The following is a 135,221-nucleotide window of genomic DNA, read 5'->3' on the forward strand; positions in this document are numbered from 1 at the left end:
ATGTCCCAATGACACTCTGATCCGAACTCTAAAAATTCTAGTAGTTTCAGCAATGATCTTAATGATTTGAGCTGTATTAATTTCTAGTTTACGGTCTGATCCGAGCTCGTAATATCAACAATGAGTTTAATGATTTGAGTTGTATTAATCTCTAGTTTACAGTCTGATCCGTGCTCGTAATATCAACAATGAGTTTAATGATTTGAGTTGTATTAATCTCTAGTTTACAGTCTGATCCGAGCTCGTAATATCAACAATGAGTTTAATGATTTGAGTTGTATTAATCTCTAGTTTACAGTCTGATCCGAGCTCGTAATATCAACAATGAGTTTAATAATTTGAGTTGTATTAATCTCTAGTTTACAGTGTGATCCGAGCTCGTAATATCAACAATTAGTTTAATGATTTGAGTTGTGCTCCAATCTTTGATTGACGGTATGATTCGAGCTCTAAAAATTCTTATAGTATCCATAATGAATTTAATGATTTGAATTATATTAATTTCTAGCTGACAGCATTAGTCAAGCACTAAAATTTCTAGTAATGTCAACAATAAATTTGATGAATTGAGTTAGCTCCAATTGACAGTATGATTGAGATCTTAAAATTTTAATAGTATCAACAATATTAATAGTATCAACAATGAATATAATGACTTGAATTGTATAATCTTCAAGATGAATATGAGAGTAGTAGAGATAATTACTAAATATTTTGCTTTGAATTTATTATTTAAATCTTTTTGTTACTTATTTTTGATAAAAAAAACTTCATGTTATTATTTGACATTTGAACTTGTTAGTTTTATGATATTTTTACTATTAGCAATCAAAACATACGTAGTACTATTATAAAAGAGGCCTAGGGCCCTAGAGCACGGTTCAAATCATAACCTAGCACATCTAATAACAATTGACAATATATAAAGGAGAATTCGTACGATAAAAAGTATAGTTACTCTTAATAAATTTCGAGCGTTGAAGTAAGGTTTAAAATGACAACATTGAAAATACATAAAAGAGAATTCTTACAATGAAATGAATAACCGTCAATCGATTTCAAACTTTGACCGAGCTAAAAGTCTAGATTCAACTCATAACTCCTGCAATAGATCGAAAGATTTTTTAGAATATCATTAAGTCCTAATCACCGATTCACTACAGTATGAAATTATGTTGGATTACAATGCCCGCACGAGTAGCTCAATTAGTTTTCAAGGAATTAATTGAGTTCAAAGTCCTAGGTTCAAATTTCGGTAATAATAATGTGAGAATTTCATCGATTATGATGACTTCCTGTACGCATTGAAAATACGACCACTTTCTTATGAAATAGACTGAGATTTATTGCGATTTATCCTCTTACGACTCAATGGGCTTGAATTGGGTAGTAGAGGTGGCCAAGGTTTACGGTTTCGCGGTTAACCGCGAAATCGTAACTGACGGTTACAGTTCCAAACCAGAACCGTGAGAATTTACCCGAACCGAAACCATCGATTTTAGAATCATGGTTCGGTTCAGGTTCAAAATTTTCCAAACCAAAACGGTGCCGGGACGCCGGTTCCAAATCGGAACCGCGAAAAACCGCCGGAAAACCATAAAACCAAGTCAGAACCGCAAAAATTCATCGGAAACTGGCGGTTTGGAACCCGAACCGTAACCGCGAAATACCCTTGCAGTTCGGCAATTTCCAAAACTTGAAGCTGACGATTCCAAACCGTAAACGTCGGTTCCGGAATCGTGGATACCTTTGTAATGGGGAGGGGAAGATATTGCCATCGAGTATAATTTGAATTTATAATATCCATAATTTAAGTCAACCAATGAATTCAATTATGACTATAGAGTGGCAAAGCATTGAGCAACAATAATTGAAAACACGTAACCCCATATAAAAATCGACGTGGCCCACCAATGACCAAACCCACTATTTTTTCAAACGCCCCACCGCCGTCCGATGCTCATAGTCGGCGGCGTCAATCATCATCATTAAAACGAGAACATCTCCACGCGTCCCAATCCTATTGGATTACCCCATCCTATACTTCACCCTCTAAAATTGAATTTTTTTTCAAATTTTTTTCCAACTAGATTCTGCAGTCCAAAATTACAAGAACTGATTGAAGCTAGAGATCGGATCCCCCGAGATAACATTTTTGTCGCTCACGGATTTGTTATTTATCTTCAAGTTTTTTTCGATTCTCGGGGGAATTCGGTGGATAGATTCTCGCCGGCGTTGACGCGTAGACTTCAATTCAATCGCTGTGGAATTAGGGTTTGTGGATTGAGAGAGAAGATGGTGAATGTTATGGTGGAAAGAGCCACCAGCGATATGCTGATCGGGCCGGATTGGGCTATGAATATTGAGATCTGTGATATTTGCAATCACGATCCTGCGTAATTTTCTTCTTCTTCTTCTTCTAGCTCATCTATATTGAAAAAAAAAATAGAAAAAATAGAGCATGTTTGCTGTGAGCCTTGACTTCATAATTACTCCTATTTTTTCTTTAGTTTTTAGTTTAGGAAACTTGATAATTATTATAGGAATAGCTGGAGCTCAAGTAGTCAGGAAACTTTGTATCCTTGTTGAAGATGGTGGTGCTTTGTGAACTTACGCTCAATTTAATTTTTATCAGACAAGCAAAAGATGTTGTTCGAGGTATAAAAAAGCGCCTTGGTAGCAGGAATCCGAAAGTTCAGCTGCTAGCCTTAACAGTAAGAGCTTAAATTCTCTTGTGTGATATCATATGCACATGCGCTTGTCTGTTCATATTTCATAATAATCAAATGAATTAATCCTAGTTGGTTATCAGCTGTGGTTCTTAATGCTCAATTGGATTGGGTATGCAGAATCTGCTATTATCAATGAATATGAATAGACAATCTAGGTAGGATTCCATCAGGGAAAATATTTCATTTTCTTCAGTCATTATCTACAATTACTGGCGATGCACTCTTCTGGGTGATGAAGGATACTCTGAATTGAATATGCTGAAACAAGCTTTTTCGTGCATATGACACAAGTTGCCAATTCCTAGCTTCTCAAAATTATGCTTCTGGTTTCTTGAAGAGATTGTTGTTGCAGACTTGCAATCCATTTCAGACACATTTACACTTCATTAGTGTAGAGCATGAACAATTTTGCAAACTGGGTGCAGTTACTCTCTTCTTTCAGATCATTGGAGAGGGCTTGGGTATTATCAAGCTCTTGTAATTGAATAGGTTGACAAATGGAAAGAAGACACAGAATAAGTTGTTTGTGTCCTGTGGATTTGGATGGATAAAGTGAGGTATAACATACCAAAGAGTAAAATATGTCCTTTGTTAAACTGTAACACCTGATTTAAGCTTATACTATGATTTTTTGTTAAGGGACTAATAATCCAGAAGAGTACAAATTATATAAGTTGAGACAAACTTAGTTTTCTGATGTTGTAGAAGAAAGCCCTGTCTCTTGGTCGTGGATAAGGATGTCTGAGGTGGATTATTTTGAAAAACGAGAAACTAGAAGTTTCCTTGTAAGTATTAGAATTTAGAATGGCAGACATTGTTAGTGCGATCCAAATAGAGTGAAAACAAGAAATTAAAACCTATCTGCACTCTGGGAGAGATTGGAACTATTGAAAACTATGTTTGTTGAGACCAGTGATCTTCTACTTGTGGAATTTAATGCTATTTAACAACTGAAGAAGGTTAACAGGAAAGACATAATTACAAAAAAGTAACAAAAGAGGCTAAAATGATAGACTGTACACTTAAACAATAAGCATGTTCCATATTGTAATAAGTTTTTATTAAGTATTAAACTTTTTTCCAGAACCTTGAAAAATTTACTTATGATTATAATATCCTGCAATTTATCGGATGAGGATCCTTGTATTGTATAGCATCCACTTAGATGGAATGCATTATGCATACTTGCTAAGATGGGATAGTATGTGAAAGGTATTGATTAATTGTTATTGCTCAGAGGGAAGGTAAGAATGCATAGATCTCGGTATGAACTATCTTGAAATGCTTTTGTTATCCCTTTCTTGTAGAGACACATATCCTTGTAATGGAAGAAGTTTTCTAAACAGCTCAGTCAATTGCAAATGTTTTCATTGCATTTTCTAGCTATTGGAGACCGTTGTGAAGAACTGCGGTGATATGGTCCATATGCATGTTGCTGAGAAAGATTTGCCTCATGAGATGGTGAAAATAGTGAAAAAGAAGGTATCAAGTTCATAGATGTCCCCCACTATCTGTCATTGTCTTGATTACGTCCGTGCCTTTAGTGATGCAAAATTTATCACTGCAGCCAGACTTCCATGTCAAAGAGAAGATATTGATTCTAATAGATACTTGGCAAGAAGCTTTTGGTGGACCAAGGGGAAGATATCCTCAGTATTATGTGGCATACCAGGATTTATTGGTACTTACGCTAGGATATATCTTAGTACTTAATTTCTGATGCATGCACCACTTTCTTTCTTTATGCTTATACTATCTGTGTCTTTTCTTTCAGCGTCTTGGGGCAGTTTTCCCTCAGAGATCTGAGAGCTCAGCTCCTGTTTTCACACCACCGCAAACGCAACCATTGTCATCTTATCCACCAAATATTCGGAACCTAGAACCTAGTGCTGATGGAGCTGAGTCTTCTGCAGAAGCTGAGTTCCCAACATTGAGGTGAATTATTCTCGAAATGAAATATTTAAATGGTTAATGTTCTTCATTTTCATAGATTTATGGCATGTGCCGGTATTTTTCTTTTAATTGGAAATCTGCAACACATTATCTTTCATCTAATACGATGCTGTCATGCCTTCTTTACATTATCTTCTGCAGCTTATCTTCCTTCTGACTGGCTTGACAATTCACTTACAGCTACTTAAGTGAAGCCTATGTCAAATGGATTCACGGAGATAAATATCATTTTGAAAAGTTGAAATGTTGGATGTAAAGAGAAAAACATTTCTTCATTTTTCTACCTTATTATTGTTACACATAATTGGAGTTCTTATTGAGTCTATGGGTGAAAGCTCATTATTACATATGAAGGTTTCAAATGCTCTTTTATAAATGCCATTTAAACCTAGTTGATCTCCTTGGCTGCATTTGGTGATTATGCTATCAGGAATTGCACTAAAATAGTGGCTACTTTATACTCTGAAGTTTTGTATTTGGGATTCTATTTATCTGATTATTTCTGTACCACTGGTTTTATGCCAGCTTGACGGAACTTCAAAATGCACATGGTATCATGGATGTCCTATCAGAAATGCTGAGTGCTTTAGATCCTGGAAACAAAGAGGTATCATCACACTATGGATGAAACGCTTTTCATATGATAATTGGAAATAAAGTAGTTCTATGGGGATTGATATCTTAAAGAATGTAAAAATATGAGTAGTTTGCAGGATGAGGATGAGGATGAGCCTATTCTGTTTTCCAAGATTCGCTTGTACTTTAGTTGTTAATGGAAACATAACTCACTCATACTATGTTTATGCTATAATCAATTATTTAATGTTTCTTAATTCACTTTATATTTAAGATATTAAACTAGAGTTCCTGTTGGCAGGGAATTAAGCAGGAGGTCATTGTTGATCTGGTCGAACAATGCCGCACATACAAGCAAAGAGTAGTACACCTTGTGAACTCAACTTCGTAAGCTGTTGTTTATTATCAGTCTTTATCACCTATTCTGGTTTAATTTTTCTCTTACACATTTCTTTAATGTAACAATATAGTCTTGTGATACATATGTTGTAAGATAGCATCTATTTGGTGAATATCCTGTAATAAATGTTGAAGGATGATGATACTTCCATCTGGTGCTTTTAGTTTTTTATTTTTCTAATCAGATGTCTGAGAAAAAAGTTTGTTCTCACTTTAATTGCAATATCGAAGCTGGCGTTTTATTTGGGGCGTAGCAACTTCCTACTCACAATGCCGGTTGGGGTGAAATGTCTTATATTTGTTACAGTATTTGTTTGATTCATTTAACCGAATTCTTCCAGTTAGGGGAAAACTTGAAAATTAGTCAAAGTTTTTGTCCATAGTTGCTGCATGTTTTTATGCTAGTTAGAACAAGAGGATTTTTTGATTGAGTGCCTTCTGTATTGCGTTGTGGATATCAAGTAGCTTCTGTTGCACCCGGTATTGATGTGATATCTGTTAGTTATATGGATTCTTGGCGATGGATAGAAATGCTCTACCTCTCTAGCATATCTGTAGTATTCAACTATTACGTCTACCACCAAAGTTTGTTCTCCACTGTAACTGTGCTTGTGCCACAATGTTATTTTGGTTGGTTTTGACTAAGGAAAGTGTCATGCTGACTATTGGGCTCTCTTTTATTTTTTTCTGATTTAGGGATGAATCACTATTGTGCCAAGGGTTGGCACTGAATGATGACTTGCAACGTGTACTGGCAAAGCACGAAGCACTTGCCTCTGGTGTTGCCCCTGTTCAGTCTGAGAAGATAAATCCTGAACCAACTAAAGCCTTGGTACCTGTTGGTGCTCCTCTTATCGACACCGGTGATACCAAACAATCTGACCGAGGGTAAATTTCAATTCCGCCCTTTAGCATCTTTGTTCCATATGGCTGTTTGTATTTTTATTTTTTTTTGGTTTTGGTCTTCATCGAGACAAATAATTTTGTGTCACTTAAACTTGAATTTCTGAGCTCTTGTAAAGAGGTTTTGCATTTGAAAATTGAAACTATGATACCTCAAGGTGATTATGAATTAAATACCAATTGATGAAATTGCTTTTTTTGCAGCTCTACATCAAGTACTAGCTTAGGGACACAGTTGTCTATCCCTCCTCCTGCGACTAACGGCCAGTTGTCAACTCCAATAAAGACTGATCCAAAGATAGATCTATTGAGTGGAGATGACCTCAACACACTGGCACTTGTTCCTGTGGGACAGCCCCAACCAACTAGCCCCGTTGCTTCTCAGCACAATGCTCTTGCTCTCATCGACATGTTTTCAGATAGTAATAACAACCAGCCGTCGACTCCTGTTGGGCACGGCTATCCTTCTTCTTCTCAGTTTCAGCAGCCACAGGATTTCCATACTCCGCAGCCTTCTGCATATCCTAATGGCACTTGGAATGGTCAAATAACCCAACAGCAGCAACCACCCTCACCAGTTTACGGTCAAATGACCCAACAGCAGCAGCCACCCTCACCAGTTTATGGTCAAATGACTCAACAGCAGCAGCCACCATCACCAGTTTACGGTCAAATGACCCAACAGCAGCAACCACCACCAGTTTATGGTATCATGTTTTCTGGATTTTATGTAAACTATACACCCCCTACCAAAAAAAAGGTTGTAAGCTGAACCTGAATCGTACCTATATTTTATCTTTTGGTGTGTAGGCGCTCAAGCAAGTAACTCTCTCCCCCCTCCGCCATGGGAAGCAGAACTTGACAGCAGTCTACCTGCAGTAAACCAGCCTCAACAAATGCAAGCAACTCAAGGAATAGTAAATCATACCCAACCATCGCCTAGCGGAGCTTATCTCACAGGTCAGCCACCTGTGGCTCATGATCAGGCGGCACTTGGTGTGTATAACAGCAGCCAGTTCACAGCAATGCATCCTTATCCGATGCAGAACCCGCGGCAACCCCAACCCGTGGTTATGTATCCTCAGCAAATGCAACCTGCCCAGATGGGATACATGTATAATCCTCAGCAGATGTACAACAACCAAATGCCAGCTGGGTATGGCTACGGCTATGGCTACCCACAAGGCCAAAATCAAATGCAAAATGCTTACTTTGCTCAGCAAACCATATCCGCGCTGTCAGTGAGGGACGACAGCGGGCTGAGGAATCCAGTGTCGAGCAATCTTCCATCTGGAAGGCAGTCTAGGCCGGAGGACAAGCTGTTTGGAGACCTTGTTGACATCTCAAAATTCAAGCCCGGGAAGACAACATCAGGTAGAGCTGAGAGCATGTGAAGAGATAGATGGGTTTCTTTGCCTTGACTTTTGCTAGTTTGTTTGCCAACTCGCGTGGCCTGCTGCATATATATTCTTCACCTCCTTGCGCCGTGTTGCCTGCAATTTATCACCTATTCCTGAATGTTTTTGTTATGGATTTCTTGTCATTAGAATCAGGCACATTTCATTGTAGAAACGAGCACTCGTATAAAAGAAAGAAACATTTTTCTTTTTTTTTTTTGCTTGATCCACTTTGGTTTGTCTTAGTCAAGAATCAAGATCAATTTTTTGAAATAGAAGCAAATATCTCCATTTTGTTTATTACCAATTACTAACATAAAATAATATTGTAGGAGGAGTATAAAATAAGAGTCCATTTTCTTTGGGATGGATGAGGTACTAAAAGAAGGGAATGTCTCTAATCAATGAGAAATAACACCAAAAACTCTAAACTAACAAAGAACAATATGGTTAATAAATTGCATAAATATATGATCATGGTAAAGCATGCAATCCTTAATATAGATATTTTTAAAGCGTGAATGCGCCGTCCCACAGAGGATTACCGGTTCCTGGTATTATGGTGCACCGTAATACAGATGATTACAGCTACTCCACGTAGAGCTCCTTTTCCTTTCCTCCCTATGACGTTTTTCATTCTCAAGTTTCCATCTCAATTCAGCTGAACCTCATCAATTCACTACGGTATGTATTTTTATTTTTTTTCCATGTGAATTTGCGATTGTGTTGAGTTTGATTCAGGATTTTTCGTTTCCTGTTCGATTATTGTTTTTTTTTTTCGCGAGAGAAAATTGCTTCTGTGTATCTTTTCAACTGATTCTCGGCCTTTCGGCTTTGTGATCGGTAGCATAATATTGTTAATTGTTGATGATTTTGCTTCAATTGATGCAGACCTTACCTTGAATTGGTGTGAATTTGATAGCAAAAGCCATTGTTGAAAATGCAGGTTAGTGTTGTCAACCGCTTTCATTGTTCTCATGAGCGTTTCTCAATCTTAACCTATCTTTTCGTATGATTGGGAATAGTTTCCATTTCACAAATATATACAAATTCGTTGTTTCGTATGTTAAGCTCGATTCCGTGTGATGCCAAGCTGTAACCCTAGAATGTTGAAATTTCAAATTTCTATCAGGCTTCCACTTCATTTTGATGAACATTGTTTTTTATTTAGTTCTGTAGCTCTACCTTTGTATGATTACTAAACTATGTTGACATTTTAACTGGATATCCAGCTGAAATAACTTCCTGATGCGAGTTCATCTGCAAACTTAATACGAAAATAATGGGTCTTGCTTGATAATTGATATCTATAGGTTAAAGAATTATAAATTGGGAGGCAGTAGGACAGTGAGTTAATTTAGGTCACTATTGGGATTGATGTTTCAATAAGGGGGTTTACTGAACTGGAGTAATGGATTCTTGAAGCGTATTCTTTGACAGCGAGACTTGGATTTTATGCCGTTTATTTACGGAAAGGCCTACACTATCAAAATATCCAATGCTAAGTCTCTGTTGAGAACTTTTAGAATTGAGTCAATGCTCTTAAAATAGGCATCAAGGGCAAGGCTCTTTAAGGAATACAAAGAAGTGCAGCGAGAGAAAACGGCAGATCCTGATATCCAACTCGTTTGTGATGATTCAAACATATTTAAATGGACTGCACTCATAAAGGTACATTTTATTGTTTCTTGTGCTTCATTGTGTGCCATGAGACGTTTTCCAAGTAGAGCATTTGATAAATATTAATTCTGTGTTACGTAGGGGCCATCGGAAACTCCTTATGAGGGTGGAGTTTTCCAGCTTGCTTTCTCTGTACCTGAGCAGTATCCTTTGCAGCCACCTCAAGTTCGGTTCTTAACCAAAATATTCCATCCAAATGTGCATTTCAAGGTATTTCTGTCTTTCCTAAACTTTTTAAGGTATATTATCTTCAGACAAAGCGATAGCTTTCTAGTCTCACTGTACAAGGTAGACGATGAAATTTGCTTGAATTCTGTCAGCAAAGTTGCTTGTGGAACTGAAGAATTCTGCATTAGAAACACCACGCATGATGAGATTGTAATGCTTTGGGTGACAAATGAATGTAATGAGTTGAATTTTGTAAGCATCTGCACATGCTTATAGTCGTGGCATACTACTAGGGGAAATATCATAGCAAAAAATCATTGAACTTGACCATGTCTCTTACACTTCTGCTATCATTGTGGATAACTTGCCAATTTGCCATATAAAGTTAGGCATAACCTGTTGACATTTTCTCTTGATGTTTTTATTTGGATAACAGATGTCATATGGAATTAATTTTGAAGCTATGATTTTGTTTTCCTGCAGACAGGTGAGATTTGCCTTGATATCTTGAAGAATGCTTGGAGCCCAGCATGGACCCTGCAATCAGTTTGTCGAGCTATAATCGCTCTGATGGCTCATCCAGAGGCTGATAGCCCGCTGAACTGTGATTCAGGTATTTCCCCTCAGATTCCTTCATAAACTACCCGTGTGGTCTTGTGGTACTTTCTGAGTAGTTTTACAGCTTTCAAGAAACATTGAGATAAGTTTGAAATGGCCTTCAAAATTATTTGAATTCATATTCCGGGCTGTGAAGAACATGCAGCAATCTAATTTTCCGAACATGTGATTGGGGAAGTCCAGCTTCTCTTGTGATTTGTTTTGGAGTAGTTTGAGTGATGTGTTCTGGTTGGCCGTCATTGCATAGGCAACCTTCTACGGTCCGGTGACGTAAGAGGATTCCAGTCTATGGCCAAGATGTACACAAGACTTGCAGCCATGACCAAGAAGGGGTAAGAGAGAAGAATTTTATAGCGCCGGATTCCGACTTTCACAAGTAATTTTCTTGCTCTTGGAAGTGTGATGACGCATATCATAATCTCATGTATCTAAGCGTATGTTTCGACCATGTCCTTTTCATTCAACTTTGCATTTGTAATTTGTTAACATGTTTTTGTTACATCCATGTCCCTTTTCATTCAGACTGTCAATCATAATCGCATGTATCAAAGTGTTTGTTTCAACCTTAGTTACAACCATGTCCTTTTCATTCAACTGTGCATTTGTAATTTGTTAACATGTCTTTAGCATCATTTTCCAAACTGTCAATTTCCCTTTCATGGCTGATGTGTGATGAATGAATCACTGCCGTATGAGCTAAGAAAGCTTTCCTTATTCAGAAATTAAGCAATGGGAAACCATAACAATTGAAAATAGTGAAAACAGACGTACAAGTACAGAATGGATGTGTTTATTCCATGCAAACGACGCAGTTTGCAGGCTAAACACAGTTTATACAGTAGCACTCAGATTTCGAACAGATGCTGCCCTCATGGATTCAAGTATTGATCAAACCATTCACTGGCTTGTTTCACCATCAAAGATGTCATCTGATGCCCAATCCCTGGTTCAGCTACCAACTGCAATACCCATCATAGATAGAGATATGAAAGCTGAACTGTGTGTGTGTGAGAGAGAGAGAGAGAGAGAGATTAAACAAATACCTTAAACTTTTCAGCAGAATTGGCCTCTTCATATGCCTTTCTAACTCTCGATTCTGGAAGCTCCAGTCCAGCAAAGGGGCAACGTGGATCCTTCTCACCTAAACAAATCATGGTTGCCACTTTCAGACAAAAAGGGTATGGTTTCATGAAAAAATCTTACACAGACAACTATTGTACCGTTCAAGATCAACAGAGGACGAAGAGCAATCGCAGGAATGGTGTAAGGTGCGTCAAAACGGGATGCCAATCCAGGAGCTATACTGTCCCAAACCTGTTCACAGACTTCTTATTAACCTAAAATGCAGCAGCTTCTGTTGGAACAACAGAGCCAAGACCAAACCTCACCTTCTCTACCACTTCTCTGTCGATTGCACTTTTTCCCAAGTCGACTCTTGCCTCTGGAAACCAACAACAGAAAAAGAATCATCCTTAGGTTTAGGAGTCAAGATATATACTGCAGGAATCAATGAAATGCAGACACGGTTCTTATATAGAGTCACGAACCTTCAAATACGCGCTTAAGGCTGTCAACTCGAGCTTGCCACATGTCATGCTCAATCGCCCACCGGAACCCCTAAAATATTGAAAGTATTGAGACTGTGTATACTAGTTTACTTAGTCAGATTCGTATCAGGAACATCTACCTGAACTCCAATTATTGGGGCAACTACTGAATAACGAGTATCAGCGGCTGCACCAAACCATGCGTGCATTCCTGAACGATGGAGATCTTACTGAAAAGGTGTATAAACGGAATAAGATTTTCATACGTACTAGTACCATCTTTGCAGTAACTTACCTCCCAGTGATTCACCAGTAATTCCTATCCTAGAAGGATCGATATCTGGCCTTTCTACAAGATGATCTGCCAATTTTATCAAGTCCCATACCTGATGTATTGATTACAAGCAAGAATATCAAACTAAGGGGAAAAAGAACCGATTTCTTAAATTATTTGGTTACAGAAACAGGGCGGAACAGTACCGTATCGAAAATGAAAGGCATCGTATCTCCATGTTTCCACGATGATACTAGAGCCTACATACATTGCAACAAACGATAATCCAACTCATATTTTGTGCAGTTATATTGATTTTACCAATAAAGACTAGGAACTTAGGAGGCATACATCTTGGTAGGTTGTCAAGTTTTTAGCACGCTCTCCGTGATAACGCGAATCAATGGCTATAGCAACATAATTTCTTGAAGCATATGCCTGAAGATATAAAAAAGAACATGCTATGGATCAATCTGCTAAACCAAACACCAGTTAATCCCTCATCATCTCTATGCACCTTATACCTCAAGTAATGGCCTCAACCACTCTTTGTTTTTATGCGTGCTATGCAGGAAAACCACTGCCGGCCTTCTCTCCGGAGTATCCTCTTTCAGCTTCAATAGCAGTACTGGCAGGCGTCCTTGCTCCCCTGCCTAGTCACAAATTCATTTAGAATTCGACAGGTTTATCAACCAATGTATATAGACACCTAAGTAAGCTCAATATATAACTGGCACTTTATCGCGCAGGCAGATAGATCGAACATGAGCACACCACCACAACCATTTTCCCCGTTCCTAGATGTTCAGCTAACCACCAAGACACATACATAAACACTCACAAAAACCACACAGAAATCACAAAAATCATAGTACTCCACCTCAGTAGTTAGGTAAAAATTTTCCTCTTGAAGCAATTCCTTGAAATTCGGAATCTCTTTCTTTGGACAAGACTCCATAGCCTGATGATTCACCATAAGAACATTTGTGAGACAGATTCTGCTTATTAGTCCATCAAGTGATATGAAAAGTAATTTCGACCTCACTGTAGGTTGGCGTCGGAGTTTCCTGAAATAGTGGTTCTTTTACAGGCTGCGCAGATTCAACAGAAAGAGGAACTGCACAATTTTGCTGAATTTTAGTGGAATGCTTCGACGATTGTGACCGATTTTGCAACAAGCAATAATTCGTCATAAACTGAATGTGTTTAAGACGAATAACAGATTCATAACCAGGATCTCCACATATTATAGCAAAAAAAAATCCAGAAATTCATAAATTTCTTCAAAATCCGTGCAAATTGCAGAAGAATGTATAATCGAAATGAGGAGGCGATGCTAAACAAGCAACATTACTGTAACATCCGCTTCAACTCTAGTTCACATCCGAGACTAAAATCAATCGAGAATCATCTCAAAAAAACCGCAATTCAACGAAATCACATCAACACACAGAGAGTGAAGTGAGTGAGAAACGACCTTCGGCAGTCCGGCGACTGCGGAGGAGCTGCAGGAAGTCGGAGCGCATCTCGGCGGCGGAGGAGGATGAATGGTCCATTTTCCGGTCAGCGGAGTTGAATCGAGTAGCAATTGCGTGGCGTGGTAAGTTGGCGTAGCAGTTGGGTTTATAATAGCAGGAAGTTGAGACTGAATTGGCTCGCACGTGAGAGATGAAGTTCGGCACGTGCCACACAGCAACCGCCATTATTATTACGGATAAGAGCGAAAACCTCACTTCTGTTAATACTACTCACAATTTTAACTTTTCTTACAAATTATTTAGATTTGATTTTAATCAAACTTGTAACATGCAATTTAAATTTAATATTGTTGTTAAGTAAGATACTGTGTAGCAGGTAGAACAACAGCGAGACCAGAGAACATTATGTACTTATATTTAATCATGTTTTGTGAATACAAACAAAAATTAGTTGTTTGATTGAAGAAAAAACAATCGCAGAACACTTGAGTTTCATTATTAACGTTATAGACTAGTAGGTGAAGTGTCACTTCTTGGAAAAACATGGGAAAAGAATGAGTATTTAATTTTTAAATATACATAAAATTTACCCATGCATGTCCTAGACTCCAATTTGCCAACTGAATTTTGTTCCAAAATAAGACATACTCCATATAATATACACGTATAAATTACATCACCAAAACTTAAAATACAAATCAAATAGTAGTATTTATTTACAATAATACCGAAACATTGTAGTGTTTGATCCTTCTCCCTGCACATGAGAGGCCAGCCTGGATTCCCAACAACATGAAGAGAGAGTTTATACCATTTTCATCGGTTTTAAGCAAGGATGAGGAAAAATATTGTATCGTAAAAATACCGAGTATATTGAATTTTCGGTATAATGTGAGTGTGTGACTGGATGGAGCCATAGCAGCCACCATAAACGTTTACGTTGCATCTCGTTTGTCACACATGGTCTTCCATTTTGAATATCATAGCCATCAGATTCACAAAGTGATGCCCTATCTTTACATCCTACTTTCCCGGAAGTTCCACAGCCTTCTGTTGGCTTTCCCTAACCAAAGTTGCAGCCCAATTCACATCAATGCCACCATCCATCATTCTCTTTTCTTCCGAGGAGGTCAATACAAAACCCGGACTGTCAAGTTTTAAGTTACAGAATACACAAGAACATGGTTCTTAATAGTCACCGTAGCTAGTCCATCAAAGCAATCAACAAATATGCGCGCTCTGAACTAACAATTAAGTTGCAGATGCTCTCGTCACTGTTTCCAAAATTATCAACAATTTGGAACTGCACAGTTCACAAACTCTGAGGCGGTGAAACCTACCTGGAACACTCTGCTTCTGTTGAAACTTCAACCAAGAGTTTGCACAATTCCTTCACATGATGTAATTGGAGGATGCCACTTAAAGGAAATACACAACCACAAGGATCGAAATTCACCGAGGATTTACAAAGTCCTAATTTGGCAGGGTGGTCAGGTTTATGACGTATAACATGAGGCTTCGAATGGTTCAACCACCTATATGGAAAAGGAAATTGATGAGATGATCTTAAAATTGTCTACTAGATGTCAATGTGCTGATTTCTACACTTGTTTCTTGGACTTCCAGTAGCTCCATTGATGGCTTGCTGATGAATCTGCTGAATGGTGATAAAGATGAGCTTTCCTCTCTTGAATCTTCACATCCTTCCAAGTTTTTGCTGTCTATGCCTTTACGTTTGTCGGAGCAAGAAATATTTACCTGGAAGCAATCACAATACTTGTCAAGACACTCACTTCTTTTACAATATCATTCCCTATTTTTCTCCATCTAAAATTTACAAATCATTCTGCGAAAATATATATATTTGGAAGTCAATTGAAGATGTGACAGCTGTTAGGTTCAAGACAGGAAAACCACAGGTAACAGAGGGAAAGAGAAGAAGGAATAGGTAAAACAAGACCGATACATTCATCAAGACGACTAACTGCTATAAGCAGAGCTATAGTTGAATTTAAAAAGAGTCCACAGACATCATAGAATCATTTGCATACCGAATCGTAAAAGGCATCAGGTTTTCTCTACTCGTTTTCTTTTGTATCGTTATCGTAGCAATTGATGCAGTTATATTATATTACTACACATTACCATACATTTTCAGGCAGCTAAGTTCAGAGGTTAGATACATATACTTACAAGTGATTTGAGGGAGCTAATCAAGGATAAAAGATTTATTCAAAGTTTATCTAATAATTATGGCTAGAATTGCTAAATCGCATTCAATTGTTTTGTCTCTGCCACAACAAGCAACGAATATGGATAGCATTGTAAATAGGAATGGGTAATTCAGGTGAAGCACTAAACCAAAGGCTGATCCAAAATCAACAAACACATAAACACGAAGCCTTCCAGCAATGTTGGAGGCGGAATTATGATTTGCAATTTATGGAAAAGATGAAGGGGTAGGGTTCGGATTGAGGGCTGAAATTCACAATCCTCTTCTCCTCTGACTTTCTATCCAATTCCGTGATTACTACACATTTAATTGAATAAATCGCGTTGATGGATTCTTTGATAAAAGAGAATTAATTACTTGGAAACGGAGGGAATGGAACCGGAATTTTGGCGCGCACTCTGACACGTGGGACATTTTCATTGGCAGCGTTGTTTCATTGTGACGCATGCTGGGTCATTTAGGCCCACTTTGTCTTTTTGTGACAGGATTTTCATTTTGAAATGTAGCCTCAATTTTTCAAATAATTATTACTCCCACATCTCTAACATGAGTAATGATAAACAACTAAATTTTGTACAATCAAAATAAGGTTATATTAATAATTTGTTGGATTAGTTATATATTAAAATTATAAATATAGTAAGTGAATAAATTAAAAAGACTTATTAGCCTTTAATCTCATTTTTTATATTTATATTTGAATTTTCTTTCTATTGTTTTTAATATTTGAATTAAAGTATGCACTAATTATATTTATGGTTCTAAAAAAATAAAAAAAATTATAAATATATGACCACAATATTATGCACTTTTCATGTATTATATATGCATCTAAATATTTTAATTAAATGCATAAATAAATCTATTTTTAGTCAAATAAACTAGATTTTGGTTGTACAAAATTTGGTCACATAGATTTGTTGTTAAGACATCAATATTACTAGTAGAATATTAAACCTCTTGTTTTGGACAATTTATACAGAAATAGATTGAACAGATTTCGATTCGAAAGTTTGAACTGAGGATAAAATAATCATTTTATTAGTTTAGTTATGTTTATAGTCCTATGTTTATGTTTGAAATATGAAAAATATACTACTCCCAATTTAGTATGATAGCAATATGATTTTTTTTCAATAGTTTTACTTCACGAAATCATTGTGATACATTATCCAAGTCCAATAGTATTTGTCTGATCTATGTCAATTTGAACCATAAATTAGTATCAATTAATTTATATAAAGTTATGTAGATAAAAAGAATAAATGCCACATTTGTTTTTATGTACCTTGTAATTAAATTAATGATTAATTTCATTAATAATTTTTAGCTTTCAAAACCAAAATGTATACATCAAACAGAAAAGAATGAAGCTTTATACATGCATGAATTAAATATGAGCTTTGCTCATGACTAACGATTTACAGTACATGATAAACTTCCACTATAATTTTGAAAATTTTGAATTTGGGGTGAGTTAGTAAAATGGTTCCCTAAAACGGGAACATCTTTTGCATTTTATAAATAAGAAAAATGAAAATGGCCCTGGCGTATTTAATCACGCCAATACAGAAATTTTCAAATAAGCACAAATAATTCAAAATATGAAAACGCAAATGACATTGACATGTTTAAACATGTCATTTACATTAAACCCACCCTAAATTCAAAATTTTTCCTACTATAATTTTATTTAATTAACAAGAATTAATTATACCTTACAAAAGTACCCTAAACATGTGGGCCATAAACTTTTCTATCTAATCTAATTCTTCTAAAAGAAACGAGCCATAAATACGGGCACAGGATAATATAATAGGAGTATTTTATTAATACTTTCTCCGTCACCAAAAAATATACACTTTGAATTCGACACGTGTTTAATATAAAATGGGTAAAATAAGAGAGGGACAGAGAGAAAAAGTAATTAAAGCATTGTTAGTAAAGAATATGTCCCACCTCATTAGAGAGAAAAGGCTTTTAAAAATTAGAAAGTGCATATTTATATGGAATGAGCTAAAAAGAAAATAACACATATTCTTATGGAACGGAGGGAGTAACATTTACTTTTACATTTTTAATATTCGATCAACACTTGCGACCAAGAACACACATATGACATGTATGAACTGACTAACAAATAAAAAAAAAATAATTAAATCAAATGTGTATATACTGGTGCGTTATAATGCTAACTTTTCTTAAATTGCTAGCTTGCTAACTACTCATCAACACAATGTATTAAAAATGTCAACACATTCACATGTTAAATTTCAATGTCAACACAGTGTAATAAAATATCAACTAAATTTATGTTAACATTTCAATATGATCGTGTTGATATTTTTTATATACATTCCGTTGATAAATTAGCAGAGTTATCAATTTAAGAAAGTTAGCGACATATCACTGCTTATATATATGCATCAGTTGCAAGAACATGATTTGTTAGTTTTCATTTCAAAATTTCTCCGACCGGACACGGTATGTCCAATTACGAATTACATTCAATTCCAATTACGAATTACATTCAATTCGAATAATGTATGTCAATAATAGTAGAATACATAATTCTCGCTAATAATCCACGTTACTTAAACTACAACATTTTTACTGGTCCCCGTCCGATAATTTCATAGATAATTAATATAGCACTAATAGGAACAACTGCTTAGTATATTATGAAATTTCTTATCTATTTTGATTAATTTTAAATGAAATACTATTGCTAAATAAGTTGTTCATAATGTACTACCACTAAACAAGATTAACTAACACAAATTTATAAACATACCAAACATGATTACAACTACCATACAACATAATCTCATGAATGCGTTTATCGTGATTATTAATTATCACTTCGACAAAATAAAGACCTTTTTTATTCGGTTGTACACAGTATATTAAGTTAAGTTTATCGAAACTAATTATACTAATTAATAATTATTCCAACATTTATTTCGAGAAATGCTCAATGATGATACATTATTTAAATATATATGCATATGCAATATAGTACTACCAAATAATAATGAAAATAATAGGAGTGTGGTTTTTCTTCTTTCTGTTTTTGCTCAGATAAATAATTGGGTACAGACATGAGGTAGGGTTTTTTCTTGACATTTGGTCGTGATTGAGACATATCATAAGAACCGATTCTTTCATTTTTATTACTAAAAATTTAATCTTTAAATTACTAATTGTATGTGACAGCCTATGACACATTTAAAGTACCCATATCCTCCTTAATTGTTTCAAACTGTCAACAATAATCAAGACTTCGTGTCAGTTCATCTTTTATAAAATATTTATACATTATATATATGGTCCTAATCATGAGTCATGACATTAATTAATTTACTATAGTGAAAGAAACCTACGTATCTATCTCAATGTATAGTACCGAGAATGAAGTGTCCTACCATATTTGATTAGAGTCACTATGTGCTCTTATAATTAAAATTACTTGAAAAACAGCATGATATTCTTACTTTTTAGGTTTTGAACATTAATTACTTGGCAAATGTGAATATCGAGAATTTAAAGTTCAATATATAGAAATTCATATAATACAAGTTGGTCAGATATCATACTATAAATGTCCAATCAAATGTTGCATTAATATGTATATGGAGTAAAAAAAATTTAACACCATTATACTCTCTTCATCCACCATTTATAGTCTTATTTTGGTTCGACTCAGTTTTTAAATATTATTACTTTGTGAAAATAAATGGGGAAATAGTTATCAAAATGTTTGTATTATTTTTATATATTGATTTTATAATAGGATGTAACTGTGAAGATTTAATTGAATGAGAGGTCTACTTAGCTAAAATAGAAAAAAAATAAAAGAGATTTTAAATTCCAGCTATCCCAAAATGATAAAGTAAGACATTATTTTCATGTAAGACTAAGGGACTATATACTCAAAAATTTATATTTTACAATATTTGAACGCATAAAATGCAATCAACTCGAAAGTGATATTCTCACATGACATGACTTATATGCCATGCAACAACAAACTTTACTAATGTAATAAAATGGCCAATACAGCTTAAAAAAAGAAAATGAAACCCTAGCACATTTTATTCCCACCTACCTACATTGATAAAGAATATGATATGATTATTCAAAATCTTTAAATTTCTTTTCCTTTTTTTTGATACCTTCCTTCTTAATTACCACAAAATTTAGGGTTCTCTTTTTCTTCGCAACCCAAATCCCAGCCCACTCTCACTCTCCTTTCGTGAAACCCACGCACAAATGAGATTCGAGGTAAGTGCGTGGACCATGTTTTGACAAGACAGCGACCGTTCAACCACCGCGCGGATCTGCGCGTGCGCGTCACGGCTGGACTCTCGTTTGACTAGGGTTTCATCGTGGGTAGTGATAAACATCGCACCTCCATGTCGCGCTGGCGCTGTTTGATTGGCTGGAGATTTCTCTGTATACAAACACATGGGTTTGTATGTATAGACGCCAAAAAATCTGTACCTAAAGAGAAAAAGAGAAACTCAGCTCCTCTCTCTTCATTTTCATGTTTCTCTCTCTAAAACATTTCTCCTCTCTTTCGCTTTCCGATTTCAGACCTAATTCGCTAGGGCACGCGGCGGTTTCCGGCGCCAATTTCTCCGGCGCAGCTGCGGAATCGCTTCGAGGAAACGGTGGAGATTGTTCTAATTCGGAGAGGAAGCCGATTGTTTCGGAGTGATTTGTGGAGAAATTTATCTAATCTCGGATTTTCATCTGATTTCGCGATCCGAGGAAAAGGTGCCTATTTTCTTCCTCTTCTTTTTCCAGTATCATTGACGTTTTTATTTTTTCCGATTTATTGTTTTTTTTCTTTTTTATTATTCGCCTATTGAAAATTTACTAGGTTTTAGCTGATTTTTACCTGATATATCCATATCTATTTATCAGTGGGTTTCAAATTTTACCATTGGTTATCTATTTATTTTTGCTGTCCTTTTTTTTTGGTGTGTATTTCTTATCACGTTCTCATTATTTTGAGCTACTTTTTTTTATTGCTTATTCTTTACTGTTTTTTTCATTGGTGAAGTTGGTGTAATGAAATAAGTCAATAATCGCAGCTTTTATGACTCAATAAAACCCTAATTTTAGTTAAGCAAATTAGTAACACATAAAATCATGATTCACATTTCCGTTTCTCACAGTTGTGATTGCTGAGCTGTATGGGTTTTTGAGTTAATTGTTGGTCCTAGTTGAATTTTCCGACCTCAATCAATGTTGAAAGTTGAATTTCTCCAACAGGAAAACCCTAAAATTGAAATTGGTCTTTTATGGGCTGTCTCATTTTGCTTTCTTTTTGGTTCGTTTATCTCTATTGCATGATGGCATCTGTAGGGTTTTTGATGGGATAAAGCTTGTCCTTTGCTGGGATTCTTAATTAGGGTTTCAACTGTTGTGTAATAGAGTACAAGCAAGACTCATAAATTCACACTTTGCAATTGATGGATACTTCTTTCACTTTTGCTAATCGCTTGTCTATTAATTTATTCTGTTAATGACTGTAACTGCTTGTGTCTTTATCTTTAAACTCTTAGGTTACAGGCATTTCATACCATGATTTTATGCACTAATTTTTGTGTCTATGTACTAATAACTTCATTTATTAACCGCTTCTTAGGTTTATGTTATTGAAATGGATATTGTTGTATTGGGAGAAAGTCCAGGGAACAGTGGTTTTGCAGATTCTACATCGAAAGTAGGATCATTTGTTCAGATTAGCTCAATAGCTATTGACATTAGTAGTTCCATGGAAGCGATCGAGCCACCAGAACATGAGCATTTTTCTATACGGTGAGTACAAGCTGATTAATTTGATATATATCTTTTTCTGCACAGTGCATATTGTAGGTGCGACGGGCCCTAGAGATGTTTCATCTAGGTAGAATCGAGTGGGATATTGAGTGCTTCCAACTATGTGAAGTGTAATGGCAAGCATGTTTCAAACCGGAAGTGAATGTATATTTGAACCAGTTTGCACAATAACCGATCTTTTTATATATCAATGCTGGGTTTAGTAGTTAGAAAAACTAAAAGTCAATGTTTTAGCAGTCGTTATTTTCTTACCTTCCATCTTCTTCTTTAGATATTGCCATATTCCCTTTTGTTTATTGCTAAGGTATGATCTGATAGAATATTGGATGATGATACAAAAAACTAGAGGTCTGATAGAAATGATATATTATTGATTACACATGCTGATTCATTTTATTACGACTATATATTCATTTCTCCAATGTTAATGCAGTGGTTTTGTTGCTGGGATGAGAAAAAAGGATTGGAAGACATGTTTTCCGTTTGCTTCTCAAGGCAAAGACATTGATCCAGTGAAATATTTGCCTCCTCTATTTGTTCCTGAATTTCGATGGTGGCAGTGTTCGAGCTGCATTCCAAATGTTGAAATGAAGAGAACAACAGAAGAAGTGGCAACCAAAAGTGATTCCAATATAAGTTCTTGTGAGAATGTTGGAGCAAAGGATGGCTTGTCCACACTCAGGATAGACAACACAGGTAAAGGGAGACTAAGTGAAATTCAAGGAAAATTTGTTAAAAGGGTGTGCTTTGTGTGTAGTTTGGGAACTATAGAGTCATAGAGATGCATAAATATGATAAACTGCAACTGGTAAGCCATGTATTTGTGACAGAAGTAGGTAAATTGGTTTTTTGTGCAAAATTTTTGAATGGTGCATCCATAGATCCATAGATATGGTTAACAACATTGTGTTGAGAATTTTTTTTGCTGTATTTGTTATACCCTTACAATATTGGTTAAAACTGCAGAAGGGGTAAACAATGATAATAATGTATCTGAAACTGCTCACTGTTTATTTTTCTAGCAATGATAAGATCATTTTGTATCTAACACGTATGGTGCAGATATGGTATGTCTTGCTGACCACCCTTCGTGCCCAGTTGAAGAGCCAGATAACACATCATCGGGAAGCGATGGTACTTTCAGTGTACTGCCACATAGGAGAAAGCCAAAGCTACGATCTTTGGCTGATATATTGGTGGAGAAAAGGAATCAAACTAGCAGTATTCCAAGGACAAGATCTGCCTCATCAGGTGGAGTGCAGATTGCATCTACTAAGATGGAAGCAGTTTTAGTTCCTCAGCTTCAGGTAGACATCCCTGCTGGTGTTGCAGAAGCTGCTCAATGTCCTGGGAGGAAAAGAAAGATCGTTCTTGAAGAAGACAGAGAGCCTCTAGCAGCAACCTTTCCAAGGGCTTTCGCTAAGAGAACTAAGGGCCCTGTGCTTGACGCGGAGAAAAATTCTAGGCGAGTCGAAATTACTGATACCGTAACTAAAGTGGTTGATTCTATGAGATTGGATTCTCCAAGGACTCAGCAGGTCCAGCCCAAAAAGGTTAAATCTATTGATGCCAACAAAAAGATAAGGAACATCCGTAGAGAGGATGAAATGGCCCAAATGGGAGAGTATATCCAGCCAAATAAAATATCCTCTCCAAATTTACAGGAACAAGTGGTTCCTGTGGAGACAAATCTAGGAGGTGCTCCTTCCATGGCTAAGACACTGGAAGTTGGAACAGATGGCGACCCTTTATTGCCTCCCAGAAAAAGCATCTTCGGTAATTGCAATATCGGAGGAACCATGGCATTCGGCCTTTCACTCAATAGTTCTGTGGATGATGTAGGTAATCACGATAACCACGCATCTGTCAGGGAACATAGGTTCATTCCTGATCTTAATGTTGAATTTCCGGAGAAGGATGCTATGGAAGAAGAGCAACAATCCACTATTCTTTACGAGGAAAGGCATTTGCCCCAGCAAAAAACTTTGGTACCTAAAGAGATGAAGTTTCGTATTCATTATCTTGAGATTTCCTGTCTTTATTAATCATCAATGGTGTTAATTCCCAAGTAGCATGCCAATTCATGCTCAGAATTGTTCAAATGAAGATTTTCTGTTTAAAATTTGTTTTCTTTTGGTGTGGCTAATTTCTCCTCTGCTACTTTTTTCTCTAGGATGCCCCTGCCTCCTGCAGTTATGAGACTGTTAGACAAGGCAAGCGAATATCTGAGTCGAGAAACAAGGATAACAACGCAGAACTTGGACCATCAGATGACATACCGATAGAAATAGTCGAACTGTTGGCCAGAAACCAACATGAAAGAGAACTTGAATATTCGAGGAGACATCTGCTGGGAATCAATGATACAACGAAAGGATATTCTTCTGCAGTTGCTGTGGATGGCATGGCCCGTTTTCCTCATCCCAGCAGAATAAATGGTTTAAAAGTGGCAAATGAAAACATGGGTGTCCAACCAAATAAATCCTGGATGGATACGAGCAAACCAGAGAAAAGTCACTTTAGACTCTTGAGTTCATCTACTCCAAGCCAACTGAGGAAACCGGAATATCCCACATCAGCTTCTATAATGGCGGGACCAAAGCCTCTTACATGGGAAGATATGCTGTATTCCCGTGCCACAGATAATGTACCTTTTCGTCTCAGCAATCCCCCCATTCAGCCGAGTCGACATTCATTCTTAGACAAGTGTCACAGAGGAAGGACTGTCGACGGCAAGGGAAAGACAGCTGTACCTGATGTGGCTGAGCTGAAAGAGGGGAGCATTATAGGATCATCAGATCCTTACCAGAACGATACAATTCCAGCAATGCAGTTATTATCCTTGATGGATCAGAGAGTTAAATCGGGCCCTTCATACAAAGTTGGTTCCGTCAATAAGCCCTTGTCTTCCTGCAAGCACCACCCGCGTCTAAATGGAAAGGAGAACCACAGCTTCCTTCGCGGGTCGTACTTTCCTCAAAACGGCAGTTCTTTGTTAAGATATGGCGTTTATTCCTCTGGCGAAAGCTCTTTCAGATCTTCACCTAATTTAAGAGGTAAGTAAGATAAGATAAGACCCTTCACTACTGCAATACTTCTTCGTTTTTATCTTGACAATACATATCTCGATTGCGTTATTTTCTTTAGTACCTCAAGAGGTCAGAAACTCAAGAACCACTCTCTTGGACGGACCGGATGAGCTTGAGAGACGAACAGCAAGAAGTAATGAAGCCTTTGGTGAGTGCACTCTCAACAGGAATCCTGCAGACTTCAGCTTTCCTCAAGTAGGAAACGAGTTCACCATAAGCGCAAAAGATTTGAGGCCTAGGAAGAAGAGGAATGGTTTGAAAGGAAAGTCGCGGTTAGGGATTGTCGATGGCAGGAAAAGACAAAGAATGGCTCGCAGGAAGAACGAGTTAGAATGCTGATTATAATTTGTAGTCCGCGCATAAAATTATATGTATGTTGTTATAAGTAGACCTCTTGCTTCGAATTCGTTTTGGTTTGTGTTTAGTACTCACAGTATCTGGTTTTTTTGTTAGTTTCATATACAAAACTCTACTTCCAAATATGAACTGGACTATAAATGAATGAAATAATATACTTAATACAAATTTATATGTGCATGTGGACTCGACACGTTCCTTTCTTCCATGAAATCATTGTTTCCAAGTAGAAACCGTCCAATCGGGCAGAAGACAGTGAAGCACGAGGGGAAGTTCAAGGTGGTGACCACATCTTCAACTCCCCCGGCCGAGAATATAGGAGTAATGAATGCGGAAATGAAACAATCCATTGACGCCGGCTTCCTAGCTTTGTACTACACGGCGAATACTAGAGATTTGTCCGGTCTCAGCAAAGGAGAAGATTGAATAAACGTTTCATTTGTAATGGGACAGCCTGAAAATGAAAGCATTTCATTTTTAATTATACACATGGAGTAATTTTTTTCTTTAATTATGTGATTTAGTTTTCCTCTAATTATGTTATTCTAATTTTTTAATGACATATTAATATTTTTATAATGTCATATTTAAAATCGGAATTGTATATAATTAAAATAAAATATGAATAGTATTAATTGTTTAAGATTAATTCATGTGCTTTACATGTATGTATATAGGGATGTAGAAAAATAGAATTAGACACTTGGGCTACTAAATTCTTGAGATTTAAATGTTTGACAAAAAAAGAGGTTTCTTGGAATGTTTATTTTATGTCAATTGTTATTATTTTCGTTGCATAATATAGTTGATATAGGAGTACGAGTTTAATGATATGCACATGGTCCACTCTCCACTGCCACTTTGGGAGTGAATTGGCACCATCTCCAGTTGTCCCAGCAAAATAAATAGAGAAGGCCCCACCCACATTTTATATAGTGCTGATAAATATTGAATTAATGAAATACACGTTCTAGGGTGCTATCACATCTCCATGAAAATTGTGCTGAAATGAGGTAAATGGCAACTCCAATGCAAAAAATCCAATTATGTAGCTTAATGTTTATTTACTACTACTAGTCTATAACAAAACATAAATAAATTAACTATATATGAAATAACAATGTATTAATATACATTAAATAAAAATACATAAAAGTTATATAATCATAAATAATAAATAAAATTAAAATATTTTCTGATAATTATCAGTTTTACTAAATACAAAATACTCTACAAATATTAAAAATCGATTATAATTATAAATCTGTATCACTATAGTTATCATGATTACACTATTAATTAGATATTTAGTTAAATCATTTATATAATCGAGATGTCTTATTTTCTTTTCTTTTCTTTTTTACTTAAATAACATAAATATTATCAATATTTTATTTTTTCTTATTAAATTATTGAATTATTAAATTGACGTTATGATTTGTGTTAAAATGACAACACCTCTTAAAGTGACACCGTGACACCACATATCTAGCAATATTATAAACGCTATACAACAATCTATAGATTGCTGTATAGCGTGTTGGATATTGCTGGACGAAAAAAATTGTTGTATACAGTGTTGTATATTGCTAGCCGAGATTTTTGCACTTGAGCATTTTTTTTATTGCCACATGACAACTTATTATTCGTTCACGTGTATAAATGATTGGCTAGGAATAGTGGTATGATGTTATTTTAAGAGTGTTATCATTTTAACGCACCCCTTTTGTGGTTATACATGTAAAAAAATTATAAATCATGAAATCAACTAAAACAATATAAAATTGTTAGCAATTAATTAATAAATTTTGTTATATAAATAAAAAAACTTGTGCGAAAAAATGACTAAAATTAAAATACTATTGGGCAAAATTTTTAGTATATTGTATTGTGACTTAGATCATAGAAAAAGTAACTCAACTTATTACGATGCAAACTATACATAATTAAATACTATTAGACCTATCATCTATACATCAATACCAAAATTAATTTTAGAAATACATAATGAGTCACCACAAAAATAAGAAACAACAACAACAACAACAACAATAATAATAATAATAATAATAATAATAATAATAATAATAAAAAAAAAAGAATATTTACAATAGACTCATAATAAAATACTACTCCACTACTTACTACTGGTAAACAATAATAACTATACTAATTTTTTTAATTTTTACAAAGAATTCATGATGCAATGGAAGAAGACAATAAAACAGTAAAATATAAGCTAGCTAACGATACATGTTTATGGATAAAAAGTATTAAGAATCTATCATAACCTTAAATTGAATCCAGGATTCATATGTTAAAAAAGTACTCCAATATCATTGGCTGAATTGTACAGCAAATAATACACATCGGTAATGTGTTTTACGAATTTCAGTTTTTCACCATCAATGCAGAAAAATAGTTACTGTACAAATCATTACCAATCAACATTAATGGATTGGCAGTTACAAACTTACAAATAATGCTTACTTATGCACATATGTAATTCACGCATGGTCGCATGGATATATTTGTGCACAAATTATGCACAACACAAATATGGATACATTGAATTAGGTGCATCGGATTCTTTCTCATTTTATCTCCATTTCTTTAAGCAATAAAAATAGCATTAACAACAAAATATTAGGAGAATTATACGTAAACTTTTATGACAAATATCTAAGTTAATTTGTTGGAAATTTTGCCCAAAGTTCAACCCAACTCGACTTTTATATAACGACGATGATGATGGTATCGCCTTGTGCAAAGACTTATATAGGTGAGGACAAGGATAGAAAGCTCGTGGCCAAATTGAAAATCTCTCAATTGTGTCGTTTTTCTCTTATCATGTTGTTTTTACTCAATTTATATTATTTTTAATATATATTTTTTCATTATTCTCAATTATTTAACTTTCACCATTTTGATCAAATTTTAGTAGTAATTTTTTTGTTTATTCATGAATCAATATGATTGGGAATTATAAACAAAAAGGCTTAAAAAAAACATGAAATGGTAAAAGTAAGGATGGAAAATATAAGTGTTCAACTTCTCAATATATGTCAATTAGTCTTGTGCGAATCACATGTAAAATGCAATAAAACGTGATTTTTCATTACATACTTCGATGTTGCATTTATAAAGATAGACAGACGACAAGGTTACTTAACTTTGAATTCAACCCAAACCATTATAAATATTGTTACCAAACCTTCCCTTCAAACCATGGCAAAATACCTCATTTATACAAACCTTACAACAATTTCCAACCACCAAAAAAAATGCGAATCCCCAATTTGTATTTCCAAACCCTAATTTTCCTCCTAGCATCCGGTTCAGCCATGCCCCCTCAAAACCCGGTCCAATGCACCCAGACCGGCTGCACCTTATCCAATTCCTACGGCGTTTGGGGCGATCGCCAGCCCTGCCACGTCACCACCGCCGTCTACCCGACCACCGAATCGGAGCTCCTCTCCGCCGTGGCCGACGCCAGCAGGAGGAGGCTGAAGGTGAAATCCGTCTCCAAATTCTCGCACACGATCCCGAAGCTCGCGTGCGGGGGTACAATCCTGATAAGCACGGAGAGGTACAACTCGAGCATCGCCGTCGATCCGGCGAATTCGGCGGTGACGGCGGACGCCGGCGCCGGGATCAGGGAGGTGATCGATCGGGCGGCGGAGGCGGGGCTGAGCCTGGCGGCGGCGCCGTACTGGGAGGGGGTGAGCGTGGGCGGCGCGATCAGCACGGGCGCGCACGGGAGCTCGTGGAGGGGGCGCGGCGGCGCGCTGCACGACCACGTGGTGGGGATTCGGATGGTGGTGGCGGCGGGGGAGGCGGAGGGATTCGCGAGAGTGGTGGATTTGAGAGAGGGAGATGAGCTCTTTAGTGCGGCCAAAGTGTCGCTGGGATTGCTTGGAGTCATTTCTAAGGTCACTTTCTAAATTTTCAATTTCTTTTAACTAAAAGATTGCTCTTTTTGGTATAGATTGGAGAAATATCATTTTTCAAATTATGTAATCGGATTGAACTTTTCACCAAATTAAGATTGATATTGAAATAAAATATACCATCATTTCTACTCCATCTATTTTCTAAAATAAAAAACTTTTGAAATAACACGATTTTACTACAACATTCAAAAAACGAAATACTATAAAATGAAAGGAGTTCCACACTTCCACTCCTATCTCGAGAGAAAGATAGTATTTCTTATTTTTGTTTTTAGAGAATAGACCATAAGACCTCTAAATATCCAACTCATGATATGAATGCAAAAGTATCTTACTATCCATTCATAGTCATATGAAATAATTATGTTATTATAAATTATTGAGTTTTCATAGTCAAATGAGTAATTATTTTATAGTACTACATTATTGAGTTTCCGTATTGTAGTATGGCAAAATCGTGTGCTCATATGCGCGTTGTCGCCATTAAATGGCAATAATTACGTGCATTAGGCAGCATGATTGCTATTAATTGATAACTAATTACTCTCCTCGTTCCATAGTAGTGAAGACGTTTCTTTTCGACATGCGATTTAAGAAAATTTGTGATTCCATAGTAGAGAAAATGTTTTTTTCGACATGCAATTTAAGAAAATATGTGTTAAGTGAGTTAAGCAAATGAAGATAAAATAGAAAATGAAAAGGGTAGAGAGCTAAAGAGTGAATAAAGTAAAAGAGAGTAAAACAAGTAAAAAGAAATATGCTGACTTTTATTTAAAAGAGAAATGACTTTTTTAATATGGAACGTACTAAAATAGGAAAAAAAAGTAGCAAAATAGTTGCACTATGTGAAATGCAGGGAGTACTATGCTTAATTAATTGAATTTTTTGGAGCACATGTCAACTAGAAGAGCTCAATCTGACTAAAAAAAAAACATTAAATCGTCATATTTGAGAGCTGAATATGACCAGAGCGCCTCTCTCTTGGTATGGGCCTGCCTCAACAAAATTTAATTAATTAGCATAATTTATAGAACTACTTAATTATTGTATTCGAAAGTTATTCATCCTTCTCTATACTAATGCGCGTAAGTAATGGCAATTCGCATCTGAGAGTTGAATACACTATTAACAAAAATTCAAAACCACATTATTATAGTCTATACTCTAATTAGGTGCTTATAAATAAAAGAAAAAAGTTTTGTAACGTTAATGATTAAAAATATTGGAATATATTAGTACTTCTAAACAAGAAAGACAATTTATATAGAAACTCAAAATATATTAGCCTTATGTTTATTCACAGAAAATACATTTGATAGGTAACGTTCTCATTGGAACCGGCTTTCAAACGAAGCATCAGGTTTAATTTCACTAGCGATGATGGCATTGAAGACGAATTCATGGACCATGCCAATAAATACGAGTTCGGAGACATCCAGTGGTACCCATCGCGACAAAAGGCTGTGTATCGCTATGATGACCGGGTTCCCATGAGCACACCGGGTGATGGAGTTAACGATTTTATCGGATTCCAGTCAAATTTTGCCCTTATCGCAAAAACAGTTCGAGCATCAGGTATGTTATCATCACGACCGTAACATGAAAAAATTGTAGTCACGTAAATAAAAATATAGAGATGATACCTATTTATGACTTTAATACCTCTACATTGGAAATTTTGCGTAGCAATGTTGAACTACATTTTAGATTCGTGTTAGTAACATTTTTATATCAAAATATGATTTGGCAAAGGCTTAATATTAGTAAAAGATGGCTAATTATTTCCATAATTTTTTACATGCCATAGAATTTCGTTTTGGTATATGAAAAATGTTAGAATGGCCTATTAACTCAATGAGTTATGTTTAGATGTACACATGATTTATATCGGATATGCTTACATATCGTATGTGAGCACATTATATAATCAACATCATTCTTGTTTAATGCACGTTTCTTGTTGTTTATTTGATTTTAGTATAATATAGTTTGATAATTAAAAAATGTTATTGATATTTTAATTTTAAAAATTTCATAAAAATCAATGTTCAATTTGTTCGTTTTCTATATAACTTCAAATAAATGAATAAAAAAAAACAGACCACCTAATCTCATCTACTTGATGCATCTTCTTCTTTTTCATCGATACCTGATGAAATCACCTCTCATTTCTGCAACAAATCCAGAAAAAGCTGCAGAGAAAGCTAAAGACGCAAATGCCAAATGCATCCTGGCGTCCTCCTTCGTCGCCTACAAAAAACTAATGGCCAACGGTTTAAAAAACAACAACCTACTCTTCACCGGCTACCCCGTCGTCGGCCACCAACGCCGCATGCAGACCTCCGGCTCGTGCCTCTACTCACCCGAGTCCGACAAGACTACCTCCTGCGCGTGGGACCCGCGGATCAAAGCCCTCTCCTTCTTCGAATCCACCGCCATCTTCCCGGCCGCCCAATTCGCCGCCTTCGTCCGTGACGTCAAGAAGCTCCGCGACCTCGCGGGCCCCGCGAGCTTCTGCGGGGCCGACATCTACAACGGCTTCCTATTGCGCTTCGTGAAGAAGTCGGAAGCCTATTTAGGTCAGCCCGAGGACTCCGTGGTGGTTGACTTTAATTATTACCGTGCAGACGAGGCAGGGACGCCTCGTCTGCACGGGGACGTGTGGGAGGAGGTGGAGCAGATGGCGTTCTTCAAGTACTTGGCAAGACCACATTGGGGTAAGAATAGGAAGGTGGGGTTTGTTAGGGTTGGGAGGAAATATCCTAATTTTGGTAGGTTTTTGGAGGCTAGGAAGGGTTTGGATCCTTTGGGGATATTTTCGAGTGATTGGTCGGATGAGATACTATTTGGGAGAGAGGGTGAGAGAGGGGATGGTTGTGCACTTGAAGGTTTGTGTGTTTGTTCGGAAGATAGGCATTGTAGCCCTAGTGATGGCTATTTTTGCCAAAGGGGGCTTGTTTATAAGGAAGCTAGGGTTTGTAGGTATTCTAACACTTCTACTACTTGATTTTATTGTGGAATATGTATTTTGATGCATGAGACTATAAGAGTCTTACTTTTGGTTGTTTTGTACTAGTTTTTATAGTTACTCATTCTATTCACATTTCATTCGCCAACTTTTTCTACTACTTTATATTCAGGTTCCATTTTACAGTAACTCATTTAATTTATTTTTCATGTGCAAACCTTTTTTCGCTACATTCTTTTGCATTTCTTGAAACACAATCAAGGAAGGAAAAATTTATATACTTGACTTGACCTCTTTTGAATTCCTTACTTATGACTTGTCAAGGTTTCTTCATATGAATAAATGATTAGAAAATATGAAGGAACAATATTAATTATGCAACAATAGACCATAATTAATGACCATATTAATTGAAACAATAGACCCTCGAGGAACATAATAGATAATGGATACATATTTTTAAGTCTAAACATACATATTCATAGTTTGGAAGAGACTAGTAAGATTTAAATCTTAATGCCAAAATCGCACCAATCACTTGACTAGGTTGTGCAATCTTAATCCAGAATAACAAACTAACAACAAAAATGAGATTTAATCAAACGTTTAGTTTACATGACTAAATTTGTGATGAATAACTCGACCTAATCATGCAAATATCAATTAATTTTGTTATAGTTAGTTTTAAACACATGAGGTAATTTAACTAACATAGTCTTAATTTTTTCATTTTCGTGTAATTTGTACTCCTAAAATATTCCAACACTATTTCCTCTCTCCCACCAGAAATGGAAAGATATGGGCTTGTATTTAGGGCCTTCTACATTAATTTTATAAAAGGCCTCTTAGCAACGATCAATTAAATGAACAATTTTTTTTTGTATATAATGAAATATTTGAATTAGCACTATAAAATGTAGTAGTAATTAAATTTGATTTAAACCGAAAACCACATCAACACAACGTACATTAAATGGAAAGTATCTCGTTTTCAAGAGTAATTAGTCATAATTAAAATGGTTGATTAAACTTAATGCTCATTTGAATTTAGAAGTCGCAGCACGGATTTAAGTATTTAACATTAATAACAATTAACACACATTGCATACACACAAATTCGTATTAATAGCTACTACCATACCTTGATGAATTTTCCTTTTCACGACATAGTATAATAAATGCACAACACAATGTCCTAAAAATTTGTTAAAAATCATTAAAAAGCTGTTAAAAAAAATTGAAGACTCTCAAAGCATGTGATGTAATTATGCAACAATATGGTGTCTCTAATTTAATTATTGCAACATTTTTTAAATCATAATTATACACATTGAAATTCAATCTCTATATGTTGTTCTTGAAAATGATACCAATCCACATATTTGCAAAGATACTACCTTTCTTTATTCCTATGACTTTTCTATATGCAAACTTTTCTATGACTTGAATCAACCTAAAGTTGAATTCATCTTTTTGTTGTAGATCTGAGGTTGTAATAATAATTTAATATAGGAGAATTCTGGGCCCTCTTGTGTTTGAATTTATCACTTTCTATTGGATTTGGTTTGTAGTTGTACACACTTATTCCCCTCTTTTTCCCACTCTCTTGCATCTCTTGAAATTGATGCAAAAATTGAAGTCTCTCATCATTTCGGGATGAAATTAAGGTAACTGATTCTTGCTAAATCCTTGTTTTTTTCATTATCTAAGCTTCAAGATTAGTTTTTTGGTAGGATTGAGATGTGAATTTTTGCTGGCTTTGTAGCTGTGGATGTTCGTTTATGGTTTTTGAAAGCTCATATTTTGTTTCTAGCTTGCATCTGTGATTGGAAGGAAAATACTAATTCTAAAAATAATAGTGATTTGAATTTTTTAATGGGATTTGTTTGTGGAGGAAGTTAGTGTATGTTTAAGCTTTGAAGATTGATTATGATGTCTCAGAATGGAGTCTGTTGCGTTGCAGAATCATAAAAATCAAATCTTTGTTTCAAGTGATATAAAGGGAAAGAAGAAGAGAGGATTGTCTACTTTGATATAGCAGCAGTTACTTATCAGATAATCATGTTTGCAAAGGTGGGAAACTGCATTTGGTATGATAAGCATATTGTCTGAGTGGAGGGGGGTCTTTGTTAGGGCGAAATTCGAGAAAACGGAATGTCATGTTTAGGAATTGAAAGAAACTGTGTGGGTTGGGGAAATCGGATCTCTTAGTAGGGATTTGTGATGGCCTCAATCAGAAGAACATTGTCTCCCGTTCCTCGACCGGGAGGTTTAGCTAATGGTGAGGCTTGTCAAGTGGCGTCGCCTCTGTCCAAGTCGTCTTCCAACAGTCAGAGCTACCCTCCACAAGGGGGTTTGTTGTCTTCCTCGTTGGGATCCTTGGACTATGCGTTGTACAAAGTACAGAGCTTCGTTCTTGGACTTTTCTCACAACGAGCTTCTAGGGATGTTGATAGGTCGAGGATGAAGGGGCAGAGTTGGCGGAGGGCGTATTTACATTTCTTGTTGTGCTTTGTTGTTGGTATCGTTGCTGGGCTCACACCATTTGTACCGGTGAGTATGTCCGCGAATTCCTTGCCTAAGCAAGAAGCTTTTGATTCAGATGAGTTGCTTGGGTTGAAAAATGAGATTTCGGTAGTAGGCAAAGTTTCTTTGCCAAAGAACTCTACATTGGATATAGAGAAGGCGAGTGTTAAAGTGAAAAATCCTCCTCCTGACTATTCACTTTTAAATAAGTCGTTGGATCTGTCTCGTGATGGGGTGTTTGATAAGCTTCTGATCATCATCACTCCTACACATGCTAGGCCGCTTCAGGCCTACTTTCTGGATCGCTTGGCACAAAGGTTGAGACTGATCCGACAACCTCTTCTTTGGATAGTTGTTGAGATGAATTCTCAATCCATGGAGACAGCTGAATTGCTGAGGAACTCCGGAGTCATGTACAGACATCTCGTATGCAGTATCAAGAACGCAACCGAGATAACAGATAGAAGTGCACCCCTTAGGAATGTGGCCCTCTCACACATAGAGACACACCGTCTTGATGGGATTGCTTACTTTGCAGACGAAGATAACATATACTCGACTGCCCTCTTCGACCATATGAGAAACATTAGGTACTGCCTCCATCTCAACCACTTTTATTAAGCGTTCTGTATTACATGCTTGAATTTTCTAAGAGGGAACCAATTTAATGTCGAACTTACTCATCTCTTCGAGCAACTTAGATGCATGGAGCTAGTGAATCAGTAACCTATCCCAATCGTGATGATACTGAACAATTTATTGATGCAGTCGGATTGGGACATGGACAACGGCCAAGCTGGTGCAAAGCAGAGACGGAATTCTTCTGGAAGGTCCGATTTGTAACAGCTCCCAAGTGTTAGGGTGGCACGTTGATGACAAGAAGAAACGATCTCAGAGATTCCACGCTGAGATGTCAGGTTTTGCCTTTAATAGCACCGTCATCTGGGATACAAAGAGATGGCACCGGCCTACAAATGAACCTATCAGGCAGATTGAGACAGTGAAGCAAGACTTGCAAGTGAGTTTCCGTGTACCTGTACACTATGCTACTTCTAGAAACAGAAACAACGAGCCACGATATGAATGCTTAAGGGATGTTGTAACTTACATTGTAGAACTTAAAGACGCTGAAAGGAAGGAAAAAGTAGAACAATTTGAGAGTTCAAAGATGCTAATTTTTTTTAAAGCATCATGTTAACATATCTACTCCGTTGCAGGCAACCACGTTCATCGAACAGCTCGTGGAGGATGAGAGCCAAATGGAGTGCTTCTCTACGGAGACTTCGGGAATCATGGTTTGGCATCACACATATACATACCCTCATAACTGGTTTACTAGTATTTCGAGTGCCATCACTCCACTTGACTGATGCTTTGCAATTTTGGTTCAAGTAAGAAGACGAGATAATGTTTAGCCATTTCCTTTGTTCGTTTCCCTTCTTCTCAATCACGTAGTATTAAGTTTCATTTGTTTCTCTTTTAAGTTCTGGAACTGAGGTGTAGACGATGCTTGTTGCCATCTGCAGTCTCAGGTAAACGAGCTTGTGCAACGAATCCTTGTCGGATTCATGGAGATTGGACATCCAGCAGATTCATTTGAGCGTCTTTCCCCAGTCTCAGGTCCGAGGTGGGATATTATTCATGTACAGCTTCTGATTTTATATGATTACTAGCCATCCATGAGAGGGAAACATGCTGTCATGAAAGCTAGAGTAATTGGAGTTTTGCATATTTTTTCCAATATTAGCCATTTATAACTTTTTTTCCCTTCTTTCCTCTAAATTTTCATGGTGCAATTGTGTGTTGATCTTTGTGAAAGAAAAAGTGCTTTCCTCTCTCTCTATCTCTAGTTAGGCCTTTTCTTAGGAGAAGACTGCATTCTCTCTAGTTAGGAGACATGGTGGGAAGGGAATAAGTGGAACTCACTTCATTCTTTCCCACTCCACCAAGAAAAATCACCATGGTTTTTACTTTTTTCATTTTTATTGACATTCTCTGCAAGAAAGCTCAAGAAATTTATTTGTCGATGATTCCCGGTATCGATCTGATCTTGGTTGCCCTACTTCATAGTTCTTTCATATCGTTTGTTGTAGCTCTTGCTATGTGTGTTGCCTTTATATGTCTCTTCCTCGCGTTTTGTGTTGTCCTGCTTCTTATTGTGCTTGTAGATCTCCGTGATATCTTTTCGTTCGTGTCGTGCTATCTTGTCGTCGTTAGATCTCACATGGAGTTGGCTTTCGTGCTCTCTCTGGTGGTCTTGATAAGATTCACTGTCGGTACATCATTAGCTTTGAGATCAATTGTGCCAATGAAAATGAAAATGCTAACGGTGAAAATGTAGTAGCATCCTTTTCATGGGGATTATTTGCTGCTATGTAACTATGATTGCTTTATTTAATTCTGTGTTCAATTTATGATCTGTGGAGTTTTTTTGGTTTCGTAAAATATGAATCTATTAACATGGGTTTATCATTTATGACCCGATATAACGAATGAACATAAGAATTGAAGTTTCCAAAAAATAAAAGAGAATTTTTTTGGAGTACTAAATGTCCCCTATTTTATTTTTCATCCGCTCACTATTAAATGTTTTATTGCATTTTTATTATGTTTTGAGTGAACTACAAAAATATTTTTTAGACAGTTGAGTTTGCATATTTACAGTTATCTTATAGTAGCATAATTTAGAATTTAAACTACAATTCAAATTAAATCTGTCTAAAACGAAAACAAACCAATTTTATTTAGTTAATAAGTCGAACTAAAACCAATTTTGTTGTTAAGAATTAAGATTATATTATTATTATAGTTCAAATTGGATTATAGTGCGGTATGTGTAAAGGAATAATGGACTAAGTTGATGGGATCAATGAAGGAAGTATTTTTTTTTTAAGAAACCAACCAAAACGCAAGTAATATAAAATTCTAGCGAAGTGGGCTAGGATTAAAAGGCTGGTAATGGCGTACGTGGGGGAATTAATTAATAAAATAATACTCAGTGCACCACAATCAAATTAATCTACTTGATTAGGCTTAACGCTTAACTTAAAGCAAAGATTAAAAGCCGCACTTAACTTATTTATGCATACAATTTAGTAAACTACCATCATTACGCTCATCATAATTCCAATTATTCACTAAATAATTATCGTCATGCAATATATATGGCTGCTAACTTCAATATACAAACGAAACACTAGCCTTAATTTAAATTGAATCATTTGAAATATAATTGATGATGAATTATAACTTTATTGGTAAGTGGAATTTCCTCTTCTGCGCTGCAAATTAATCGATACAAAACAAGTTCCTTAACATTCGATTAAACTATATAAAAACCAATATTAATTAATTATAAAAAGCACATTACATAAATTGATGACATAGAAATACGACCAACTCCAACTGGGAGCTTTTTTTGTGACAATTCGATGCAGAAATTCTGCAAAGTGTGGTCAAGACTAATAGAATCAAAAGAGAGCACTATACTTTCAATATCCAAAAATCAGCTGAATTTTTGGGTCAGACAAATATTCTTCATTATTTCAATCCAAATAAAGCTACCACATAATGGAATTGAGGGCCCTCATTTCTTACCAACAGTGTTAATGGAGGATTATAAAGATCCCTTTGTAATAATTTGACCCGCCGTTCAAGGGGAAAAAAAAGCTGAAATTTTTTTAAAAAAGAAGTGAATTTTTTTACTAAAGCAGACATTTTATGAAGTTGGTCACAGAGTTTGCTCAATAGCTTTATCTGTTTGTAGTAATTTTTATTTGTTTAATTGTAGGAAACCTTACTAATAAATAGAAGGTGCTGTTTGTAGCATTTTCAATTTGAGCTTATTTTTAGTAGAGTTGGAGAGTTGTAGAGAGTAAGTGATGTCCAAGTCCAATCGGCTCAAGAACATCGAGGAGGAAAGTGCCGAGGAGTGGCCCCCGGTGTCGTGCCCTCAGCCGGAGACCCCGACCGAGTCGATGGAGTTCCTAGCCAGGTCATGGAGCGTGTCGGCCATCGAGCTCTCCAAGGCTCTTTGCAACACCCACAATGAGGAGAAACCCGACCGCGAAAGCTCCTTGCTCGTTGTACGCAATTTAATTTGACGATTTTTAAGTTGTTTGAAACGAGTATGAAGAAATTAACGATATTTACTTAATTGTAGAAAAACAATCAACCCTTGTTAGCCTCGGGCAGCCCTCCGGAGTCACCAAGGGGGAGCGACGAGACTAAGGTAATTACTAGTGTAACATTTTTTTTTCTCTCCAATCTCGTGTTTGACTTAATTCATTAATACGTGTTGAGTCATATATATTTATGTTCGAGTTTAATTTCGTTTAAATTATAAAATAATAGGAGCTACTCTTACTGCATCAAGCCCTCAACCCGGAGTTCGAATCCCACCAACACCTTCTCTCTAACGGAGTAAGCACGTTCTAAAAAAACGACATTCGATTTCAGAAAAAAACATATGAAATTAACGATTAATCCGAAAAATGCAGCCGATATACAAAAGCGCGGTGAAGAGGAAGACGATGGGGAGGCGGATCAAAGACCACAAGGAGCGGAAGAAGCACGAGATCCGAGCTCACAACGCGCAGCTCCACGCGGCGGTCTCCGTCGCCGGAGTTGCGGCGGCGGTGGCGGCGCTTGCGGCGGCCTCGCCGGAAAAGTCAGCAAAAGCCAAGAAAAAGCCTTCCAAAAAAGCCTCTGCGGTAGCATCGGCCGCGGCACTGGTGGCGTCGCACTGCATAGAGATGGCCGAGGAATTGGGGGCCGACCGGGATCACATCCTCGCCGTCGTGCACTCGGCGATCAACGCGAGGACCAACGGCGACGTCATGGCCCTCACCGCCGGCGCCGCCACAGGTATATATCAATTTCAATCAACTAATTAAATGTTGTTTTTTTAATAAATAAACATAAATTTTTTTAAGACCGTAGTATAGTGGACTCGAACCTGAGACCTTTGACCTCGAATATTAACCAGTTACATAATTAGGCCAACACACAACTAATTATAATGTTGTTATTGGCTGCACTCAATTTTTGTGTGGTGTAGCGTTGAGAGGCGCGGCGACGCTGCGAGCGCGGCTGCATAGGGAGAGTGGCGCCGCGGTGGCATTGGTGGAGGAGAGTGGTTGGAGCTGCAAGGAATCAAGCGTCTCTAATTTGCTTAATTTTGTAGCTAAAGGTGGCGAGCTACTTAAGCGCACAAGGAAAGGTGGAGACGGCTATATATTATGTGCAATGTTGAAAATTATCAAATAAATCAAGAAATATGATCAAATCATGATCCGCCCCAGTCCCACACTTATCAATACGCTATGATGTGACAGTCGGTTTAAAATATGTAGACAAAAAATCGTTTCGATCTTAATCATATGTTGTCATTTTGCCCAATGCTGTTTTATCCATGCGGTTTTAAACCGATTGTCACACCAGCGCGTAATTCACCGGGAAATGGAGGATAAGATAATTGAGAAAATTTCATCTTTCATAATTTAATTTTCAGAATTTGATTATCTTTCGTGATTTATTCAATAACTTGCGTTATAGTATAAAATACTCTGAAAATTTTAATTTTGAATGGTTGCAGGGGATTTACATTGGAAACAAGTATCGTTCAACATAAATTCCAATTGGGAAGTGGTGGTTAAGATGAAGAGCAAGCACATAGGGGGCACATTCACCAAGAAAAAGAAATGTATGTAATCGTCTCTTCTTTTTTTTGTGATACACACTCTAAATGACTTGAACTCTCACAACACATTGGAGTGAAATGTTTTACAAAATGAGATATGTTTAGTCGTCAAATATACTCCCTATGGTCGTTGTTACTTGTTAATTATGATAGTTTAACATAGCTAATGAAAAAAATGTGGTTGCAGGCATAGTTTCGAGGGTTTACAACGACGTGGCAGCGTGGCCGGGGCGCGAAGCAGAGGATGCAGGCTACTTTGCGGTGCAAACTGAAGATAGAGTGATTGAATTTGAATGTGGAAACAAGGACAAACACATCTGGATTGAAGGCATACAAAATATGTTGCATTTGCATCTTGTGTAACATGCTTATTAATATGTGAAAACTGGCGGGATTTAAGTGATCACTAATTCTGGTTAAATTTTATGTTATGTGATGTGACAAAATTTAAATGATCGATTAAGTTGTACAAAGATTAATCTTGACAATTTTCTAATTTTAGTAGTGGTTTTGTATATATGTTGGAATATTACCTAACGGGTGTTTTGGGCTTAGGCCCAGTAACGATTAGCCCATATTGACTTTGAGCACAATCCCCATTTAGTTGACCATGAAATCGACCAATTTCTTCTTTTTGTATAGTGATATATATAAATATTGCTTTTAATTGGTGGTAATAGCTCAAATTGATCGATTAATTAGAATTTTTTTTTTCCAATAAGCCATATTAAATGTTTACAGGTTTAGAATGTTTAGATTTCCTACATGGTTATGTGCAGAAAAAAAAAAGATTAGTAGTGAGTCAGTGACATAATTTTAGTGGCACCATGAAAGGTGATCCTAAAATTTGATAAGTACTAGTACTAGAACATTTTTTGATTATCAAAGCATGCAAATAAATTTTGCAATATCTCTATTCACACACACACACACACACACACACACAAACATCATAATCTTTATGAATAAAACTAATATTATTCAATAATTAATTATAAATAGATTATACTACTAAAATAGTTATTTTGACATGTTGCATTATAAAATCAGCCGCGCCCTCAAATATCACTAAATTTAATGACATGCATTTATTTTTGTTACACGTGTAATAGCTACCTAACTATAACATCTCATAACTTTATTTAATGACATTTATAAGTATCATAAATTTTCAAATATTATGTCACCATTATAATATTTTATTGCAGTAGTATATACACTGAAAAAAGAAGTAACGTTAATTAAAAAAATGATAAGTATACATTTAGCATTACTTTTAAATCTGGTTTTAAACAATGCCTTTTAATTAAAAACAAACTTGTATTTCTCAAAATGCTCAACACTCAACTCCAGTTGGGAATTGAAGAGACGACAAAAACATCAAAAAATATATGGTAGTTACGAATATTGATAACGAAACCTATGAGCAGATGAGTTCTTACATCGCATTAATGATGTTGGTCTCTATGTTATAGTAATAAATCCACATAAATACGTAAACTGAAAATACATATAATAGAGATTTCACAATTAAAAAAAAAAAAAAAACAGATTGACGGATTTAACGATGGCATGTAACATGTTTGATTATGATGAAGATGTCTTTTCTCAGTGAAAAGCTAATAAAATTAGAAGTTATATATGGTCTAACTGTTTTATAAATTGATTTGATAATCAATTTTAAGAGACGTTATTTTATAAACTTGTTCATCGTATCATTCATCATTGAAACCTACAATTTTATACGAGTTAGAGTTGTAATTCAAGACACGTATTTTGAAACCGTATTCCTACAAGAAAATAAGAGTTAACAATAACGAAGATAATGAGGATGACAACGGTAGAGGAAGCAACCAAAACAGTGACATCGGAGTCCAAACATGGCAACAGGGAAAATCCGTTTGCCCATTTCAGTCCATGTCAGCGCGAGACATATCATATGACAACGACTATACAACTGTTTAGTAAAATCATGTACCAGTATATATACTTCTTTGCTTTTAATGAAGTAGTTATGGATGGTCAATTGTATAATTACGTCTTTATTTTTTAGGCAATGGTAGCTAGAATAAGCCCACTACAATTATGCGTCATAAAGTGCTGTTGCAATCTTCACCTATTTAATATTCTTATTATTGCCTCAATTAAGTAGGAAAGAGAGTAATCGAATTTAAACCAAGCTTAAAATTCAAAGTAAATTAAAAGCTTGCATGTGAACTGGCTTCGTATCTTCATAATAGACTCATTACTTCTTTCTTTAATGCAATCCATTAATAACGTAATTAAGGAACCGGACTGCGAATTATGAAGCTTGGACGAGGCAAATTAGGAAATAATAATGTATGGTATGTGTAATACACATATATTATGTGTGATTGTTTTGCAAAAACTTCATCATCACAAAAAAGGCATGCAAATTATTTCATTATGTGTTACTAATACTGCTTATACATTTTAATATTTTTTTTATTTCAAATAGTAAATTTACAAATGAGACTCGTCAAATTACTTAACATTAAAATAGAGATGGGTGACATTTTTGTAAGATTCATCATATCTCACTTTTGAATTACATATTTTTACAATGGCATGCATGTTAGTATAATATTCTTAGATTTTGAGTCAAACGGAAGTAATTTTGTTTATATCAGTTTTATTACTATTACTCCCAATATCTTGATATTGGACTACATAAGTTATAATGTAAAATTAATACAACGAAAGAGGTAAATAAAATAACAATTAACAATTGAAGTATGTTAATTGAATGTAGATATATATATAGGAGAGAGAGATGGACGGATATAGTATTAATTTTGTAAGTCTCCTTTTAATTTTCTCCTTACTACTATGCTTTACTACATACATTGAAAAAGCTGCTTTGATTAAAATATTGTACAAACATACGTATGCTATCAAAATATTAAACCATACTAAAAAATAAATAAATCTAGCAATGTCAATGACTAATTATTAATTAGGTATGTATTTATTGTATGAGATATTTGGATCCAAAATGAAGATAAAATAATTTCAAAAGATGATTCAGACAGTGATGAATTCAGGATTCAAAAATGGAGGGGGCAGAATATAACATTACTAGCTTGGTTTAGGGTGGATATGACTATTTTTTTATGGTCTCCAGGGCAATGTTGGAGACAAACAGAGCAGACAGACATACAAATTTTTCGACGGATAAGGAGAAATTAATCGCACGTGGAATTCGACGAAGAAGACGAAACATTTTAAGCGAAATATTCGAATGAGTGCACAACAACTATAAACTGAAAATCAAGTTTAAAAATTCGCATAGAGATGATTTACAAAATGTCGGAATATAATAGACAAATTAATTGTTGCAGCTTACATTATTAATATAACTAAACTAGCGACAAAATTCCCCAAAATTATGAATTTTTGCTCTAATTCTGGTATAACAATTTTTCGCCGAAAACTTCTTAAAAATATCAGAATTGGCCCAAAATTCATGATTTTAAACACCAATATCCCTTAATATTATCCATTGATGACTAAAATATCTAAAAAAAAATCAGTGAAACGGATCAGTACCAAGTTTCTTTTCCACCCACGAAGGGCTCAAAACCGGACTCGCCTCATACTCCCCTCCCTTCGCCGCCGTCTCGACCGGCGGCGGCCTCCTCTGCGAAGCCTCCACCTCCTCCGGCATCACCTTAATCCTCCACACCTTAAACGTCTGATCCAACCCCGCACTATACAGCAGAAACCCCATCACCACCACCTTCTCCACCTCCAGCGCCGCCGCGAGGCACTTCACCGGCCCCCGATGCGCGTCCAGCACCGCCAGGCACTCGTGGAAGCAGCTCCCCTCCTCCCTCCGCCATATCCTAATCGTCGTATCCTCCGATCCGCTGAAGATGAGCTTCTCAATCGCCGCCAAACACAGCACCGCGAATCTGTGCCCCTGCAGAAATCCGCCGTGGTTGAACCTCCCGGAGCTCCTCTCCTTCTCCCAGAAATTGATCACGCCGTCCGAGCTTCCGGAGTAGAGGAAGCACGACGACGACGACGCGCTCAGCGCCAGCGCGTTCACGGGGGACGGCTGGAACCGGAGCGTCATCGTCAGCGTGTGCGAGCTCTGGCCGTAGACGCGGCGCCAGAGCTTCACGGCCCCGTCCGAGGAGCAGGTGAACACGCAGCCGTCGTCCTGGTTGACCACAACGGCATTCACCTGGTCCTCGTGGGCCGCGAAGGAGTCCACGCACCGCGCGTCGGACACGCGCCACGCCTTCACGGTGCGATCCCACGACGCGGTGTAGAGGATCCCCTCCGCGTGGTTGTACGCCATGCATGAAATGTTGTCCCTGTGTTTAAAATTAGGGTTTCGCGAGAATGAAAAGAGGGATTTTGGTTTTGGGAACGTGGCGATTTTCTTCGCGTGGAAAGTCTCTGCCGCGGCGGCGGCGGCAGAGAATGTCCAGGCGCGGACCTTGCGGTCCGCGTGGGAGGTGAAGAGGGTGTTGCCGTGGGCGAGGATGGAGCGGACCTCGCCCGCGGCAGCGGACGCCCTGAAGTGTCCGCGCTCTGTGCAGTCAGGCTGGCGCCAGGCGCGGACGCGGGAGCTCTCAGAGCCGGTGAAGACGAGGCCGTTGGAGACGGCGATGGAGAAGATGGTGCCGTCTTGGCGGTGGAGGGAGGCGATGCAGTGGTAGAGGAGGGCGGGGGAGGGGGTCTGGTGGGGGGAGAGGCTCCATGGGGAGTCAGGGCTGGGGGGAGGGAGGAGGGAGTAGAAGTTGGGGCTGGCTGCGGCGGAGGAGGACCGGGGAGGGCTGTAGAGGAGGTTGTCGTGGTGGTGGTCGTAGAGCTGGGGGAGGGATTTGAAGGAGGCGCGGGGCGGGGATTGGTGGGGTTTCGCGGTGTCGCCGTCGTCGTAGAAGGTGGTGCATGGAGGGGGAGTTTGTGAGGTATAGCGCTCCATGGCCTTGGGGAATTGACAGAGTTTTGGTGTATTTGGAATTTATATGTGTTGATTATATGATTCACTTAATAATCTGACGAGCTGATTCATTATTCCGTTGTTATCAGAATATATCACGTGAGACATAAATCAAACTTTTTGCAAAATTAAATAGTAGTAGTAGTACTCCCTCCGTTCCATAGTAATGGAAGCGTTTCTTTTCGGCACGGAGATTAAGAAAAATTGTGTTAGGTGAGTTAAGTAAAGGGAGAATAAAGTGGAAAATGAAAAAAGTAGAGAGATGAAGAAAGAAAAAAGTAAGAGAGAGTAAAGTAGGTGTGAAAAAATGTGTTTACTTTACTAAGAAGGGAAATGACTCTATTACTATAGAACGTACCAAAATGGCAAAATGACTCTATTACTATGAAACAGAGGGAGTACTAATTTCTAAAGAAAATAGAAATTGTGACATTCTGGAGAATATTGATTGATATGAGAGTTGTGAATTGAAGAAGTTGGATATAATAGTATTTGGTGTGGGTTGATTTCGAATTTAATTGGCATTGAAGATGTATCTGCTTTGGTAGGTAGTGCATATTTTGGTAAAAGCTGATCACCGCCCTATTTACGATTTACGTAACCTGCAACTGTCAATGTTGTTTGATTCTTCAATTTTATATTCACATCTCTACATTTAATAAAACTACTCCTCCCTATTTTTTATAACTATTATTCGAGATTAAGATACAAATTAACTTTTTCAACGTCTTGGACCACATTTTAGGTCGTGTCACGAAAACATCTTAAACCAGATTTTGGAACCACGCTTAAAACAATTGGACAATATATGATATATATTCCCTATAGTAATGTTTTTTGTACTACCATACCTTGTGACAACTGACAACACTGCATTCTAAGTATATCACATTTTAGTTCAGAACTTATAAGAAGATTGTACAAATAAATGAAATAATTTTATACTTACAATTAAAAAAGACTCATAGACTCGTTTAATCCATTTCCTATTTACTTGTCTTTGTTACTTCATCCGTCCATCAGTTAATCACTAATTACTCATTTGATTTGCATTTCTTTTATAAAATTAATCTAAAAAAATATATGACCTATCTTCTATATAATTTTATAAAACTAAATAGTTTCTTAAAACACGAATAAATAAAAAATAGGACATTTGTTATCAAAAGGATTGAAGGCTATTTTTCGTAAAAGCCCAATTAATTCAAGTTTACTCACTCATGAGAGTGTTCAGCCCATGGGCTATAGTGGCCCAACCAGTATGCTTATATCAGATCATCCATTTCATTTTGATTATTTTTGAAAAACAAATAATGACATATTTCACTAATCACATTTCACTCACGTCTTATACTAAAATTAATATATAAAAGTAAGATTCATATTTTACAAACGGTTTCTTTCACTATTTTTTTTAAGTTAAACAATTACTTCAAAATTCAAGTCAGTAAAACATAGGACAATTAGCCACTAATTGAATGAAGTATTTCTTCATTATTCTACTTTTGCCTTATTAATTACGAAAAAACACCCACAATCTAACTGTATACATTTTTCACTGTCCCATTTTTTTTTATAACTTTTTTATCCATTTCGTATTTCATATATTTATTATATATTCTAAATAAAATAGATTTCAATTTAAATTTAATTTAATTACAAAATTATTTAAAAGTCAAAATCCTATTACATGTGTGCGCATATTATCTCTCGATGTAAAAATATTGGTAAAAATTTAAGTGCACAACATCTCAACAACGTACAAATTCGTTAGGGGTGGGTAGGTACGGTATACCATACCGAAATCACCATATCATATACCTTACCGTAAATTCGGCATACAAAAAAATCATACTGTTACCTTACCAAAATTTTTGGTATACCAACTTCAGTATGGAGAATTTCCATATCAATACCGTACCTTATTTTCGGTATGTCGTACCGAAATTCGATATACCGTATTTTTGCGATATACCTGACTTTCAACATTAATAAAAATACAATATTTGAGTTTTTATAATGTTATTTATATTTTATAATTTAAAAAATATAATAAATATATTCTATTCATAATTATATTTATATTTCACCATAGATTTTATAATTTAAAAAGATATATATAATAGTATATTTTATGTATAATTATATTTATATTTCATGGTATATACTTTAATTTACCGTATATACCTTAATTTACGTTATATACTGAATTTCGGTATCCCACAGTATACCGCAGTATATGAAAAATTCATGCCGTTACCTTATTAATATATTTTGGTAAGGTATGATACCTTACCGAAAATCATACCTTACCAAAAATCTCCGAATTTTTGATATTTTTTCGGTACGATAAGGACGGTATTCGGTATTTTTCCCCCGGCCCTATTCGTCACCCCAATATATTTGGTGAATATGGTAAAATCAAATTACACGATATAAACATAAAGAAAAATGTAATAATAGTACTTCTTAAGTGAGGAAAAGATAGAAAAATAAGTTATGATTTCTAGAACATTATTATTGTGCATTGATTGTATTACCTACATCAACAAATTGATTGGTCATAGCTTTCACACTTATATCTTTATTGAGTTATTATTACCTGGAATTTTCTATTTTCTGTCTTATTGGTAGCTCATAGATTTTCCTTCCATTTTCCGCGCTGTTACAAAGAATTAGAAAAATTATGGGATATTTTCACATATGAAGTGTATGTCTTAGTCCGAAACAACTATATTTGGTTTAATTTAACTCATTAAATATCTCATTATTTATTATATTATTATTATTATTATTATTATTATTATTATTATTATTTTTATAAATCTCGTATTAATTAGCTCTTTTTAATATTTATTATAAAAGTCAGACTCATAATATTTTAGTATCAATTTTTTCACTCACTTTATTTTATATTTTAATTTCATATCGAAACAAAGTAGGACAATTTTTTATGGACTAAGAGAGTATATAGTGTATAATTCGGAAAATTAAAAACAATACATGGATTATTAATTACGCAATTATAACGTATGAAATAGTAATAATAATTAGATGGGGTCAATTTTCCAGTTTTATGCCATTTTGGATTATCTTTTTCAGTTAAGATATATAGCTATTTTGGTAAAATTTGTTTTCATTGCAATAGCCCACAAGTCTACATATAAAAGAGTCGTCTACATTTACTACACGATTTTTCAATTATGAGCGCACTTAAAATCCTTTAATTAGGCTAAACATAATTCAGAAAAGCATGAAAATCGTCAGATTTATGTATAGCAAATAAATTCCATTATTCATTACTATATGATTGATTGAATGTCAACGGAATTAAGTCCACGACCCACACACTAGAGGTATATATGTATGAGGTAAAGACTAAATTAATGGTCAACTCGCAAAAAATTCTGCCACGCTCACAAATTCCACTAAATAAAATAATCTTGAGGAAATTTGGTGGAAATTATAGAAATGATTGATCACAAAAGCAAGAAGAAGAAGAAATAAGAATATCTGAAAATGGAACTTAATTATTAATAACCATGTTTGACTTACATCTTTCCCGACTTTGCCATCAATATTCAACTTATTCTGGTATTATAACAATAGTAAAGCAAATATCACAGTTTTCTCTTCTTTATTTCATGTATCGGACTTTTTGGTACCATTCATATTATAAATTATTTCATTTTTCCTTGATGTAACTACCGTGAAATGAATTGTTATTCAGGCTGAGAACTACATATTTATGGGTTATGATAATTTTAGTTTTATAGTGCTAACGATTACCAACTTTGAATGATTATATTATTTTAATTAAGTTTATATTTGAATTGTTTATGCAGGCTCGGAGGGACATATATAAAGCTGTATATAAATATAGTTCATACAGTGCATACTTCAAAATGAATTAAATTAAACAGAACTGTGCCAAAAAATTTAAAAAACGAATGTTACTATTGCTCCACGACATAAAAAGCATGATAAGAAATTCAAAACGCTTAATTACAAGATAGGAATAATTTTAGTACGAAAGTTAATTAATTAGCAATGACATTATAAAACATATATAGGGTCCTAGATAAGTATATAGCATATAAAATATGGCCACCTAGCCATCTTATAAGGTATTAGGGGTGAGTAGTTTCGGTATACCTTACCGAAACCATCATACCGTATACCTTACCGTAAATACGGTATGTGAAAAAGTCATATCTTTACCTAACCAAAGTTTTCGGTATACCGAACTTCGGTATACTATATTTTCGGTATGACGAATTTTCATACCGATACCGTACCTCATTTTCGGTATACCGTACCGAAGTTCGTTATACCTTACTTTTGCGGTGTACCTGACTTTCAACATCAATTAAAATAGAAAATTAGAGTTTTTAGAATATTATTTATATTTTATAATTTTAAAAATAAATTAAATATAATTTATTCATAATTATATTTATATTTCACGATAGATTTTATAATTTTAAAATATATAAAATATATTTTATATATAATTGTGTTTATATTTTTGTGGTATATACCTTAATTTACGGTATATACCGAATTTCACTATGCAGCGGTATACCGCGCTGTTTGAAAATTCATACCATTACCTTATCGGAATCTTTCGGTAAGGTATCATATCGTACCGAAAGTCACGGTATATCGAAAATTTGGTATTTTTGGTATTTTTTCGGTACGATAAGGCTGATATTTCGGTATTTTGGTATTTTTTCCCGGCTCTATAAGGTATAACCATATACAAGAGCACGCATAATTTATTTTAATTTTATATTTTTGATAAGGAGATGTTTCAGTTTATTAAAAGAAAAGAGAGCCCACACCTAAATTAGGCAGCCATACGTAAACTAATTCGAACGTATAGTCCCATGAAACTTGTGCTACTACATGCCAAACATTCTCTGACGACCTATAACTTAAACTTATATATAAATAATTTAAGGAAATGATATGCTATATAAATTAAGTGAAGTCTTTTGTGAGCACTTTTTTTTTTGAAGCATGTTTTGCATTATTTATTTTATTTTATATATTTAATTTGATTTTAATATATCAAAAGAATATTATTAAAAATTTTAATTATATAAATTTCATAAAAAATCAAAACTTAATTTGTTAATTTATTCATTTAATTTGTAACAAATCACATATATGTATAATGTATATAAAATATTGGAATCGGTCAAACACATATACATGTGTAAAATGTTGGAATTGTCCCCGATCAACACAATTTGATCGGATTATACAAGTTAACAAAAGTTTTAATTTTTATGAAATGAAATGATATACTAGAACCAATCTATATTCCGACCAGATAATCGTTACGTAGCTTTTTCCAAATTGACTCGTAGTGAATAAAAGATAGTGGATTAAATTCTTCCAAAAAAAAAAGGAAAATGATAGTGGATTAAAATTTCTTACAAGAATACAGAGTTATAATATCAATAAATCTGTTAGAAAATGTCACAATTTTCGGTGTACCGAATCTGTTAGAAAATGTCACCCCACAATTATTCTATCCTACAATTATCGGCTCTAAGCACTATTTTTATACTTGGAAGAACCTAAATATGTAACTGAAGAGTATTTTGAGATCTTGTTCTACTCCCTTGTCCAACTCTCCTTTTCGGCTCAAGAGGTAGACACCTTAAGCGCGCTGTTGGAATTAGTAGTTTATACGTTCCAAGACATTGGAAGGGTACTTTTATCTTCTCTAGGGAATATGTCATTAGTAGAGTATGTTTCCAAGTATCTATTTCCTAGGTACATTTAAGTAGTCTTCTCCTATATATAGGAGTGTATTTTGTACTCTAAAATAATGAATACAAAAACAATGAAATACAATTCCTAGTTCAACATGGTATCAAGAGCAGCTTTTCGATCCAAACAATCCAAAATTTTCTTTTGAACTCAGATTTTTGAAATCATCATCGTTCTACCCTTCTCAAACCTTTCAACCAAAATCCGGCAAAAGTCCGATCAAATTCAGCCTCTCCTACAGCCAAAAACAGTCAGCCAAAATCAAGTGAGCATCAAAAAATGTCCAAAACAATCGAAACAGTAAACATAGGGATCAAACTCGATGGGAGAAACTTCCCAGTTTGGTCTCGGCTTATGAAAGCAGCCATAGGAAGCCGGGAGAAGCTGGAACACATCGAGGGGGACTCACAGCCGCCTCCCGACGACCTGAAATTCAAGCAATGGCAGACCGACGATTACACAGTATACTCTTGGCTTATTCAAAATATGGAGCCAAAATTAGTGATGCAATTCGCCCAACATCAAACAGCGAAAGGTGTATGGAAAAGCCTCACAACAACGTTCGAGGTCAGAGCAGATCCGCTCCAAGTATACGACCTCGACACCAAAGTAAGCAGATTTTCTCAGAACGATCAAACATTGGAAGACTACTGGAGTGAGATGCAAAGCTTATGGGTAAACATTGAAACAAGAAAGCCATGTCCATACACATGCTGCGATAAGGGAGTCGCAACTTACCAACGGGAGAACGAGAAGAGAAAGCTATACCAGTTTCTATCTAGCTTGAATGACAAACATGATAGGCTTCGACGGGAATTACTCAAGGAATCCCCGGAGCCAACCGCAGAAACAGCGTTCGCCGCCATCAAACAAGAGGAGAATCGCACTCAGATCTGGAAACCGGCGACTCAGGAGTCGGGTTTCTCCGATATCGGGTCGGGATTCGGCGCTAGGAACAGCGGAACACCGCAATTTTCCCGACCGAACAGGGGACCCCCACCACCGCCGCACAAAGCAACACCACCATCAAATCGGACCGGAGCAAAAATCGACAAGTCAAGACTCGTCTGCTCTCACTGTGGCATGACAAAGCACACACGGGAGACATGCTTCCACCTCATTGGCTTCCCGGAGTGGTGGGAAGATGGCCACAAAGAGAATCGGAACTCAAAAGCGAAAGGAAATATGGTAATCGTAGGACAGGAGGCACCTCAAGACTCAAAATCTCCGGCGGCCAACCAGGAGGTTGCCTACGCCGGAGGAATCAACGGGAGAACAGAGGCGGCTCCGAGGTGGTGGGCCGCTCAAGTACAGACGGAAGGAGGAGAAGGAGGAGAGAAAATGAAGGAGGCGGCGGATGAAGAAGGTAAAGGGTTTAGGTTTTTTAACCTAAACCCTTCTCTTTTTCCTATATATCAAAACGACCCCCAAGATATTAAAATTGCTCCTATCATCCCCGAAAATTGTGATTTCTTAAAAATTACCCTCCTCGAAAAAAGGCATACTGATATTCTCTGCAAAAATCATTTTTCTGTACTTGAAAATGACCCTACCATTGCGATTTCGTGTCAAGTAAGAGAAATCAGTAGACATAAAGATAGGAGATGGATTTTTGATTGTGGAGCTACTGACACTATGACATTTGACAAGTCCGATTTTGAGTCTTTTCATAAATCCCGAAGGACACATGTTGAAACAGCTAATGGAGAAATCTCACCAGTCGAAGGAGCTGGCACGGTCCAAATATCCCCAAATTTGAAAATCTCAAATTGCTTATATGTTCCATCTTTGACTCAAAAACTAATGTCTGTCAGTCAAGTTACGAAAGAACTAAACTGTGCTCTCCTAATCCAGTCTAAATTTTGTGTTCTTCAGGATATTCGGACCGGGACGATTATTGGGCGTGGCACTGAACGTCACGGGTTGTACTACGTGGACGAGGAAGCTCAAACTGGCAGGGTGATGTTGACTCACGGAGCTACAGAACGGGATGCATGGCTGTGGCATAGGCGGTTAGGACACCCGTCATTTAGCTATCTGCACACTTTATTTCCCTCATTTTCTAAACTTGAGCATCTTAATTGTGAAACATGTGTGTTGGCAAAAAGTCATAGACATTCTTTTCAATCCAGAAATACGAGGGTTGACTCTGTTTTTTCCTTGATTCACTCTGATGTTTGGGGACCTTCACCTGTTATTGGGGGAAATGGGTTAAAATACTTTGTCTTATTTATTGATGATTGCACAAGGATGACATGGGTTTATTTCCTAAAAAAGAAGTCTGATGTTTTCTCAAAATTCACAGAATTTTACAAAATGATCCAAACTCAGTTTCAAAAGAACATTAAGATTCTTAGATCTGACAATGGGGGGGAATTTGTCAACACTCAAATGAAACAGTTTTTTGCCGAAAAAGGTCTCATTCACCAAACTTCCTGTGCATATACCCCAGAACAAAATGGTGTCGCTGAAAGGAAAAATAGGATCATTCTAGAAATGACGCGATCAATTATGCTTGATTCTAAAGTACCAAAGTTTTTTTGGCCAGAAGCTGTTGCCACTTCAGTCTATCTTCTTAATAGACTTCCCACAAAAATCCTGAAGCTCCAAACCCCGATCTTTGAGTTATCCAAACTTACCACTGTGCCCGCACCCTTATCCCTTCCACCTCGTATTTTTGGGAGCTCTGTCTTTGTCCACATTCCAAAACATGAACGATCCAAACTTTCTCCTTGTGCAGTTAAATGTGTCTTCATAGGATATGGGATAAATCAAAAAGGCTATAGATGCTTCGATCCAAAGAAAAGACAGATTTTTACTACAATGAATTGTGATTTTTTGGAATCCGAATTTTTTTACAATACCCAACTTACCAGTCAGGGGGAGAAATCTAGTGACCCGCTAAGTTGGTTGCCTATGCCAAATGTCAACATTCCTACTGCAGCTCCACCCGAGTCAACTGTTCCTGCTGCCGAGCAGGCCTCGCACACTCCAATGCAAACCGTGGGGCTCAGTGACACACCCACTATCCCTCCGAAATCTGAGGTAAACATTCCTAGTAATCAAGAAAGTTCTTCTTCTTCTAACAATGATGATACAGAGACGAACGCTATAGATGGGGATACCGGGAGGTACATCTTGCCGGATCGGATCAACAGGGGAGTACCACCAAAACGATACTCCCCCGAGAAGGACAGGTCCAGGGCAAGATATGCAATTGGAAATTTTGCCAAGGCCAATCTTTCCAAAATGGCCCGGGCATTTGAAGACGCTCTATACGAAGAAGAAGAGATTCCCCAAACAATTGAGGAAGCATGGAAAAGCAAGAACTGGAGAGAAGCCATGAAGCTGGAAATGGGTGCACTTGCACGAAATAATACATGGGAAAAGTGTACGCTTCCTGAAGGAAAAAGGCCCGTGGGATGTAGATGGGTGTTTACAATCAAAAGGAGACCGGATGGGACGATTGAACGATATAAAGCTCGCCTGGTGGCCAAGGGGTACACACAGACCTACGGTGTTGATTATTCAGAAACTTTCTCACCAGTAGCCAAGATGAACACTGTTCGGGTGTTACTGTCAATCGCAGCAAACAAAGACTGGCCTCTGCATCAACTGGATGTAACCAATGCCTTCCTCCATGGAGAACTGACGAAGGAAGTATATATGGAAGTCCCTCCTGGATTTGGCGAAGAATTTGAAAATGGAGAAGTATGCAAACTGAAAAGAACTCTATATGGGTTGAAGCAATCCCCGAAAGCCTGGTTTGGGAGGTTCACTGAAGCAATGAAGAAATATGACTATTCTCAGAGTAATGCGGATCATACTCTGTTCATCAAAAGAAAAGGAGAAAAGATCACATGCTTGTTGATTTATGTGGATGATATGATCATCACCGGAAATGATTCAGAAGAGATAGAGGTGTTGAAGAAAAACTTGGGATCTGAATTTGAAATGAAAGATTTGGGGTATCTAAAGTATTTCTTGGGAGTTGAAGTAATGAGGTCACCGCAAGGGATTTTCATTAACCAGAAGAAGTACATTTTGGATCTCTTGGCAGAAACTGGAATGGTGGACTGCAAGCCGGCCGAAACACCTATGGCTACAAATCACAACTTGAAAATAAATGAAGAATCAGCATTGGCAGATCGTGGGAGGTATCAACGACTGGTAGGGAAGCTAATCTACTTATCTCATACAAGGCCAGATATAGCCTATGCAGTGAGTGTTGTTAGCCAATTTATGCACCACCCTCAGATCGATCACATGGAAGCAGCGGTTAGAATTGTTAGGTATCTAAAGGGTACCTTTGATCATGGAGTCCTATTCAAAAGAAACGACCACTTGGAGATCCATGGTTACACAGATGCAGATTGGGCAGGGAATCCAGTCGACAGAAGATCAACTGCAGGATATTTCACGTTTGTTGGAGGAAACCTTGTATCTTGGAGGAGTAAGAAACAGAAAGTCGTAGCATTGTCAAGTGCAGAAGCGGAGTTCAGGGGAATCAGAAGTGGTCTCATGGAAATATTGTGGCTAAGGATTGTTATGAACGAATTAGGATTGTTATCCCCTAAAACTTGCCAACTTTTTTGTGACAACAAGGCTGCAATTAGCATTTCTGAGAATCCAGTCCAACATGACAGGACCAAGCATGTCGAAGTCGACCGACATTTCATCAAAGAAAACATTGAAGCTGGGATTATTGCTTTTCCCTTCGTCCGATCTGGAGATCAACTTGCAGATATTCTTACCAAGGCAGTTGGAGCGAAGAATTTTGCGAATGTGCTCCGCAAGTTAAGTATCGGGAATCCCGTCACTTAACTTGAGAGGGAGTGTTGGAATTAGTAGTTTATACGTTCCAAGACATTGGAAGGGTACTTTTATCTTCTCTAGGGAATATGTCATTAGTAGAGTATGTTTCCAAGTATCTATTTCCTAGGTACATTTAAGTAGTCTTCTCCTATATATAGGAGTGTATTTTGTACTCTAAAATAATGAATACAAAAACAATGAAATACAATTCCTAGTTCAACACGCGCAAGCGCAAGGATACACACCTACAAAAGATAAGAGAAGAACAAACCACAAGTTGTATAACTAAGCAAGAAAATTAAGCAAAATAAAACAAGTAAAATGTCTAAACTATTCTCCATCTTTTTTATAAAAAAATGTGGACCATTTCTCGATTTATGCGTGTCATCTTTGCACAGAGGCCATGCTAATCTTCTCTGTATCGTTCCAATTTTATCGGATGTCCCCGAAGGGACTAGTATTCTCAATCTTGTCACAATATCAAACACAAAAACAAATTTAGTCCCCGGCAACGGCGCCAAAAACTTGACTCGTGCTAATTTTTCAATCAAAAGTGTCACCCACAAGTGTACGGGATAAATAGCATATGACAAGCTAAATTATCGATCCACGAAGACTAAAAGCCGGTTTGACTACTATGATGTAATGTCAAACACTATTTAGACTAATGAAGGGGGTTTTGGTTTTCTTAAACTAAGAACAAAGATCATACAAATAATAAAGACAATTAACTAAATAAAGCAAGTAAAAGATGATTTTTCATACAAATTGGGAAAGAATAGAGAAATGGATCCGTTAGAATGGATCAAAGATGTCATCTAACCTCAAGTGTGGTTAGGAAAGTTTGGAAGGTTGGTTAGACCCCCTCTCGGGTGCATGTAACACGTGGATCAATCTCTAGAGTAGGAGTCTCCTCCATACAATTCAAGATTGACTCCCTAAAATAACGGACCCAAGCCCTCTCTCTAGCTCATGCATCTCTCGATCACATATAATGCACGGAGTTGTTGATTATACATCTATCCTAATCATGCATTTCTCAATTACAACAATTAGGCAAAAAGGATGTATCTAATTGATAGCATACCAATTAGATATTAAAAGCTCAAGAATCAACAAAACCAACAAAATGAGATAGATAAGCATTCAACCATATATTCAATCCATACAATCCATTCAAACTTTACCAAATCCCTAATGGAAATCTAGCTACTCATGGTCAAAGACAAAACAAAAGGAAATACAAAGAAAATGAAAAAAAAAACATAATAGAAAGATAAACTAGAACTCCCTATAGGTGGAATTGATGGTGGGGAGTCTTCTCCTTCAATCTCTTGAGAGGAGAAGCTCCTTGGCCTTCAACTCCTCTTTATTCTCTTATTTTAGCTCTTGATTTAGTAGTGTGGGAGTTAGGGCTCAAATGTGTGAAGTCCCTTTTATATTTGGAGTGAAAAATGGGCAAAATAAGGAAGTTGTCAAAAACACTGGACCCGGTGATCCGTGACTGTCTAAACACCTGGAACTCACAACTCGCTTCAAAACGCTCGGGAGGGCGTTTCTTCGGTGGAAAACGTCTGACCGGGCGAATTCTCTGTCTCTCTATGTGCATTTTCAGCCAGAACGTCCTTTGAACTCCGTCTAAGCTCGTTTTAGATTTGTTTTTGCATCAAGACTTTGACACTCTCGTTAGCTCTAAAAATAACAAATAAGTGGATGAAACTTAAACTTTATGCCTCAAATTACTCAACAACTTGTGTTAATCACCCACCTAAACATCATAAACTATGAGCTTGTCAGTGATAGTGATAGTGATGGTGATGGTGATGATGATCAATATCACGGTGTAACTATTGTTGGCTATGGCCGCGAGATCTCGCGTAATCTGTCAAAACTCTTATGGCATCAATTGGGATACAAAGGTTACGTCAAGGTTTTAAGGAATTTAATTGTATTGAAGTATGCTCCCATTGACACTCTGAGTCTAGTAAACACTTAGGAGTAAAATATATAAAGATGCGATTAATAGTGTTTTTATTGGAGATTTCGCAAAGAACACAAGTGAGAGCGTTCGAAGTTGGTCAATCTGCGAATATAGGCAAAACAAGTCAAGGGATTCCAACTGTGGATAGAAAGGGTAGACTTCTCGAAGAAAGCACTACCTACTCATATGTGTTGCGCATGTATGAACAGATCAACTGAATATTGGAGTATTTAAAGAGAAATTATGTACCAAATAAACAGTCTTAGCTATTAGAACAATATTGATTTTAGTTTTACTTAGTTTCTCTCTCCTTAGCTTACTTTTGCTCAGAATTCTCATTAGCTTAGTTTTTCAATCGGTATATCGGTACAATATATACCGAAGCATCAGTATATATCGATGATTCGATATGACGGTATATACCATGGTATACTGCGGCATAGGAAATCTAACACCGTTACCGTAACGAATTTTTCGTTACGGTATGACTACGGTAAATACCAAAAATTGGTATTTTTGGTATTTTTTCGGTATGGTAGGTCCGGTATTTCGGTATTTCGGTATAATTCACCACCCCTATGTAGACATGCAGAACCATACCAAATTAGAGTTTTTAGATCTAGTTATTTATGGAAGTGATGTGCAAATTTATAAATTATTTTCGCCTTCATCACGAGCCTATTTAATTCATCTCAAGGCAAATAAGTCATACTAACATATTACGAAGATTTAGCTTTCTGGTAATGGTGATGGTGATGATGATCAATATCATGGTGTAACTATTGTTGGCTATGGCCGCGAGGGTAACGACAGACTGTCAAAACTCTTATGGCATCAATAAAGGGTATAGAGGTTATGTCAAGGTTTTAAAGGATTTAATTGTATTGAAGTATGTTCCCATTGACACCCTGAGTCCAGTAAACACTTAGGAGTAAAATATATAAAGATGCGATTAATAGTATTTTTATTGGAGATTTCGCAAAGAACACAAGTGAGAGCGTTCGAAGTTGGCCAATCTGCGAACATAGGTAAAACAAGTCAAGGGATTCCAACTGTGGATAGAAAGGGTAGACTTCTCGAAGAAAGCACTACCTACTCATGTGTGTTGCGCATGTGTGAACATTTCAGCTGAATATTGGAGTATTTAAAGAGAAATTGTGCACCAAACAAACAGTCTTAGCTATTAGAACAATATTGATTTTAGTTTTACTTAGTTTCTCTCTCCTTAGCTTACTTTTGCTCAAAATTCTCTCTAGCTTAGTTTCTCAATCGGTATTACCGGTACACTATATACCGAAGCATCGGTATATATCGATGATTCGATATGCCGGTATATATCGGTACACCGAAGATTCGGTATACCGCGGCATAAGAAATCTAAATGTAACATTTTCTAACACATTTAATCTTATATTGATACATAAACCTTCATCGATTAATAACGCATTTAAGAGATTTCATCAATAATTATGTCAACAAGTGACAGAGCCAACACCGGCCACCCAATGACATGCGCTTGGATCGAGCAGACTCTTCATGCAATACACTACGTCAATAACTATGGTAGTTATTCCACATATCTTCACCCCATGTTTTACATAATACTCCATCCGTCCGCCATTAAATGTCTCATTTTTCCTTTTTCGTACATCCGCTAATAAATGTCCTATTTCACTCATCATACAAATCTGCCCATTCGGAACTATCTGGCTCTGCCCCTGCAGACAATGTCCCATTTCTCTTTTACTATATTTGTTAGATGGACCCCTCATCCCACTAACTCATTTAACTCACATTTTATTATAAAATTAATAATATATAAAAGTATGTATCAAATTGCACTAGCTTTTCCTATCTACTTTTCTTTACAAAGTCAAACAATTTCTTAAAACTCGAGCCGGTCAAATATGAGATATTTATTCACAGACGGAGTACATGACATCCAACTTCATTTAATCAAATGATAATACGTTGTCTCATAAAGTAGTATTTTTTTTTAATCAAATTAAAACTCACAACAAACCCAAAAAGGTTGCGTTTTGCAACTTGTCTCCGAACCTTCCTAATCATTTCCCCTTGTGGAAAAACCATGCATTAATCCTACAAAATAAATACTACCACACATCCACATTCACGAGCCACAGCTCCGCCGCATTCCGCCATGGACCGCCGCCTCCGAGAATCCGTGACGCGCGGCGATGTCCAGGCTCTCCGAGAACTGATCCGTCTCGACGAGAACTTGATGAAACAATCCTCTTTAGGGTCCCAAAGCAACACCATTCTCCACCTCGCGGCCATGCTTGGCCACGTGGACTACACGGCCGAGGTGGTGGCCGCGTGGCCGGAGATGGCCGCGGCTGAGAACGCCGAGCTGGAGACGCCGCTGCACCAGGCGTCCAGACAAGGCCACCTCGAGATCGTGAAGCTGCTGCTGGACACCGATCCGTGGCTGGCCTACAAGCTCAATTCAAGAAACGAGAGCGTCTTCTTCGCCGCCTGCCAGCGCGGCCGCCTTCTCGTCGCCAAGCATCTCGCCGAGAGCTTCCCCGCCCTGCTCATGCTGGAGTTGGATATGGAACTCACTTCCCTTCATGTTGCTGCTTCTTCTGGTTATACAGGTTCGCCTTTTTCGTTATTATTACTCCTTCAGTCTCATTATAAGTAGCTCGTTTTATTGTTACTGCACATTATGTTTGATATTGTCTGCTTTGGGCTAAACTCGCACATATTTGTTTTTGGGTCACTTTTAAAAGGACTCAAACTGATTGGGGTTGAACAACACTTTGTATATATACTGCTTTCAACTTCCTCCATTTTTCCTATGTGGGATGAGTTTGCAACCCAACAAACCTTTCCTCAAACCGAGATAAGAAGATAAGGAGAGTTTACTAAGTTTGAATTTTTTTTAGTGTAATAAGTAATTGACTTAAGTGGGACGACCCATAAAAGGAAACGAGGCACATTTACTAGAATGGTTTGTTTCTTGAAATAGTATAGTTAATAGAAGAAAAAATGAAAAGAAAAAAAGTTGTTTGTGTGGATGAATTGGATGTTTATGCTACGCTGCCTTGTGGTGTTTGGTAGTGCAGAGATAGTGAAGGAGATTGTGAATCGACAGCCGGATTTGGCGTGGAGAAGGAGCCCCCAAGGGTGGACTCCTCTGCACCTAGCCTGCAGCAAGGGCCATCTTGAGATAACAAGGGAGCTTGTGAAGCTGGACTCTGATCTCTGCTTGATCGAAGACGGAGAGGGGCGTACCCCTCTCCATTGCGCTGCTATCAAGGGCCGGATTAACATAATAGACGAGATCCTCTCTCTCAGCCTCGAGCTCTTCGAGGCCACCACCAAAAATGGGGAGACTGTCCTGCACTTGGCTGTCAAGAACAATCAGTATGAAGTTGTCAAGTACTTAACCGAGTCTCTCAACATGACTAAGCTTCTTAATATGCAAGAAAACGACGGAAACACTGTCTTGCACTTGGCTACTGCTGGGAAACTAACTGCTGTGAGTGAATCTTGATGTTTTTTTTATCATTTGTGGTTGTGGGACTGTCTCAAAGTTGAATCTTTTTATGGTTTTTAGATGGTTATATATCTGCTCAAAATCGGGATCGAGGTGAATTGCTTGAATGGGAAGGGATACACAGCTCTGGATGTGGTAGAATCGGATGCAAGTCACTCGGGTGCTCTGGCTATCGTGCCTGCATTGCTTGAGGCAGGAGCGAAGAGGTGTGATCAGCTCTCTCCCGGGATGAGAGACATCCAGCAGTTGGTCGAGTCGAGTTCTAGAAGGTTCAGTGAGGTTAGCCATAGGAAGCCACTGCCTTGGCCTAATACAACTCCACAGCACCAACGCCATCGCCACAAGAGTCACCACAGGGCTAGTAAGCTGGAGCTGCAGAACGAGGGGCTGAGGAACGCGAGAAAGACTGTGACCATCGTTGCAGTCTTGATTGCAACCGTGACATTTGCTGCGGGGATCAACCCCCCTGGTGGATTCAGCCAAGACAATGGGAAGGCTCTGAGGGGGGACAGGGCTGCTTTCAAGGTGTTCATGGTCTGTAACATAGCTGCATTGTTTCTGTCCGTGGGCGTGGTGAATGTTCTGGTGAGCATCATCCCCATCACGAGGAGGACGATGATGAAGCTCATGAGCGCCACGCACAAGGTGATGTGGCTGTCCACGTTGTTCATGACTGCAGCCTACATTGCTGCTATCTGGACCATCATGCCTGAGGATAAGGGGGCTCGTTGGGTGTCCGTGGAGCTGCTGGTGTTCGGAGGTGGGTGCTCGTCTGTGGTGTTCTCCGGGCTTGCTTGGCTGCTGGTCAGGCATTGGTACAACAAGTATAAATGGAGGAAGGCGAAGCTCAAGAGGATTAAGGAGGAAAGCCCGCATAGCAGCGTTAGCCGTGTTGATGAGCTGAGGATGATGAGAAGGAACCATGATAGTAGTACTAATTCAGATGTAGATAGCTCAGATCATGGCTATCATTTGTACTAGTTTTTTTCTGTTTTTGACAGAAAACTGCTTGGTTTTAGTTGTATGAGTAATGCAGTTTGCGTAGATTGAGATAATCGAGCTTTTATGTAGTCGATTGCAAGTATATATAACATCAAGAAAGTGTCATCAAAGTTCATGTATGAATTTCTAGATACAGTTTTGTGCCAACTATGATCTATTTGGTGAATAAAATATGCAGGATGGGTTCAGACATCCACCGTAGGTTGTCTGGCATCCGAGCTCGTTTCTTGACCAGAAAACCACTGAATGGTTCTCCTAGCTATAGGCAGCCAAAGCCTTCTAACTTTTTCATCTCTTTCTGAATTCACTGAAGTTGAGAATCCACTGATCCTGCTGCTGCTGCTTGAGTTCAGTTCTGTGAACCTCGACACGTTTGTAATTTCGGACATCGATCTTTTCTGGGACGGATCCAATGATTTAGACATCATGGCAGAGTCCAAATCAATGTTGGGATAGCCAGAGGTTTCACCAGAGCTAGTAATTTCAGTTCTTGAAACAATCTTGGACTCAAACAGCCTCTTCCTCTCCATATCCTCCTTGATCTTCGAGATATGCTCTTTGGCTGCATCCTCGTCGTTGAACCTCCCACTTGTGGACAGCCCTTTTCCCTCCATGACACTCAGCATCTCGGAGCTGAGAGACATCAGGTCCGAGGAGTTGACATCGCTCCACCTGCTCTTGTGAATGACATCTGATACAATGATCCTATGCTTGACATTGTGCAGATTCTGCGTTCCATCGCTCTGATTCTTGAATTCTTGAATCAACGGATCGTCTCTCCTCCCTCTAGCTAACTTCTGTAGTGTGTGGGCAAGGTTGAACCTCATTGACCTCCCTTGACTCTGCTCTCTTTGTATGAAGAACTCAAGATTAGGCTCCTCCCTCGAGCTGCTCGGGCATCTGAAGCTGCTGCTGTATCTCAAGCTCTTGATGTCTCCTGCATCGAACTTGTTCCTGCAGAGGGGGCAGCTGGAGTGATTCTCCAGCCATATGTCGATGCAGCTCATGTGGAAGGCGTGCCGGCATTTGGGCAGGAGACGAAGGAGCTCTGTGTCCTCGAATCTTGAGAGGCACACGGCACATTCTAAGCCTTCTTTCGAGCCTCTGAGTGAGGAGAATCTGAAGAAAGGGAGTGACTCTATGATGGTTTTGTCTACACCTGAAAACCGGGCTCTTGATCCAACGGCCCCGTTAGGGCCCTGTAGAAGATCAGACGGCTCGGATCTGATTCTGTGGCAGAACTTGGCATATGCCAGAATGAGGAAAGTGAGGCAGAACATGATGGATAGGACTACTAGCACAACTGGCATGCTCGGGCGGAGTGGATTTACGTCGCTCATATCGTGCTCGTTGGTTGTGTTTTGAGCTTCCACACATATCAGCAAGGACAGGACAGCAATCAGCTGTCTCAGATGAACCATTTTAGATGGATCTTTTCTCCAAATTTATCAATACTTTGCTTCACTCTTAGTAAGTTTGATGCAGTGTGATTCTTGATCATGAGTTGAAGAGATTATGTTAAGTCAAATTTAGTTATTAGCGATGATGATGCCTTTGGTTTACTCTTTATCTTTCTGTCAACTAAATCATATGTTTAATTTATTTTCAATAAAGCATCTTTGATTGATTGATGATGCCATTATCTTGTTGAAGCAAGAAGCCAAGATGTTACTTTCAACTGAAGGGCTTTTTGTATATTTTAATTAGAATTGTTGTCTGTTTATTGACCATAAAAATCGTTCTCTTATTTGTTACACCAATCTTTGTCAACTCTCCATTATTGAATTCTTAAATTATAGCATGTTGAAAATTGAAAACGGCTTCCAGATGTATCTTTCAGTGATAATATAATTTTTGTTTTCATACACAAAAGGACAACTCAATAAACAAATGCAACTATTGCCAATTGCCTTATAATTTGTCTAAATGGTCACTGGTTTACTAGCCCGTTGACTCACACACTACATCCGTGTTCTAAGGTGGTTGAGTCGAGAGCCAGCATTGCACGGAATTTTTTTCCAAACAACCCAACTCGCTGACAATGTCTAGTGGTGTGATAGTTTTCTATGTCTTGTAAAGCGTACATGTCTTTGCACATTCATAAAAGGATAAAAAGAGAAAAGTAGTTAAATACACAAGGAATCTTATTCATTTATGTACATACAAAGACATCAGTCAGTGAAATATTACAGATTTCTCAGTTTCTCTAATGGTCAAGATTTGGGACAGTCACTCCAAATCTTTGTCATAACACTTTAATGACACAAACATAGTACTACACCTGTCTTATCATTTTACAAAGTGATGACTATTTCATTATTTATCCTAATCTCTCATATAGTGTTTCTTCATAGTCAAATGGTACAAAAGCTCCATGAAATCCATAGGGCACTCTTGTTGGAAGATCGATTACAGCAACCGGCTCGTTGCAGAAATTTTTGGCATCAACGACGTACACCTACAAGAAAAATGTGACAAGATTCACCAAAAACTTCATCACTAAAACATAATCAAGACTGATTCTGTTATAGCTAGTTACATGAGATGTGTTCCTGTCTTCGTTATGTACGTATGCAATGATCCATCCATCATCCTCGTCTACACCACCCCTTTTAGCCACGAAAGCAGCACCCGTGCAGAAGGTGTTCCTCGGGAGCTTGTGGTGCTCGACCTTGATCTGCCCATCACATTGTTCCCTCTCTTGTAGGTGAAGTTTGGCCAGCCCTCCATATTTTGGTGTGCCTGGAACAATGTGTGAACCTTATTACGCCTATAAAAGCTCGATTTCTAGTTCAATATGACAGGACCTACCTGCCATGGAGCTGGCCTTTGAGCAGACAACCTGTGTGTAGCCATACTTGCATATTTTTCCAATATACTTATCATTGATGATTGGGAACTCCATGGAGTAATCCGTTCCCGTGAGGTTTCTCTCTGCCACCACGTTTCCCGTGAGCATGTTGAGCCTCCACTCATAAACACGCGAAAGAAATGGGGCGTCTGCACCAGTCTGCTCGAGCCCTTTTGAGAACCACTCATGCTTGTTAAGGCCAAAGTCGGGGCCTGGTATCATGGAGTCACGGGCCCTGCAAGCCAAGACAACTACCTCATCATCTTGCTCGTGGCAGTTGATAATGTGAAAGGTGCAGCCTGGCTCCACGTTGAACCACTTGACAGAATCGGCCTCTCCATAACGAGGCATGATGCCAATCCTTGCATATTCTTCCCCATTGTACTTTATTAGACTACAGGTGAGCAATCAATCAATCAATCAATTAAAAAATGGCTCTAGTTCTATCAGATAATGTTGTGATCAAGGCGTAGAACACTCACGGCCCGCCTTTTATCAGTCGATTTATGTTTATGGTCAGAGGAAAATCCATGATCACATTGTACCTGATCAAAACAAGGCTATCATAATTTAAGCCAAAAAATGAATATATTTTCCTATGCATCGAGCTCTTACCTCGTTGTGATTCCTATTTCGTGGCAAAGGCAGCATCTGTCTAATTCGAGATCAACTTTGTGAAGCAGTCTATCTCCATCAACTAAAGACAAACTTGTTGAAAATGATTCAACCACGAAAGTTTCAGTTATTGATAATGTAAAAGATAGTAGCCTTCATACCTGAGATCACTCCAAGCTCGAAGTAAGGCTTTTCCGGATGAATCCCCATAATCACTAGCTCTCCCGTGTATGGATCTCTCTGCATTGCTAAAGATTAATCGGTGCACAAAGGAAGCAGTAAAAGTAAAAAACACTTGAAATCAAGTTAGTTACCTTTGGATGGCTGGTAAATGGCCTATTCCAAGAACCATTCACATCCCAATTTCGCCCCGTTTCTAGTGTGAAAATGTCTATCTCTTGAGGGATATGATTCTCTGCAGCTGAGTAGAGCTTCCCAGAGTGCTCAAACACACTGGTGTTGCTTACATACTTGTTCACAAACCCGAATCTCAACTAACACGAAACAGAGAAATTGCCTAATCAGTGATCTCAACTCCAAAAAAAGGTCGAAAACCACATACTATTTGTGCTCCTCACATAGTTAAGAAGATAAGCAGACAGCAATGCTAGGGAATCTCCTTCTGCAGCCGGGAGAAATGCCGGTTTCTTCCTGGACTTTTCTAGCTTGAAAGTGTCTGTCTCAACATGTCTGTTTCTGTAGGAAATCTCCCATCTTCCATCACCATTTTTACAGAAGTATAAAACATGAAGCATGCCTTCTCCTTCTACCCAAGTGTGGCTAGACTTTCCAAATATGGAATTTGTCGATTTTAAACCACCAAATAGGGGGTTTGACCCTGTACCGAAGGCAACATCATCATCTTCTGTCTACAAAATTCAAGAAAACTTAAAAAATGGAACGACATTCCATCTTACAACACTATCTAATGATCCCATATACGTGTAAGAATGGCCGTTGTATGCAAGAGACTGCCTTTTTACACATCCTAGACCTATTTTCCTTTCCAACTACGATTGATTCCAACGGAACATGCAAAGCGAAGCAGAAAAAGTGAACAGGCATAATATGAATCGATCTGTTTCAACGATTCAAACAGAAATTTTCGGAGTCTTATGCAGAGATCCTTGTAATGAGCTTTATTCTACATCAAACAAAAAATTAATTCTCTAGTTTTGACTTTTACTATAAAGATTCATATAATCCCCAGAGCTCCAACTACTTTTATGAGAGATAAGATCATTGTTATGTCACTGTCTACTTCATGATCAAAAACTTTAACAACTTGCATGCATAAATTTATGAACTACATAGTATTAGTATATATTTTTAATCTGAAAACAATAATTTCTGATAAACTAAGTACTATGTATATCATATTAGAACTAACGAAGAAAGTTACCATTTCTGATGTAAACTCCTGCCGGAAAACCGTCTGGGATCCTTCCGTTTATTGATTCTGTCACATCTACTGCTTCTCCGATTTCTTCCACCGGAGCAAAATTGCTCTGTGCATGAAATTTCACAAAAAAAAATGACATCTTTTTATTTGAAAAGACTAAACTTTATGAATCCCATTTGCATGAAATTTTAACAAAATATAAAATCTTTTTTTTTAGTTATTGAAATGATTGAAACTTTATGAATCCCTTTTGCATGAAATTTTCACAAAAAATGAAATCTTTTTTGTTGGTTATGCAAAAGACTGAAACTTCATGAATCCCATTTGCATGAAATTTTCACAAAAAGTGAAATCTTTTTTGTTGATTCTGGAAAACAATGAAACTTTATTAATCCCATTTGCATAAAATTTTCACAAAAAATGTAATCTTTTTTATTGGTTATGGAAAATACTGAAACTTTATAATTATGAATCCCTTTTGCATGAAATTTTCACAAAAAATGTAATCTTTTTTGTTGGTAAGTTGGTTTATGGAAAAGACTGAAATTTTATAAATTCCTTTTGCATGAAATTTTCACAACAAATGACATCTTTTTTGTTGGTTATGGAAAAGATTGAAACGTTATGAATCCCATTTGCATGAAGTTTTACCTGAGATGGGAGCAAGGGCTGATCTATAAAATGGAATACAGAATCAACAAATGCATCCAACAATCTCAGTGAGGCCTCTTTGATCGTTTTTGACACTTGGAATAAAATGGGGTTGCTTTTGTGGAGCTCCTTCAACAATGGCTGTATAAAGCCAAAGATTCTCATAAGCTTACATGTCAACACACACACTAAAACACACATGTATTGATAGTATACAAATATTTAAGCATTTTCAAGAAAGAATACCTTGAGAGTGGTGGAAGAATATGAGAGAGAAGAATGAGAATGATGGTTGATTTTAGGAGGATATGAAGGTCTAATTGAGGAGCAATTCACTCCAAAACTGCCCATCTCAACTATGTGGCTGTGTGTGTTTCACAGTGACATGTATATACGTATATATAAAGAATAAGGTGTGGGTTTTAGTACAAATCAATACTATACTATTTTTGAAGAGACCTTACTTTCTTGAGTAATGTTTTGTCGTTTCAAGAAGAATCTTTTTGCCTCTATAGTGGGGGAATCTATAGGAGATTAGTTATATCAAACATTGATACACAAATTGCTTTCGACAGATTAACATATATGCATGATGATATCCACATTCAATTGAAAAAGTTTGACTATGTACTTGGATCAACGACATCTAACACATCTAAATCTTAGTATTTTACATGAATTAAAATTGCATCGATTGACGAAAATAAAATATGGTGGCATTAGTTGCCAAATTTCAAATCATCAGTTTGCTTGCCTTTAAAGGAATCATAAGGCAATCACCAAAACTAGACTCCAATTAGCCTTGGCAAACCCGGTAAATTGGGTGGTTCGTGTTTCCGAATCGAAACATGATATATTAAGGAAATTATCGGCACCATAAAGAACCCGACCCACACACAAACACGTTAACGACACAATTGCAACTAACTAATACTACTAAAACAGATCGATAAGACTTATGCTCAAATCAACCATAACTAATAAACTATGAGATTACATAATTAATTAATAACTACTACTAATATTAATGTGATAACAGATTATTGAAATGCAACTAGGAGTGCGCCCCTCAATTTATTATCTTTGCTAACAACTAATTGGTTTGTGAAAATATTATCACTTATTGGGAACATGGGAAATGCCAATTCAGACTGAAACAAGAACAACCAAAACAAGGATTAACATTAGCAACTTGTATTTGGCTTATAACAAACCATACAAACAGAAAAATCATAAGAAGAATTAACATTAACTACATGCATTTGGTTGTAACAAACAATACGAGCATAAACATCTAATCTTGTATTAGTAGTCACTGGTCTACTAGCTCGTTGACTCGCACACTACGTTCAATTTCTTGTAGAGATTGCACATTCATAAAAGGGGAAAAGTAGTTAAATACAAAAAATATCTTTATAATTTATGTATATACAAAGACATTATACAGTGAAATCTTACAAGAATTCTCAGTTTTTCTAATGTTAGTCCCAACACTGGAATGGCACAAACACACTAAACTATATTGTTACATATCTTTGACAAATTGATGACTATTGTTTCCTAATGTCATATAGTTGATTCATCAAAGTCAAAATGGCACAAAAGCTCCATGAAATCCATAAGGCGCTCTTCTTGGAAGATCGATTACAGCAACCGGCTCGTTGCAGAAATTCTTGGCATCAACGACGTACACCTACAAGAAAAATGTGACAAGATTCACCAAAAACTTCATCACTAAAACATAATCAAGACTGATTCTGTTATAGCTAGTTACATGAGATGTGTTCCTGTCTTCGTTATGTACGTATGCAACGATCCATCCATCATCCTCGTCTACACCTCCCCTTTTGGCCACGAAAGCAGCCCCAGTGCAGAAGGTGTTACTCGGGAGCTTGAAGTGCTCGACCTTGATCAACCCATTGCACTGTTCCCTCTCTTGCAGGTGAAGTTTTGCTAGCCCTCCGAATTTTGGCGTGCCTAGAACGACTTGTGAAATTTATTACAGACTGTAAAAGCTCGATTTCTCGTTCAATATGACAAGACCTACCTGCCGCGGAGCTGGCCTTTGAGCAGACCACCTGTGTGTAGCCATACTTGCATATTTTTCCAATATACTTATCATTGATGATTGGGAACTCCATGGAGTAGTCCGTTCCCGTGAGGTTCTTCTCTGCCACCACTTCGCCCGTGAGCAAGTTGAGCCTCCATTCATAAACACGCGAAAGAAATGGGGCGTCTGGACCAGTCTGCTCAAGCCCTTTTGAGAACCACTCGTGCTTGTTAAGGCCAAAGTCAGGGCCTGGTATCATGGCATCACGGGCCCTGCAGGCCAAGACAACTACCTCATCGTCTTGCCCGTGGCAGTTGATGATGTGAAAGGTGCAGCCTGGCTCCACGTCGAACCACTTGAGAGAATCGGCCTCTCCATAACGAGGCATGATGCCAATCCTTGCATATTCTTCCCCATTGTACTTTATTAGACTACAAGTGAGCAATCAATCAATCAATAAAAAATGGGTCTAGTTCTATAAGATAATGTTATGATCAAGGCGAAGAACACTCACGGCCCGCCTTTTATCAGTCGATTTATGTCTAAGGTCAGAGGAAAATCCATGATGACATTGTACCTGATCAAAACAAGGCTATTATAATTTAAGCCAAAAAATGAACTTATTTTCCTCTGCAATCAGCTTTTACCTCGTTGTGATCCCAATTTCGTGGCAAAAGCAGCATCTGTCTAGTTCGAGATCAACTTTGTGAAGCAGTCTATCTCCATCAACTAAAGACATACTAGTTGGAAATGATCAAACCATGAAAATTTCAGTACTTGATAATGTAAATGATTCTAGCATTCGTACCTGAGATCACTCCAAGCTCGAAGTAAGGCTTTTCCGGATAAATCCCAATAGTCACTAGCTCTCCCGTGTTTGGATCTCTCTGCATTGCTAAATATTAACCAATTTCGCCCCGTTTCTAGTGTAAAAATGTCCATCTCTTGAGGGATATGATTCTCTGCAGATGAATAGAGCTTCCCAGAGTGCTCAAACACACTGGTGTTGCTCAGATACTTGTTTACAAACCCGAATCTCAACTAACACAAAACAGAGAAATTACATAATCAGTGATCTCCACTCCAAAAAAGGTTTAAAAATCGCCTACTATTTGTGTTCCTCACATAGTTAAGAAGATAAGCAGACAACACAGCTAGAGAATCTCCTTCTGCAGCCGGGAGAAATGCCGGTTTCTTCCTGGACTTTACTAGCTTGAAAGTGTCTGTTTCAACATGTCTGTTTCTGTAGGAAATCTCCCATCTGCCATCACTTTTTAGAGAAGTATAAAACATGAAGCATGCCTTCTCCTTCTACCCAAATGTGGCTAGACTTTCCAAATATGGATTTTGTAGATTTTAAACCTCCAAACAGGGGGTTTGACCCTGCACCAGAGGCAACATCATTATCTTTTGTCTAAAAAAATTCAAGAAACCTTAAAAAATGGAACAACATTCCATCTTACAACACTATCTGATAATCCCATATACGTGTAAGAAAGGCCGTTGTATGCAATAGACTGCCTTTTTACACATCCTAGACCTTAGTGTCCTTTCCAACTACGATTGATGCCACTAAATTTCTATTTGTTGTGGAGATGTTTGAGGTGGGGCGTATAGGTGGCAAGAATTGGTCATAGGATAACACAAGAAACGGGACTTGCAAAGTGAAGCAAAATAAGTGAACAAGCATTATATGAATCGATATGTTAGTTTCATCGATTCAAACAGGAATTTTCGAAGCCTTATGCAGAGATCCTTGTAATGAGCTTTATTCTACATCAAACAAAAAAAGTTTTGACATTTACTATAAAGATTCATACAATCTCTGAAGCTCCAACTATTTTTTATGAGAGATACGATCATTGTTATGTCACTGTCTACTTCATGATCAAAAACTTTAACAACTTGCATGCATTAATTTATGAACTACATAGTATTAGTATATATTTTTAATCTGAAAACAATAATTTCTGATAAACTAAGTACTATGTATATCATATTAGAACTAACGAAGAAAGTTACCATTTCTGATGTAAACTCCTGCTGGAAAACCATCTGGTATCCTTCCGTTTATTGATTTTGTCACGTCTACTGCTTCTCCGATCTCTTCCACCGGAGCAAAATTGCTCTGTGCATGAAATATTCACAAAAAATTGCATCTTTTTTTTGAAAAGACTGAAACTTTTATGAAACCAAATATTTGCATGAAATTTTCACAAAAAAAATAAAAATCTTTTTGTTGGTTATGGAAAAGATTGAAACTTTATGAATCCCTTTTGCATGAAATTTTCACATAAAATGGAATCTTTTTTGTTAGTTATGGAAAAGATTTAAACTTTATGAATCCCATTTGCATGAAATTTTCACAAAAAATGAAATCTCTTTTTTTAGTTAATAGTTATGGAAAAGATTGAAAGTTTATGAATCCCTTTTACATGAAATTTTCACAAAATGGTAATACTTTTTGTTGGTTATGGAAAAGAATGACACTTTATGAATCCCATTTGCATGAAATTTTTACAAACAATGAAATCATTTTTGTTGGTTATGGAAAAGATTGAAACTTTATGAATCTCTTTTTGCATGAAAACTTCACAAAAATGAAATCTTTCTTTTTTTGGTTATGGAAAAGATTAGAACTTTATGAATCCCATTTGCATGAAGTTTTACCTGAGATGGGAGCAAGGGCTGATCTATAAAGTGGAATACAGAATCAACAAATGCATCCAACAATCTCAGTGAGGCCTCTTTAATCGTTTTCGACACTTGGAATAAAATGGGGTTGCTTTTGTGGATCTCCTTCGACAATGGCTGTATAAATCCAGAGATTCTCATAAGCTTACATGTCAACACACACACTGAAACATACATGTATTGATAGCATACAAATATTTAAGCATTTCAAGAAAACCTTTAGAGTGGTAGTGGTGGAAGAATATGAGAGAGAAGAATGAGAATGATGGTTGATTTTAGGGGGATATGAAGGTCTAATTGAGGAGCAACTCACTCTAAAACTGCCCATCTCAACTATGTGTGTTTTATAGTTACATGTGTATATGTATATATAAAGGATAAGGTGTGGGTATTAGGATAAATCAATGCTATGCTATTCTAAAGAGATCTTTTTTTCTTGAGTCATGTTTTGTCGTTTCAAGAAGAATCTTTCTACCTTATAGTGGGGGAATCTATAGAATATAGGAGATTAGTTATGCCAAACGTTGATACACAATTTGCTTTCAACAGATTAGCATATACTCCCCCGCCCACAGAAATAGGCTAAGTTTCAGTTTCTGTCATTTCCACAAAAATAGTTTATATTCATTTATAGAAATTTTTTCTCCTTTTCTTTTACATCATTTATAAGTCTCACTAACCATTACACTATTTCAACTATTTTTTCTTCTTCTCTCTTAACTTATGAATCGTCTATTAAAAATCTTATCATCCTCAAATAGTCTATTTCTATGGAACAAAACAAGTACTGCATGATGATATCCATATTCAATAGAAAATGTTTGACTATGTACATGAATCAACAACATCTCACATATCTAAATCTTGTTTAAATTAGATGAATTAAACATTTACATTTGCATGACTGCGAGTATCTCGATAAAGAAAATCAAGTTGTCGAAAATAAAATATGGTGGCATTATTTGCCAAATTTCAAATCATCAGTATGCTTGTCTTTTAAGAAATCATAGGGCATCTCCAATTAGCCTTGGCAACAATTAATACTAATAAAAGAGATCGATAACTCTTCAGTTTCACACAACACGATTTAAAGACAAGTGCTCAAATCAAATTAACCATAACTAACAAACTTATGAGATTATATAATTAATGAATAACAATAATAAAATTAATGTGAGAACGGATTATTCAAATGCAACTAGAGTGCGCCCCTCAATTTATTATCTTTGCTAACAACCAATTGGTTACTAGTTACTACTATGATAATACTATCACTTATCGGAAACATGGGAAATGCAAATTTAGACTGAGACGAGACAACCAAAACAAAAAAATAAATTGCGAAAGGTGCACAATTATCTTGTAAAAATAGTCACTACAACAAGGATTAACATTAACAATCAACTTGTACTTGGCTTATGACAAACCATACAAACAGAAACATCATAAGAAGAGTTAACATTAACTACATTTATTTGGTTCTAACAAGCAATACGAAAATAAACATCTAATCTTGTATTAATAGTCACTGGTTTACTAGCCCGTTGACTCGCACACTAAGTTCGTGTTCTAAGGCGGTTGGATGGAAAGCCTTCATTGCACAGGATTTATTCACGAACGTGTACAACTCAACTCGTTGATAGCGTGTGATAGGTTTAAGAGAAACTGTCTTAATTCACTAGAGAAACTGTCTTAATTCACTAGAAAAACTGAGAATTCTTGTAAGATTTCACATTCATAATAGGGAAAAGTAGTTAAATAGTACAAAAAATATCTTATTAACTTGTGTATATACAAATACATTATACAGTGAAATCTTACAAGACTTCTCAGTTATTCTAATGTTCAAGAAATAAGACAGTCTCTCTTAATCTTTGTCCCAACACTTGAATGACACAAACACACTAAACTATATTGTTACATATCTTTGACAAAGTGATGACTATTGTTTCCTAATCTCATATAGTTGTTTATACACAGTCAAAATGGCACAAAAGCTCCATGAAACCCATAAGGCACTCTTCTTGGAAGATCGATTACAGCAACCGGCTCGTTGCAGAAATTCTTGGCGTCAACGATGTACACCTACAAGAAAAAAGTGTCAAGATTCGCCAAAAACTTCATCACTAAAACTGATTCTGTCATAGTTAGTTACATGAGATGTGTTCCTATCTTCATTATGTATGTATGCAACGATCCATCCATCATCCTCATCTGCGCCTCTCCTTTTGGCCACGAAAGCAATGCCCGAGCAGAAGGTGTTCCCCGGGAGCTTGTGGTGCTCGACCTTGATCTGTGCATCACATTGTTCCCTCTCTTGTAGGTGAAGTTTGGCCATCCCTCCATATTTTGGTGTGCCTGAAACAACGTGTGAACCTTAATACGGACTATAAAAGCTCGATTTCTCGTTAGAAATATGACAGGAGCTACCTGATGTGGAGCTGGCCTTGGAGCTGACCACCTGTGTGTAGCCATACTTGCATATTTTGCCAATATACTTATCATTGATGATTGGGAACTCCATGGAGTAGTCCGTTCCCGTGAGGTTCTTCTCTGCCACCACTTCGCCCGTGAGCAAGTTGAGCCTCCACTCATAAACACGCGAAAGAAATGGAGCATGTGCACCAGTCTGCTCAAGCCCTTTTGAGAACCACTCGTGCTTGTTAAGGCCAAAGTCGGGGCCTGGTATCATGGAGTCACGGGCCCTGCACGCCAAGACAACTACATCATCGTCTTGCTCATGGCAGTTGATGATGTGAAAAGTACAGCCTGGCTCCACGTTGAACCACTTGAGAGAATCGGCCTCTCCATAACGAGGCATGATGCCAATCCTTGCATATTCTTCCTCATTGTACTTTATTAGACTACAAGTGAGCAATCAATCAAAAATGGCTCTAGATTTATCAGATACTGTTATGATCAAGGTGAAGAACACTCACGGCCCGCCTCTTATCAGTCGATTTATGTCTATTGTCAGAGGAAAATCCATGATTACATTGTACCTGATCAAGACAAGGCCATCTATCATCATAAATGAAGCCAAAAATTGAATTAATTTTCCTCTGCAACGAGCTCTTACCTCGTTGTGATCCCTATTTCATGGCAAAGGCAGCATCTATCTAGTCCGAGATCTACTTTATGAAGCAGTTTATCTCCATCAACTAAAGAAAACTCATTGTAAATGATTCAACAATTCAGTTCTTAATAATGTAAAAGATTCTAGCATTCATACCTGAGATCACTCCAAGCTCGAAGTAAGGCTTTTCCGGATGAATCCCCATAATTACAAGCTCTCCCGTGTCTGGATCTCTCTGTGTTGCTAAAGATTAACAGATGACGAAGCAAACAGTAAAAGTGGATAAAAAAACATGAAATCAAGTTAGTTACCTTTGGATGGCTGGTAAATGGCCTATTCCAAGAACCATTCACATCCCAATTTCGTCCCGTTTCTAATGTGAAAATGTCTATGTCTTGAGGGATATGATTCTCTGCAGATGAGTAGAGCTTCCCAGAGTGCTCAAACACACTGGTGTTGCTCAGATACTTGTTCACAAACCCAAATCTCAACTAACACAAAACAGAGAAATCGCCTAATCAGTGATCTCAATTTGAAAAAAAAGGTCAAAAGCCACCTAATTTTTAGTACCAATATGTAATCCTCACATAGTTAAGAAGATAAGCAGACAACACAGCTAGAGAATCTCCTTCTATAGCCGGGAGGAACGCCGGTTTCTTCCTAGCCTTTTCTTGCTTGAAAGTGTCTGTTTCAACATGTTTGTTTCTGTAGGAAATCTCCCATTTTCCTTCACCATTTTTAGAGAAGTATAAAACATGAAGCATGCCTTCTCCTTCTATCCAAGTGTGGCTAGACTTTCCAAATATGGAATTTGTCGATTTTAGACCTCCAAATAGGGGGTTTGGCCCTGCACCAAGGCAACATTATCATCTTTTGTCAGGAAAATTCAAGAAACCTCAAAAAAATGGAACATTCCATGTTACAACACTAAGTAATACTCCCATATACGTGTAAGAAAGGCTATTGTAGGAAATAGACCGTACCTTTTTACACATCCTAGACCTATTTGTCCGTTCCAACTACAGAAGGGAATGATGCCACTGAACTTCTATTTCTTGTGGAGTTTTTTTGAGGCAGGGTGTATAGGTGGCAACGAGTAAGAATCAAGCAGATATGACAGAATCATCATAGGATAACACAAGAAACGGAACTTGCAAAGTCAAGCAGAGCAAGTAAACAAGAATTATATGATTGTATATACTTGTTTCACTGATTCAAACAGGAATTTTTGGAGCCTTATGCATAGATCCTTGTAATGAGCTTTATTCTACGTCAACAAAAAATTAATTCTCTAGTTCTGGCTTTTACTACTATAAAGATTCCTACAATCTCCAAAACTCCAACTATATGAGAAAAAAATCATTGTTATGTCACTGTCTACTTCATGATCAAAGACTTACCTTTTCGGACATAAATCTGCTTTACGAAAACAACTGCCAGCACAAATTTATGCACTAGATATAAATTATTAATATACTATTTGTAATCCGAAAACAATCATTTATAAAAAACTAAGAATATCATATTGGAACTAACGAAGAAAGCTACCATTTCTGATGTAAGCGCCCGCCGGAAAACCATCCGGGATCCTTCCATTTATCGATTCTGTCACGTCTACTGCTTCTCCGATCTCTTCCACTGGAGCAAAATTGCTCTGTGAATGAAATGTTCTCAAAAAATGAAATCTTTCTTTTTTGGTTATGGAAAAGACTGAAACTTTATGAATCCCATTTGCAAGAAGTGTTACCTGAGATGGGAGTAATGGCTGATCAATAAAGTGGAATACAGAATCGACAAATGCATCCAACAATCTCAGTGAGGCCTCTTTGATCGTTTTTGACACTTGGAGCAAAATGGGGTTGCTTTTGTGGAGCTCATTCAACAATGGCTGTATATCCAAAGATTCTCATAAGCTTACATGTCAGCACACACTGAAACACACATGTATTGACAGTAGACAAATATGTAAGCATTTGAAGAAAGAATACCTTGAGAGTGGTGGAAGAATATGAGAGAGAAGAAGAATGAGAATGATGGTTGCTTTTAGGGGGATATGAAGGTCTAATTGAGGAGCAACTCACTCCAAAACTGCCCATCTCAATTATGTGTCTGTGTGTGTTTGACATGTATATATGAAAAGAATAAGGTGTGGGTTTTAGGACAAATCAATAAGTAGTAGTATAGTACTCCATTTTTGAAGATATCTTATTTTCTTGAGTCATGTTTTGTCGTTTCAAGAAGCATCTTTCTGCCTTCTACAGTTGGGGAATCTATATATGGCAAATGGCATGGAGTTTATAAAGTTATATTAATTAAACGTTAATACACATCATTGTTTTTGACAGATGAACACATGTCTAAATTAAATAGTAGTAGTAGTAAAAGAGATTGACTTTTGATCAGCGACATCTCACATATCTAAATCTTGGTTGTGATGAATTAAACATTTACATATGCATCGGTTGCTGCGAAAATCTCGAAAAAAAGAGATTCAAAAAAAAAAGAAAAAAAAAATTGTGGCACTATTTTCAGATTTCAAGTCATTAGTTTGTTTGCCTTTATAGAAAAACATAAGGTAATATAACTATATTTGACTTATTGGATGGAGGAAATTAAGTGTCTAACCAAGTGAATAGCGTTGGATTGGTCTAAAAATTTGAATAAAATTAATTATCTTTGTTAACAAGCAATTGGTTATGATAATACTATCACTTATTGGGAGCATGGGAAATACCAATTTTGATTGGGACAAGAAACAGCCAAAACAAAAGAATTGCGATATGTGCACAATTAATCTTGTATTAATAGTCACTACAAGAAGGATTAACATTAACACCTGTATTTGGATGCAACAAACCATACAAACAGAAACATCATAAGAAGAATTAACTTTAACTACTACATGTGTTTGGCTGCAACAAACCATACGAACATAAACATCTAATCTTGTATTAATAGTCACTGCAACATGTATTAACATTATATAACAACTTGAATTTGGGTGCAATAAACTATACAAGCAGAAAGATCTTAAGAAAGGAGAAGGAAGAATTAACATTAACAACTTGTTTTTGGCTGCAATGAACCATCTAAACATAAACATCTAATTATCTTGTCTCAATACTCACTACAACAAGGATTAGCATTAACTCTTACTATTTGGCTGCAATGAACTATACAAATAGAAACATCTTAAGGAGAGGGAATGATTGACAATAACAAATTGTAGTTGGGTGTAACAAACCATACAAACAGAAACATCTTAAGAAAGAAGGGGGAAAGGGATTAATAAACTAGTCTACTACAGTAAAAATTAGTCATCTTTTTTTAATAACAAAAATTATAAAGTTACTTACACAAAGAATTATTTAGAAAAATGGTTTTATTACAAGGGCTTGTTTGATTTTGCCATTAACAAGTGTTTGATGGCGGTGGCAAAGGGCGAGAGGAAGAGCAAGGCTCAGGAGACGAGTCTTGCCAACCTGGCTGCGGCTCGACAACTTGAATGAAGTAGGCTTGTCGTATAAGGAGGAGTTCATAGCAATGTTACAAGATCGGGATGAACAGACCTGCGAATGTTGAAACCATGGCAAATCTATTCGTAAAAACTAACTACTTCAGACTTTAGTATTTTTTTTCATTACTTGAATGAGTGGATTTGATCTGCAATATAGCTGCTTTGGTAGAAGATTGCACATTTGGTGAGGATTAAATGTTAATGTGGGTATTTCTCTGAGCTTGATTGCATCTTTTGTGATCTTTTTGATGTATAAGTTGGCCTAAGTTTTGTATGTTACTAAGATTCATGTTTAGTTAGTAAATGTTGTTGTAAGCTTATTTCTTGAAATATTATTGTCTTGTTTACATAGATGAGAACTTGGAAAATTGTACTTGGGTTGGTTGAGAAGATTTGCTTGTTTTGAAAAGATCTGTTCTCCTTGGCCAGTAAATTAGGATGAATATTTTGTTTACTGAATTTGCCTTCATTTTATGTTTGCTTAATAAATTTTGTCTACATTTTTGTTTGTTTCATGACTTTGTTCTTTTTTATTTGTCCTAATCATGATGAACCATTACTAAGAATGAAATCACATTTTTCTCTACTTTATTCCCTCTCTCTTAACTTACTCTCTCCACTTCACACACAAAATAAAATTGCATAAATTCCCGTGTCGTCCAAGGAAGGGGTCATCTTCCTTAGCACAGAGGGAGTACTCCCTTCGTCCCACAAAAGATGTCACACTTTCCTTTTTAGTTTGTCCCACAAAAGATGTCACATTTCCATTTTTTGAAAAAGTTCGCTCACATAAATATAAAAATAATATTTTCTCTCTCCATTTAGCACACAAAATAAAACCTCCTAAAATCTCGTGCCGACCCACAAGTGTGACATCTTTTGTGGGACAGAGGGAGTATATTTTTATAAAAAATTATTCTGTATGAAATTCAGGTTTAGAGCTATTTTAAGAAAGAGATTGATTTAAATGATGACTTTTTATGTGGCTATTTGTTAGTAGTAGTATTAAACATAATTAGCATATGATCACACCGCTTTATCAATTAAAGATTTTAAGTAAATCAAACAAATGTAAAATCAATTTAGCTACCAGCCTTCTCAAACAATACTTGAAATCTGTAAGGTATTAATCATGATCATAAAAATTCGAATCAATAACAAACAACGAAGCATAAACCATATAGTATATCCAAAAAGTACAACAGTGCAATTAATAAACCTAAAACAATTTGGAAACATTACTCTATATCTAAAAACATACTAGTATTTTAATACCCATCAATATGATTTTCACTTGTATTGTTGTTTTGGCTGCAACAAAGTTCAAGCTGCCTTGGATGAGTAGTTACCTCCTGCAGATTGTGATCGCATTTTCTTTTTCAGAATATTGGATAACGGAGTAATTGCAGCTCGTCCTTGTTCTACGCAGTGAAAGTAATCATCCACTGTATAAATAACAATTAGCCGCACGCATGAAGATATTAGTACATTGCAGTTTTGAAATATACTAACAAATGAGAAAGTTGCAAGATAGGAACAAGCCAGATTACCTGTCATTACACCGTGTGTAAGAGACGTAATGATCTCTTGCTCTGTTGATTTTGTGGTTGCAGGTGTTGATTCTTCAGGGGTTATTGAATGAACTGAGCTGGGAAATACTAAGCATACAAAAGCCTTCATTTTCTGCCACAGTAAACTACCATGTCAAACAAGAGGCACTTTTTATAGACATAAATGGAATGCACCAAATGTCAGATTACAAGTCTTTTGAAATTATAAAACTACAAACAGAAAAACATGGGATGAGTTTCACTTTGCTTGTAAGTGAGGAATGGAACTACTGGGGAGGTATATATCCGACAGGAAACTTCATAGAAACTACCAGAAACTTCACAAAAAACTAGCACGAAAGAAATGACAGGTTCCACAGGTCTACGATAATAAGGAAGAAATGAAGTTACGAACTAGAATGAAAAAATTATATCAAGATTACCTGTTCTTCTAGCTTGCTCGGATCCAATAATATTTGCCCACTTTCAGTGAGACAACAGCATAAGGAGACTAGAGGAAAAGAATGCAACACCATCAGAACTCTACTCAGTCTATAAAATCTGGATTATAGGAACATAAGAAAGAAACACTACTACAATGTATTACCTGCAAGAGATTTCAAAGGGATACCAGCATCTACAAGAGCAGCACACGTTGCATGTATGGCACATGGAAGAAGCTTACAAATGCTTGGTCAAAGAATCCAGAAGTTTATAGGACTATTAAATGAGGGAGAGAAACAGAGATGTTGGACACTGTATGCAACCAAACCAGACAAGAAAAACAAGGATGTGTAACAAGATTCATATTTTAAAAACAGTTAGGAGTAACATTGACTTTTTTGCCTTGTGAGTGATTCAAATCAAAAGGCAGAATCCCATATATTAGAGAAAACAAACAAACCGGGGAAGGATACAGAACCATCATCATGAACAACCTGAACTATTATTGATGTGGTGGTGTTGGGATGAACGGTCAAAAGGCAGATATTTTGCAATGTTCTCTTCAATATCATCTCAAACTCCTTTTCAATTTTTCCTGACAAATTCCCATATCCAAAAATTAGCCAATGGCACATCAACTATGAGTTGCAATCAGATAAATTAATTTTAAAAAGCACAAACAGTTATTATCCCTTAGGGACACATAACAGAACATAATAAAAAAAACATAGCATAATACCAGCAAAACCTAGAAGCTCAAACTGAATGAAATACATCAAGCTTTATACTAGAGAGTTTAATATGAAAGTATGCTAGAATACATATGTTGCATAACCTCAGTTTCTTCTCACAAAATTGCAAACATTCAAATGGGAACTGGCATCGCTGGCTACACAGATACGAAATCATTAACACTGTATATGAATTCTCACCAATCTGTCCCGTTTTGGCTTTCCAGATGACTTCAATGCAAGCTTTCTCAGGGTTCTCATTCTTCTTTGTCCCGGCTTTAGGTCCAAAAACAGCAGCAAGCACCCTAGTCTCTCCTGAAACATAGCAAATGTAAACTAGAAACAATTCTACATAAACTTAATTAAGAAATTGCAATAAGGAACTCTGGGTTTGATATTGATTAGCCCTAAATAAAATTTCCTACGCATTTTTAGGTCATCACCAAAATCAGTACCAACTTAAGAAATGCAATGCCGCAATGACAATCAAAATCTCAGAATCGAAGCTTTTACTGTTAAAATCATTAACGAGGCAACTACAATCAAAGCGAGCTCACACCTAATCGAAAAAATAAAACCTAAATGTAGAAAAAGAGGAAAAGGGGGGAAAAATGAGTTGTACCGTGAGAACAGCTAGCGGAGCCATGGGCGCGGCTGAGGACGTCGCGAGAACAGTCAATTGGTCTCAGCTGGTTAGCACCACGCCCACCTGCTCTCTCTATATCCATTGATATGCGCTCTCTGTAATATTTTCACAAATCACAATTGAAGATCAATTTTTCTGAAGCTTTTCTCTCTGTTCCAAGCTAAATTGAAGATTTAACAAAAAATTCTCTGAAGCTGAAGCTCAAATCTAGGGTTTTGGCAACAAGGGTTTAGCGGGAAGATGAACAACAGTATGAGAGCAACTCCAAGGGAGAGGGTAAATGGAGAGGTAAAGAGAAATAACTACCATTTTTACCTTTTCTTCATAAAATTTCATGCTCCAAGGGAAAGGGTATTTGAGGAGGTATTATACCTTCTTTTATTTTGAGGAGGTATCTTTACCTCTTCTTGATAGAAAAGGTATAAAGTTAGTTATTTTATTTGCTTTTTGAATTTACCTTCTTTCCTTGGAGTCCATTACTTTTTAAGAAGGTATAATAACCTTTTTGAGGAGGTAAATGAGAAATATACCTTCTCAATATACCTTTCCCCCTTGGAGATGCTCTGAGAAGCTAAAACCGCAATTCGAGATCTAGCACTTTTTTTCCTCTTTTCTTTTTTTTTTACTAATAATAAATTTTGGTAGCTTGTTCTATAAATTAATACGCGAAAACTAGTACTACTCCTTTCCGCATTAACTGTAACACGCATTTGTACATTAGTTTTATGAAAATGATAATAATAAAGAGTTAAAATTGAGAAATAGTAAAATAAGAGAAAGATTAAAGCTGAGAATAGTTTATGTATATTATTCACTTTTATTTTAATAATTTTGACTTAAAAAATTTATTATATTTTTATAAAATGAATACAGAGATGCAAATGTGATAGCTAATGTGGGACGGGAGTATTTTAAGGGTTTGTTCGGTTGGCAAGACTAAATCTCATTATTAAATATGTATCATGTTTGGTTGATAAAATTGACCCCCACAACTTAATCTTAGATGGATAGTCTCATGATAATTAGTCATAGCCTCCCCCTCCAATTAAAATAAACCAACAACTTAATTATAGATGGATAGTCTCATGATAAATAATAATAACAACCGAACGCCACCTAATAGTACTACTAGTAGTCAATAGATCATTTTATTATGAAATTGGGAATGTCAACAAAAAGGGCAAAAAGTTCCAAAAACGAAATTACACTACTTATCCTGATACTATTGGTTCTAACAAAATTTTCTCCATGCTAGGAATATGCATACCCAATTCTCCAAAGGTGTTTTAGGCCATCTGTATCCTCGTCTCTTAACCGTCTCATCTCTTCACTATTAAGACTATGTTTATCGGTGGGGTGGGTCGACCGCCACCTCACCCCACCTTTAAAAAAAAAATAAAAAATCAATAATATTGTCTCAATCTCAAGTAGACCACGGTCTCTCTCCACCCAAACACCAACCAGGCGGTCTCCATTCCATCATCCAATGAGATTGTGCCAAATGGCACAATCTCATTGGTTGATATATATATACTTTTAAATTAATATATCTTTAATATAAAATATTATAAAATTATAAAAATTATATCAAAATTCATAATTTTTCTTCCTCTATAAATAGAGACCACATTTGCTATAGTTTGCACACAAAAAAAAATATCTCTTTCCTCCTCCTATAATCTTCTTGTTTGATAAAATTTCATATTTTTAAGCTTACTTTGTTGCTAACTATGGATGATGATGAGAATAATATATTCTCCGATTCCCCAAATTTCTATCCTTCCCAAAACTACAACCCTTCCCAAAATTTTAATCCTTCTCAAGATTATTTCCCTAGTTTTGATGATTTTCCAAATTCTGATCAATTCCAAAATTCATTTCAAAACCAACATTCAAGCCAAGTCATATCACCAACCAACTTGAGTGCTTCAAACACTCCACATGATTGGAGTGAGCAAGAAGACATGTCATTAATGTCTGCTTATTGTTTCGTGAGCAGGGATGCAATTGTTGGCACCAACCAAACTAATGCCCATCTATGGCAAAAGGTTCTTGATCAATATGAGGAAGCAAGAAAAGAAAATCCAGGAATGGGCCAACAAAGAAGTTTAGAGTCATTGAGACAACGCTACAAACGACTCAACACAAATGTCACAAAGTGGATTGCTGCATACAAAAAAGCACATGATCGAGCTACAAGTGGCCAATCTAAAGAGGACATTGAGAAAGCCGCTCAACAACTGTATGGTAAGAGAAAATTTACTCACCATAAGGTGTTTGAGGAGGTGATGAGATACAATCCTAAGTGGGAATTGAAATTGAATAGTACTGGTTCAACGCGTTTCCAGCCAGATGAAGATAGTCTTGAAGAAAGTCGTGGGAGCTCAAAAAGGTCGAGGACTAGTGAGGAAGGAGGACCTCAAATTGACTCCATTCCTGAGAGTCGTTCTTCAACATTGCAGCGTCCTACCGGAAGAGATCAAGCTAAGAGTAAGGCTAAAAGAAGAGGCAAAGAAGTTGCAACGTCTTCATATACAATCCCTAATGATTTCACTGCAGCACTGCGTGAAATGAGAGTTACACGTGAAAGGGAATGTGATATTCAAGAACGGAAGATCAAAGCAGCTAGTGATATTCAGGAACGGAACATCAAGGCAGCTATCCTTACTCCGCTGATGGCTAGGAGGGACTTAACTCCAGAAGAAGAAACGTTGAAACGCAATCTAATAGCAGAATTATTTGGGAATTGATCGTAGTTTATCTGTTTTCAATGTATGTTTCTTATTATGCAAATTTCAACTTCTGTTGCTTAGTGTGTAATCTTCAATTTCTGTTGCTTAGTATGTAATCTTTAATTTATGTTGCTTATGTAATTTCCAGTTTATGTGATAAGCCCTTCAATCAAAGTATGACTACATGACATTACAAGTGGGGGTGGAATCCAATGACATCCCATGTGATCACGAAAATCAAAGTGTGACTATATGACAAGTCATTTTCTATCAAGTGGGGGTGGAATCCAATGACAACCCATGTGATCACGAAAATCAAAGTATGGCTACATGACAAGGCATTTTCTATCACAAATGGTGGTGGAATCTAATGACATCCCATGTGATCACGAAAATCAAAGTATGGCTACATGACAAGGCATTTTCTATCACAAGTGGTGGTGGAATCCAATGATAACCCATGTGATCACGAAAATCAAAGTATGGCTACATGACAAGGCATTTTCTATCACAAATGGTGGTGGAATCTAATGACATCCCATGTGATCACGAAAATCAAAGTATGGCTACATGACAAGGCATTTTCTATCACAAGTGGTGGTGGAATCCAATGATAACCCATGTGATCACGAAAATCAAAGTGTGACTATATGACAAGTCATTTTCTATCAAGTGGGGGTGGAATCCAATGACAACCCATGTGATCACGAAAATCAAAGTATGATTACATGACAAGTCATTTTCTATCACAAGTGGTGGTGGAATCCAAGGACAACCCATGTGATCACAAATGATAGTAGTGGAATCCTATGCTCAACAAATTACTTCTATATATTTACTTATATGCTTCAAGAAAATTATACACAAATCCTCTCACGATTATTGAGCCAACTCTCCCTAAAAAATGTCATCAAGTTCTAATTTTGAAGCTTTCAATCTTCTTGAAGACAATGAATGGGAAGAAAAAATTGTTGAACAAAATCAGCAACTCGATCAACTAATCGAGGATATAGCTATTTGGCCAACAACCTTGCCTTCACAACCTACAACCCAGACGGCTAGAGCTAAAAGGAGATACATTGAAAGGAAACGCGAAGAGGGTCATGATATTATTTTCGAGCAGTACTTTGCTGAAGATCCAATCTATCCTCCAGATATTTTTCGAACAAGGTATCGCATGCGAAAACCTTTGTTCGAAAAAATAATGAACAAGCTCATCGACACCGACAACTTTTTTGTGCAGAAGCGTGATGCTACCGGTCGACTTGGTATGTCTGCAATTCAGAAATGTACAGCAGCGATGAGGATGTTGGCCTACGGGGCGGCGGCCGACTTGCACGACGAATATTTGAGAATGAGCGCACAACTCATTCGCAAATCTCTCATCAAGTTCGTTGAAGGTGTAATCTCTAACTTCGGCGATGAGTACTTGCGAAAGCCCACCGAAGAAGACTTGGCAAGACTTCTGCATATTGGAGAACAACGTGGGTTTCCAGGCATGTTGGGTAGTATTGACTGCATGCATTGGGAATGGAAGAATTGTCCCACTGCATGGGCTGGACAATATGCCGGAAGAAGCGGGAATCCGACAATCATCTTGGAAGCAGTAGCATCTCAAGATTTGTGGATATGGCATGCTTTTTTTGGAACTCCAGGTTCGAGAAATGATATTAATGTGCTTGATCAATCTCCTGTTTTTGATGATATTTTGGAAGGTCGAGCACCGAAGGTCAATTACATAGTAAATGGCCAGGAAAAAAATATGGGATATTATCTCACTGATGGCATATATCCTCAATGGGCGGCGTTTGTCAAATCTATACCAGGTCCACAAACGATGAGGCACAAGTTGTTTGCTCGACATCAAGAGTCTGCGCGAAAAGATGTTGAACGAGCTTTTGGTGTTTTGCAAGCTCGTTTTGCTTTTATCAAATGTCCATGTCTTATTTGGGATCGTGATATTATGGGGAAGATAATGATTGCTTGCATAATCTTGCACAATATGATAGTGGAAGACGAAAGAAGCACATATTCGAACTATTGTGATCCAGCAGAATTTATTCAAGATCGACTTGGACAAAGTAGTCATGAGAATGGAGATGGAGATGCGAATAATGATTTCATATATTCTACGAATAGAATTGCGAGTCTAGCTTCTTACATGAAAAACAAAGCCCAACTTCAAAACAGAGAAGCTCACAAAGCTCTGCGAGACGATTTGGTTGAGCATATATGGGCAAAATTCGGCAATTGCAATTGAATGTCTAGTTTTCATCTTATGTATGAGCACCAATTATGTATTTTAAATTTTATATTTCAATTATTGTAATGTATATTTTTTTTTGTTTGTTTTTATAATTTTTAGTTTGTCATTTATTACGTTTTTCTATAAATTTACAATAATAAGTATTTCATGTATTAATAATATTATTAAAAAATAATATAAAAATAAATATATAATAGTGTGGTTGGGTGGTTGGGGTGGTCATTGATAAACCATGAAAATGTGGGTGGTTGGGTTGGATAAATATTGATGATGTGGAAGATGATGTGGAGGAGATAGAAATAAATTAAATATTGAAAAAGTGGCTGGTTGGGTTGGGTTGGGTGGTTGCTGATAAACATAGTCTAATGGGCCTTATTGTACTTTTCAACTCATCTCTTAACTAAGAGACAACACATGCATCCCTCCATCTCTTAACCATCTCATCCCTTAACTATTCATTCAATTCATTTTAAATTTTTATTTCCAATTTAAAGGCCTAAAAAATAAAAAAAATACATAATTAAAATCCTAAAAAAAAATTAAAAATACATAATTAAAATCCTAAAAAAATTTAAAATACAATAATTAAAATACTCTAAATTAAATTATAAAAACTACTCCGCCGGCGAATCATCCCCCGAAGTCGGCGGTGCACCCAAGTTAGATCGAGTATGAATACCAAGTTGAGCTTTCAAATGCGCAATTCCGTCCATATGGGTTTCAAATTGGGGAGGACTCATTTTTGAAGTGTCAGCCATCGTGGCGACCAGGTACATGGACATTAGGGTGTTCGAGCCCGTGCCCGTGCCGGAGCCCGAGCCGTCGCCCGCCTGGCTTGATTCGCCGCGGCCCCTCCCCCTCCCTCTCCCTCTCCCCCTCGCTCTCGCCGCCTTCGCCGCCTTGGTCCCTTGCGGCCGACGCCGTGAACTGGAAGAAGACTCCCCCTGTATCATCGGTTGGCGTGCCCTCTTGTGAGGTGTTGCCTTCGCCGCCATCACTAGACGAGTAGTGGCCACACGCCGTGTGCTTTGTGCGTTTTGAGCCCGAGCCCGACTCGACACCTCCAACCCACCTTTCAAGGTGGTGGACGTGCGACCAAACTTCGACATACTTGAAATCTTTACTGACGTCGTCTTTGAAGACCCGCAACGCCGCTCTCAGAATGTCGGCTCCACTGGCTCCGCTTTGGTAATTCGCCTCTTCTGCCCTGTATATCGCACAAAATTTTTTGACATCTTTGTCGCATCGGTCCCAGTGACTGCGGAGCATCTTCACGTTGCGGGTAAAGGTCTTCTTCGCTCTTCGTGCGTTGTAAACTTCGGTGACTTTATTCCAGAAGCACAAGTGGGTTTGTTGATTCCCGACGACGGGATCGTACGAGACTCTGATCCAAACGTCGTAGAGCGCCAACATCTCCTTTTCGCTGTATGGATGACGGTCGCCGTCCCCCACAAAGTCGTGGTGGTCGCCCTCTTCCTCCTCGGCATTGACGCCGATCCTGCCGGAGCCTCCACCTATTGGCCAGTCGGGCAAAGTGCGTTCAGGCGGCAAAAAATTCTCCAGAATTTGGGATAATCCCAGCGATTGCCCGTACCTCTGGGGGGAGGGACGATAGTATGCATCCACATCAAAATTTGGTGTTTGGTACGCCGGCGGAGTCGTCGAGGCTTAGGTGCCCGGCGACGAACCGGGAGTACCCAAAAAGTTGTACATGCTCGCCCAATCGTCGAACGAGTTCAAGTCGAACCCGCCGGAGCGCCGCCTGCCGCCACTGCTGGAGTTTCCATCGCCGGACATTTTTTCAACAATTGGAGAGAAAAGAATAGATTAGTGTAGTGTTTGTGTGTAAAATGGGGAATGGAAGAGGAATGGAGTATTTATAGAATAATAACAGGAAAAAAAATGAAAAAATCAATCGTTTGCAACGGTCTTTTGACCGTTTAATTTTTTTTTTGAATTTTTTGAATTTAAAAAAAAAATAAAATAAAAATTATTACGTCATAATTCCGCCATCCGCCAGCGCGCGCCACGTGGCCCGCACGCGTGGCTCGCCAGCTCGAGGCCGGCCTCTTCCGCACGCGTCGCGCGACGAGATGTCTCGTCTCGACGCGACGAGACCAGCGTCGCAACGCTGTCTCGATGCTGTCTCGTCTCGTCGAGACGAGACCGAGACAACATCAAGCCGCGATGCGGATGCTCCTTTACTCTCATCTTTAAAAAGAGTACGAGTTTTCAAAAGAAACTGATGAAATAAGAAAGAAGAAAAAAAATAGATAAAATAAGAGAGATAGTGGGAAAAAGTGAATAAAGTATAGAAGAGAGTAAATAAAATATGCAAGATAAAATTTTCATTTTTAGAAATATGACTATTTATTGTTGATATCCTAAAATGGCAAAATAAATTTTTTTTTTTTGAACAGAATGAGTATAATTCAGTCTAATTCATTTATACATATAAAAAAGGGAAGTTTTTGGAAAATTAATCAAAATGTCATTGTAATTTATAATATCATATACTAACAAATATATTATTTAATATCTAATGGGACAGAGAGAGGGAGTATATAATTACTTTTTAAATTTTTTTACCTTTTAACTTTCCATTTTCTTGTAACCACTATTAGTTTAATAATTGTTAGAAAGTTGTTTAATTTTATGCGATATAGATGAATATCACTATTCAATTCATTTATCTATTTTCTCGCATCATAGCATTGAGTCCACATTCGTTTTATATCCTTTTTCATTTCATTTATTTTGTTCTATATATTAATCTTTGCGAAACCAAAAATGTTTGTTTTCGACATTAATTAATATACTATAAAATACACAAAGTTAGAATTTTCTATTTTTAAAAATATAAGAATTGAGCTCAATGTCCAATATCCTAGTCGAAAGCCAAACGTGATAAAGGAAGTCAAGTGGGCAGCCATGGTATTTTAGGGTGCAGTGATGGTAGGTTTATCATTTATGTATGGGAAGGGAAATGGAAGAAGTGTATGTAGATGGTAGTTAGATATTCCCTGTGTTCCTGATTAATTGTCACTCTTTAACTGGGCACGGATTTTAAGAAATTTAAAGAAAAGTTAGTTGAAAAGGTTAGTGGAATGTGAGACACTTTTTTATATTGGTTTTATAATAAAATGTGAGTAAAGTGAGTTTGTGGGATGTGGGACCTACTTACCATTTATGGTAAAAATAAAGTGTAACAATTATTGAGGGACGGACTGAAATGGAAAAGAGTGACAATTAATCGGGGACGGAGGGAGTAACTTTTTTTTACCTTATTTTTCTTGTAATTGATAAATTAAGTTCAATTTAAATTTATCAGTGAATGGAATATATGATTATTAATTAATAATATTACTTTTTTATTATAAAAAATTAAATTAATCTATCTATACATATATAAAAGGAAAATTTTGGAGAAAAACAAAAATGTTATTGAATACTCGTTTCATAAAGTTGAAACATAAAAAAAATTAGATTTTCTAATGTATTAAATAAAATGGATACACTTCAAATGAGGCGACGTGAAAATGTATTGAAGTTATAACTTTAATTATAGTAAATTGCATTTTCATATCGGGTTTATTATACATTAAAGTCATAATCGATCGGTTTTGTATATATTTTACTTTTAATTATTTTGATTGATTCTAATATTTTTTAATTATTTTGATATTAAATTAATGTTGTAATGGTTAATTGGATACATGAAGACATGAGTGAATCTATTTTATCAATAAAAAACTTTATTTATGTTCATTTAATTCTACAAGCAAACGTAGTGTATGAAAAAGTTTTCAAAATTAATGGGTGATTCCTCTTTGTTCAATTCTTTAATATGATCTTCTATATAATTTAACAATTGAATATTGTAGTATGTGATTAATTATTTCATGTTTTTAATCTATATTTATTATATGGAGTAGTACATTTTTGTTTACCATTTTTAATATTGTCAGACTTTTTTTAGCCATTGTACATTATAATTTATCTCTCACCCGTTTTTATAATTTGATTTCCTTTTACTTCTCTATCATTTATATTTTATTCCATGCATCTTGTTATTTGGACTTCTTTTATCTTATCATTATTATATCAACAAAATTAGACTTATTTTAGAAAATTTTATAATCATTAGTACAATTATACATACATAATCATGTAATATGATATTATACCTATATTATTATTGTTATAGATTATTATCTTGTATTCAATATATAAAATCTATACACTAAAATATTACATATATTTATTATTAAAATTAAAATAAGAAAAAGTATACATTTGAAACTATATTTACATGATTATATCTATATAACAACGTATGTAAAATTTGTAAAATAAGACAATTTTGTTGATATAATTATGATAAGATAAAAGGAATTCAAATAATAAATGGATACATTGAATAGATGATGAGAGAGAAATTAGAGAAATCAAAATTTAAGTAAAGAAAAAGAAGATGAGAAGAATTATAATACTAGATGAAAGAGAAATAAATGTACTAAAATAGACCTTAATGTAACAAAAGGGTAAAGAAAAAAATTCAAAATAATAAAGAAAATATCTCAAATGTAATTATGTTTTTCTTTAGAATTCTCTTATGATATTTATTTGATTAAGTACCAAAAATATACAAACATAGTACAAATGTTTTTGTTATACTAGTTCACTTCATAAATAACATTAAAGTGATCGAAATCCTTTCTATATTACAAACTTTCCAAAGATTTGTTCATAATTTTATGCTTTGAAGTAATTATAAATAGTTTCATTTATTGTACTCCATCGTCTCAACTAAGGTGAGTCGTTTTTTTTTAAAAAAATAAAACAATTAATCACTCTTACTTTATCAATTACCTACTTTACTTTCTTTTTATTTTTTTCTATTTTATTTTTCTCTCTTATTTTTTAATACAATTTCTTAATACCTATAAAATTGTGACTGAATTTAGTTAGGAGAGAATAGATGGAGTATTACCAATTTACCATATTTATTTTGATTTGCCATTTAATGAAAAGATCATCTATATTCAGTTAATGACGTGTAAAACCATAAGTCAAAGGCTAAATTCGTCATTTCAAGAGACTGTTAGAACACAATTTCTAAACCCCAAAAAAGGAAAATTACAGACGAAAAGTGTCACCGACTGCTGAAGCAACGCCAGAATAAAAAACCCATTGGAACAGAAGTGAACTTGGATCGAATATATGAGTAATTGACACAATTCGAGCAGGTGAGGTGATCAATTTCATAAGTTTCGCTTCCACGTGGTTGTTATTGGGAAAATCTGCTCACCTAATTTGAGGTCGAAAAAGATGGCTGCTTCTTTTAATTTGTATATTCAATTGTTGTTACAGTTGACTGATTAATATTGCATGCAATGATTGATATTTGTTGGTTGTTTATTTATTAATCGGATTTTGAGTTGAAAGGTTCGTTTGCAGTGTAGTTCTTGCAGCTCACCAATTCAGGTATTAATTTTATAATACTTGCAGTTTTTGTTTTTCAATTATTTTTTTCTTTTCTGGGTTTTAATTGATTTCGTTAATCTGTTAGGTTCTTGAATTTTGGGTTTTGTGATTGTTATTGTTGCTGCTGCTGCTTGTTTTGGTGAAAATATTTGAGTTTTGCTACTGTATTTGATGATTGAATTGTGTCTTATTTCTCTCTGAAAAGCCCTATTGATCTCATAATTGAATTGCTATTTTGCTTGTAATTGGTTTAATTGTTTCCATGGTTATTGAATTTATGTTTGAATAAATGAATTTATGTTGTACTGAATTCGATATCCATATATGCATTTGAGCCCCACTAGGTTCAATTTAGCTCTTGATTGTGTGTTTCTGAATATTCTAGGGGTTTGAGCATGGGCAACGAGCTTCGTTATGTATGCCTTGTGGAGACAAGGAGGATGCTGTTGCTAATGGCGGTGGTTTTCGGGTTGGTTTTGTTTGTACAGTATTTTGAGCTTCCATATGGGAATGTCTTGTTATCCTCTGTGTTCGAGACTACCAACTCTCGTGTAGCAACTATTAAGACCATTTCCATTCGGGATCCGTTTAATAGAGATTCTACAAATTTGAGTGTTGGTGATGGGGTGCCTGGTGCTATAAAGGAAACGTATGATGATACGAGGAATGGTAAAGATGAGTTTGTCTCGGGAAGTGGAAAGACACTGAATGAAAGTTTAGGTGATGGGTTTGGTTTGGAAAATGGAAAAGCTTTGAATGATACTTTTGGTGACGACTTTGTTCTTGAAAATGGTACGAAGATCATTGATACTTTAGGTGGTGATTTTCATCTGGAAAATGGCTTGAACGATACTTTAGGCGACGATGATTCTCGTCTGGGAAATGGTTTGAACGATACATTGGGTGATGATTTTCGTCTGGGAGATGGAAAGACCACCTTGAATGGCACCATAGACGAAGATGGCATTGATCCAGAGGATGAGATTTCTTTGAAGGACTCGTTGGAAATGGATCGTGACTCAATCATTGATACAGCAGTGAGAAATTATATTGAGAGCACTGATGACGGGCTTCAGGAGCTGGAAGAAGCTTCCAGAGCTAATGATTCGATGAAGCATGATGGGAATGGAGATGTCGTTCAAAGTATTGATAGAAAGGAAGAAAATGTTTCTAAGGAAACTCCTTCAGCTGCTGGATCGCCGTCTAGTTTGCTCTCCCACTCTTTTCCTCCACAAAATCCAGTACCAAGTCGAAGCACTTCTACAGAATCACCTCCTCCAAATGTAACAATGGGGAAAGAGTCCAACAATTTACTGCTGAAAAGTGAAAATCCCAGCATTCCGAACGCAGATCATTCCAGAAGAACGAAAGAAAGAATTAGTGAACCAGAACCTGCAGTACTAACAATATCTAAAATGAGCAATATGCTCGTGCAGAGTCATCTCTCGTACCAACCACCGGTAAATATATGCACTCAACTAGTGTTAGTTAGACACTTAACATGGAGCGTATGGTCCATCGTCACTAATTTTTAATCTGTTTGCAGAAGATTCAATGGTCTTCACCTGCAGATAGTGAACTACGAAATGCAAAAGCCCTAATCGAGAATGCTCCCTTGATAGAAAATGATCCTCAGTTTGATGTTAGCTTGTTTCGCAACTTCTCTGCTTTCAAAAGGTGAGCAAACTTAAAACTTCTTGTAAATTTCTGCAAGTGTTATTTCTCTGTTGCTGAAATTCTTAATGTTTCGAGCGTACTTGTTTAGGTGTTTAATGTTTGCTTATGTTATGAATGTGGTTTTGGAAGTTCAGGCTTTAAAATGCATTAGCATAGCTTAAAAACAATCTTGAATCAATTAATTCCTATAAACGTTGTTTAGTATGATAAGATTATGATTTGCTTCATGTTGAGAAACTTGCTTATAAAATTACTATCTACATCTGTTCATTCGATTCCAAATTGTTGAGTGCAGGAGCTACGAGTTGGTTGGGGAGACTCTCAAGGTTTACATCTAGTTTAGTATGATAAGAATATGATATGCTTTGTGTTGAGAAACTTGCTCGTAAAATTACTGTTTACATTCGTTCATTCGATTCCAAATTGTTGAGTGCAGGAGCTATGAGTTGATGGAGGAGACTCTCAAGGTTTACATCTACGCTGAAGGTGAACGGCCTATATTTCACCAGCCGCCTCTCAAAGGCATATACGCCTCCGAGGGCTGGTTCATGAAGCAGCTAAAGTCGTACAAGAAATTCATCACCAAAAAGCCTAAAAAGGCCCACCTCTTCTACATGCCTTTCAGCACGCGTCAGTTAGAGGTCTCTCTCTACGTTCCTGACTCTCACAATCGCAAGCCCTTGATCGACACGCTAAGCAACTACCTCCAGACGATCACCGCCAAATACCCTTTCTGGAACAGAACTACCGGATCCGATCATTTCCTTGTCGCCTGTCACGATTGGGTACATCTCATTCCTACATACATCGTTTCCAATGATAGAGAAACGCAATGTCAGAATCTCATTTCTTTTTTCGTTTTTCTTCCTCAGGCGCCGGCTGAGACGAGGGAGATCATGATGAACTGCATCCGGTCCCTCTGCAACGCCGACGTGAAAGAAGGGTTCACGTTCGGCAAAGACACGTCCCTCCCCGAGACGTACATCCAAACGCCTCAAAACCCGCTAAGACAGCTCGGGGGCCACCCCCCGTCCCAGAGGCGGAATCTCGCCTTCTTCGCAGGCAACATGCACGGCTATCTCCGGCCGATCCTGCTGAAGCAGTGGCAGGGCAAGGACCCCGACATGAAGATATTCGGGCAGATACGCAAGAAGGCGAGGGGGCAGACGAGCTACGTGCAGTACATGAAGAGCAGCAAGTACTGCATCTGCGCACGAGGGTTTGAGGTGAACAGCCCCCGGGTGGTGGAGGCCATCTTCTACGAGTGCGTGCCCGTGATCATCTCGGACAACTTCGTCCCCCCGTTCTTCGAGACGCTGAACTGGGAGTCGTTCGCGGTGTTCGTTCTCGAGAAGGATATACCGGACCTGAAGAGGATACTCGAGTCGATACCGAGGAAGAGGTACCTGGAGATGCAGGGGAGGGTGAAGAAGGTGCAGCAGCATTTTCTGTGGCATCAAAGGCCAGTGAAGTATGATGTTTTTCATATGATTTTGCATTCTATTTGGTATAATAGAGTGTTTCAGACTAAATCTTAGTCATTATAATTTATTGTTTGTAGATGTCTACACACAAGTTCTTTTGTTTTTTTTTTAATTATTTGTGTTCATAGTGATAGCAAGAATGAAAATTTGTAAAAATAAAGGGTGAATTGGTTGATCATATCAACTCATAAAGGTCATAAATTCTGTGTGTAAATAGTTTGGAAGATGAGTATTCTCTCTCTCTTCTCTCTTTGCATCATTCTTGTGTCCCCTTTAACTTTCCATTGGGAACCAGCTTAAACATACACCCTCAGTCCCAACGCAAGTGACTGATATTCATTTATTGTTTGTCCTAAAACAATTACAAGTGATCAATTTTTATTTTTAACAAAAAAACAACTCATTTACACTCCCATATTTTAATCTCTCTTTTCTTTTCTATTTAATTATTCCTTCACTTAACACAATAAATATTTTAATTTCCTTAAATCTCTTATCCAAAAGAAATCCATAACTTATAATCATCACTTATTAATGGGACGGAGTAATCCTATTGGTGTGATTTTTGAAATTATATATATAGCTCATGTCTAATGAGGTTCAATTTTAGTATGAACCTAAATATATTTTTAAATATTCCTTGTATTTATATCTCTATGGAGTAATAACTTAATAGCTCGAGTCACCATTTTTAGTATCACACAAATATTTTGATATTTGTCTTCATTATACATAATTTTTAAATATGATTTGAATTATTGAAAAAAGTATTCTAGACGTTCATAATAACTCGAGTCATGATTTTTAGGATCAATACATGCACGAAGTATATTTTTTAGTATTTGTCTTAACTATACATAATTTTTAAATAAATAAAATAGTGCAGAGGAAAAGTAGAATTTTATGAATAATAATAAAAAATAGAACACACATGCAAAACCAGAATAATACAAGCATAATCAAACAAATAACAGATCTTAATCATAATATTCGCTTGGTGGCGCTTGGTGGAGTATAATTTTAGTTCTGGTATGTTTTTCGTACACTAGTACAATCATATATAGTAGTACTAAAAAAAGTAGTAGAACTATGCAATACAGAAACCAAATTAAATGACACATAATTTTTCAAATTTTCTTTTCCATAGCCCAGAAATGATACACAAACAATCTCACAATATAAATAAGATAATAATTTCTTACAACATTGAGAAATGCACATAGATTAATTAAACTTCAAAAATTCATTTCTTGGGAACCCATGCTCCATGCAGACCATAAGGAAGGCCATAGGGGAATTTTGCTCTTGCAATTTCTTCAAAAGTAGATCCATCCAACACCAATGCAAATCCATCACCATTCTTCTCACTAATCATCGAGATCACAACACCTACAGCCATATTTACATTTTCAGTATACAACAATTAAATTTTCAATAATCATACTCACTACAAACACTAATGTAAGATAAAATTAATTCTCGAGGTCGGAACTCACCATCATCTTCCTCTGTCGCACCCGGCCTAGCCACAAAGAAGGGCTCCGAGGGCACAGACCCTTCCTCGGACCAGTTCTTAGCCTTCTTCTCGAATAAATCGATCTACACATACCAATATAATTAAAATCACATGTACAACTTGGGCACAATTAAGGAAATCTTAGATAATGAATACCTTGGTTAGGGTATTTGGGAAGTTGCAAGGCCTTTGAGCACCACAAGCATAAGCGTAACGATATTTCTTCCCCAAAAAGTTAGGGTTAATGCTACACATATCCATTCCTCTTCCATGCTCATTTGGATCCAATGCTGCGTCTAATGTCCCATTCGGACTCCCATCAATTGGAATCCTAAATCTCCCAACCCTTCACAAAATATTAAAAAAAATTAATATCAACAAAGAGATACATATAAATAGTCAAAAAGATAGTATAAAGAAAAAGAGATTGGACCTTGCATCAGGCAACACATCTTCACCGTTGCGTGTGCGAAGATTTTGAAGCGTAAGGTTTTGAAGAATGTTAGTATCCGCGTTATGTTCACAACAATCAGCAATAACAGCCGTCACTCTTCCATCTTCATCTTTCTCTTCGTAAGCATTGATGTAATGAAACGTCACAAACAAAGGAACCTCCACACTCGCCACCTTATAATTAATTAAACAAACCAACATTACTATTTTTGCACTTAATAAAAAAATTGCCAAATAAAAAAAGTAAACTTACAATTTTGCCACTAGATTTGCACATAATATGCATGAACCCTTTAGACTCAGGATGCCATTCAAACTTGTACAAAGGTGTGGGCTCCGCCTTTAGCAAATTCTGTGCACAATACCTAAGTGGCATCTCCGGGACCACCACATAGTGCTCGGTCACCGGGAACGAGTGGACCCACCCGGGGGACGGCCCGCCCCTACAATTCACCCGCCCAATCACTTTCCTCTCATTCGACCCGGGCTCCATCGTCACCACTAGATAACCCGGATTAATTAAATCGGGTAACAAAGTAATAAATTCGGTATCAGTGACAATCGGGTGGGCCGAGTGGATCAGCCCGCCCAAATTGTCACTATACTCGAACTTCCCCAACGTGTCCAACGTGTCGGGGTCTATAACAATAGACCCCTTTTGGGTCTCGGTCAAGCACACGACCCGCCCGTCGCCTAGCTTCACGACACCGGTGTTGGCGTTGTCGGTGAGCGAGGCGCCGGACAGGAGCTTGGCTAGGTCGCCCATGTAGGCCAAGAAGTTGTCGGTTTTAGGAGCCTCGGAGAATTCACGGTAGCAAAGTTTTTTATTCTTTTGGGAGGCTTTGTAGGCGTCGGACTCGATTTGGCGGTGGCCCATCACGAGGCGGCCGGAGTCGAAGCTGAGGCGGACGAGGGTGGCGTAGCCGTCGAAGAGGTGGCGGAAGTTGTAGTCTCCGATGTGCCATAGGCCCGGCCCGTTTCTTAGATATGTTCCATTCTGCATGATAACAAAATTGTGACATTATTTAATCTTTTTATACACGTATGCATTTTGGACTATGGTGGAATAAAATAAATTTTGGAATTGGACTAGGCACGTCACTATAGTCCAACACCACTATCACATGATTTATTAATAGGAATCAATTCTTGATTTTTAGTGCTATAGATTACAAGAACATTTTCGATCATACCAAGATTTAAAACACATACATACCAGCCATTGTGGGATTTCACCTTGAACTTGAAGCTCTCCTTGCCATCTCTCTTGCTTAACACTAGTCCAAGCAACATGTTTCTCATTAACATTTTCACCTTCTTGATTATTTGCAACAACTTCGGAAGGGGGGTTTGTGGCAACTTTGGAGATGGCTAACGGTAGGCGATTCTCACTCAAAACCCTATTCGGGAAAGTTTTCCCAAACAAGGACGACTCATGTTTGCCTCGATGAGAGGTGTCGATTCTTTTCGACTGAGTAAAGGGGGCGATGGGAGAAATTCTTAGGGAAGCCATTGATGCTAGCAATTTGATGAGTGTGTATGTTTGATTGTGATTGTGATTGTGATTGTGGTGAAAGATACAAGGCTATGAAAACGTATTTATAGGTGCTAAATACGGTTGGCAAGAAAAGTTATGTGCAGTATTGATATAGTGTGTGTTGAGTAATTTTATATGGGAAGTAGTGGAATCTTGAATGATGGGATTCCATTCTACTATAAGACATGGCAACCTACAATCATGCACGCTTTGTGGGCGAAATAGTTCATTATCACTAAAGAAAAAAATCAGAATACCCTTCTTTGTTACTAGTCTCCTCACACACCAAGTAAAAGTTTAATTTGGTGCATGTAAATTATTTGCAACAAAATTAATCTAATAGAACAACTTTAATTTGGTGCATGTAAAATTATTTGCAACAAAACTAATCCGACAGTACAACTTTTGTATTCATTCGTGTCTTGTTCAAAGCAAAATTTAAAAGTGAAAATTGTCCAAACTTCTCTAATACTATTAGGGACTTTTTTGGCAAGATTATATATTGAGATTAAATATATATTATGGAGTATTTAATTTATAAGATTAAATTTCGTAACTTAATCCTAGATGAATAGTGATTTGATATTTAGTCATAGTTATCCCTTTTAACTAAAATAATCACCCAACGTAACAATATATTAAATTTTGCTAGTACTATTAAATATAAAACATTTTCTTTCAAGCATGAGATTTTATGTAGTATTTTTTTGTGAGATAAATAAAAGTAAATAAAGTAAGAGATAATAAAAAGTAGAGATTGCGTTGTTTCCATTTTAGAAAATGTTTCATTTTTATGGGACAACACGTAAAGGAAAATATTTTATTTCTAATGGGATAGATGGAGAAGTATTTAAGTTTTCTACCAGACGTATAATTAATCCCTTTTTCCAAGAGGACCCTATTTAGAAATCTCTATTTCTTCGATTTCTGAATAATAAAACTTCTTCTAAACTATCTCTTTAGGATATTACCACTGAGCTTTTCCAACACACGTGACATTGCAATAACATTACTAACACCACCTAGATAATAATGATCATTACCCAACCTATCAAAATTCTTAGATAACAAAAGACCCTTACCATTTGATGAGTGAAAGTAGTTCGCAATTAATGTCGTATACTCAATGTTATGTTAACAATGGTTAAAAATGATAAATCACCAAGACCTCATCTTTCAATAAATAGCACGAAAGACTTATCTCACTGTTAGATCATTTTAGTTCTATACCACACCGGCGTCGACATCGCAACCTTACACTGGTCAAAGTCTATCTAGGTTGCGAAACAGTTTTCCTTCTACGAGAACCGACAAGTTACCCATTGTAAACGCCGCTCACAACTCGTCTACTATGCCTAAGACTTAGACTCATTTTACTTTTTTATGTATTTAAATGTAAAACACGTTACAACATCTTATAAATTGATAATCTAATCACATTGTAACAAAATATTTATTCTCATAAATATTGTCAAAAAAGAATAAAGAGGTATTACCCATACATGCATACTAAAAGCTTTTTCAATATACTAAACTCTAACATCAAACGGTCGGACTAGTTGAAATCTTGGGTATCATATTATACTCCATCCGTCTGCCATTTATAGTCTCATTTCAACTCGACACAAATTTTAAAAAATTGTTTGACTTTGTGAAAAAAAACTAAAAATGAGTTATTGGAATGCTTGCTCTAATTTATATATTGGTTTATAGTAATATGTAAGTGTAATAACTTAGTTGAGTAGTGGGATCCACCTACTTAAAATGGAAAAATAAAGCAAATAAGACTTTAAATTGTAGAGACACCAAAATAGCAAAATGAAATATATTTTCATAGTCTAAGAGCATCTCCAAGGGGAGAGGTAAATGCTGAGTTAATTCTTAATTATAATTACCATATTTACTTTTATTTTTATGAAAATTTATTGTCCAAGGGAAAGAGTATTTGAGAAGCTTTTTCCATTTTAAAGAGATATTTTTACCTCTCCATCAATAGAGATATAAATCTTATAACTACCACATTTATCTTCTTTTCATGAAAAATCATTTTTCAAGGGACATGTATTTGATAAGGTATTAATATTAATGTTTGGAATGCATGTTGTACTATTATTTTATTTTAGAAAATAATTTATCATTTCATAAACCTTTTTTCTTAGGAATTTGTTATTTTTTGGACAAATATATTTTCTTTTTTAAGAAGATAAATACTCCCTCCATTCACGAATAGGATTCTCATTTTTCCATTTTATTTCGTCCGCGAATTGGAGTTCCGGTTCTCTTTTACCATGAATGGTATTGGGTCTCACTTTCCATTAACTAATTCCACTCACATTTTATTTAAAACTAATACTCTATCCGTCCCTAAAATATTGTCTCACTTTGACTTGGCACGAGTTTTAAGAAATGTAATGAAAAGTGAGATGAAAAAGTTAGTGGAATGTGAGTCCTACTTTTATATATTAGTTTTACACTCCCTCCGTCCCGCTTTAGGAGTCCCGGTTGAGTCGGGCACATGTTTTAAGAAAAAAGTGTTTAGTGTGTAATAAATAAATGTTTTAGTGGATGTTGGGACCCACTTTTAACCCTTTTTTATAAGTTGTAGTGGATGTTGGGACCCACTTTTAACACTTTGTAGGCATTTTTTATTAATTTATCTCAACCGGGACTCCTAAAGCGGGACGCCCAAAATTGATCAACTGGGACTCCTAAAGCGGGACGGAGGGAGTAATAAAATGTGAGTAGAAATGAGTTAGTGTAATACGAGGTCCACTATAAAAATGGTAAAAAGTGAAATGAGACAAATTTTGTCGGACGGACGGAAATGGAAAAATAGGACAAACTTTCAGGGATGGATGGAGTATATACGAGTGAGACTTTTATTCCACTAACTTTTTTCCACCAACTTTTATTAATATTTTTTAAAATCCGTGTCGTCAAAAAATAAGACTCCTAGTGACAAACGGAGAAAATATATCTTTTACTACATATTTTCATTATTTAGAGATGCAACTATCCTTCAAAATTTTGGGAATTTGAAGCTAGAGGGGAGGGAGTAGTATTCAATTCTCTATCTCGTGAACTTCATACCATTTCGATTCTTGAAAAATAAGTATCATAAAAAAGATATAAGGGGTTATTTAATTGATTTTGTATAGGGAATTGTTGAGGGCCCGGGTTATAATATTAATTATCTGTATAGGGACTTGTATAATTCATCTTCTCCAAATAATTTTCAGCTTTCTCGTGAGACTGTAGTAGCGCTCTCTAGAAAATACATTGAAATTTGAAAATTGTTTTTAGCTCATTACTACCCGTTAGGACGTAATGATGAAAGAGTCAATTCTTAAAATGCAAACGAGTGTTTTGAATTTCTGATAGGAATCTCATTTTTTTTATCCGTTTATGAATAAAAGTTTTACTATTATTTTAATTTTACTCATCCGCAAATAAAATCCTGATTGATTATTACTCTAAATGATTATAAGAGATTTCGCGTTCTATTAACTCATTCTATTCCATTGCATTTCATTAAAAATATATATATAAGTGAGATTTATACTGTCTCCGTCCTAATATAAGAGTCACATTTTACTTTTACCATAAATGGTAAATAGGACAAACATTCTACTAACTCACTCCACTCATATTTTATTATAAAATCAATATAAAAAATAGGTCTCATATTCCACTAACTTTTTCAATCCATTATTTTTTACTATATTTCTTAAAACCTGTGCTCACACCAAATATGACTTCTATTGTGGGACGGAACTTAACATTTTATAAAATTCATAGTGAAAAGAAATGAGATTCCTAGTGATAAATGGAAGGAGTATATGTTTTAGTTACGGAGGTAGTACATAAATATTAGCTCTATATATGTTGGGAAGATTATTTTGGCTCAACAAGAATATAATTATGCAGTCATATAATAGTCTATAGTGACATTCGGTTTCCTAGATAAAATAGTAGTACTAAAATTATATAATTTAAAATTAAGTTATGAAATTATGTTAGTCATATGAGGTTAGCTATGACTAATTATTCTATAATTATTTATTTAGAATTGAATTGCATGATTGAATCTTATAAAACAAACATACTATGTATTTAATTTTGGAATACAAATTTGTAAACCGAACAACCAAATTAGTAGGCGTAGCCTTTACTAAGATTAGTATCCTATCTCAATTCCAAATTATAGAGCTAATAACGATTCTCAAATAAAATAATAGAGGATATAAAATCTGTTTAAGATAGTACTAGTGGAGTATAATTTAATAATCATCTACGTTTTGCTTTTCTCATAATGGTAGATTAATTATTGATGTATATAGAACGTGATTAAATGATTCACAATAATTTATTAATGCACTATTTTAGTTGGTTTTACAAATTTTTGGAATATTCATGTGAATATGTGATGATAACTAAACTGAATAAACTTTTGTCCTTTCAACATAAGATCTTATTTCGTTAATTAACGTATCAATTAATGAATATCTACAGAGCAAATTTTAAAATGGTTGCAAATATATATGGGTTATATATGTAGGTAAGGTAATGACTCTAATAACACTTATTTAACTTGTTCTAGTATAGGTACCAAACACCCCTTTCTCCTAGTCTCATAACCCAGAATAATACTCCTTCTGTCCCATTAGAAATGAACCGTTTTCCTTTTTAGATTGTTCCAATAAAAATGAAACATTTCCTAAAATAGAAACAACACTCTCTCTACTTTTCCTTCTCTCTTACTTTACTCTCTCTTCATTAACTCACAAAACACTACTACATAAAATCTTGTGCCGGAAACCAAATGTTGCATATTTATTGGGACGGAGGGAGTACTACTTAATAAATACTCTAAAATTATACTTCCTCCGTTCCATAGTAATAGAGGCGTTTCGTTTTGAGCACTCATTTTAAAAAAATAATACCCTCCGTTTCTTCATAGTTGAGTCATTTTACCATTTCGGGAAGTTTCTTCATAGTTGAGTCGTTTCCATATATGGTAACTCTCTCTTCTCTCTTACTTTACTCTCTCTTACTTTATTCTTTCTACTTTATTCACTTTATACTTTATTCTCTCTACATTTTCCTCTCTCTTAATTTTTATCTATTTATTTAACACACCCAACATTCATTTCTAAAACTCTGTGCCGAAAAGTTCCGCCTCAACTATGAAGAAACGGAGGGAGTAATAAATAGTTAAAGTGAAGAAAGAGTAAAGTAAGAGAGAGAATATTGTATATAAAACTCTTCACTACACTATTCTCTCTCTTACTTTACTCTCTCTCCACTTTAACTATTTATTACTCCCTCCGTCCCCAATTAAGAGTCACACTTTTTCATTTCGGTTCGTCCCCAATTAAGAGTCACACTTCATTTTTACCATAAATAGTAAGTAGGTCCCACATTCCACTAACTCAATTCACTCACATTTATTATAAAACCAATATAAAAAAATGGGTCCCACATTCCACTAACTTTTTTCAACCAATTTTTTTTACATTTCTTAAAACTAGTGTCCAGTCAAAGAGTGACTCCTAATAGGGGACGGAGGGAGTATCATTTTTTCGAAACGAGAGCTCAAAACAAAACGCATCTATTACGGTGGAACGGAGGGAGTAGTACTTGAAAATTAAGTTTAATTAGATTCTCAAGATAATATGAAGATAACTGCAAAGATCTAAATAATTTTATAGTAAATAATAATCCGTGACGAAAACAGCTGAAATTTCATCTGCTTGTTGTCAGTAGCTAGTTAATTAATGTTCACACCTGATCAAGAGACGTGTGCTGTGTTTCTTGGTTTAATGCATTTAATATACAGTAATAAATTTAATTTTATGTTCAAATACAAAGTCTTAATCTCGGCATTAATTTAGCGGATATATCTCTTTTTTCTCCTAATTGGGATTGCAACATTTTGTTTTGGTGTGGCGAAATTTGGTTTCCGACTAATTTCTTGTTCTAGTTTGAAATAGTTTGGCCACGCAATTATAAAGATTTAAATTATTAATTTGACCTCTACAAAATCGTTGAATCTTCATTGTACGTCATTTCACGGTTTTGACAAGTAAAGTTGGATCATAGCGTTTGGAGCATATTAGACTATTAGTTGTCTTATAACCTATAGCTTTTTTAGCATAGTCATGTTTAGCTTTTATTTTATATGGTCGGATTTGATCTTAATAATCTTTATTAAGGGATAATAATGACTGATTTTCAAACGGAATAGTATCATATTTTGGATATACTTTCGTACTTCCTCCATCCAAAAAATATAGAGTACAGTTATCATTTTTGGTCGTCCACAAAAAATAGAGCACAATCATTTATGGAAAGATTCTCTATTACTTTTTCTTTTTCTCTCTTACTTTTTTCTCATTTTCTCTTACTCCACATTCCACTAACACTATTTCTCTCTTACTTTTTCTCTTTCTCTACTTTTTTTTTTCTTCTCTCTTACTTTACCAATTCTATATTAAAACATGTGTCATACACACTTTGCTCTATTTTTTGTGAATGGAGGGAGTATTAAGTTATACTTTTATGACTAAAGGCCAAAAGTGGTCCTTCACATATGACGATTTTACGATTTTTGGTCCAAAACATTATCTTTTGAATTATTTGGTCCTCCACAATTGAAAACGGACCAAATTTAGTCCTTTTTGGATGGCACCGTTAAAAATTGGGGGTCAATGCATTTTAAAGCTATTTTGACTGGATTAGAAGTTTAATTAGAATATTTTATTTATTTAAAACTAAATTACGCATCAAACTCCATATATTATAAGCATTTCAAATTAGCTGGAATAAAAAAAAATACAGTAAGAGGTGAATGTGTAGATGGGTCTGTTTTCAGTTTTCACCTTCTTCTTGTTGTTCTTGAGCTGAAACAATCCCTTCAAAAATGCATCGAACAATTTGCTTCTGGGATTCCAGCATCATTTCGTTCTACTCCATCTCCATCTCCATCTCCATCTCCATCCGCGCTGCCTCAATCTCTCGTCATCTCCAGCCCCACAATCCTTCGCCCAACATTTTTATCGACGCCACGATCTCCTCCACCGCGCTTCTCAACTTAAATTAATTTGTTAATCATGAAAATCCCATTAATTTCATTAATCAAAAAGCAATGAAATAATAATGATTTGATAAATGAACGTTTACGCTGTATGCAGCTAAATAACTGAAATTTCCGGCAATTGCTAGAACCCAAAAATTCAACTGGAAAGAACCCCAATTCAACTGGAAATCGTCACAGCCTTGAACCAGAATCGACCCTAACAATCGAACCAAATCGAAGATGGAACAAAAAAAATCCAACAAAAATGGGCCGACTTCCTCTAAAATGGAACATAGATATTCAACGAAAATGACTCAGATTTACAACAAATTGAACTTGGAGAGGCAATGGTTGCAAAGAAGTTTCCTTCTTAGTTTGCAACGACCACCACCCAGCTGTTTTCATGAGATCGTGCTCGTGAGAGGTGTTTTCCTCTAGAATTTCTCAGTAATCGATCGGGATTTGAGCTCTGGAATTGAATCTCTTATATTTGACACGTCGCCGAATCCTAATTTGGTGTTGTTCTTCGATTTGAACTTCAATTTCACAATATTCTGATCCAGCAAAGACTTCAGTCGAGATCCGTCGCCGGAACCCTCTTGCTTCTGCTCGATTGGCGGTGGTGCGGTGTCGTTCTCGATCGCGTCCATGTTCTCGAATAAGAACTACGACGAGAAGTACCTCCCGCCGCCGGGATGGTGCGGGAACGCGGCGGTGCGCTGCCTCTCCGACACCGCGCGGAGCTTTTTTTGATAAATGATTAATAATAATTTAGCTTGTAGTTAACAAAATATACTTAGTTACCTAATCCCATCAAAATAGCTTAAACATGAATTTACCGTCAATTTTTAACGGTGCCGTCCAAGAAGGACTAAATCTAGCCCGTTTTTAATTGTGGAGGACTAAATAATTCAAAAGATAATGTTTTGGACCAAATCCATAAAATCGTCATATGTTAAGGACCACTTTGGGCCTTTACTCTACTTTTATTAGTACATATAAGTACTTTTCTCTTATTACAATAACGCTTGATCTATAATTTAACATAAGATAATACTCCATATATACATTACAAAAACTTGCATTTTACCGATAGACCTAGCTATTCCGATGCAATTATTATAAAGGGTGTTCAGTTTGCAAAATTGTATCCCGGATTAAATATAGTGTGTTTGGTTCATAAGATTCAATCCCACAATTCAATCCTAGATGGATATATAATTATGGGATAATTAGTCATAACTAACCCCCTATTACTAAAATAATCTCACAACTTAATCCTAGATTGTATGTTGATATTATTTTATCTAGGAAACCGAACACCACCTAAGATTATTTCTAAACATACAAACACGATAAAATCAAATTATTTTTTAAATTTATTTTAACCAATATTTTAGGAGGTTGAAAATTAAAGAATAAAGTATGAGTTGGAGGGTTCATATGCATTGCTTACTTATTTATTAGAAGTTTCTTTATTTTGTTCGTATGCTTTTAGGGGTGGAAAAGCAATAGAAGTGTCCTCGAAGGGGTGAATGTTCTTACAGTTTTAAATTCTGTACAAACATACATTTTATTCATTTGTCCTGAGGTTATAATTACTGATCTAAAGTGAGTAATAAAATATCTTAAAATATTTATCTTCTATAATACACATTAGTATAGATCAAATTTGTAGTAGTATTTTTTACTTTTGAAATATTATTTGAATATCAGATGACACGTTCAAATCCAATGTTGTCATATAATTTTGGAAATATAATCAACGCACAATTTGTATACCCTCCATTCTCCATTAATTGTTCAATTTTGTCATTTTCATCCATCCCCCAATAATGATCCATTTTCACATTTACCACAAATAGTAAATAAGTCACACATTCCACTAACTTATTTCACTCACATTTTATTATAAAACCAATAAATAAAAATGTGACTCATATTGCACTGACTTTTTCAACCCACCTTCTTTTACATTTCTTAAAGCCCGTGTCGGAACCAAAATGGACAACTAATGGGGGACGGAGGAAGTAATTACTTCCTCCGTCCCCCGTTAATTGGCACCGGTTTTAAGATATGTAGTAGAAAGTGAGTGGAAAAAGTTGATGGATTATCTACTTTTATATATTAATTTTATAATAAAATAGGAGTGAAATGAGTTAGTGGAATGTCTCCCTCCGTTCTATACTTCTATTAGTGTTGGCACATTTTTTTTTTTGCTTTTGTTTTAAAAAAATTGTAGTAGTAATAAATAATTAAAGTGATGAGAGAGTAAAATAAGAGAGAGAATAATGTAGAAAAGAGTTTTAACTATAATATTCCCTATTATTTTATCCTCTATACTCTTACTATTTATTATCAATTTTTCAAAATGAGTGTGAAAAATAAAATATGTCAACACTAATGGAATAGAGAGAGTAAAAACTAAAAAGTAAGTGTGCCAATTAATTAGGAACATACTATGTAAAAAGAAATTAGTGCCAATTAATAAGAGACAGAAAAAATTATTCAAAAGATTTAAGAAGACATCCAATGATGTCATATTCTGACTTTCGAAATATAGTCGGCGCACAATTTGCTAATTGGTCCAAAAAATTTAAAAAGACAATGACAAGTACAAACATATATGAGATCTTGTGAAAGTGTCTTCGTTAGAGGTTAAACATATCTTGGATATGTTATTAATTATGTAGATTTCACACAATATCAAACTTTTACGTCGTGTCACTATGAATAATGAACTTTGTATTAAATGCAAAATATTAGCACGGGTGAGATGGACTTTTATACTCATTATTTAAGGTATAGTATGTGTTAAATTATCGCGATGTGTCAATCAAGATCACATTATTCAAATAATATGAATGGTTTGATCCATTAACTTTGAGACATTGGTTCATAAGAAATTGAAATTTATTTCTATAAACCATATGCGTGAGTATAAAAGGTACAATGAACCATTCATCTTAGCAAATGATGGCATTAACGAGTATTAGTGCACATATCTTATCATGAATCAAACAAAAAAGATTGGTCAAAAGACATGCGTAAGATATCAAGACAAAGTTTAAAGTCGAATTTTGTTTATATACTCTTTCAGCTCATTCTCGGAAGGAATCACCTCATACATAGCATAATACATTACTAAATATTTTAACAAGTGTATCCCATTTTATGGTAAAAAAGTTATTTCTAAAAATTATTTCCTAACTTTTTCACTACTATATCAAATTAAAATACTTTTGTTATTTCTTACACTTTTGCTTATTATATTTAATCAAAGAAGTTAGTATGTTGTTAAAAATATTTAATAAGTCAAATTTTATTTACTTCAAAATATTTATATAAAAAGATTAATTTTTTATGTGTTCCAAAAATATTAAAAAATTTCCTTAAAATTTCTTTTCTAATTTTATTGAGATTATTTAATTGTTAATATTTGTAAAAGATGTCGATCTTATAAAAAAAATTGTAATTAACTAGAATATGACTAAATTTCATGTTTTATATATCAAAATATAAAATAACATACGTACAAAATATAGTACTTCATAAAAATAATTTCAAAATTTTAACTAATTAAAAAGTTTGACATAATTAGTTGATTTTATTATTATGAGACCGAATTTAAAAAAAAAAACATAGTCAACTAATTAATTATGTCAATTTTTTTTTACTTATTAAAATTTTGCAATTATTTTTATAGAATATATATAATAAAATTTTATATTATATTATATTATATTGAGATAGTAGCTATATAAAAAACATAATATTTGGTCAAGCTTTATTTATTACAATTTTATATAAGAGCGGCGGACGTTCTCTAGTGATATTAAAAAGCAAATAATCATAATAAAATAAAAAACAAATAAAAAGGGAAATTTTTGACATTTTTATATTTTTTAGAATACATAAAAGTTACATTTTTTTATATAAATCTTTTTTAAAAAAGTAAAATTTTATCTGCCATTTTTTTTTCAAGAGTTAAAAAATTTATTTTAATTAAATATAGTAGTGAGAAAGTTAAGGAAATAGTTTTCAGAAATAACTTTTTTACCATAAAATGGTATACACTTGAAATATTTAGTAGTGTATTATAAAATGTATTATGCAATGCATGAGGTGATCCCTTCCGAGTCTCTTCATTCTCTTCGTCCCACAATAAAAGTCATATTTTGTCATTTTGGCATATCCCACCATAAGAGTCACATTATACTTTTACTATAAAGGGAAAGTAGGTCTCACATCCACTAACTCACTTCACTCACATTCTATTATAAAACTAATATAAAAAAATGGATCATATATTTCACTAACTTGTCCAAAACAATATTCTTTATATTTCTTAAAATCCGTGCCTACATCAAATGTGACTCATATTATGGGACGAAAGGAGTATCATAATAGGCAAGCTAAAACAGATATAAATACTGAAGCATTTATGTTATTACAAAAAAAACTTCATAAAGTTAAATGATTTCTTAAATACTGAAGCATTTTTGTATCGTTAAGGATACAAAAATTGAGATGCATTTCTTGCGTTGCAAAATTTTAAAAATTAACAACAAACTTATAGACGCAAAATTAAGTGTTCCTAAATTAAAGACAAATTAACTTAATCTTTTATTCTTTTAGGACGCTTCCACTTGCGTCCTCTAATTTTATTTGGGAACTAACAATAAAGACGTTTTTTGAAGTATTAGCGATATATTTAGAAACATAATTTAGAATGCATAATTGCATTGAAAAATGTCTTTAACAGTTTGTTGTTGTCGTATCATAAATACATTTTAATCATATAAATTATAGAAATGACTCAGATATCTTAGGACGGATTGAGTATTTATTTGTCAAAGAACAATTAATGTAGTAGTACTCCCTATTATAGCTAGTATTTCCCGTGTCTGATTTTTCTTTATTAAAGACCAGTGTCTACAATTTGAATCCAATCAACCGCATTGGCCTTAATCGTGATGTCCATAATTATAAAGTAGAATCCATATTAATTAGCATACTACGAAATAGAATATTGAATAAAGTTTATCAGTCAAATCGCCAAACAAATAACCATTCAATGCAGTTATCGGATTGAATTCGTGGCACGCAATGTAACGAAGCATTATCAACAGCAAAAATTTACTAGTCAAATGACCCATTTTACGTGTGCGATCCATTTACTAATTATTATTTTTTCATTTATACTAACACTAACTCATTACTTTCATATTATATTTACTTATCTTTACTAATTTCTTTGATCCACTTTACTTCATAAAGTTAAATTATTTTTTAAAATTATTAAAAAAAACCCCCCCTATTTCTAAGACTTAACTGCATCAATCGACTGTTTCCAAGACTGTAAATTAATGTGTAATATGATGAGCCAATAAAAAAATAGTCAGGATTGAAAGTGAAAATGACTTAGCCAATTTATCATAACAATGTTGATTTAAGCCTTTAAGGGATGAGACTCACGACATGGTGAGTGCACGTATCTACGAATTAATGGTAAGAAAGATGACTACAGTGGTAGATGAGGACAATAGAATGAAGTAAAAACCAATTTAGACATATCTAATGGACCTCAATTATGAAATACTAATTATTACTCCTTCCGTCCCAGATTAGGAGTTAGATATAGTTATGGCTCGGGTTTTAAAAAAGAGTTGAAGTGTGTAATAAATGAAGTGAGATAGTGAAGTGTGTAATAAATGAAGTGAGTTGTTTGAAGGGTGAGTCCCTTTTTCACTTTTTAAGTTTTAATTTTTGTTTTGGTATATTTTAATGTAGATAATGACATTTTGATGTAATTTTGATAAACAATGAGGTAAAATTGTATGACCAAATATGAAAAATTCTAAATGTGACTCTTAAACTGGGACGGACTTTTATGAAAAAAAATAACTCTTAATCTGGAACGGAGGGAGTATTTCACAAAATTTATAGTAGAACAAACAATTCCTCCCTCCATTTCTTTAAGTGTTCCATTTTGATTTTTTTGGTTTATAATAATTTGAATTGTTACATTCTTTTAATATCTTTGTTTTTCAGTGTTGAAATTATATAATTAGTTGTATGTATCTAATTATTGTTTGACGACTATAAACTATTTAAAGCTAAACAGATGGACAAGCAACTAAATTACGTTGGTTAAATGAAAGTGGGTACTTTATGTATTTTATTGTTCACAAACTGGTATTTGGAATTACTATAATCTGTGGGACAAAATGAACCATCAAAATTAGTTGAGTCCTCTCATGTTTCGTTTGATTCCAACAAAATTAACCCAAAGTTGAATTATTTGAATTATAAATGCTCAATTTGTGGCGGACAAAAATTAGGGATCACCACAATACAGGTTATAATATTTATTTTTAGGGATCCAACTAGCTTTTTCATTCATCAACTCACTGATCAAATAATTGAAACTAATGAACAATATAAAATTTGTCATTAAAATTGTAAGTTGACCTTTTAAAAATTTCCAGTGCTACAACTTGTTATGATTCAATTAGATATATTATTTTATTATATTCATAGTATGACATCTTAAATATAAATATTAATAAATTATTTTTCTCGCGCATCCAACATAATGAAAGAAATTTAAATAATCTATTTTTTAATATCTAAGATACTAGTACTGTTTCCTTCGAGTTGGTGAACGGTGATCTCTTATTTTTACATTGATAAGAGAAATAAAACATAGGCTCAACTAACATTTTGCCGTGAATATTTAAGATTTATTTATGAAACATTATTAGATGAAAAAAAATATTATATAGATCTCTACTACACTGCAGACTTATATACAAGATCACTGCATGTAACAGGACAACTATACAACAGGCAAAAATTTAATTCAAGATCTCTCGTTAAAGAAATTAACATGGATCTCAAATTTTCCATTTAAGATTAGGATATTAATGGTTGTAAAAATTTACGAGTATAAATTTTGAGCAACATATGGTATTTTCCACAAACTTTGAAAATGGTATTAAAAATCACAAACTTTTTGAAAGTATATATACCTAGCCGTGAAACATGTGTGGGTCGTCTAAATTATAAGATGAAATCGACACCAGTCTCATAATTAATTGATGATTTTAAGACTATTTTTCAAAGTTTATAAAAAAAAATAAAAGAATTCACCTAAAATTTAATTTTAAGACCAACCTGAAGATTTATCTATAAATAGTTAATTCTAGAAAAATTATAGTACTTGATTTGATATGTGGAAGAATACATATTGCAACTCCACTAGTTTTATCACTTTGGTGGTCAACGGGGCCATTCACTCATAGTCATATAATTACTTTCCTAAGTCTTAATTTCAAGATTTTGATTATTTGAGCCGAAATTTGTGAAAATAAATAAATAAAAATTTGTAAGTGCAGTACTGATCATCAAATGGATTATGTATAGCTGCAATACCAACCGCTGAGTTTACAGAAGCTTCTTTTCTTTTACGGCAAACCAGAATTTCCAAAAGTATGATTCTTTCAAAATATACATAACAAACCATCATAATTAATATAATAGAGAAATAAATAATTTATTTGTGTTAATCGAGAAGAGATAACATTTCATCACTGAATGTGTTAGCAAGTTACATATTATTATTATTATTTTCATACATGCTCTACATACTTCCTCCGTCGCATAATAGATGTCACGAGATTTTAGAAAATTTTGTTTTATATGTTAATTGAGAAAGAAAAAATATTTTTATATGTTGACAGAGGGAGTATTAATTACTAATTGGGCTTTTTGTCAAAACAAGACAGAAAACGCTTACATTTATATAATTCTGCCCCTTTTATTTTGTTAGCCCATTTCTTTTGGGTTTATTCGATATTGTTAAATGCCCTTATAGTTTTGGTTGAATATATTACTTCTAACAAGCCCAAATACTTGCACAAACCTTTTCAGTTCAGCTTCAAACTATGTTTAGCATTAAATTTTATACTCAAATAGTAGATTATATTTATCTTATATTTATGTATATTGGATTAAAAATATCATTTAATATTTACGGTGTTACAAAATTGTGCATAGATGTCAATCAAAACTTGGACGATCTAATTAAGAACTACGTCGGATTATTTACCTTTAATTTCTAGTACTGTATTTCATACTATGTGATAAGAAACGAGGAAAACACAGTAACGAGTTGGCAATTCAAATATAATCAATGTATATACAACAAACATATGATGTTGTAGTCTCATTGACATTAAATGTAGATCCAAGAACAAATCAAACAAGTCAAATTCACAACCAAAATGCCATGAAAGCAAAGCTTTTTATATGTGCATATACTCTAAATTTTACTCTTTCCATTAGTAAATAATACTCCTTCCATTATAAGATAATAGATGCATTTTTTTAAAGACAAAAAGATTAAGAAATTCATAGATATTTAATATGCTAAATTGTTAAGCAAAGAAAGAATACAGTAACAATATGTAAAGTAGATAGTTCAAGAGAGGATAATATATCATGAAATGAAACCGTATAAAAGTAATTTTTTAAAAACATAGAAAATGACTATGTTATCATGAAACGTCCTAAATTGAAAAACGGCTCTATTAACGCGGACCGGAGGGAGCATGTATCAACACGACAACACGTTAAAAAGTATAGTGGACATACCTCGAAAGAAAGTAAAACAAGACAAAAAACCCTCTTTTTCTCAAAACATTAACATTGGTGTAATAATGAGAGAGAAGTATTCATTTGTTTGCACTCTCAAAAGTCATCAGGTTTCATCCATCCAATACAATCTGGAATGGACAAAATCTAAATGCAAATTTACATTGGAAAAAAAATGCATAGATCGATTGCAATGTTTCTGATGAGTTTGAGTCAGAAATTCAAAAAGTTATGTGGTCCAATTTTCTTTTTTGCCACATTAATTCTCTAATGTTGTAAACCATAAAATATGTCATAGTTGAATTTCGGTGAGGTTGCAGTGTTATTTCTAGCGTATTTTAAATTAATTTTTTATTCATAATATATTCGTATTCGAATTTGCCATTAATTCAACATCTTAAAGTCATGGACAAGATCAATGTAGAATTGGACTTGAGATGGTTTAAGGACCCCACCAAGTAATATTATTTCCTCTTTTGTAATCCTATAATATTCTAAGACGACAATATATCATTATTTTGTGTAATCTGTTCTGCAAAAATATACGTAACTAAAATTGATATTAATAGTTTCTAAAAAAAAGAGTGAACTACAAAAATGGTCTATGGACTATGGGTTTATCTCGCCCATAATCTCTGGATTTTAAAAGTATCGTCTCCCTGGACTAATGGTTTATCTCGAAAATGATTCTTTTTCACTGCTTTCGGTCGAAAATACTCTTTTGAGAGGTTTTGAGGGGTTTGAGCAACTTGGTCTTTTTACACTTTTAACATTTTAAATCTGATATTATTTCAGTTATGTACTAAATCTGATATTATTTCAAAATTATCATTCTTCTTCCATTTTGTCATCCTTTACTTTGTTTCCTTATTTCAATATTAGATTTAATTTTATAAAATTAAATTTTAAATTTCAATTGAAATATCAATAAATTTTTTAATTAAAACTATTAATTCATGGACACTATAAATATTGATTAAAACTATTAATTTTTGTTATTTAATATAATATTCAGCTAAAATTGAATATTATGAAATTGACTAAACATTTGATCCTACTAAAAATTTTATATAGGAGTATTTTTGTTGAAATTTTCTAGTAAATTTTGATTGTTTTCAAATTAATAAACGAAAATTATATTAGTCTTACATTAGATGTATATTTATTTCAGAATAAATCGTGTTATATGATGTATTTATGATTAAAGGTATTAAATATTGATTAAAACTAAGGCGTTGTCATACCTTATTGATTAAATATTAGACACTATCAAATATTGATTATGACTATTAATTTTTATAATTAAAATTTTTTATTGATATTTAAAAATTGAAATTTAAAATTTAATTTTATAAAATTAAATCTAATATTGAAGTAAGGAAACAAAGCGAAGGATGACAAAAGGGAAGAAGAATGATAATTTTGAAATAATATCAGATTTAGTACATAACTAAAATTATATCAGATTTAAAATGTTTTTAGTGTAAAAAGACCAAATTGCCCAAACCCCCCAAAAGTGTATTTTCGACCGAAAACAGTGAAAAATGACCATTTTCGGAATAAACCCTTTGTCTAGGGATGTCTGGCGATATTTTTAAAGTCCAAGGACTATGGGCGACATAAACTCATAGTCTAGGGACCATTTTTGTAGTTCACTCAAAAAAATTGATATTAATAATTTATATATCGAGTTGTTAGGAAATGCTATGGATATATTCATAATACCATGTATGATGTATGTATTACTATCAAGTGTTTCTACATCTAGGGCAGTGATCTATATAAATAACTAAGTTTTCTTTTATAACAAAGACCAAATCTTAATCATTAAATCAAAATCGGAAGAATGGGATTCGATTTTAAAAGTTCTGCATGTAGTGTAGTTGAAGGTCATTTAAGGGAATTTTGAGCAAAATGGTCTTTTAAAAAATGGAATAAATTGTTTTCCTTTTGAAATGATCTGCATTATTCTGACATATGAATATCGTTCAAATTTGATCTTAAACCGCTACGCAATGTCCTAATTATATCCTTGTAATGACCCAATTAAACGGCTGCAAAATGACCTTATTCTCGTAACTTACAGTACATGTTATATTAATAAGATGATACTGTTACCCGTATGAATTAAAACGATCTAAAAAATGACCTCCGTATTTTCAATATTTGAAAATTCTAAAACAAAATATGATCCATCCATTTTTTTTAATCAATGATTGAGATTTGCTCTCTGGTTATTTATTGATCACTAGGCTCTATACATAAATATCAAGATGGGTGTCATTTTGTATGTCTCTCTCAAGTTGAATTTCTTACCCTCTCATTTCCGACAAACATATCTAACACCTTATGGCTTTTCTTTTTATTCAGACTGACACCACTCATCTTGTGTTGCCATCGTCTATTTAGCAGAAAGTGAAATTTTTACTAATATTTTTTGCTCTATTCTTTGTGTTTTTACCCTCCCACATTGATGTTGAAAGTTATGGTTTTTTTCTTACATTTATTTGTATGCCCTATTAATATTGATGATAGAGCAACACAATATGTATCCAAATTAATCGTAAGCTTCGTGTAGGGTTGATGTGTTGGTTAAAATTTATCATAGTAGGGTGCTGACAGTTGGAAAAAAACACAGATCACACACTAAATATATCTTAGTATGCATGATGGGGGTTTGTTTCAAATATCAATCATTATGTCTTTTATACTATAATTTTTTTTTAATCTGCGCCTCAGGTAGTTTGATGTCATATCCATGAGATTAAATTGGGTGAACCCTTGTACAAAATAATATATTTTGGTTAACCAATCAAAACAAAAGAAATTTTGGCTACTTTCTTTTTGTTATTAGACCAATAATATCCACTAGCGGAGCAAGCAGTAACTATTTCTCGTATTGATTTCTAGGCACTTTGAAGAATGGGACAAATGCCTTAGAATTTAAGGTTGCTCAATTTTTTTGATTAATTAAAAAGAAAGGCACTTTGAAAAATGGGACAAATGCCTAAGAATTTTAAGGTTGCTCAATTTTTTTTATTAATTAAAAAGACTCGAGCTAGTAGGAGGTGAGTAAAGGTTCGAGACAAGCGATCAAAAGTTACACTACAAACAATCAAAACAGAAAAAGCAGCAACTCAACAACATTCCAACAAAATAAAAGATAAAAAAGACCAACACCAGCCAACTATAAAGGCTAAGACCATCTCCAACAGCACTGCAAAACCTAAAATGCATAGAATAATACCTCCAACAGTACTGCAAAACCAATCCCATTATAGGTTTTTGAAGAAAAAATACCTATCTTTAGGTTTGCACTAAAAACACTTTTCAGAGTTTGAGTTATTGCATTTAAGTCCAAATCAATTCATATTTATCAAAATATAAGAAGAAAAGGAAGAGAAATTAAAATAAAGAGATAGAAAAAGAACTTACAACAAGAAAACAGCCGGCGTGAAGAAGATGAGAAAATTAACCTAATTTAACTCTATTACTTATTAAATAGTGGGCTGGCCCATATTAGTATTATACTATTATTCAACATAATTGGGAAAAAATAATCTATTATTGCTAAACAAAGAGACGTTATTTATATTTCCAAATAAAGAATCCAATTTTATTAGAGAGATTAATAACTCACTGTACATATAAATTTATGGAAACAATTATTTTATTAGATAGATTAATAACTATACAATAATACGTACATTACATAATCCAATTTTATATAGATTAATAACTATACGTAAATTAATATAATTAAAACCAAATATGCTATCAAATATAATAAAAAAATAGTTAAACATTAATAATTTAAACGGCACAAAACATGGAAATTCTAAAATAGAGAAACACAAGCCAAATACATGAAATAAAAACAAAATAAAAACAGAAGACTAATTTAAGTTATACTAATTAATAAATCTTATTATATTATATTATTTAATTTAATTTAAGATTTTGACAATATGTCATGGGGTTAGTGTGTAATTTAGATAAAATATATAGATACGATTGAAAAGTATAAAAAGTTAATGGGTGAGGAATATTCTTTTAAGTTTGAGTTTAGTGTAAATGGTTGGAGCAAAATTAATAGTTAATATGACTTTTACACTAAAATAGGTTTAGATTTAGTGTAATGGTTGGAAATTTTCTAAGAAATACGTGCGAGGTTAGCTATTCTTTGAATAACGAAAATAAATATAGAAAGTTTTATACTGTATTAAGTTATTAAGTCCAATAAGTCTATTAAGTCAACCCCATGAAATGAAATTCTAATATGGATATTTGCAGACAAAAGTAGTGAGTGACATCCCTTTTAGTCTGCAAAATTCAATCAAAATCCCCTCCTTTTGACTGTTCCTTGAAATTAACTATATCAAACTAAAAGAAGTCATTAAAATGTGTGAAGATTTGATTGTGGCTAAGAAACCAGGATTTTCAACTCATGTCGACGCAATATAGACAAAGTGACTGGGCCACACCTCTATCGATATGAAGTTAATGATTGGCCAAAACGTCCTTGAATATTTCTACTTTCTTTATTCCTCATTATTAATTTCCTTTGTCGTTTACATTGCAATAAATGAATATAATCATCAAGTCATATATAGCTGGCCGAAAGAAAAACAACATTTAGAATATAAATTATTATCTATTTTCAGCCATAATTTAAATGTCATAAATAACAAAATTTTTAAAGTTTGAATTTATATACTCCCTCCATCCTCCATAATTTGTCACCATTTGACCCAGCACGAGTTTTAAGAAATGTAGTAGGAAATTGGTTGAAAAAGTTAGTGGCATGTGGGTCCTACTTATATATATTAGTTTTATAATAAAATGTGAGTGAGAATGAGTTCATGGAATATGGGGTCCATTACCAAAGATGAAAAAAGTGAAAGGTGACAAATTTTTAGGGACGAACGAAAATAGAAATAAGTGACAAATTTTCAAGGACGGAGGGAGTAATTATCTACGGAAGTCATATATTGCATAACAAATTAATTTGTAGTTTGTAATTTATAACAAATTAAGTACACTAGTTTATAATACTCCTTCCGTCCCACTTAAAATGCAACATTTGAGAATCGGCACGAGATTTTATGTAGTGTTGTTTTGTGAGTTAATGAAGAGAGAGTAAAGTAAGAGAGATGAAAAAGTAGAGATAGAGTTGTTTCTATTTTAGGAAACGTTTCATTTTTAATGGGACAACCAAAAAAGGGAAACAGTGCATTTTTAATAGGACAGAGAGAGTACTTGTAAGTGGTTCATTCCAAAACGTTTGAAAACTATTATCCTAAAATGAGAACTTGAGAATTTATTAGTTGACAATACAAAATATATCAGTTATTTCAATTAATATTAGTTTGCAGCTGATATCGCTTGTCACCTACGAATATATTTTGTGCTTCCAGTTGATACATTCTCAAATTCTATTTTAAGATAGTTTTTGCTGATATAGTTTGTCAACTGGACTAATACACCCCTATAAGTATGTATGAAAAGGAAATGGTTATTTATGGCCCCTAGGTAGGGTGGTAGAGGTCAATAATTCTCAAATTGCAACCACAGAATGATCAACTTGGTACTATTATGAATCCAAACATTGTCCAATCCTTTTCGTTACATTGTTTCTTCTCTCAAAAAAGAGAAAAAAATTTGAAGTCCTTACTTATACAACTCATATAGCATTTAAGGATACGTCATATTAGAATTAAAATAATACTTACCACAAGAAATGTTATATTTTTTCATTTTGATCCTCCACTAAAATCAGTCTAATTTTTTTCTCTCTTTTCTTTCTCATGGTTAATACGTTTTTCCTAATTTCTATATCATGCTTTACCAATTATTAAGCTTGTGTCTTCTGCGAATAAGAATATTTATCGTGAACGGATAGATTATATACGAAATGGAGAGTCATGCTATATACTATTTTTGAAATACAAACTATGAACCATGATTCAAAAATTCTATACAAAACAAATCTTTGATGTAAAAATGTATTAATTCAAAATTTGGAAATTTGCCCCCTATATATTCTAAGTTTTAACAAAGCATTTAATCCTTTGTAGTTCTTCATAACATAGAGATATGTTCAATTTTCTGAACTCGTGATAGACATAAGAACACGAATAACTCTAATCTTTAGAGAGGAGAAATATGAAGCTTCTTTCTTATTTATGACCATTTTTTATCTTTTGAGAAGATAAATATGAAGCTTCTATCTTATTAGCATATATATATATATATAGGTTTGTGTTAAAATGACAACCACCCTTAAAATGACAACGTGACAACGCTTATACAGCAATATTATAAACGCTACACAGCAATATCCAACACGTTAGACAGCAATCTATAGATTGCTGTCTAACATGTTGGATATTGCTGTTCAAGAAAAATTGCTGTTTAAAGGCCAGCATATTGCTGCCCGTCTTTTTTGGTTTTTTTTTTTTTTTTTTTTTGCCACGTGGCAACTTATTATTCGTCCACGTGTACAAATGATTGGCTAGAAATGGTGGTATGGTGTTATTTTAAGGGGTGGTGGCACCCTAACATGCCCCTATATATATATATATATTTTTAATTTCACTTATTTTTCTATATTTTTCTTCTTTTTTTAGTCAAGTTTTTGTGCACACAATTCTCTAATGCAGCGTTTCTTATTAGCTGGCCAAACGACAAAGTGTATTTCAGAAGAGATTAGAGCATCTTCAATGGCTTTAGACCGGCCACAGGCTAGTCACTCTCTCTCTCTGCCACGTCATCAGCACTAAAATTCCACTTGTTACATCATCTTTTAAGCAAATAGGCTAGCCTAAGGCTAGCCACAATAAAAATAATTTAATTTACGGAATTAAATTTTTTACAAATTACAGAATTAAAATTTACGAGACATATACGGGAAAATTCATTAATTTCATTTAAATAAAAAAAAGTTACATTGATTAAAAAAAATTACATAATAAAAAAAATATGGCTTCCACACACGAGCCCCTCCTCTCTCTACTCCTCGTCGTCGTCGCCGCCGTTGCCGCCGCCACCCGGGACCTCCACGTCTGAGCCCCCCAACTGTGCCCTCGCGGCATCCAAATCGACCCGCATGCTCTCGAGCATCGAGTGAAGAAACCTCTTCTCCATGGGTCAGTTGTGACCTTCCAATCTTGGAAGACCGTGTACATCTGCTCCCGCATTTTTTGACGCGAGAAGAAGGTGAGCGCGGGTGGGGGGGTTGCCGACTGGACCTCCTGGGGCGATAGGGGGAGGATCCCCCGAGCGAGTGCGACGAGCAAATGATGGAGGAGATGGAAACTCCTCAGCATCTGGGGGGAGGTCGTGGGAACCGCCGTTGCTGTCGCTGTAATCGCCGGAATAGTTCAGCTTCTGCTTCTTCGGCCACCCAGCTGCGACCCCCGCCCGGAACTTCTCGGAGTCCTTCAGCACCAGATAGCAGTTCCAGTAGGTGAACTCCTTATAAACCCCCGGCTTGGGGAACAGACTCTCCGCTATCCTCCGACAGTCCTTCTCAGTCTGCCCACTAGTCTGCATGCGGAGGGCGTTGGCGTACAAGCCCGAAAATCGGCCAACCGCGGCCCTGATGCGTTCCCACGCTTTCCGGCACTCCTCCCCGGTGAATTCCTTTCCATGCGGGCAGTTCCTCTTGTAGGCTGCTCAATCTTAGCCCACATATTGACGATCATCTGGTTGTTCGCAACCAGAGGATCGTCGCAAACCGTCGTCAATAGCCGGCTGCAACGACTCCCCGCTCTGCTCCCCCTGTTCTTCTTCTTCTTCTTCGGCGCGGCCCGACCCCGCTCTGCTCCCCCTGTTGGAACGAGATTGTCCGCCTCCTCGACATCGATCCCCAACTCCTGTAATGAGAAACGGTCATCCCTAGTGAACTGCGTCTCCACCAGGGTCGATGTGTGAGACGAAGCCGTCAAAAAGTCAAAAGTGGCATACCGGCATACCGGCATCATCCCCATCATCTGTTGCATCATCTGCGGCGTACCTTCCCACCCCGACATTCCCTGCCTGCCGCTGGCTTGCCCCCGCCCGGCATCGCCTGCCTGCCCGTCATCAATCCCATCAACTGTTGCCAAGGGTACATGTTGTACTGCCCGCCTATCTGCCCCCATCTAGACCCCACAGGTACCGTGGGAGTGTGAGACCCGCTCGTCGCCGGAGTAAACTGGTTGTTGTTGTCCATCTCTCGATGTTGCTCTTGTACAGAAATTTAGATAGAGAGAAAACTCGTTAAAACAAGTGGTGCAAATGAAAATGACGTGAAAATCGCGAATATTTAGTGTTTCAAAAATTAAAAAATTAAAATAAAAAATAAAAAATTGCGCTGGCCGATCGCTCGCCGATCACCAGCCTGCAATGGCGGCCAGCGCATCGGCCAACACCTTCAAATCGGCGTGCGCTCGCCTAATGGCTAGCCGATTCGCCGCTCGCCGATCGCAGTAGTTCGGCTGGCCGACCGGCTAGCGCCGCGAATCGGCTAGCCGGTGGGCTAGCCGCTATTGGAGATGCTCTTAGCAAAATAATAAAAACTATAAATCGAATAAATATAACCTATCATGTACTCCTGGAAAAGAAAAGTCTGTAATATTTTTTGAATTTATATCTTGTATTAAACATTCATGGACAAGCATATTGGTAGGTGTTTAAAAGCATATAACAGTTAAATCTCTAGCATAGTTGTTAGTTACACAATGCAACGATCAGTCAATTTCCCTTCAAATTGTCAAGATAATACACATAAAAATCTTGAAAAATCTCAATCATAATAGAAAACAAAAATTGTTAGAACTAATCCGAAGCTCAAATGAGTGAATCTTATATACATGCACGAGGCAACCTATAGTTTCACGTCATAATAAAAAAAATGATATAGGTATAACACGATATACTATAGTGAAGATAATTAATTAATGGTATAGCTAGTTGGTATTTATTGATGACAAATCATGGTAGATCCAACCCAAAAGAAATGTTATGAAATCCCTCGAATTTATTGTCATGCCATTTTTGTGTAATAGTGCATGCATGGATTACACAAGAAAATGGACTTCAAAAACTATAAAGTCCATGTAGTCTTTATTGAAAAAGGGAATTTTCCTTTCATTAATTGGCTTCCTAAACAGTTGGAATTGCCGATAATAATTACAAAACCGCAAAGTGGAGGGTTCAAATCAGTAGTAATTCAATCTAAGATCTTTAATCAGGTGACATATGTACTATGGTGTCAAAGTTCCAAAGACTGCAATTGCAATATTTTAACAAGCACTTCATATATAGAAATCAATCATACGTGTATTGTATGTATGGATGCATGTATGTATAAAATGTGCTATTTTTAGAAAATGAAATGATGGGTACTTATATTTTGAATTTGTTATTTTAGAATCATACATGGATGCATAAACTGTGCTTTTTTGGAAAATGAAATGATGGGTACTTATATTTTTTCGAATTTGTTATTTTGCCTTCCAACAAAAAGTATGTACGTAGGTAGGTGCAGAAACAGTAAAATCAGTGTTAAGGTAAGATTATATAGAGTGAAATAAATGAAACAATAAACTCATAGTTAGAGTAAGATTTTAGAGTGAAATAAATAAAGTAGTAAAATAAATGAAACAATAAACTCATAGTTAGAGTAAGATTTTAGAGTGAAATAAATAAAGTAGTAGTAGTATATATATATATATATATATATATATATATATATATATATATATATATATATATTCCATAACCAAGTTTTATAAATCATGGATAACCCAACATGGTAAAAATTTAGATGTCATGCACATAGAAAATAATGTTTTCGACAATATTTCAATACCATTATAAGTGTTGAATTATTGCAGAATGGACTCAACGGTTTGAAGTTCATGGATAGTAATGTTTGCATATGGTGTTACGGTGTCACCGTAATGCTCTGATTTTGTATCGCAGATTGCTTGGAACCAAATACCGAGTTGCTTGCCTAAATTGTTATTTTAACCATGGTGGCACCATAGTACTCCCCTACTCATATCATTCTATTACATATTCAATATCATCATACCACAAGGATGTCAATTACTTAAATATCCTATAATTAAAATTTAATTAGGAAAGAAGATTGATACATATCGTAATTAAAATCGTTAGATTTCAAAATAAAAAAATACTACTTTTTGATCTTATTTTTTTTAAAAAAAAATGAGTTTCATTTTATAATACCCTATTTAAATGTGTGTATCAAAATCCCTTGACTAATCACTCGAGAGTGATTTATGACAAGAGCCCTTTCTCGTATATAGAAACGTGTACAGATCTTTAATTTATCAAAACAAAACCTATCAATCTAATTGAAAATCACAAATAGTAGTGGAGTATAAATTAAAGTGGCTCTTTTATTTATTCGGTAATATTTGAAAGGGACACGCGCATTTCTATTAATAGAACATGCAACATTGTTACAATATAGCAATAGTGACAAATAAATATCAAACTCAATAATACTCAAGAAATTTCCCAATCGAAGTGCGCTGTAGATAAAGCCAAAAATTTAAAGGTAGAATGGAAAAAATCCAATGCAATATTGTCACATATTTTCTGAGTGTCAAATTAAAGCTCGTGCACTACAACAATTCTAGCAGCTTTTGTTTTATTTACTTATTTTTTGTTATACACAATTAAAATTACATGGAAATAGATATAGACAGAGTGTACTGGAAAAATTGTCCGTTTATTAGATTCTCCTTTCATTAAACTCCAACCATTCAAAAAGAGAGAATATTACTCCCTCCGTTCCGTATTAGTAGAGTCATTTTGTCATTTTGGTACGTTGTAGAGTAGTAGAGTCATTTTCCTTTTTGGTAAAAGTCAACACATTTCTTCTCACTTACTTTACTCTCTCTTACTTTATTTTCTCTACATCTCTTTACCTTTTTCATTTCCTACTTTATTTTTCGTTTACTTAACTTACCTAACACAACTTTTTCTCAATCTTCGTGCCGAAAAAAAATGCATCCACTACTATGGAACGGAGGGAGTAATTATTAAACTTAGATAAAACAGATGCAGTTCTGAATAGCAATTGCAGAAAAGTTGGAAATTAGTAAATGAAAATTTTAACTCCCACCCTGCTGCCTCCTGGGGTTGATTATTGATATAATTTGATAAGGTTGAAATGCTTATTGCCATAAATATTTATGGATAAATAGCCATTTAAATCATCAAATTTGGTCAAAATCTAGTTTATCCTATAAAGTTTAAAATTCGCTAATTAAATCATGAAGCTTCAATTTTTCTACTTTATCCTATGGGTCAAATTTTAGGTGGAATCTTTGTTGACGTGGATTGAGATTTAAATCACGAAAAAGATGTGCGTATAATCCAAAGTGTAATCACAAGGAGCTTGATCTTAAAGTTGGATTAAGATTTCGACATGGATCAAAGGTATCTATTGGCGAAGACAAAGATCAATTTGCTGACTATTTAATTAAAGATAAATGAGTTTCATAAATGCTCCGTAAATTCACACTTGACCAATTATATTACGAACCTTTTTAGTCCGTCTGTAATTAATCGGATTTGCAATTGTGGCTAGAGAGAAAACACATGAGATGAAAATTTTGATGAGGTGTAAGCTCTAACACTGTACAAGCAGAGGTGATAAAAGGAAAAATATTTAGCCCTTAAATAAAAAAATAAAAAAAGGGCTGACCTAAATTCCATGATGGAGCACACAAGTGAAGGGAGTTCGAATATGGATACTCGAACTCAACATTAGTATCAAATCTCAAAAATGGGAAGCCAAAAAAAGAGCTAAAATCAATTCTCAGTAATTCCACAACGAGAAGAGTCCGGAAACCCCACCGTCGTCGCTCCAAGGCGGCGGCGGATCCAGCCAGCCTTCGATCGCGGCGTTGTCGTCTACGTAAACGAAGTCGCTCCTCGTCTCCATCGATCCCAGGTTCGGCAGCTCCACGATCTCGCTCAGCTCCTCCGACGCCGCGGACAATTCAATCGACGACGACGGCGACGGAGACGACGTGATTTCGAATTTTTCCATCGCGGCGGCCTTGGCGGCGGCGGCCTGGACGTCGCGGGGGCTGAGGGATGCCGGGCGGGGCAGCGCCGCGGCCAGCTCGGGGAAATTGAGGGTGGCGGAGGAGCCCTTGATGCTCAGCGCGGCGACGTCGTGCGCACGCGCCGCCATCTCCGGCGTGGGGAAGGTGCCGAGCCATATCCTGGATTTCTTCCGCGGCTCCCTGATTTCCGACACCCATTTCCCCCAATTCCGCATCCGCACGCCTCTGTAGATAGGATGCTTGCTGCCGCCGGTGGTGGCCGCCTCTCGAATCCGCTTGATCTTCGGCTCCTCCGCCGCGGCCTCCGAGAGTGCTGACGTGGAAGGAGGGAATGGATATAATGAGCAAGTCTCCGACGGGGTGTGTTTTGCTGTGGCCATGATTTTTGGATATTTTTAAGGTGCTATTTTTAGTAATCTGCTGTTTTTTTTTCAAGTCAGTTTGTGTGCAGTTCACCTGGAAATGTAGTTTCTAGAAATGAGATTTCAAGAAGGATTTTGATTTGAGGAGAGAAAATGGAAGGAATAAATATGTACACAAGTATATAATGGTATATATAGCTAGGGTAATGCCCCTAATAAATAAAGGAGTGACATTATTATTAAATTGGACAACATGTCAAAAAAAAACTAGTTTATTAGGATAAATAACTGATTTGGTTTATAAACACCTCCCGTTGTCACAACCGATGTAAAATATTGAGTCCGTAACAATTGACCTCCTCCTAAGAGCCATCGTTCTCATTGGTCACAACTAGTTCTTTGTCACACCACCACTCCTAGTTATTCTGGTCATGACTAGTTTTTTTTTGTTAAAACCACTCCATGGGCCACCACTCTGAGTCGGTTTCCAAACGTACTCCTTGATCACGATTCTATTCCATAGGCCATTACTACGAATCATTTAGGCTCTCGGTGAAAGCATCAATATTACAAACCAAATAGATATCACATTCTAAAATACTACTCCCTCCTTCCATAGTAATAGATGTGTTTCTTTTCGGCACGAAGATTAAGAAAAATTGTATTAAGTGAGTTAAGTAAGTGAGGATAAAGTGGAAAATGAAAAAGATAGAGAGATGAAGAGAAAAAAAGTAAGAGAGAATAAAGTAGGTGTGAAAAAATGTAAAAGGAAAATGACTCTATTACTATGGAATGTACCAAAATGGTAAAATGACTCTATTACTATGGAACCGAAGGGAGAAGAGAGTAGCATGTTAGGGGAGTCAATTTAGTCCGTAAACACCACACAAATTAATCATATGGGACTTTGTGTCCATAACAAACATGTATCCCCATGTATCATATTTATTTTTATTTTTTTATGTTTTTGGTTTCACTATCAGTTGGCAATGAGTCTAAAGAGAGAGGGGCCCATGGAAGAAATGGGTCATTCTGCTAGTGCTAGATGAACAGTGGGTCCCATTCTATAACACACCACGCAACCCTTTTGATATGTTTCTCATTTTCACCTATCTTCGCACTGTGCATTTATCTCCTTATCATAATCAAACATGTGTTGTATATATGATTTATCATCTACCAAAGATCTTTATGATACACTCCCATTTTCTCTCTCATGCATGGCCTTCACGTCCCATGACAGAAATACTAGAATCTAGACGCACGAATTTCAGTGGACAGACGAAAATGGATCTCTACATAGAACAATTTTTCGTGGATGGATAAAGCACTAACGTATGAAGATATATAGTCCGTTAATCATCAAGATTCACAAAATATTGATAGAATTATATGGATTCACTATTTATCAAAATTCAATTGCAAAATATATAAAGATCAAAGTCGATCACCTACTATGAAATTCTGAAATGAGGCGTGGGAGCACTCTTCTTGCAAATAATTGAGTACGAGAAATAAGTTTAATTAATAATTACAATACATATGCATCGTGAAATTTTTGGAATTGGATAAATAGATAGGTTGGTAAATTTTCAACTAAATAATTGATGAGAGCGATGTGTGAAAAATGCTAAAATACAAAAGATATCGGAACTATTTTGTGGAAATTTAAGACACTTGTCATTTTATGGTTTTGTGTGAGTATCCCATATCTTTTTGTGGGCATGATCAAAGATTTCCTCAAATTTTTGTTGGTGGGATTACATTTATTTTAGGGTTTATGTGTAAGCATACACATACCCAACATTAATAACTCCAAAGTTTCAAGGATTTATTATATTAAGAGACAAATCAAAACTCGGGAAATATTAATTTCATGGAAATATTATTTATAACGTGTGATATTTTATATATTGTGGACGACGTTTGAGTTGGTCCCAATAATATCAAATATGACAAGTAAAGATTTCTGCAAATGGGTCCATTTCCATGGAGGGGCAAAAATATAAGTGTCCTAACTTTTATTATGTATATAAAAATTTCATATTCCCTCCGTCCCCCAGTATGTGTTCCATTTTGACCTGACACGGATTTTAAGAAATATAAATGAAAGTGAATTGAAAAAGTTAGTGGTACGTGAGTTCTACTTTTATAATAAAATGTGAGCAGAAATGAGTTAGTGAAATATGAAATCCATTATTAAATTAAAAATAATAAAAATAAAGTGGGACAATTAATAAGGGACAGACAAAAATAAAAATTGGAACGCATATTGGAGAACGGATGGACCGAGGGAGTATCTTTTTATGTTGCTTGCTTGTATGTATATCTTCCCTTTTGAGACAAGATGTTTTGCCTTTCCGTGAAAAGCAAATAAATGAATTAATATTAAAATAAAAATGAGTACTACAATTTTATAACTACAATATTCATCAAAATGAAAGTAAATATATTGAAATTAAATTTAAAATGACAATCTCTTTAGTTATAGCATTAGGGTTTTAGCCAAAATGCATAACCAAAACAACACCCAATATGAGGATGTAGCATAATTTTACTAATGAATGAAAGGTTCATCTATATAATTTGGGTCATTTTCAATTTGTAATTTTCCTGGGATATAAACACAACTACTTAGTGTACCCTCACACGTACCAAGACTAAATCCAAAATAGTGAAAGAACGTTGGATAGTTATTGTTCAATAAATTTTTAGTTTTAAAGACTGAAAAAATCACACCATTTCCATACCATATATTTAGACCTCAAATTTGATTGGGGTGGGGGGCATGGGGGTAGGGGTCCAACCCATTCTTAGGGGTTGGTAGCAGATGCATTGATCTTAATTCTTAAGCTCTTAGGCAGCCTCTAATGTTATATGATCTCAATTGGGGCCATCCCCATGATTTCAATGGTGCACCCCATTTTACATGACACAAAATGTCAATATAGTCACACAAAACTAGTTAGCTACGAATTTTATTTTAATGAGTTTCAATATTAGGATTTTAAGCCCTAACACCTTTTATATAGGTTGGAGAAGATTGGACCTGAATTAGAGTCATGATAGGATAAATCATTATCTCATCTCTCCTCATTAAAATATTCAATTATATAATTTTTTTTTTCTCTTACTTCATCTAACAATTCCTCGTAAAATCATATGCCACTTAAGAATGTGGACATCTTGAGTGGGACGGAAAGAGTACATTTTCTACGAACAATTTGCTCGAGTCATACTTCATTAAGGTAGTATATAATACGAGTCATACTTCATTAAGGTAGTATATAATACATGGAGTATGATTTTAATATAGACAATCACGTGACAAAGTAGATGGGTTATGGGTAATGTACTTTGTAACCTTATTTCCTTCTTTGATGAAATCTCTTTGGCTTTGAAAGAATTTTGCATGAGCATCATACTTGTCTTGTTGAAAGCCTACTAGCAAAAGTTATGTCAGTTCTATGAATGGGCTCCGGCCATCTCTTTACTTCAGCTCTAGTAGTTTCATTTTTCTCTTATTTTTCCTATCGATTCTTGATCAATGATTATCATCTATATATAGTAATCTTCAACTATTTATAGTAAATTGAAACTCATTTTTGATCAATGATTTTCATCTATAGTAATCTTCAACTATTTATTATCTTGCTCAAAATAAAAGCTTATTATGCAGATTTTTTGGATATTATATTCCACCTTTAATTTATTTATTTTTTTCTTAAATTTCTGCACACAAATCTATTCCCAGCCCGTAAAATATCTATCTGAGCCTGAACTTATGCATCAATAATGCATCAGCATAATACTAGTATTTGATTTTAAAAATAATAGTATAACTATTAGCAGTCCATTTGTTTTTATTTCCCTATTTCAAAGATTCCATATGTGTGACAAATGGGGACAAGTAATTTTTTGGGAAAGACTTTGTATTTTTCCAACTGAATTCTTAATTGATATTACTAGGAAACAAAATTGACTTTTGGCATATAGAAAATATTATATTACTATAAATGAGGTGAACATTGCATTAAAAGAAAATCACGATAAAATCGACATTTTAGTTTTGTGAGATAGCCCTCTGCCCTTTTTAACTATCTTATAATTAAAGATCAATGTAACTATTTGAAAATCAACCATTTAATGATTGAAAAGGTGTATGAACTCAGTTATGACTGATAATTTTGACCTAACACAAGTATGCGTGCATGGAATTAATGGATTAGTGTAAAATCTTATTATGGGTGTTCTTATCAGGCCGATCCAATAATTTTGGACCGAGGTCTAGTAAACGTGTTAATGATAAATATTATTACTATTACTTATATTTTGTACTCCGCAGTATAGTATCACTCTTATATTTATTATTTAGAATGTATGTTTTATTTTTCACTCTCATATATTACAATCCATTTCTGGCCTTCATAGCTACAACTACCACCATGTTATCAAGTAATATCTCATTTGCAGCAAGTTTGAATCATTTTGTGTCATTATCGTGTGATTGTTGTGTGTTATTAAGTTCAAGTCGTTATTATGTCATATCAATATAAATACAATCATGTAGGTTGTAGCTAACAAATTCGTGCAATGTGCGAGTCATTTTTTAATTAAAAAAATTCTTTATATGTTGTGTTCAAATTTGGCTTAATGTCCCATTAGATAGACCTGATAACATGATATCATCGCAAACAATTTGGCAAAGATGTACAATAGTTATTAAAATCTCAATTTCCGTCATTATATTCATCCTTATTAGGAAAATTTTGTTTTTTTTTCTTCCTTTTCCATTATATTCACACATGGTTTTGTCATTTGACAAGTGTCCTTGGGTAAATAAACCTTTGACAATGGGAAAACTAATTCCTTAGATTTAAAAAATATATAGAATATTGTTTTTTTTTTTTTTTTGTTTTAATAATGTGAAAAGTGCATGGGAAATTTGCAATCACCGCCCAACATTCACGATTAGATCTGCCCAAGGTTTACCGAACCGGCGGTTAAAACCGGAACCGTAACCGTGAGAATTTACCTGAACCGAAACCGTCAATTTTTTGAATCATGGTTCGGTTCAGGTTCAAAAAATTTCGAACCGAAACCGTGCCGGAACCGCGAAAAACCGTGAAATCAAGCCGGAACTGCAAAAAAACTGACGGTTCGAAACCGTGAAAAACCACTGGAAAACTGCCGGTTCAAAATCGAAACCGAAACCGGCGGCTTTGGAACTGGAACCATAACCGTGAAACACCCTCGCGGTTCGGTTTCGGTTCAACAGTTTCCAAAATCGAAACCGGCGGTTCCGAACCGTAACCGCTGGTTTCTGAACCGTGGGTACCTCTATTCACGATTCGTTATCATATTTTTCCATTTTAACTGCTCGTCTATAAAAATAAACAATATTCCATTTTATCAACATCCCATTAAAATGGTGAGTGGTGAGGTCCATTTACTTTCAATAAGTTAGAGCATTTTTAATGGTACTCTAAAACTTAAAATGGAGTAGGCAATTAGTTCTAATGGTACTCTAAAATCATTCACTTTTTTTTTATTTTTAAATAAAATATACATATCTTTAGGTTTACACTAAAACTAAAACACTTTTTCAAATTTTGTTAGTAAAAAAGGGTAGTCTCTCCGTTATATTTTAATTGAGTCATTTTTATATTTTGGGAAGTTCAAACATATTTGAGTCATTTTTATTTTTGACAAATTTTAATCCTTTCTTTTACTTTATTTAGCATCCACATAACACACTATTCTCAAACTTCATGCCGGAAAAAGTGCCTCAATTAATAAGAGACGAAGGAAGTATAAAATAGAGAATTATTTTTTTAAGTTTGAGTTTAGTATGAATGGATTGGAGTAAAATCACTTCTAATGTGACATTTACACTAAAATAGGTCTGAGTTTACTATAAATGGTTAGAAATGCTCTTAGAATGAAAAAAGAAAATGAGATTTTAAATTGCAGGCAACCCGAAATGTCAAAATGAGATATTAGTGTTAATGTGTGTTGTGACGGAATACAGTAATTGAGTAATCGAAACAAACAGGAACGTAAAGAGACACATATTTACGTAGTTCACTAGCTTTGTGTTGGCTACGTCCGCGGTCAAGAAACGGATAATAGATTGTATTATGATAGTATTTACAGATTACAGAGTTTTGTGCCCTACTTCTATATAAATAGGCACACATAACAGGCTCAATATGAAAATTAGGGCCCAATACATCAACATAGCATAGCGTTGACCCTGTTTGGCTAACAACAAACACTATAGATTCAAGACATACTAACAACATGAATATCCTTTCTATTATACTAGGCAGTCCTAAGGAGATACTTTATCGTATATTTGTCAGATATAATTATTTCTTGATAAAAATAAAAGTAACCATATGAGAAGAAAAGTCGTGTATTCAACACATGAAGTGAATTATCCCTTTCGCTAAGAACTTAATTAACGTTCACGTTCGGTGAGGAATGAGTCTTTGTCAAAAATAATTTCGAATGATATATTATTATCGTACATGTAAAAATCCCTGACAAAATAGTTTCATAAGCAATAATGGATGCATTTTTCTCGTCTAGTGTTGTTAGGTTTTTGATCAAATGTTTCACTGTTACCATCTCAAAATCTCACCATCAACATTAAGTGTGTTTTGTGTTTTGTGATTTGTCAAATTCCCTAAACAGTAGTGATGGTCCCCTACACATTTATTCCTCACCATCCCGTAGGTCGAAGAGTAACGCCACCATAACGTAGGTCGAAGAGTAACGCCACTATATCGGCTCTCTTAAGCCGATGATTTAGGGCACAACTCGCTTGTGCACCTCATGCGTCCTTCGCGCCCCAGTGACGTGAGTGCATGTGGCTCACACCCACTAAGCTTGAAAAATGGTGCTTTTATTAATTTTTTTAAAAAATATGAAATTCATGTTTTTCTTGAATAGTATTATTTTTTTAAAATCAAACATTCATACAACAATTTCTTCGGTGCTGAAAATAATTCCGATGAGTGCAATTGGCTTCTCAATATTGCTGTGGTGGGGCGTTATTTCGACGAAATGGAGGTGGTTAGTTATGTAGTTTTTCCAATTCAAATTGAATTTTACATTTTAAATTTGCATTTCAATTTACTTAGTTTATAAGAAATAAATAGA

General features: G+C 35.5%; 15 protein-coding genes, 1 non-coding gene and 3 pseudogenes across 26 annotated transcripts; 9 read left to right on the top strand and 10 right to left on the bottom strand.

Moving 5' to 3' along the window:
- The first annotated feature begins 2,064 nt into the window (after positions 1-2,064).
- Positions 2,065-8,179, top strand: LOC125215069 (TOM1-like protein 9). 2 transcript variants are annotated; one of them, XM_048116375.2, is made up of 10 exons: positions 2,065-2,396; positions 2,636-2,714; positions 4,116-4,214; positions 4,300-4,413; positions 4,507-4,667; positions 5,211-5,292; positions 5,563-5,648; positions 6,357-6,548; positions 6,768-7,270; positions 7,374-8,179. In XM_048116375.2, exons 1-10 carry the CDS (start codon positions 2,296-2,298, stop codon positions 7,955-7,957), a joined length of 2,001 nt encoding a protein of 666 aa, XP_047972332.1. In that variant the 5' UTR covers positions 2,065-2,295; the 3' UTR covers positions 7,958-8,179. The 2 variants fall into 2 exon arrangements, with proteins under 2 accessions (XP_047972332.1, XP_047972334.1); XM_048116377.2 differs by having other exon boundaries at positions 2,335-2,396; positions 4,040-4,214.
- Positions 8,180-8,491: 312 nt separating this feature from the next.
- LOC125215072 (ubiquitin-conjugating enzyme E2 PEX4) lies at positions 8,492-11,020 on the top strand. Its single transcript, XM_048116379.2, has 6 exons — positions 8,492-8,644; positions 8,852-8,906; positions 9,512-9,631; positions 9,722-9,850; positions 10,292-10,421; positions 10,674-11,020. The coding sequence occupies exons 2-6, from the start codon at positions 8,901-8,903 to the stop codon at positions 10,760-10,762; spliced, it is 474 nt and encodes a 157-aa protein (XP_047972336.1). The 5' UTR covers positions 8,492-8,644; positions 8,852-8,900; the 3' UTR covers positions 10,763-11,020.
- A 98-nt stretch (positions 11,021-11,118) lies between these two features.
- LOC125215070 (alpha/beta-Hydrolases superfamily protein) lies at positions 11,119-13,968 on the bottom strand. Its single transcript, XM_048116378.2, has 13 exons — positions 13,725-13,968; positions 13,288-13,364; positions 13,128-13,208; positions 12,772-12,900; positions 12,599-12,685; positions 12,454-12,507; positions 12,269-12,359; positions 12,114-12,184; positions 11,974-12,043; positions 11,815-11,867; positions 11,647-11,740; positions 11,470-11,567; positions 11,119-11,385 (listed from the first exon to the last, which is right to left on the bottom strand). Exons 1-13 carry the CDS (start codon positions 13,948-13,950, stop codon positions 11,296-11,298), a joined length of 1,221 nt encoding a protein of 406 aa, XP_047972335.1. The 5' UTR covers positions 13,951-13,968; the 3' UTR covers positions 11,119-11,295.
- A 6,499-nt stretch (positions 13,969-20,467) lies between these two features.
- Positions 20,468-25,349, top strand: LOC125215948 (uncharacterized). Of its 3 annotated transcripts, none has more exons than XM_048117534.2 (6): positions 20,468-20,737; positions 21,615-21,787; positions 22,242-22,504; positions 22,871-23,796; positions 23,982-24,864; positions 24,956-25,349. In XM_048117534.2, exons 2-6 carry the CDS (start codon positions 21,630-21,632, stop codon positions 25,234-25,236), a joined length of 2,511 nt encoding a protein of 836 aa, XP_047973491.1. In that variant the 5' UTR covers positions 20,468-20,737; positions 21,615-21,629; the 3' UTR covers positions 25,237-25,349. The 3 variants fall into 3 exon arrangements, with proteins under 3 accessions (XP_047973491.1, XP_047973493.1, XP_088925383.1); XM_048117536.2 differs by having other exon boundaries at positions 21,656-21,787; XM_089069257.1 differs by having other exon boundaries at positions 21,661-21,787.
- Positions 25,350-28,426: 3,077 nt separating this feature from the next.
- GULLO3 (D-arabinono-1,4-lactone oxidase family protein) lies at positions 28,427-32,323 on the top strand. Its single transcript, XM_048110247.2, has 3 exons — positions 28,427-29,186; positions 30,527-30,782; positions 31,394-32,323. Exons 1-3 carry the CDS (start codon positions 28,539-28,541, stop codon positions 32,212-32,214), a joined length of 1,725 nt encoding a protein of 574 aa, XP_047966204.1. The 5' UTR covers positions 28,427-28,538; the 3' UTR covers positions 32,215-32,323.
- Positions 32,324-33,553: 1,230 nt separating this feature from the next.
- LOC125215412 (putative beta-1,4-xylosyltransferase IRX9H) lies at positions 33,554-36,740 on the top strand. Of its 3 annotated transcripts, none has more exons than XM_048116819.2 (5): positions 33,554-33,842; positions 34,139-35,291; positions 35,470-35,719; positions 35,919-36,092; positions 36,186-36,740. In XM_048116819.2, the coding sequence occupies exons 2-4, from the start codon at positions 34,399-34,401 to the stop codon at positions 36,069-36,071; spliced, it is 1,296 nt and encodes a 431-aa protein (XP_047972776.1). In that variant the 5' UTR covers positions 33,554-33,842; positions 34,139-34,398; the 3' UTR covers positions 36,072-36,092; positions 36,186-36,740. The 3 variants fall into 3 exon arrangements, with proteins under 3 accessions (XP_047972776.1, XP_047972777.1, XP_047972775.1); XM_048116820.2 differs by having other exon boundaries at positions 33,555-33,842; positions 34,117-35,291; positions 36,228-36,740; XM_048116818.2 differs by having other exon boundaries at positions 33,555-33,842; positions 36,228-36,740.
- Positions 36,741-38,351: 1,611 nt separating this feature from the next.
- On the top strand, positions 38,352-40,828 carry LOC125212298 (phosphoinositide binding protein). The gene is made up of 7 exons (XM_048112421.2): positions 38,352-38,786; positions 38,864-38,932; positions 39,055-39,123; positions 39,201-39,567; positions 39,761-39,922; positions 40,298-40,405; positions 40,590-40,828. The coding sequence occupies exons 1-7, from the start codon at positions 38,583-38,585 to the stop codon at positions 40,763-40,765; spliced, it is 1,155 nt and encodes a 384-aa protein (XP_047968378.1). The 5' UTR covers positions 38,352-38,582; the 3' UTR covers positions 40,766-40,828.
- Positions 40,829-43,682: 2,854 nt separating this feature from the next.
- LOC125216004 (protein JINGUBANG-like) lies at positions 43,683-45,465 on the bottom strand. The gene has a single exon (XM_048117599.2). The coding sequence runs from the start codon at positions 45,357-45,359 to the stop codon at positions 43,953-43,955; it is 1,407 nt and encodes a 468-aa protein (XP_047973556.1). The 5' UTR covers positions 45,360-45,465; the 3' UTR covers positions 43,683-43,952.
- Positions 45,466-56,328: 10,863 nt separating this feature from the next.
- On the bottom strand, positions 56,329-56,431 carry LOC148930941 (U6 spliceosomal RNA). The gene has a single exon (XR_016137489.1). It is a non-coding gene; the product is annotated as a U6 spliceosomal RNA (small nuclear RNA).
- A 3,643-nt stretch (positions 56,432-60,074) lies between these two features.
- On the top strand, positions 60,075-62,592 carry LOC125211563 (uncharacterized). The gene is made up of 3 exons (XM_048111420.2): positions 60,075-60,575; positions 61,047-61,462; positions 61,541-62,592. The coding sequence occupies exons 1-3, from the start codon at positions 60,119-60,121 to the stop codon at positions 62,459-62,461; spliced, it is 1,794 nt and encodes a 597-aa protein (XP_047967377.1). The 5' UTR covers positions 60,075-60,118; the 3' UTR covers positions 62,462-62,592.
- LOC125211564 (E3 ubiquitin-protein ligase ATL42 pseudogene) lies at positions 62,569-64,033 on the bottom strand (annotated as a pseudogene).
- Positions 64,034-64,646: 613 nt separating this feature from the next.
- LOC125210194 (carotenoid 9,10(9',10')-cleavage dioxygenase 1-like) lies at positions 64,647-68,353 on the bottom strand. The gene is made up of 11 exons (XM_089069423.1): positions 68,248-68,353; positions 68,002-68,142; positions 67,351-67,456; positions 66,527-66,786; positions 66,263-66,442; positions 66,110-66,188; positions 65,949-66,030; positions 65,816-65,878; positions 65,294-65,727; positions 65,022-65,224; positions 64,647-64,940 (listed from the first exon to the last, which is right to left on the bottom strand). Exons 1-11 carry the CDS (start codon positions 68,350-68,352, stop codon positions 64,803-64,805), a joined length of 1,791 nt encoding a protein of 596 aa, XP_088925549.1. The 5' UTR covers position 68,353; the 3' UTR covers positions 64,647-64,802.
- A 1,110-nt stretch (positions 68,354-69,463) lies between these two features.
- LOC148930942 (carotenoid 9,10(9',10')-cleavage dioxygenase-like) lies at positions 69,464-73,073 on the bottom strand (annotated as a pseudogene). Its single transcript, XR_016136259.1, has 10 exons — positions 72,963-73,073; positions 72,722-72,862; positions 72,074-72,179; positions 71,177-71,434; positions 70,860-71,092; positions 70,699-70,780; positions 70,566-70,628; positions 70,049-70,482; positions 69,776-69,978; positions 69,464-69,694 (listed from the first exon to the last, which is right to left on the bottom strand). The product of XR_016136259.1 is annotated as a carotenoid 9,10(9',10')-cleavage dioxygenase-like (transcript).
- Positions 73,074-74,499: 1,426 nt separating this feature from the next.
- LOC125212325 (carotenoid 9,10(9',10')-cleavage dioxygenase 1-like) lies at positions 74,500-77,937 on the bottom strand. Of its 2 annotated transcripts, none has more exons than XM_089067699.1 (11): positions 77,810-77,937; positions 77,569-77,709; positions 77,370-77,475; positions 76,409-76,668; positions 76,133-76,312; positions 75,978-76,056; positions 75,825-75,876; positions 75,685-75,747; positions 75,176-75,609; positions 74,901-75,103; positions 74,500-74,830 (listed from the first exon to the last, which is right to left on the bottom strand). In XM_089067699.1, exons 1-11 carry the CDS (start codon positions 77,915-77,917, stop codon positions 74,726-74,728), a joined length of 1,731 nt encoding a protein of 576 aa, XP_088923825.1. In that variant the 5' UTR covers positions 77,918-77,937; the 3' UTR covers positions 74,500-74,725. The 2 variants fall into 2 exon arrangements, with proteins under 2 accessions (XP_088923825.1, XP_047968412.2); XM_048112455.2 differs by having other exon boundaries at positions 75,825-75,906.
- A 2,496-nt stretch (positions 77,938-80,433) lies between these two features.
- Positions 80,434-82,983, bottom strand: LOC125212327 (Ribosomal protein S5 domain 2-like superfamily protein). The gene is made up of 7 exons (XM_048112457.2): positions 82,686-82,983; positions 82,265-82,378; positions 81,806-81,927; positions 81,496-81,568; positions 81,332-81,399; positions 80,889-81,021; positions 80,434-80,783 (listed from the first exon to the last, which is right to left on the bottom strand). Exons 1-7 carry the CDS (start codon positions 82,789-82,791, stop codon positions 80,662-80,664), a joined length of 738 nt encoding a protein of 245 aa, XP_047968414.2. The 5' UTR covers positions 82,792-82,983; the 3' UTR covers positions 80,434-80,661.
- A 1,456-nt stretch (positions 82,984-84,439) lies between these two features.
- Positions 84,440-85,601, top strand: LOC148930943 (uncharacterized). Its single transcript, XM_089066464.1, has one exon. The coding sequence runs from the start codon at positions 84,440-84,442 to the stop codon at positions 85,457-85,459; it is 1,020 nt and encodes a 339-aa protein (XP_088922590.1). The 3' UTR covers positions 85,460-85,601.
- A 7,215-nt stretch (positions 85,602-92,816) lies between these two features.
- Positions 92,817-96,614, top strand: LOC125212326 (putative glycosyltransferase At5g03795). 4 transcript variants are annotated; one of them, XM_089067824.1, is made up of 6 exons: positions 92,873-92,956; positions 93,168-93,194; positions 93,580-94,654; positions 94,741-94,871; positions 95,308-95,656; positions 95,744-96,614. In XM_089067824.1, the coding sequence occupies exons 3-6, from the start codon at positions 93,590-93,592 to the stop codon at positions 96,407-96,409; spliced, it is 2,211 nt and encodes a 736-aa protein (XP_088923950.1). In that variant the 5' UTR covers positions 92,873-92,956; positions 93,168-93,194; positions 93,580-93,589; the 3' UTR covers positions 96,410-96,614. The 4 variants fall into 4 exon arrangements, with proteins under 4 accessions (XP_088923949.1, XP_088923950.1, XP_088923952.1 ...); XM_089067825.1 differs by lacking the exon at positions 92,873-92,956 and adding an exon at positions 93,013-93,028; XM_089067823.1 differs by lacking the exon at positions 93,168-93,194 and having other exon boundaries at positions 92,817-92,956.
- Positions 96,615-97,463: 849 nt separating this feature from the next.
- CCD8 (carotenoid cleavage dioxygenase 8) lies at positions 97,464-99,922 on the bottom strand. The gene is made up of 6 exons (XM_048111901.2): positions 99,541-99,922; positions 98,578-99,321; positions 98,305-98,498; positions 98,028-98,217; positions 97,852-97,954; positions 97,464-97,744 (listed from the first exon to the last, which is right to left on the bottom strand). Exons 1-6 carry the CDS (start codon positions 99,835-99,837, stop codon positions 97,599-97,601), a joined length of 1,674 nt encoding a protein of 557 aa, XP_047967858.2. The 5' UTR covers positions 99,838-99,922; the 3' UTR covers positions 97,464-97,598.
- Positions 99,923-127,205: 27,283 nt separating this feature from the next.
- On the bottom strand, positions 127,206-128,216 carry LOC125212778 (dehydration-responsive element-binding protein 3 pseudogene; annotated as a pseudogene).
- Positions 128,217-135,221: the final 7,005 nt, after the last annotated feature.

This window comes from Salvia hispanica, chromosome 3 (genome assembly GCF_029641045.1).
Source record: "Salvia hispanica isolate PSC_SH4W2 chromosome 3, Shi_PSC_v1, whole genome shotgun sequence".
Taxonomy (NCBI): domain Eukaryota; kingdom Viridiplantae; phylum Streptophyta; class Magnoliopsida; order Lamiales; family Lamiaceae; genus Salvia; species Salvia hispanica.

What these genes read in the sequence shown, in the direction of transcription:
- LOC125212327 (XM_048112457.2), bottom strand. Translation starts at nt 82,791, where the DNA reads ATGGATATAGAGAGAGCAGGTGGGCGTGGTGCTAACCAGCTGAGACCA. An exon ending in TTGTTCATGATGATGGTTCT is followed by an intron (nt 81,569 to 81,805) that starts GTATCCTTCCCC and finishes AGCATTTGTAAG; the next exon opens with CTTCTTCCATGTGCCATACA. An exon ending in CCCTTTGAAATCTCTTGCAG is followed by an intron (nt 81,400 to 81,495) that starts GTAATACATTGT and finishes CTTTTCCTCTAG; the next exon opens with TCTCCTTATGCTGTTGTCTC.
- LOC125215070 (XM_048116378.2), bottom strand. Translation starts at nt 13,950, where the DNA reads ATGGCGGTTGCTGTGTGGCACGTGCCGAACTTCATCTCTCACGTGCGA. An exon ending in CGACGCCAACCTACAGTGAG is followed by an intron (nt 13,209 to 13,287) that starts GTCGAAATTACT and finishes GTGAATCATCAG; the next exon opens with GCTATGGAGTCTTGTCCAAA. An exon ending in TACTGGTGAATCACTGGGAG is followed by an intron (nt 12,185 to 12,268) that starts GTAAGTTACTGC and finishes TCCATCGTTCAG; the next exon opens with GAATGCACGCATGGTTTGGT.
- GULLO3 (XM_048110247.2), top strand. Translation starts at nt 28,539, where the DNA reads ATGCGAATCCCCAATTTGTATTTCCAAACCCTAATTTTCCTCCTAGCA. An exon ending in TGCTTGGAGTCATTTCTAAG is followed by an intron (nt 29,187 to 30,526) that starts GTCACTTTCTAA and finishes TACATTTGATAG; the next exon opens with GTAACGTTCTCATTGGAACC. An exon ending in AAAAACAGTTCGAGCATCAG is followed by an intron (nt 30,783 to 31,393) that starts GTATGTTATCAT and finishes CAACAAATCCAG; the next exon opens with AAAAAGCTGCAGAGAAAGCT.
- LOC125212326 (XM_089067823.1), top strand. Translation starts at nt 93,590, where the DNA reads ATGGGCAACGAGCTTCGTTATGTATGCCTTGTGGAGACAAGGAGGATG. An exon ending in ATCTCTCGTACCAACCACCG is followed by an intron (nt 94,655 to 94,740) that starts GTAAATATATGC and finishes ATCTGTTTGCAG; the next exon opens with AAGATTCAATGGTCTTCACC. An exon ending in TTGTCGCCTGTCACGATTGG is followed by an intron (nt 95,657 to 95,743) that starts GTACATCTCATT and finishes TTTCTTCCTCAG; the next exon opens with GCGCCGGCTGAGACGAGGGA.
- CCD8 (XM_048111901.2), bottom strand. Translation starts at nt 99,837, where the DNA reads ATGGCTTCCCTAAGAATTTCTCCCATCGCCCCCTTTACTCAGTCGAAA. An exon ending in GTGAAATCCCACAATGGCTG is followed by an intron (nt 99,322 to 99,540) that starts GTATGTATGTGT and finishes GTTATCATGCAG; the next exon opens with AATGGAACATATCTAAGAAA. An exon ending in GATGTGTTGCCTGATGCAAG is followed by an intron (nt 98,218 to 98,304) that starts GTCCAATCTCTT and finishes TATTTTGTGAAG; the next exon opens with GGTTGGGAGATTTAGGATTC.
- LOC125215948 (XM_048117534.2), top strand. Translation starts at nt 21,630, where the DNA reads ATGGATATTGTTGTATTGGGAGAAAGTCCAGGGAACAGTGGTTTTGCA. An exon ending in CATGAGCATTTTTCTATACG is followed by an intron (nt 21,788 to 22,241) that starts GTGAGTACAAGC and finishes ATGTTAATGCAG; the next exon opens with TGGTTTTGTTGCTGGGATGA. An exon ending in ATCTTCACCTAATTTAAGAG is followed by an intron (nt 24,865 to 24,955) that starts GTAAGTAAGATA and finishes TATTTTCTTTAG; the next exon opens with TACCTCAAGAGGTCAGAAAC.
- LOC125216004 (XM_048117599.2), bottom strand. Translation starts at nt 45,359, where the DNA reads ATGGAGCGCTATACCTCACAAACTCCCCCTCCATGCACCACCTTCTAC.
- LOC125215069 (XM_048116375.2), top strand. Translation starts at nt 2,296, where the DNA reads ATGGTGAATGTTATGGTGGAAAGAGCCACCAGCGATATGCTGATCGGG. An exon ending in TAGATCCTGGAAACAAAGAG is followed by an intron (nt 5,293 to 5,562) that starts GTATCATCACAC and finishes TCCTGTTGGCAG; the next exon opens with GGAATTAAGCAGGAGGTCAT. An exon ending in CACCTTGTGAACTCAACTTC is followed by an intron (nt 5,649 to 6,356) that starts GTAAGCTGTTGT and finishes TTTCTGATTTAG; the next exon opens with GGATGAATCACTATTGTGCC.
- LOC125215412 (XM_048116819.2), top strand. Translation starts at nt 34,399, where the DNA reads ATGGCCTCAATCAGAAGAACATTGTCTCCCGTTCCTCGACCGGGAGGT. An exon ending in GACCATATGAGAAACATTAG is followed by an intron (nt 35,292 to 35,469) that starts GTACTGCCTCCA and finishes TTATTGATGCAG; the next exon opens with TCGGATTGGGACATGGACAA. An exon ending in CAGTGAAGCAAGACTTGCAA is followed by an intron (nt 35,720 to 35,918) that starts GTGAGTTTCCGT and finishes ACTCCGTTGCAG; the next exon opens with GCAACCACGTTCATCGAACA.
- LOC125212325 (XM_048112455.2), bottom strand. Translation starts at nt 77,917, where the DNA reads ATGGGCAGTTTTGGAGTGAGTTGCTCCTCAATTAGACCTTCATATCCC. An exon ending in GGGCGCTTACATCAGAAATG is followed by an intron (nt 76,669 to 77,369) that starts GTAGCTTTCTTC and finishes GCCTTGGTGCAG; the next exon opens with GGCCAAACCCCCTATTTGGA. An exon ending in CATTTACCAGCCATCCAAAG is followed by an intron (nt 76,057 to 76,132) that starts GTAACTAACTTG and finishes TTAGCAACACAG; the next exon opens with AGAGATCCAGACACGGGAGA.
- LOC125210194 (XM_089069423.1), bottom strand. Translation starts at nt 68,352, where the DNA reads ATGGGCAGTTTTGGAGTGAATTGCTCCTCAATTAGACCTTCATATCCT. An exon ending in AGGAGTTTACATCAGAAATG is followed by an intron (nt 66,787 to 67,350) that starts GTAACTTTCTTC and finishes CCTTCGGTACAG; the next exon opens with GGTCAAACCCCCTATTTGGT. An exon ending in CGACTGATAAAAGGCGGGCC is followed by an intron (nt 65,728 to 65,815) that starts GTGAGTGTTCTA and finishes GCTCACCTGTAG; the next exon opens with TCTAATAAAGTACAATGGGG.
- LOC148930943 (XM_089066464.1), top strand. Translation starts at nt 84,440, where the DNA reads ATGGATGATGATGAGAATAATATATTCTCCGATTCCCCAAATTTCTAT.
- LOC125211563 (XM_048111420.2), top strand. Translation starts at nt 60,119, where the DNA reads ATGGACCGCCGCCTCCGAGAATCCGTGACGCGCGGCGATGTCCAGGCT. An exon ending in TGCTTCTTCTGGTTATACAG is followed by an intron (nt 60,576 to 61,046) that starts GTTCGCCTTTTT and finishes TTGGTAGTGCAG; the next exon opens with AGATAGTGAAGGAGATTGTG. An exon ending in CTGCTGGGAAACTAACTGCT is followed by an intron (nt 61,463 to 61,540) that starts GTGAGTGAATCT and finishes TATGGTTTTTAG; the next exon opens with ATGGTTATATATCTGCTCAA.
- LOC125212298 (XM_048112421.2), top strand. Translation starts at nt 38,583, where the DNA reads ATGTCCAAGTCCAATCGGCTCAAGAACATCGAGGAGGAAAGTGCCGAG. An exon ending in GCGAAAGCTCCTTGCTCGTT is followed by an intron (nt 38,787 to 38,863) that starts GTACGCAATTTA and finishes ACTTAATTGTAG; the next exon opens with AAAAACAATCAACCCTTGTT. An exon ending in GGGGGAGCGACGAGACTAAG is followed by an intron (nt 38,933 to 39,054) that starts GTAATTACTAGT and finishes ATAAAATAATAG; the next exon opens with GAGCTACTCTTACTGCATCA.
- LOC125215072 (XM_048116379.2), top strand. An exon ending in AATGGACTGCACTCATAAAG is followed by an intron (nt 9,632 to 9,721) that starts GTACATTTTATT and finishes TGTGTTACGTAG; the next exon opens with GGGCCATCGGAAACTCCTTA. An exon ending in CCCGCTGAACTGTGATTCAG is followed by an intron (nt 10,422 to 10,673) that starts GTATTTCCCCTC and finishes GTCATTGCATAG; the next exon opens with GCAACCTTCTACGGTCCGGT.